Raw genomic sequence first — 144,179 nt, 5'->3', positions numbered from 1 at the left:
CTACAAAGATTGACACAAATTGAGAAAATACTTTTTTTCAAATCCATGTGAGGGAGAGAGCGATACACAGAACATAAGGGCAGAATAATGTCTCTCTCCCTCTCTCTCTCTTTTGTTTTTGTTTTTTTTTTTTTGCTTTTTTAGGGCTGCATCTCTGACATGTAGAAGGTCCCAGGTTAGGGGGCCAGTTGGAGCAGCAGCTTCTGGCCTACACCAAGCCACAGCAAAACCATATCCGAGCCAGGTCTGAGACCTACATCACAACCCATGGCAATGCCGGATCCTTAATCCACTAAGTGAGGTCAGGGATCAAACCTGCATCCTCATGGGTACTAGTCTGGTTTGTTAAACATTGAGCCACAGCAGGAACTCCCAGGATAATGTCTCCTTTCTAACATTTTCTCTCAAAAGGATCAAAGTTCAGGGAATCAGTGATGTAAAATGATATAAGGCCAGAAATCTATCAATAGATAAGATAGTGGTGTTTTATTTTATTTTTATTATAGTCGATTTGCAATGTGCAGTCTATTTCTGCTGTACAGCTAAGTGACCCAGTTATGCATATACATACATTCTTTTTTCACATTATCCTCCATCAGGTTCTGTCACGAGTGATTGGTTATTGCTCCCTGTGCTATACAGCAGGATCTCATCACTTATCCACTCCAAATGCAGCAGTTTGCACCTACTAACCCCAAACTCCCAGTCCATCCCACTCCCTCTCCCTTGGCAACCACAAGTCTGTTCTCCTTGTCCATGAGTTTGTTCTTTTCTGTAGATAGGCACTGGCAACAGCAGGGCTTGTGGGTTCCCAGGGGAGTGAGAGCAACAATGGGTGGCACTCAGTTGCCATGCCCTCCTCTATGCTGACCTCTGAGGTGACTAGGGCTGCAGGTGGTAAGCCATGCCCACCTCTGGAGTCTGAGATGACTGCTGTGGTGGTTTTCCTGCATCACCCATAGCCCATGCAAGGGGAGCCCCGCCACCCTTAACCTGTGCAAGAGTCTCCTGGCAGCCCGCTCAAGAGATGCCCCTGCCACCTGAGAGCCTGCAGGTTTGCAGAGAAAGATAATGCTATGGCAGTCTATCCAAACAATGGTGTCTTGTTTCTCTGCTAGGGTTCCCTTGGCTGTGGTGCTCCATTCTCCAGCCCATGGCACATCACTCCCTAGCCCCTCAGCTGTCTCCACACAGCCAACCCTAGTCCTCTTCCTAGAACTGACCTCTGCAGCCTGTCTCAGTGCCCAGCCCCCACCTGATCGTCTCAGGATGTGGTGTCCAGGAACGGTGGTACTGATGGTTTGTGCGGCGCTCTCTCTCTGCTTTGCCCTTCTCAGTACAGCTGCTGTGCTTTTCTCCGAGGCTTCAAGGTCCCTCTGTCTCCACTGATATCCCCATTAGGTAGTTGGCTTCCCAGAGTTTGGGTTTCTTTCCTCTTTCACCGCTCCCTCTCAGGAGCACTGGTCCCATCCTGATTCCTTTTTTTTTTTTTTTCTCTTCTCTCTGTCTCTTTTTTTCTGCTTTTGTTCTACCCAGTTATGTGGAGAGTTTCTTGCCCTTTTTGGAGGTTTAAGGTCTTCTGCCAGCATTCAGCAGATGTTCTGTGCGAATTGCTCTACATGCAGTTTTTTTTTTTTTTTTTTTATGTATTTGTGGGAGAAGGTGAACACCAGGTCTTACTCCTCTGCCATCTTGATCAGGAAGCCCAAGACAGTGCTATTTTATTTTATTATTTATTTATTTATTTATTACTTTTTAGGGCTACCCCAGAATCATATGGAGGTTCCCAGGCTAGGGCTCCAATTGGAACTATAGCCGCTGGCCTACACCACAGCCACAGCCACGCCAGATCTGAGCTGCATCTGTGACCTACACCACAGCCAGATCCTTAACCCACTGAGTGAGGCCAGGGATCAAACCTGCATCCTCATGGATGCTAGGTCAGAGTCATTTCTTCTGAGCCACGACAGGAACTCCCCAGTGCTATTTTATTTTATTTATTTATTTATTTTTTTGTCTTTTGTTGTTGTTGTTGTTGTTGTTGCTATTTCTTGGGCCGCTCCCGCGGCATGTGGAGGTTCCCAGGCTAGGGGTTGAATTGGAGCTGTAGCCACCGGCCTACGCCAGAGCCATACCAACGCGGGATCCGAGCCGCATCTGCGACCTACACCACAGCTCACGGCAACGCCGGATCGTTAACCCACTGAGCAAGGCCAGGGACCGAACCGGCAACCTCATGGTTCCTAGTCGGATTCGTTAACCACTGCGCCACGACGGGAACTCCCCCAGTGCTATTTTAAATGTTTCTGCAGCTCTACAAAAAAAAATTGGCGTCTGGAGTTCCTGCTCTGGCTAAGTGGTTAAGGACCTGATTGCAGTGGATTGGGTTGCTGTAGAGGCATGGGTTCGATCCCCTGCCTGGTGCGGTGGATTAAAGGGTCCAGCATTGTGGCACCCATGGTAGGTCACAGATGTGCCTCAGATTCAATCCATGTCCTGGGAACTTCCATATGCCTTGGGTTTGGCCATTAAACAAACAAACAAAACCCCTTTGGGTCATATATCTAATTTCCTTCTAAGTTCAAAAGTGTAAAGTACTTTCCCATAGTTGCTACCTATCACATGTAGTTCGTGTTAGACCTACTCAGTGTTATTACAGGGTACTCAACCCATTTATTCATTTGTTACTCATTCAATTAACCACCATTCAGCTCTTCGAAGTACTGATTTAACATCTGTGAGTTTAGAGCAGCCCTTTATTCATTAGGAAAAAAAGATCTGCTTTTATTTTAGGGTTTTATTTATTTATTTATTTATTCATTTATTTATTTATTTTTAGGGCCCCACCCTCAATATATGGAGGTTCCCAGGCTAAGGGTCGAATCAGAGCTACAGCTGCCAGCCTACACTACAGCCACAGCAACACAGGATCTGAGCCGTGTCTGTGACCTACACCACAGCTCATGGCAACGCCAGATCCTTAACCCACTGATTGAGGCCAGGGATCGAATCTGCAACCTCATGGTTCCTAGTCATGGAACGTTTCTGCTGAGCCACGATGGGAACTCCATCTTAGGTTTTACTTTTAAGATATTTCTAACAGCATTTGGAAGCTTGTAAAGAACTGGAGTGAGTTTGGAGAAACTTTCTCCAGCACTTTAAAAGTCTCTGGAGGAGTTCCCGTCGTGGCGCAGTGGTTAACGAATCCGACTAGGAACCATGAGGTTGCCGGTTCGGTCCCTGGCCTTGCTCAGTGGGTTAACGATCCGGCGTTGCCGTGAGCTGTGGTGTGTGGTGTAGGTTGCAGACGCGGCTCGGATCCCGCGTTGCTGTGGCTCTGGCGTAGGCCGGTGGCTACAGCTCTGATTCAACCCCTAGCCTGGGAACCCCTAGCTCCATATGCCGAGGGAGCGGCCCAAGAAATAGCAACAACAACAATAACAACAAAACAAACAAACAAACAAACAAAGTCTCTGGAGTCCCCTTAGCCTTCTGCCACTCTAATAGCAAGATAAGGGAAGAGTTTGCAGGATTTTTCTGGTCCCATTGAGTTCTAGACTCTGGGTGCAAATGAATTATATCCCAGTTCCTGGAACATTTCAGTAGTACTCTTTGAGCCGTTTTAGAGCAATGATAGAAGGCCTGGAAGATGAGAGCTAAATAAAACTTATTTGAAAAAAAAAAAAAAGTCATTTGGATACCCAAGGGAGAGAATTCACTTTGCTCAAATACCACTGGCTGTATTTGACTTCAGTTCTAGGCAAGATTGTAGACTACATTATTTATAATTATAATAATAATAAAGTTTATGAGACTTTTGAGAAAGCAACAATCACTAGTATTCAGCTTGGGATTTTTTAAAAAACAGAATATATCGGAAGTTCCTGTCGTGGCGCAGTGGTTAACAAATCCGACTAGGAACCATGAGGTTGCGGGTTCGATTCCTGGCCTTGCTCAGTGGGTTAAGGATCTGGCGTTGCCGTTAGCTGTGGTGTAGGTCACAGACACGGCTCGGATCTGGTGTTGCTGTGGCTCTGGTGTAGGCTGGCATCTATAGCTCTGATGAGACCCCTAGCCTGGGAACCTCCATGTGCCTCAGGAAGCAGCCCTAGAAAAGACAAAAAAAAAAAACCCAACCAAACAAAAACCCAGAATGTATCAGTCTGATCTTTTTCTTTTTAAAATATAGTTTCCAGGCTCATCTATTATAGGAAATAGACACAAATCCTAGAGCATAATAGAGACCCAATCAGCATTTGTTGACTGAACAAATGGAGGCTTTTGATAAGGTCTTTTATGACCTAGTTGATAAAGTGATAGTGCAATGCAGGCTGGATGCAAGGGCAATTAGCTGGGTTAGAATAGCCCAAGATATGTCATTCCTACCAGTCTGGAGGCAGAGTCTTAATGCTGGGCAACAACTTCTGGGAAGCTCTCCATGAGATGGATGCACCGTAGAGAACAGGCTCTTTGAACCACACAGGGCAGGGCAACCTATGTGCTGAAGGATGGAATCCAGATTGAGACATTTCCTAGAAAGCTTTAAAACCTCCCTGCCCCTTCCCACCCCAGTGTAAGCATTACCTGCCCCTTAGGCAATTTGAGAAACGTAGGAAAGATTAAGGAAGAAGATAAAAAGAATTCATGATCTCCTCTCTTTCAATTATAACTCTAAGCAGATAAAGTAGGGGGTCCCCAGAGAAAGGGATGGTTTGGGATGGTTTTCTTCACATGAGAGAAGCCTTTTTTGGCCTGCCTTGGTCATTTTGTGATCTAAGCCTCGCCCCAGTGCTTACCCTTGAACAGGTCTCAGTAATTACTGATCCTTTTTTTTTTTTTTTTCCTTTGCCTTTTTGCCTTTTTCTAGGGCCACTTCCACAGCATGTGGAGGTTCCCAGGCTAGGGGTCGAATCAGAGCTGCAGCCGCTGGCCTACACCAGAGCCACAGCAATGCAGGATCCGAGCTGCGTCTTCAACCTACACCACAGCTCACGGTAACGCCAGATCCTTAACCTACTGAGCAAGGCCAGGGATCGAACCCACAACCTCATGGTTCCTAGTCAGATTCATTAACCACTGCGCCACGACGGGAACTCCAATAATTAATGGTCTTAAGGGAACAAAAAAATTCGGGAACAAATGATTATTTTCAAGCGAGAGAAGTAACAATAGCAAAGATACTATATCAGTGGTAAAGACTCCTGGTTCTGTTTCAATGGTAAAGGTCAGCCTGAAGCGCCCAACCTCCAGAGCAACTGGAACCTAAGGGATGAGGATATTGACCTTCTCTGACCCTCCTGACGCCCATCCCTTAGCCTCTGTCGGGCTCAAGCCTCTTTATGAATATGCATGGACCCTTTGTTTAAAACTTGCCCCAAAGGATGGGAGTTCCTGCTGTGGCTGAGTGGCTCAATGGGTTACGAACCTGACTAGTATCCCCAAAGATTCGGGTTCGATCCCTGGCCCCCCCTCAGTAGGTTAAGGATCCGGTGTTGTCATGAACTGTGGGTAGGTCACAGACACAGCCCTGATCTGACATTGCTGTGGCAACTGCGGTTCCGATTTGACCCCTAGCCTGGGAACTTCCATTTGCTGCAGATGTAGCCCTAAAAAGCAAACAAACAAACAAACAAACAGACAGACAAAAACTCTTCAACTTCCGGGAGTTCCTGTTGCGGCGTTGCAGAAACAAATCAGACTAGTGTCCATGGGAATGCAGGTTCAATCCCTGGCATCGTTCAGTGCGTTAAGGATCCAGTGTTGCCGTGAGCCTTGGTGTAGGTCGCACAAGGTTTGGATCCCTAGTTGCTGTGGCTGTGGTGTGGGCCGGCAGCTGTAGCTCCTATCCGACCCCTAGCCTGGGAACTTCCATATGCCATGGGTACAGCCCTAAAAAGCAAAAAGCAAAAAAAGCCCAAACAAACATTCCTCGCAGCTTCCCCAAGAAGGAGGGAAGCAACCTCCCTCCCCCCAAATAACCAAATGAAACATAAAAAAAAAAAAAAGAAACCAACAAGCAAACAAAAAACTTCCCCAATATTGCTGTTTGGGGAGATGTTGCTTTAGGAAAGGTCCCCAGTGTTCTCCTTACTTGCTTCAAGTCATAAATCCTTCCTTCTCTCATTCTTTGGCTTGATTGTGTCTTTTGGCTCCAACCCATGAAGAGGCGAGTCCAGTTTTCAGGTAACATAACCACGGCTAATATGCTGGTGTGTTTCTTTGCAGCATTTAATATATATGCATTTTTATCTAGATAATTTTATATCCTCTTTACAGTTAAACTAAACAGTTTAAATATAATTTGTAATGATTATATAACATTACATCATATCTGTGTTTGTGTTGCATGTATTCATATGTTGAACTGAAATAAATAACAGCAATGTTAATAGTACTATAGTAATACGGTATTTTACTAAGGCTCAGATACTGTTCTAAGTGCTTTAAATTTATGAAATCTTTTTTTTTTAATATATTTTTTTTATTTTCCCACTGTACAGCAAGGGGGTCAGGTTATCCTTATATGTATACATTACAATTACATTTTTTCCCCCACCCTTTCTTCTGTTGCAACATGAGTATCTAGACAAAGTTCTCAATGCTATTCAGTAGGACCTCCTTGTAAATCTATTCTAAGTTGTGTCTGATAAGCCCAAGCTCCCGATCCCTCCCACCCCCTCCCCCTCCCATCAGGCAGCCACAAGTCTCTTCTCCAAGTCCATGATTTTCTTTTCTGAGGAGATGTTCATTTGTGCTGGATATTAGATTCCAGTTCTAAGTGATATCATATGGTATTTGTCTTTGTCTTTCTGGCTCATTTCACTCAGTATGAGATTCTCTAGTTCCCTCCATGTTGCTGCAAATGGCATTATGTCATTCTTTTTTATGGCTGAGTAGTATTCCATTGTGTATATATACCACATCTTCTGAATCCAATCATCTGTCGATGGACATTTGGGTTGTTTCCATGTCCTGGCTATTGTGAATAGTGCTGCAATGAACATGCGGGTGCACGTGTCTCTAAATTTATGAAATCTTTTAATCTCTCTCTCTCTCTCTTTTTTTTTTTTTTTGTCTTTCTGTCTTTTTGCCTTTTCCAGGGCCTCTTCCGAAGCATATGGAGGTTCCCAGGCTAGGGGTCGAATCGGAGATGTAGCTGCCGGTCTACGCCAGGGCCATAGCAATGCGGGATCCGAGCTGCATCTGCAACCTACACCACAGCTCACGGCAACACCGGATCCTTAACCCACAAGCAAGGCCAGGGATCGAACCCGCAACCCCATGGTTCCTAGTCGGATTTGTTAACCACTGAGCCTGTAATCTTTTAATCTTTAAAACAACTCTAGGAGTTCCCATCATGGCTCGGTGGTTAACGAATCCGACTAGGAACCATGAGGTTGGGGGTTCGATCCCTGGCCTCGTTCAGTGGGTTAAGGATCCGGCATTGCCATGAGCTGTGGTATAGGTCACAGATGTAGCTTGGATCTGGCATTGCTGTGGCTCTGGCATGGCAGGTGGCCACAGCTCAGATTCAACCCCTAGCCTAGGAACCTCCATATGCCATGGGTGTGGCCTTAAAAAGACAAAATAAATAAATAAATAAATAAAATAAAAATGAAAAGAAAACAATTCTATGAGATATTATTATTTTCCCACTTTACAGATGAAGAAGCTGAGGCATAGAGTTTCACTTGCCCCAAATCACCCAAATTCTAAGTGGTGGGGCAGGAATTTCTCTCTCTTCTGAAGTTGGTTTTGATAGTTCACATTTATTAAATGGTATTGGAATAATTTCACATCTAGGAATTTATTCTATAGAAATAGTCATATACAAAGTGACATAAGTATAAAATTGTGAACTGCAGTATTATTTGAGATAGCAAAAGATAGATCCAAACATTTTCAGTAGAAGACTTGTCGGAGTTCCTGTTGTGGATCAGTGGTAACAAACCCGACTTGTACCCATGAGGACTTGGGTTCGATCCCTGGCCTCACTCAGTGGGTTAAGGGTCTGGTGTTGCCATGAGCTGTGGTGCAGGCTGGTAGCTACAGCTCTGATTTGACCCCTAGCCTGGGAACTTCCACGTGCCACAGGTGCAGCCCTGTTTTTTAGACAGAAACAAACAAACAAACAAACAAAAAGACGATGACTTGTCAAATAAATTTCGATATGTCTATTTTGTGTATTTTGGACTACTCTGGGGGCTGGGGGTGTATGTTGCTCAGTGGCAGAGTGCATGCTTAGCATGCACAAGCAACTCCAACCTGGAGAGCTCTGTGGAATGTTAGAAAAAAATAAGGCAGCTCTACATAGGCTAATATGGGATGACAGTCAAAGTGTGAAAACAGCGAGGAAAAAGGTAAAGATAGACGTAATTCTACATACGTAATAAAATGGTTTTTAAAAAAAAAAAGCGCCTCTGGAAAGAGGACTGGGATACAAAGAAGACATTGTGTGCTTTTAAAAATATTGATTAGAGTTCCCATCGACTAGTATCCATGAGGAAGCAGGTTCGGTCCCTGGCCCCATTCAGTGCCTTAAGGATCCAGCGTTGCCGTGAGCTGTGGTATAGTTTGCAGCTGCTGTGGCTGTGGTGTAGGCTGGCCGCTAGAGCTCCAATTCGACCCCTAGCCTGGGAACTTACATATGCCATGGGTGTGGCCCTAAAAAGACAAATAAATAAATAAATAAATAAATAAATAAAAATATTGATTTAAAAAAAACCCTATGAAATGTTTAACTTTCCCAAAGAATATTTTTTCTTTAAATAAAGCATCATTGGGGAGGGAAAGAGTTATATAAATTAGCACCTGGAAGTGACAGGGTCAAGGTTTGTGGTCGTCAGCCTGGTTGTTTTTAAGCAGCTGGCGGGAAGCCTGGGGTCTGTTCACATGCTGCAGGGATAACATCGGTAGAAGGAAAAGGCCCCTGGAGCCAGTTCTCTGGGGAGTGAATTCCGGATGAGGCCGGAGTCCCTAGCTTTGGCCAGGAGCAGACACACCACCTTCCTGGAGCATGATGAGATAAGGGGAGGAGTGGTCTCTAGAAAGATGCAACTTCGGGCACAGGGAGGGGTTCAGGGAGCTCCCACCTCATCACCTCCATTTTCTCTGGAAAATGTGAAATAAGTTATCTGCGGCTCATGAGGGAGGGGCATGAGGAGAGGGGTTAAAATTTAAAGCAGGTTGTGAAGGAGTTCCTGTCATGGTTAACAAATCCAACTAGGAACCATGAGGTTGCATGTTTGATCCCTGGCCTTGCTCAGTGGGTTAAAGATCTGGAGTTGCCGTGAGCTGTGGTGTAGGTTGGAGACACGGCTCGGATCTGGCGTTGCTGTGGCTGTGGCTTAGGCTGGTGGCTACCCCTCTGATGAGACCCCTAGCCTGGGAACCTCCATATGCCACGGGTGCGGCCCTAGAAAAGACAAAATAAATAAAATAAAATAAAATAAAGCAGCTTGTGAAGGCTCAGAAGGTACCTGTGAGCAGCTCTGTGGGCCTCTCCAACCTTCAGTGAAGGCAAACTGCGTGGCTGAGTTTTCTCTAGCAGTTTTCAGCAACCTGAGACACTGGGCTGAGGGCCAGCAGCAAGAAAAGAGCAAGGGGGCTGGCGGACTGGAGGTATGAGAATGGATGAGGTCTGAGGCCCTGAGGCCACGTGGAGAGTGGGTGAGCAGTTGTCCTGTTTGTCTCCCTGGTGGATTGGGACCCCTTTTCACTCTCAGGGCAGGAAGCCCCATCCCATCCCAGGCCTCCTTATCAGACTCCCCAACAGAGTGACTGATCGCGAGCTACCCCCACAGAATGTTTCCTCAATTATGCACTGACCCTGCAAAAATAAACACAAACAAACAAATCCCAAGACTTTCACTTTATTAAAGCTGTAAGGATTTTTTTTTTTAAATCCCTAATGGCAGTATCCATTATCCAACTTATTTACCTAATTTGTTCATCAGACTTCTTTGCCATTTTCAAACATGAAAACCATACTAACAGATACTGAAGATCTATGTTTTTAAATATTCTCCAGGCTATCATTACAGTGGCAAATAATGTGCAGGACTCCAAGTACCCTTTTGGCTTTCCTAAAAACATTTTCATCACCATGCCTAATATTCCACTCTTTTTTTTTTTTTGCCACATCCACGATGTGTGGAAATTCTGGGGCCAGGGATCCAACCTGCACCGAGGCGGTGACAACACCAGACCCTGAACCAGAGAACTCCCAATACTCCGCTCTTTAATGATTCATTGCTGCCTACCTCTCCCTCAAAGTGTATGTGTGTGTAGTGTGTGTGTGTGTGTGTGTGTATGTTTGTGTGGAGGTGGTATGAGAGGAGGCTTCTGCAGAGGGAGGGGAGGACATGCCCCTGGGGGGCACTTTGGGACTGACTCCTCGGTATTGGTGGTCTGCAGCTTAGAGGTGCCAGCAGGCACTCAGTTTGTGAGGAGCGAAGAGGGAAGGCTCTTCGAGGTGATGGGGACAGCAATGCCGTGTCTTTTGTAATTGAAGAGGGGCTCCCTTCCTCTCCTCCAGCCTCTACTGCACACCCTGCTCTGGTTTTCTCTCACCTCCATGAGTATAAGAGCTTACTGTAGACCCAGAGAAACTCTCATGTGTTCGGCTATTCATCCAACAGTGTTTTAGCAGCTGCTGCAAGCCAGTCCTGGAGTAGGAGGGGGAGGGGAGTGGTGCCCCAGTCCTGGACACTCCCGAGGTGGCCTGCAGACCCATGCCTCCAGCTCCAGATGGTTCATGGTCCCACAAATGCCTTTGGATAGTATTATTTGAATACCAGGATTAGAAACTCACTCCTGAACCATGAGCGAATGAGAGACGGCAGTGCCCTCCAGGGACCTGGCAAAGTGCACGTGCCAGGCAGCACGTAGCTGCTAGGGCAGGATGGAGGCGTTGCTATGGAAACTGCCCAGGCAGCCTTTCCTCTCCCAACCTCTAGGTTCCTTTCTTTGTAGTCATTTACTCCAAGGAAACACAGTGCATAGTTGTCTCTCCTCCTTTTCCTCATCTCTGGGAAGCTACAGAGTTGGGGAGGAGCTGTTGGCAAAAGGGGTGGTGAGAGGTTGAGTGGAGGCTTGGGGTGGGGGTGGGGGGTTGGAAAACAGTTGTGGAGGGGGAGAGAGGTGCTCCCTGCAGATCAGTGGGACAGTGACCTGCGCCAGGCTCACAGCTTTGTGGCTGTGGCTGGAAAAGGCCCCCCCAACAAGCGATCACATTACATCAGGCCCCCTGCGGCCGCCCCTTTCCCTGCCCCCACAGTCTGAGCCGCATTTAGGAACAAGCCAGGCAGAGCAGGATTGCTGTGATTAAGCCTTGCTCAGTTTCCCAGAAGCCAGGCACAAGGGTCCAGGGCCTCTGAGAAAGAGCAGTCATAGTTGAGAGAGCAGTGGGATTGGAGTCATGAGGCCTGCATTCTGGCCCTCATCCTGGTAGAGTGTGACAATGTTAAGTCATTTCCATCCTGCCTGGCGGTTTGCTCATTTGGGAAATGAGAGCACTGGAATAGAGCAATGATTCCAAAGTGTGGTATCAAAACCAGCTGAGAATTGCTACCAAGAAATGCAGATTTCTAGGTGCAACTCCAGGAATGCCTATTAACTATGTCGGGGTTGGGTCCTGGGAACCTGTATTAAGATGAGTGTAAATTCGAATCATGTGGAGAGTCTGTTGATACACCTGAGATTATTTAAGAGTCACCTTGGGAACGGTCACACCAGCACTGTGAATCCCTGAATTAGAGGCTAATGTCAAGGATCCTCGAATAACTGCAGAGAGTCTCTATACTAAGAGCACGTTACCTGCTTAGTCCCAGACCTTTAAGGCCGTGATGCTTCTTACCTCATTACATAGTTTCTTTTTAGTTTTTCTTTCTTCTTCTTCTTTTTTTTTTTTTTTTTTTTGCTTTTTTAGGGTCGCACCTGCTGCATATGGAGGGTCCCGGGCTAGGGGTCCAATAGGAACCACAGCTGCCAGCCTACACCACGGCCACAGCAACACCAGATCCAAGCCGCATCTGTGAACTACATCACAACTCACGGCAACGCTGGATCCTTAACCCACTGAGCAAGGCCAGGGATGGAACCTGCGTCCTCATGGATGCTAGTCAGATTCATTTCCTCTGAGCCGTGATGGGAACTCCCATGGTTTCTTTTAGTGCAAGGAAATATGACCACCACTGAGACCCTCTTAGGCGGGCCTAACTTGAAGGATATTCTTTGGCATCAGGAATGGACAAGCACTCATCCAGTCTCTCCCAGAAGACTATCAGCTGGTACACCCCTGCTGCAAGAGGTGAAGGGCAAAGAATAGAATTCCTAATACTTTCTGGAAATTTTCCTTCCTTCACTTTAGTAAGTCAGTTCCCTCTGGGTCTTTCCTGACTCTTCAATTTTTCTTTTATTTAATCATCAAATATTGATCAGAGGCATATTTGCCCCTAGATTCTGGGCCGGGCACTGGGGACACCATGAAGGACAGGATTACATCAAGTATAATGTGATGCCACGAGAGCAAGGGGCTCAGCCCATGCTGGCCTCCAGTATCTGCTTGCCCTCTTCCTGCCTCTAGGTATGGGCATTGTCCAAAGCCCACTTTTACACAGATATAAAATGGCACTTAGTGGCAGAGGGATGGAGAAGAACAAGGTTGGTGATGACCAGCACGCTAGATAGACAGGAACAGAAGGTGGCCCTGGCAGGAAAAATTGCATAGTTGGGGAGGTCAATCAGCAACAAGAAGATACAAAGAGATTGAAAGAGATGGATACCCTGGTAGGCAGGCAGAAAGTAGACATGAGTGTATTCCACGAACCCAGCAGTGATCATGTGGACTTAGCCTCAGGGTCCTAGGGCATGGCTAGGGTGGTACCATGTCCAGGGAACTTGGGAGACTGAACAGGAGTCAAGTATCAACAAAGATATGGATTGTCACAAAGAGAGTGGCGCACATTTTCCGGGTCTCAAGACCGAAGAGGAATATCTCCTGGGGTCCTCAGGAATAGTTCCTTAATAGTGCCTTGGAACAATTCAATGAAAACCATGTTAGGAGGGGTTAAAACAAAGCAGACCTGCCATGAACTCCAGGCTCTCTTTGTTCCATCCAGACCAGGCGCAGAAGACAATTTCTGAACATCACATCTATTTTTTTTTTTTGTCTTTTTATCTTTTCTATGGCCACTCACACGGCATATGGAGATTCCCAGGCTAGGGGTCTAATCGGAGCTGTAGCCACCGGCCTACGCCAGAGCCACAGCAACATAGGATCCGAGCTGTGTCTGCGACCTACACCACAGCTCACGGCAACCTGGATCCTTAACCCACCGAGCAAGGCCAGGGATCGAACCCGAAACCTCATATTTCCTTGTCGGATTTGTTAACCACTGCGCCAGGATGGGAAGTCCTAAACATCACATCTAAATGAATGGATGATTTGCATACCCTTCAGGCCAGGGACTGACAAACTTTTTTCGTAAAGGGCCAGAGAGTAAATGTTTTAGACTTGAGGGCTGTTGGGTCCCTGTCTCAAGTCCTCGACACCATCATAGGGTAAAAGCAGCTATAGAGAATCTGTGAATAATTGAGTGTGGCTTGGTTCTAACAAAATTTTATTATGGAACACTAAAACGTGCGTTTCTTATGTCACAAAATATTCTTACTAGTTAGATTTAAATGTGTAAAAACCATTCTTAGCTTGTAGACTGTAGCTCTACAAAAGCAGACAGCAGGCTGATCTGGCCTGTGTGCCGTGATTTGCCAACCTCTGCTTAGATATTCCTCCCTAAGGAGTAATTTTTAAAATTTTATTCAAGTATGGCTGATTTATAGTGTTAATTTCTGCTGTACAGTAAAGCGATTCAGTTGTACATATATATATACACTCTTTTTAAAATATGTCCTTTCCACTATGGTTTATCATAGGACATGAATATATTTCTCTGTGCTATACAGTAGAACCTTGTTTATTCATCTTGTACAAAATAGCTTACATCTGCTAACCTCAACCTCCCACTCCATCCCTCTCACGATCCACTCCCTCTTGGCAACTACAAGTCTGTTCTCTGTGTCCAAGAGTGTGTTTCTGTTTTGTAGGTAGGTTCATTTTTATCATATTTTAGATTCCACAGAAAAGTGATATGATATGGTATTTGTCTTTCTCTTTCTGACTGGCTTTGCTTAGTATGATCATCTTTAGTTGCATCCATGTTGCTGCACATGGCATTATTTCATTCTTTTTATAGCTGAGTAGTATTCCATTTTATATATGGGCCACATCCTCTCATAAACAGTACATTTTGATTTATTATTATTATTTTCTGGCCGCACCACAGCCTATGGAAATTACCGGGTCAGGGACTGAATCTGAGCCGCGTCTGCAACTTACACCCCAGTTACAGCAATGCCAGATCCTTAACCCACAGTGCCACAGCGGGACTGCCAGTAATTTTTAAAATTGGTTAAGACAGCATGAGGTCAGAGGTTTGGACAACACTAGCTACAGTTACAGACAAGCTTCAAAATCTCAGTGGCTTACTATGAGTGCATAGAGAGTGTTCTAACAATTGGTGCTAATGGGTGGGTGGCCTTCCTCTGAAGGGTGACTCAGCTCTATGTACCTTGTGGCTCCACTGCTAGTCAGCAGATGGGGGAACATAAGGTGATGGCAAGGCTGCTTCTCAATCATATTAGCCCAGAAGTGGCTCATATACATACCGCCGGACCATGTTTAGATGCAAAGGGGTGTTTGGGGTGCATGGTGAGAAAGACAGTAGCTTCCCATGTTGGGTAGTGATGCTCCCCAGGGGAAGAGTGCAAATCTATCAGGGGCTGCTCACTGCCCTGCCACAATGATGTTCTTGGCCATGAACTCGAGTGTTGAGTGAAGCTGAGGAAGGGTGGTTCTGCGAGCCAAGCTGAGTATAAAGAGGACATTCTTCTATGAAAGTTAAAGATACTGATCAGGCCACATGGCTGATGTGCATGGAAGGCCGAGACTCCTTCTGGGTGTGCTCAGTACAAGCTCTAACATGCAGGTGGTGGAAGTCTCAACATTCTTCTCACAAAAGCATGACTGTAACCTCTTTTGTCTGGAAGAGTTTCAAAGTGTTGTAATCAATTATCCAATATGGCCATAAAAATACCATCGACAAAGAACTCAGGGAACCTACAGTATTAAGCAATATAACCTCCTGTTGAACCTTCTAAAATACCATCATCTTAAAATGTACTTCTGGGCAACTCAAGTATTCCTAGCTTTGGAACAGTATACATTTTGGATCAGATAATTCTTTGTTGTGGGGATTGACTGGTGCATTATATAGAATGTTAGTAGCTTCCTTGGCCTCTATGCACTAGATGCCAGTGTCATCCTCTGCCCCCTCCCCTAGTCGTGACAACCATAAGTGTCCCTGGAATCCCGCATTGCTGTGAGCTGTGGTGTAGGTCGCAGATGAGGCTTGGATCTGGCATTGCTGTGGTGTAGGCCAGCAGCTGTAGCTCCATTTCGACCCCTAGCCTGAGAACTTCCATAAGCCATGGGTTCGGCCATAAAAATCAAAAAAAAAAAAAAAAAAAAGAAGAGTGTCCTTGAACATCGCCAGTGTCCCTGGGGGGCAAAATTGCCTTGGTTTGAGAACCACTAAGTAACTGAGTGATAGAAATTATTGGATAAAACTGTTGAAAACTTTAAATAATTTCATTCAGTAAGTTCTATTAGTAAGTTCAGAATTGGTGGTGGTGTGAATATAAATGACAATGTCGAGTCTAGAGTTGGTCTTGGGTCAGGCTTTTTTTTGGCCACATCTAAGCATGTAGAAGTTCCTGGGCCAAGGACTGAACATGTGCCACAGCTGTAGCCAGAGGTACAGCAGTGACAATGCCAGATCCTTAACCCACTGAGCCACCAGGGAACTCATTGAGTCACACTTTCTGACGACTATTAAGAATTGGGCTATTGGGAGTTCCCATTGTGGTGCAGCAGAAATGAATCTGACTAGTATTCCTGAGGATGGGGGTTTGATCCCTGACCTTTCTTAGTGGGTCGGGGATCCAGCATTGCCTTGACCTGTGGTGTAGGTCACAGATGAGGCTCGGATTCTGTGTTGCTGTAGCTGTGGCGCAGGCCAGCAGCTGTAGCTCTGATTTGACCCCTAGCCTGGGAACCTCCATATGCCCTGGTGCAGCCCTAAAAAGTAAAAAAAAAAAAAAAAAAAAGTGTTAAGACCTCTCTTGGTAAAAGATGACACTGGATCAGCAGCACAGTCAAGAATGGCTGCCTTCAGTACATTCCTTTCATTTCTCAGTAGCAAGAGGTCATTCAGCTAAACATTCCAAAGTGGTTTCATGTCAATACATTTAAAATATGTAAAAGCAAGGGAATGAGGTTGGGGCTAAAATATAGCAGAAGAAATTTTCTTGGAACTATTCTCCCATTTATCAGGTTGTTTCTACCAACCCTGACCCTGGAGGTGGCTCTAGGTCACAGGTTCCAAACATATGAATACCAGTCAGAGTCCCTGACCTTTATGATTTTCTGGCTATAGTCTCAAAGGCCAAGGTACAATAAATAAAGGCTGAAAACTGCATTGGTTTATGAGCATGTGCTCTACAAGGTGATGGAGAATGCGCTTAGCCTTGTGGCTGAAGCAAAACAGCAAATTGTTAGTTAGCTTTGTCATTATTATTGCTATTATTACTATTATAACAATGGGCAATTGCAGAGTGGCTTTGCTGAAAGTTGTGCAGGCTGGTAGTGTAGAATCTCTCCCTAATTTATAGTTCATTAAAGAGCAAATTAGAGCAGAATACAATCCAGACTCCTTAATATGGACTTCAAGACCCCAAGTTCTCCAGCCCTGATTAAATCTAAGCCTATCTTGCCCCGCCCTTCTCCTGGCTCACCAAACTTCTTGTTTTTTTTTTTTTTTTTTTTTTTAAGGCCACATTTGTGGCATATGGAATTTCCCAGGCTAGGGGTTGAATCAGAGCCACAGCTGCCAGCCTATGCCACAGGCATAGCAACACCAGATCCGAGCTGTAACTGCGATCTGTTTCGCAGCTTGCGACAACAGTGGATACTTAACCCACTGAAAAAGGCCAGGGATCAAACCCACATTTTCATGGATACTAGTTGGGATCATTTTCACTGAGCTACAACAGGAACCCCCCAAATCCTTGGATTTTTAAAGTTCCCCCCACCTCTGGTGATTTGGCTTCAATAGGTCCAGGTATGGGTATTTTTAGAGTCCCCCACTGGTTCTGATGGGGCGACAGATTCCCAAGTTGTGGCTACATGTGGTGCCTGGCTCAAACCTCACCCAACTCAAAAGCCAGCTAATTGGAGTTCCCGTTGTGGCTCAGTGGTTAGGGAATTCAACTAGGAACCATGAGGTTGCGAGTTCGATCCCTGGCCTTGTACAGTGGGTTGAGGATCTGGTGTTGCCATGAGCTGTGGTGTAGGTCATAGACACGGCTCGGACCCTGTGTTGCTGTGGCTCTGGAGTAGGCCGGCGGCTACAGCTCCGATTAGACCCCTAGCCTAGGAACCTCCATATGCCGCAGGTGTGGACCTAGAAAAGCCAAAAAAAAAAAAAAAAAAGTCAGCTAATTGCCAAGTGAAGTAAATAGCAGGGGCTCCATGGAGTTCCCTGGTGGAGCAGTGGGATAAGGATCCAGCATTGTCACTGCAGCTGCTCAGATGCCACTGCTGTGGCATGGGTTTGATTCCTGACCTAGAAACTTCCACATGCCTCTGGTGCAGCAAAAAAAAAAAAAAAAAAAAAGGCACAGGGCCTCTATGAAGGGAGGACGTGTGTGTGTGTGTGTGTGTGTGTGTGTGTTTGTTGGGGTGGGGGAGCAGTGAGCTCAAGGCCTCAGCTTAGAGCCAGACACTCTGGAGAAGGAGTGGAGTCTCTTGGCAGGGTTGGTGGGGGAGGCGAGTGATATTGGTGCCTAAATTAAAACTTCCCTATTGTCAAAATTCCCTTCAAAGTCCTGCCTCTGCCCATACAGTACCATATTCAGGATCTGAATAGCCCACTCTGCTTAGGAATTCATTTGCACACTAGCATTTAATACTCAAGAGCCACTAATGAAGGTGGTACCTTCTTGCAAATGTAATGAATACCACAGAACTCTATACTTAAAAGTGATAAATTTTATGTTATATGCATTTTACCACCTTCTGCCCCCCCCACAAAAAAGAATCACTGAGCTGAACTGGAGGACATAATAAAAGGCATATCTATATGTGGATGTGGGACATTTAAATAATTCCCTTTAACCTCCAAAAGGAGGATGGGTGGTGAATTTCAAAAAGAGTTCTTGCTTGTCTGCATGCGTTATTTCTGACCTTTTTATTGTTGAACTTTTTATGATGTAAATTTAAAAACACACTTAAAAAGTGGAGAGAATGGAACAATGGACCCCCTTTGAATCCAGGACCCAGCCTAGACAACCATCGGCTTTTGCTGTTCATGTTTATATAGCGCTCCAGCTGTTCTTTTCTTTCTTCTTCTTTTTTTTTGGGGGGGGAGGGAATATTTTGAAGCACATCATAGGCATCTTCACAGTTCATCCAGAAATACTTCTTCAATTTTCCTATTCTGTTTTAACATTAAATTTTCATAGCTGAAATCTCATTAAGAGATTCATTTGCTGGGATTTCCCTGGTGGTCTGATGGTTAGGACCTGGTGCTTTCATCTTCGTGGCCCAGGCTCAATTCCTGGTCTGGGAACTGAGATTGCACATCGAGCTGCTGCAAGCTGCTGTCAAAATAAAAAAAATTTAATTTGATACTGTAAGGATTAAATAAAATAAGGAGATTAGGTTCAAAAGTCAGCTCAGTTTCTAAACTCGTATTTGATTTCTCACTCCATGTGAAACATGGTCTGACCTTCAAAAACTTTACTCTCTACCTGAAAAACCCATTGATATAATAAAATAAGATTATGCAGAATTAAAGGCTACAATCACCAAACCACAAGTGTCAGAGGGCAGCCCGTGTAAATTCTATCACAAGACCTGGATCAGCAGTTTAGGAGTTCATGAGAAGGGGGCTGGCTCTCTGAGCCAAGCAATTGGAGAGGTCAAGATAAGAAGATACGGGATCGGCGGTGTCTTGGGAGGGCTGGGATGAAGATTCCATCCCCAGCCTGGCAGTGGGTTAAGGATCAGGTGTTGCCACAGCTGTGGCTTAGGGCACAACTGCAGCTCCCATCTGATCCCTGGCTTGGGAGCGCCATATGCCACGGGGCAGCCAAAAAAGAAAAAGAAAAAAAAAAAAGAAGAAGATACCAAGAATGAGTCTGAAATTGATGATCTCTTGTCTTGGCATTGAGTGTTTGATATCCCTCACAAGATCATTTGCAACTGGCCAGATTTAGAGATCTAGGCTGCCAATCTTTTGCTTTCAAATCCTTTGCCCTATATGACCCCTTAATTTCTCCCATAACTTTCCTATACAACTAGTTCCTACCACAAAGTCTCTATTCAATTCTCTCCTTGGGCGTGTGTGTCACATCTACTCTCTGCCTTTCCTACCCCAGCACCTTCAAGACTCTGCTTTCACTGGGCGCAGGGAAAGTATTGTCCCATCAGCCTTTCTCCAGTTTCCTGTGCCATTAGTGGGGCTGTGGTGGAGCCCACCGCTGCTTTCTGTAACTAGCAAACTTGTACTTGCTTTCTGGACTTGAACTAGCCTTGGACCCGGAGAACTTGAGGACCAAATCCATTAGGCGGTGAAGGTAGGACTCTAGTGACTAAAAAGCTGTGGGTAGAGGAAGGAAGGAAAAAAAAAAAGAAGGGAAGAATTAGGAGTGTAGCAGAGGAATTCTCGTTGTGCCATAGCAGAAAGGAATCTGACTAGGAACCATGAGGTTGAAGGTTTGATCCCTGGCCTCGCTCAGTGGGTTAAGGATCTAGCGTTGCCGTGAGCTGTGGTATAGGTTGCAGACAAGGCTCTGATCCTGAGTTGCTGTGGCTGTGGTGTAGGCTGGCAGCTGTAGCTCTGATTCAACCCCTAGCCTGGGAAAACTCCATATGCTGCAAGTGCGCCCCTAAAAAGAAAAAAGAAAAAAGAAAAAAAAAAGGAGTGTAGTCTGGTGACAGTGGCAGAGATGCAGTGCTCAGAGGGTCGGAATACAATCCTAAAGGAAGTGAGGGAGGAAGCCATATATATATATATATGTCTGGGGGAAGATAATTTCTGGGGGAAGATAATATCAGGCAGCAAGGAAACAGCAAGTGCAAAGGTCCTGAGGCAGAGCAGCGAGTTAACGAATCCGACTAGGAACCATGAGGTTGCAGGTTCGATCCCTGCCCTTGCTCAGTGGGTTGACAATCCGGCGTTGCTGTGAGCTGTGGTGTAGGTTGCAGACATGGCTCGGATCCCAAGTTGCTGTGGCTCTGGCATGGGCTGGCAGCTACAGCTCTGATTGGACCCCTAGCCTGGGAACCTCCATATGCCGCAGGAGTGGCCCAAGAAATGGCAAAGGGACAAAAAAAAAAGAAAAGAAAAAGAAAAAAAGTCTGCACTGAGTGGTTTTTTTTTTTTTTAAGTAAATTTTATTGGCATATAGTTGACTTACAAAGGTGTGTTAGTTTTAGGTGTACAACAAAGGAAGTCAGTTGTGCATATGCATATATCCATTTCTTTTCAGATTTTCCCATATAGGTTATTACACAGTATTAAATAATTTACCCTGTGCTATCCAGGAGGTCACTGTTACCTATTTCATAGATACTGTGTGTATATATCAATCCCAAACCCCTAATATAACCTTCTTCCTCCCCGTTTCCCCTAAACTGAGTCTTTTTTTGAAATGGCCACACCTACTTCATTTGGAAGTTCTCTTCCTGGGCCAGGGATCAAATCCTTTGCTCCGCAGTGATATCAGCTGCTGCCGTCTGATTCTTAAACCTCTGTGCCACAGTGGGAACTCCTGAACTGACCTTTTTTTTTTGTCTTTTCTAGGGCCGCTTCCACAGCATATGGAGGTTCCCAGGCTAGGGGTCTAATCGGAGCTGTAGCTGCTGGCCTAGGCCAGGGCCACAGCAACCCCAGATCCAAGCCACATCTGCAACCTACACCACAGCTCACAGCAACGCTGGATCCTTAACCCACTGAGCAAGGGCAGGGATCAAACCTGCAACCTCATGGTTCCTAGTTGGATTTGTTAACCACTGCGCCATGAAAGGAACTCCTGAACTGAGTCTTAAGGGACTGAAATCAAGGTGTTGGCAGGGCTGATTCTTTCTGGACCATCCATTCCTTGCCACTTTCAGCTTCTAGAGGCTGTTGGCATTCCTTGGCTTGTGGCTACATCACTCCAAATGCTGCTTCTATTGTTGTCACATCTTTTTCTGACTCTAGCACTCCTATCTCCCTCTTATAAGATTGCCTGTGAGAGTTCCCATTGTGGCTCAGTGGTAATGAACCTGACTAGGATCCACGAGGATGCATGTTCGATCCCTGACCTTGCTCAATGGGTTAAGGATCCAGTGTAAGCTGTAGCGTAGGTCCCAGGTGTGGCTTGGATCCCACGTTGCTGTGGCTGTGGTGCAGGCTGGCAGTTACAGTTCTGATTTGACCCCTAGCCCAGGAACTTCCATATGCCAAGGGTGTGGTCCTAAAACAGACAAAAAAAAAAAAGTTTCTAAATTTAGGAGTTCCTATTGTGGCTCAGCAGAAGGAAATCTGACCGTATCCATGAGGATGTGGGTTCCCTGACCACGCTCAGAGGGTTAAGGATCTGGCATTGCTGTGAACTGTGGTGTAGGTCGCAGACTCAGTTCAGATCCTGCGTTGCTGTGGCTGTGGTTGGTGGCTACAGCTCTAAATCAACCCCTAGTCTGGGAAACTCCATATGCCATGGGTGCAGCCCTAAGAAGACAAAAAAAAAAAAAAAAGATTCTGAATTTCGGCATATTGGCAACATCCCTTTTACCGCGTAAAGTAATATATTTGTAGGTTCTGGGAAGTAAGATGTGACATCTTTGGGGGGCTCCTACTCAGCCTACTGCATGAAACCATTAGAGCAGTGACACAATTTAACATACACCTTAATTGTAATTATGGCTGTTGTTTTGAAAATAGTTTTGGGGGGGTGAAGAATGGAAACAGGAAAATTAGTCAGTATGCCAAAGGCAATCTATTCTTTTTTTTTTTTTTGCTATTTCTTGGGCCGCTCCCGTGGCATATGGAGGTTCCCAGGCTAGGGGTTGAATCGGAGCTGTAGCTGCCAGCCTACGCCAGAGCCACAGCAACGCGGGATCCGAGCCGCGTCTGCAACCTACACCACAGCTCACGGCAACGCCGGATCGTTAACCCACTGAGCAAGGGCAGGGACCGAACCGGCAACCTCATGGTTCCTAGTCGGATTCGTTAACCACTGCCCCACAACGGGAACTCCGGCAATATATTCTTTAACTTCTAAGCCCTTTGTAGGCTGTTCCCACATAAATGAGCATATAACTCTGTTATGGGCTGAACTTTGACCCCAACCCCTAATATCTAATACCTCAAAATGTGACTGTATTTGATGATGGGGCCTGTTAGGATGGGCCCTAATCCATTCTGACTTGTGTCCCTATAAGAGAGAAAATTGGACAAATGAAGAGACAACAGGGATTTACATGCACAAAGAAAAGACCACATGAGGACACAATGAGAAGGTAGCCACCAGCAATGCAAGGAGGGAGGCGTCAGAAGAAACTTGGACTTCCAGCTTCCAGAACTTTCAGAAATAAATTTCTGTTATGAACGAGTTCCTGCTGTGGCACAGTGGGTTAAGGATCTGGTGTTGCTGAAGCTGTGGCATAGGTTGCAGATGTGGTTTGGATTTGATCCTTAGGCTGGGTGCGGCCAAAAAAAAAAAGAAACAACAAAAAATTTTTTTTTGTTAAGCCAGTCTGTGGTGTTTGTTATGGCAGCCCTTGCAAACTGATATGAATTCTAGATGTCTTCCTGAAACTCACATGCAGACTCTCCTCCTGACCCCTCTTTCAACAATTCCTGTCAGAAAAAGATGTCCTACAGTTGGCAGGATATTTCTGAAGTAACCCCACTTATATCCCAAGGGGGACCTCTTAAAACAACTTTTGACTTTTAAGAGACATTGTTCAAAAAATGAAAAGAAAAGTCACAGACTGGGAGAAACTGTTTGCAAAACACATACCTGATGAAGGCTTGTATCCAGACCACATAAACCACCTTATAAGACATGGGCGAAAGATTTGAACAGATACTTCACATTAGAATAAGGTACAGATGACAAATAAGCACATAAAAAGATTATTATCAACTAAGAATATGCAAATTATTATCAACTAAGAATATGCAAATTAAAGCCATAACGAACTACTATTATACTCCTAACCACTAGAGCAGCTTAAAAAAACCTGACAATACCAAGTGTTAACAGGAATGCAGAGCAATAGAAATCTCATACACTACTGGTGGGAATGCAAAATGATACAGCTGTTTGGTAGATTTTTATAACTTTGTTGTTGTTGTTGTTGTCTTTTTAGGGCTGCACCTGTGGCATATGGAATTTCCCAAGCTAGGGGTTGAATCAGAGCCACAGCTGCCGGTCTACACCACAGCTCAAGGCAACACTGGATGCTGGTCAGACTCGTGACTGCTAAGCCACAATGGAAACTCCTCTTTTAGTTTTAAACATACTCTTACCATATAATCCAGCAATGCCACTCAAATATTAAACCAAGAGAAAGAAAAACATTTTACTGCGTGGGAACGTGGGGTTTTTGTTTGTTTGTTTTGTCTTTTTAGGGCCATACCCAAGGCATATGGAAGCTGAATGGGATTGAATTGGAGCTGAGTGTGCTGGCCTATGTCACAGCCACAGCAAGGAGGGATCTGAGCTCATCTGTGACCTACACCACAGCTCAGAGCAACACCAGACCCTTTAACCCACTGGGCGATCCTGCATCCTTATGGATACAAGTCGGGTTCATATCCCCCTGAGCCACAATGGGAACTCCTAGGGAGTTCTCTTGAGGTGCAGCAGGTTGGACCCCTGGCCCAGGAACTTTGGCATACCATGGGCATAGCCAAAAAACCAAAATATTGGTGTTCCTGTTGTGGTGCAGAAGAAATGAATCCGACTGGTATCCATGAGGATGCAGGTTTGATCCCAGGCCTCGCTCAGTGGGTTGAGGATCTGGCGCTGCCGTGAGCTGTGGTGTAGGTAGCAGACGTGGCTCGGATCTGGCGTTGCTGTGGTTGTGGTGTAGGCTGGTAGCTAGCTGTAGCTCCAATTTGACCCCTAGCCTGGGAACCTCCATATGCTGTGGTTGCAGCCATGAAAAAGCAAAAAATAAAAATAAAAAAAAGTTAAAAGTGTGTGTGCACATAGGAGGCTTTGTGTGTGTGTGTCTGTGTGCTTGTCTGTTTGCTGGAAGGAGGCTGAGGGGGAGGGAGTGGGGGCATCTTATAAATGTAAGTAGAACAGTGAAGACAGCATATGAGGTATTTTATCTAATACGCTTGTATAACCTCGGCCCAAAAAACTTTGGGAGAGCTAAGGGCTTGTTGATAACCATTCTCTTTGGCTCCAACTACCTTCTCTACCATTTTTTTCCCTGTGACCCCAAAGCCTCTCCCCCATCAGAGGCTCATCTCTTCTCCTGGCCTTTAGGGACCTTGCCATCATTGTCATCAGCTGTTAGAATACTAACGAGTTGCTTAAATTAAGCCCTTCTTATTATCCACATATAGCAGGCAAAGGAACCGTTTTCTTGGAGTTCCCATCATGGCACAGTGGTTAACGAACCTGACTAGGAACCATGAGGTTGTGGGTTTGATCCCTGGCCTCCCTCAGTGGGTTAAGGATCCGGCATTGCCATGAGTTATGGTATAGGTCTCAGAAGTGGCTCGGATCCTGCATTGCTGTGACTGTGGTGTAGGCCGGCGACTACAGCTCTGATTCGATCCCCAGCCTGGGAACCTCCATATGCCGCGGATGTGGCCCTAGAAAAGACAAAAAAAAAAAAAAGACCAAAAACAAAAAAAAGAAAAAACCAGTTTTCTTGTCCCAGATCCACCCAGTGACTGAGTGGTCAGGTCTCTAGCTCCAGGGTCTCCTGGGCCAAATGGCTTCCATAATATCCCCCTCTGCATCTCCATCCAAGAGTCTGTCTCTGAATATCCTCTTTGGGACCATCCATCAGAGTGAGGAGGAAAATGGGGCCATGGGGGTGACTTGGCAACTGGGCCCGGAGCTGACCTGGAGAGAGTGACTTGGAGGTGAGTGTTTTGAGCTCCCTGCAGTTTCCGCCCCAAGGTATTTGGCTGGGGACAGGGGGTGACAGAGTTGGGGAAGGTACACCACTATAAGAGAAAAAGCTGCTAGAAGTGGCAGACAGTGTGACTGTAATTGTCAGGAGACAACCCGATGAAGCAGATGGCGTCCTGCGGTCCTGGCTGAGACCTGGGTAGAAGACCTCCCCTTTGGGAAGAGCCTGGGGCCGGGAAACCAGGATTTCTGTCTCAACTTCTGTGTTTTAGCCCTTGAGCAAATCACTCATTTGCAGCAAACAACCCAAATAAGACAATATGGTCCAATGTGTTTTGTAAAATGCTGCACAAGAATAAGATATTATTGCAATAATTGGCAAACCTTCATTAGAAGAGCAATCCTGTGACATGAAAGAATGTCCTGGAGTTCCCGTCGTGGTGCAGTTGTTAACAAATCTGACTAGGAACCATGAGGTTGTGGGTTTGATCCCTGGCCTCGCTCAGTGGGTTAAGGATCTGGCATTGCTGTGAGCTGTGTTGTAGGCCGAAGATGTGGCTTGGATCCTGAGTTTCTGTGGCTCTGGTGTAGGCCAGTGGCTACAGCTCCGATTCGACCCCCAACCTGGGAAACTCCATATGCCTTGGTGCAGCCCTAAAAAGAAAAAAAAAAGAATTTCCCGTACCACCTTCCCTGAGGCCATGGTGCTTCTGCTTTACACTTGAGCATTTGAAACAGGCACTTGAAAGATTGATTTGCAAGCTTTGCTCCAAAGTAAATTGCTGGCAACTCACTCAGTTCTCAGTGTCAGTTATCTCTGGGTAGCAGAATTAGAGTTGATTCTTATTTTATTTTTTATATGGTTCTGCCTTAAGAAAAAACAAAGGCCTGGACATGTGAAATAGTGGGGAGATTTGGGAAAAACACAAGCCATTGAGTGTGTCTAGAAGGTTTATAGAAGGAGATGGGTTGCTGGGAGTTTAATGACAGCTGTGCTTCTGGAACCCTCTTTTCAAGGCCCTTAGCTCTCTCATGGCACAGCAGGTTAAGGATCAGGCACTGTCACTGCATTGGTGCTGGTTCAGTTCTTGACCTGGGAACTTCTACATGCTTCGGGCACAGCCAAAACAAACAAACAAACGAAACCCCAAACCAAACCAAACAAACAACACAACAACAAAAAGGCCCTTAGCCTTCTCTGCTCAGGGTTTAAAATTGTGGCCCTCAAAGTGTGGTCCCCAGGCCAGCAGCACTGGCCTTGCCAGCGAACTTGTTAGAAATGCAAAGGAGTTCCCACTGTGGCGCAAAGGGAGTGGCAGCATCTTGGGAGGGCTGGACGCAGGTTCAATCCCCAGTCTGGCACAGTGGATTAAGGATCCGGCATTACCACATCTGTGGCTTACATCTTGACTGTGGCTTGGATCTGATCCCTGGCCTGGGCACTCTATATGCTACAGGGTGGACAAAAAAGAAATGTAAATTCTTAGGCCCTACCCCAGACATATGGCAGCAGAAACTCAGCAGCGAGAGCCCAGATGTTTTAATAATCCTGCATGTTGGAGTTCCCATTGTGGCTCAGTGGTTAACAAATCCGACTAGGAACCATGAGGTTGCGGGTTCGATCCCTGGCCTTGCTCAGTGGGTTAAGGATCCGGCGTTGCCGTGAGCGGTGGTGTAGGTCGCAGACGTGGCTCGGATGCCACATTACTGTGGCTGTGGGGTAGGCCGGAAGCTGCAGCTCTGATTCGACCCCTAGCCTGGGAACCTCCATATACTACAGGTGTGGCCCTAGAAAAGATTAAAAAAAAAAAAAAAATCCTGCATGTTGAAGTCTGAAAACCACTGGTTTAAAGTGTGCCTGAGCCTGGACAGTACTCCTTGCTCCGAGGAGCTGGCAAAAAGAAGCCAGCTGCCTCAGTCATCTTTTAGCTCATCCTTCTGTGTGGGGTCCCCTGGGTTGGTTCTCCAAGCCCTAGAGAAGTCCTTTTCTCTGACATAGTGGCAGGGAGGTGAGCACTTGCCACTAAATGGTTAGTTGGGATTTTATTTACAGTCAGGGAAGTGTCTCAGGGGACAGACTTCACAGTGCTTGCTCAAACTGAGCTGCTTCTCACTTCGGGTTAAAAAAGCTCTGGACTCAACCCAAAAGAGGTCCTTGGAAGGCACTGGGTCATCAGTTCTAGGGTGTTACAGTGTGTTCCTTGCTCGCCCTACAGACTTGGCAGCTGCTTCCTGCCTGTTCCCATTATCCAAGGACAGAGCCTCCCACCTGAGCCTCCTCCCAGAACAAGGAGGCCCAGGGGCCTTGAATTGCTATAAATTCCTCAGAGCCACCAGCTCCCACACCTCCGGCTCTCAGATCCTTCACCTGGAAACCATCTCTTCTCTCTCTCTTTTTTTTTTTTTTGGCTTTTTGGCTTTTTGCCTTTTCTAGGGCCGCTCCCTCAGCATATGGAGGTTCCCAGGCTAGGGGTCGAATCGGAGCTGTAGCCACCGGCCTACACCAGAGCCACAGCAAAGCAGGATCCGAGCCACGTCTGCAACCTACACCACAGCTCACAGCAACGCTGGATCCTCAACCCATGGAGCAAGGCCAGGGATTGAACCTGCAACCTCATAGTTCCTAGTCAGATTCGTTAACCCCTGAGCCACAACGGGAACTCCTGGAAACCACCTCTTCTTCACCTGCACTTACTTTACTCCTAAACTCTACCGAGAATGTCTCGTCTTCTTTACAGTCTAAGTGCTTACCATACACTAATGGTTCAGTAAATGATTGTTACTGTTATTGTTATTACCATTTTGTGTTAAACGGGGGAGAAGAGGTAGAGGGCATCACAGGTAGAGGGGACAGCAGGGTTGGCTGCAAAATTTGCAGGGCCTGGTGCAAGGTGAGGCTGTGTGACCTGGCAGGGGGCTGAGAAATCACTCTCCGCTTCTGGTGGGCTCACTGTCCCAACTCCTGTCCGATGGGTGCCCCCCCCACCAAGAGATGGCACCTTCTATGCAGGGACATGCTCAGAACCTGGGTCAGGGGTGGGGAAGGGATGCCTGCCAAAAATTATCACCAGGGCACTGCCAGCCCCAGGCAGGGAGGGTTGCCATCACATTCTCCAGGGAGCACACCTCCGCCTGCCCCTGCCCACCATGGTTGGGGCTGGAGGGCAATGGAGGAGTGACCCAGCTGTCACCCAGCTGGAGGGCAGAAGCTGTCATGAAGTGGGAAGGGGGGTACTGGGCTCCAGGGTAAGAAGCAGGTGGCCAAGAGGGCAAGAGAGTGGTGGATGTGGGATCCTTCTTTTCTGCATTTGAAGACATTTCTAGTTGAAATGGAAAATGTGACCTCTAAGGCTACAAAATAAGACTCTGCCTGTGGGGCATTGTGAGTGCCATAGTGGTCTGAACTTGATCCTGTGTGCAATGAGGCTTGATCAAAGCAGCAGTGTGGTAAAAAAAAAAAAAATTGTAGGTGATACGGATGTAGGAACAGTAACTAAAGTGTAGGGTTTCTGGGGATGGAGTGGGGTTAGGCGGCATGGCAATGTCATGAAGGGCTTTGGATGATAAGCTAAGGGTTTGATGTTTATCTTTCAGGCTAGCATTTTTCAAAAAGGTTTAAAGCAGTGGAACTCTTTTTTTTTTTTTTTCAAAATAATCTTAACTAATATTTCAGATACTTGCAGCCATCCTGTTTGCCTAGTTTGAAAACCCCTGATGGGAGTTCCCACTGTGCCACAGTGGGTTAAGAACCCGACATAGTGTCTGTGAGCATGCGAGTTTGATCCCTAGCCTCGCTCAGGGGGTTAAGGATCCCAAGCTGCTGCAAGCTGTGGCGTAGGTCACAGATGCAGCTCAGATCTGGTGTTGGCGTGGCTGTGCTTGTGGTGTAGGCTGGCAGTGGCAGCTCTGATTTGACTCCTAGCCTGGAAACTTCCAAATGCTACAGGTGGGGTCCTACAAAGAAAAGAAAAGAAGACATTAAGGGCAGAAAAAAAAATATATATATATATACATATATGAAGCTGATTAAAGTCTATGTGTTAAAAAAGAAAGAAAAGCAAAGCAAAGCCCTGATGAAGGTGATGAGAATCCAAGGAAGTCGTCAACTCCGATGACCATATAGGATTCGGTGGAGGGGGAGAGGGTGAAAGCTGAGAGGAAGATTAGAAAGAGGTGATGAGGGTGTGGATTATGGAAGAGGCAGCAGAGGTGAAAGGAGCAGGTGGGTTTGAAGGATTTGGGAGGGAGAGGCAATGGAGACGGGGAAGGAAGTGTCCTGCTTCAGTCACTCTTGGTGTGAGGTTCTTGCCTGCCATCAACGGAGAAGAACTTAAAAACATCTGGTCCAGTTGTGTTCCAGATGATCATTACTTCTTGTCCCCAAGAATTGCTGGGACTTTCTGGGAGAATTTTTTTTTTTTGATCTTTTTGTCTTTTTAGGGCCACACCCCACACCCTCAGCATATGGAGGTTCCCAGGCTACGGGTCCAATCGGAGCTGTAGCCGCTGGCCTACACCAGCCACAGCAACACCAGATCCAAGCCACATCTGCGACCTACACCACAGCTCACGGCAACGCCAGATCCTTAACCTACCAAGCGAGGCCAGGGATCAAACCCGAGTTCTCATGGATGGTAGTTGGGGTTCCCTAACTGCAGATCCACGACAGGAACTCCTGGAAGAACTTTTGAAAAAAGCTTTGGGAATTTAGAATCTCATGAAAAGTACAGTACTGTGTATTTATTTGTTCATGCAGTCTGACAATCTGAAGTAAAAGAACTCCTCCATTGGGCTGTCAGGTAAGGTTCATTTGAAGAACTCAGTATGGTTCTTTTTTTAAAATTTTTTTGTCTTTTGTCTTTTTAGGGCTGCACCTGCAGCATATGGAAGTTCCCAGGTTAGGGGCTGAATCGAAGCTGTATCTGCCAGTCTACACCACAGCCACAGCAACGCTGGATCCGAGCCTGATCTGTGACCTATACCACTGATCACAGCAACACCGGATCCTTGACCCACTGAGCGAGGCCGGGGATCAAACCCAAATACTCATGGATACTGGTTGGATTCGTTTCTGCTGAGCCACAACAGGAACTCCCCCCCACTTTTTTTTCCTTTTTTGTCCGCCCTGGGGCATATGGAGTTCCCAGGCCAGGGATCAGATCTGCGCCACAGTCACAACCCTAGCAGAAGCTGTGGCAACGCCGGATCCTTAAACCACTGTGCCAGGGTGGGAATTTAACCTGTGTCCCAGCGATCCCCAAATGCTGCCAGTCCCGTTGCACCACAGCAGGAACTCCACCAACATGATTCTTGATATGGCTAACACTGCTGTTACGTCCTGTAGGACAACTACCTTCGCAGGTGCCCAAAACGCAAGAAATGTGAAGGGCCCAAGATTCCCGGGCTGAGACAAAGAACAATTTACTACTCACAGCAATAGCAGTAGCACCATTTTTGCACTGGTTCATCAAATCCCAATTCCACAGCAGGCATGAAAGAGCCAGGTAATGCCTGCATATGTAGTGGGTTACACTGCAAGAGAGGAATCCCATTTTTTTTTTGTTGTTGTTTTTTGTTTTTTAGGGCTGTACCCGCAGCATATGGAGGTTCCAAGTCTAGCGGTTGAATCGGAGCTACAGCTGCCGGCCTACACCACAGTCACAGCAACGTGGGATCTGTGCCGCGTCTGCGACCTACACCACAGCTCATGGCAATGCCGGATCCTTAACCTACTGATAGAGGCCAGGGGTTGAACCCGCACCTCATGGTTCCTAGTTGGATTCGTTTCCACTGTGCCATGATGGGAACTCCTAGGGAACTTCTTATATAATGGATAGTAAGTCTACCTGAACTTTGCTCCGAAGGAAGACACTAACTTTTAAAATTTTTTAATAATTTGAAGTGTAGCTGATTTACAATATTGTGTTAATTTCAAGTATACAGCAATGTGCAATGATTTTCCCCAGATTATTCCATTATAAGTTATTGCAAGATTAAGTGTAATTTTTTTTTTGCTATACTGTAAGTACTTGTTATCTATTTTAAGCAGAGCAGTTTGTGGCTGTTGATCCCATACCCCTAATTTGTCCCTCTATCCCTCTCCTTTTGGGTAACTACAAGTTTGTTTTCTGTGTTTATGAGTGTATTACTGTTTTGCAAATAGGTTCATTTGTATTATTTTTAGATTCCATACATACATGATAGCATTTGTCTTTCTAAGTCTGGATTACTTCACTAAAAGTATGATATTCTCTAGGTCTGTTCATGTTGTTGCAAATAGCAATATTTCATTCTTTTTTATGGCTGGGTAATATTCCATTCGCCCCCCCACCCACTCCGCCACATCTGAAACCAATCATCTGTTGATGGGCCCTGGGGTTGTTTCCATGTCTTGGCTATTGTAAATAGTGTTGCTATGAACATTGGGGAGCATGTGTCTTTTCAAATTAGAGTTTTCTCTTTTTTTCTGGATATATACCTAGGAGTAGGATTGGTGGGTTATATGGTAACTCTATTTTTAGTTTTTTTCAGGAACTTCCATTCTGTTTTCCACAGGGGCTGCCCAATTTACATTCCCACCAACAGTGTAGGAGGGCTCCTGTTAGGGAGACACTATTTTATCAGACAGTAAACAAATTTGTCCCATGCTCTGGAGGCACACACTATCTCTGTCTTCCAAGGTGTTCGCTATACAAACATTCTGAAAAAATAGTCTGGAATACAGGCGGGTAAATCTCTGATCCTAAGAGATGCAAAAAGGCCAGAGAACGGTGGAGAATTGTCTCCCAGCAGGACAAGGCTGTGATGATGATGAGCTGATGGGGTGATTAATTTCCTTCACTCCCTATCTCTTTCTCACACTGGACCTAGAATACACAGGTGCCTTTTACAGGTGACCTAAACTGTCAAACCTTCTATTACACTGGCATTCTTTAAAACGTCTCAAAGATCTGACCTCTGTATGTCTGAAATTCTTCCCTAAAGGGAAGCTCAACTTGTCTATACATAGTTAGTTTAATGATCCTTCACCAATAGGTCTACAAACTACTTTGATTCTTTTTCCTTCGAAGCTCTTGGAGTTCTCTTGCGGCACAGCAGTTTAAGGATTCAGTGTTGTCACCGCAGTGGCTCAGGTCGCTGCTGTGGTGTGGTTGTTGTTCCCTGGCCTGGGAACAAAAAAGAAAGAGAAAAGAGAAAATTACTCTCAGGTCCCTTGCTAAAAACTGGATCAATTTTAATTACTTGGACCCAACTCCTGAGCTCATAATTAAGATACATGTAAGGGAAACTCTCCTACGTTATTTTCTCAAGTTTGAGAGAAATAAAATGCATATAAAGCTTTGCAGATAAGAGTTGTACAGTAAGGCAGCAGTATATCCTGATGGAATATTTTATGAAGCAGTTGAAGAGAATAAGATTCCATATTTGGTGGGAGGCGGGGTTCTTTTAGGCCACCAGTCTGTTTAGTTCATAATCTCATAAGAAAGGAGATTCGCACTCTGGCAGCCTCAGCCGAGGATGATTTATAGCAACAGCCCTGAGGATGGGACTAGAAATTATAGTTCATTCAAGCCAGTGCTCCGAAGGAGGGTATATCCTTGGCCCCTTCTGAGGCTAGCGGCCGAAGTGGAGGCTGCATCTTGCTGCAGGGGCCCATGCCTGCACATTGAATGAAACTGATCTTGTTTCTAGTACCATGACTGATTGAATCGGGGATTGTTAGCCATACCAAAGACAGCTAGGGACAGACTGAATATCATGGAGCCCGACCCATTGTGAGGTGGATTGAAGAAAAATTTAGCTCAGTAAAAGGGACCTACATTGAATGGGCCAAATAAGCCCAACCAAATCCTCTTTATTGAAGGATATAAATGTCAGATCTACAGAGAGACATTGGCAGCCCCTGGGGAGCAAGGTAGCTGTGCTTGGGTTCTTGAGCCCTGCTGGTCATTCAACTCCAGAATCCATTGGAACCCATACAAACGGAAGAATTAAGAAGAATAAACAGGAATTCCTGTTGTGGCTCAGTGGTTAATGAATCTGACTAGCATCCCTGAGGACATAGGTTCGATCCCTGGCCTTGCTCAGTGGGTTAAGGATCCCGTGTTGCTGTGAGTTATGGTGTAGGTGGCAGACTTGGCTCAGATCCCGTATCACTTGGCTCAGATCCCAATTGGAACCCTAGCCTGGGAACTTCCATATACTGAGAGCGCGGCCCTAAAAAGCAAAAAAGAAAGAAAGAAAGAAAAAAAATAATAAACAGATCCTGCATTTCTTCACATTGTTTTGTATCCTCATCTCTGTTTCTAATCCATCCTTGACACCATATAGAGTAACATTATTATGCCCTAATTGATTAATATATCTCTATTTTTTTCTTTTGTAGGGCCACACCTGCAGCATATGAAAGTTCCCGGGCTCAGGGTCAAATCGGAGCTGTCCAAGCCACTTCTGTAAACTACACCGCAACTTGCCACAATGCTGGATCCTTAACCCACTGAGTGAGGCCAGGTATCAAACCCATATCCTCACGGATACTATGTCAGGTTGTTAATCTACTGAGCCACCACGGAAACTCCAACTAAAAGACCTTTTATTTTTATTATTATTACTATTTTTTTGTCTTTTCTAGGGCCGCTTCCTGTGGCATATGGAGGTTCCCAGGCTAGGGGTCGAATCAGAGCTGTAGCCACCGGTCTACACCAGAGCCACAGCAATACGGGATCCCAGCCGTGCTTGCGACCTATACCACAGCTCATGGCAACGCCGGATCCTTAACCCACTGAGCAAGGCCAGGGATTGAACCCGCAACTTCATGGTTCCTAGTCAGATTCGTTAACCACTGTGCCACAATAGGAACTCCTAAAAGGCCTTTTAATCAAAGCGTGAATAGACCCAGAATCAGAGGTAAAGAAGTAGAGATTAAATCAAAGATTCTCATATGAGAGTAGAGACTCTAGCCCAGGGCATCACAAACACCAAGTTGGTCAAACATTTGCTGCTGAGAAAGGAGGTTTGTTCCACTGTTTGAACAGCCTAATACACATGTGAAGACTTGCTCTCAGGTGCTCCAGAGCAGGTTTATGTAGCATAGTCAACAATGTATCAGAGGCTGAAAAATTTCAAACACCCAGGAAGCTAAAGCTTCTTTGTCCACACTCCCTCACCAGGGGATCTCATCCTTTCTCATGACTTTAAATACAACCAAATGTGGGCAACTCCTATGTTTTATCTCCAGCAGAACCTCTGATATGAAAAAACTCATAGAGGGAGTGCCCTGTGTGGCTCAGTGTGTTACAAACCCAACTAGTATCCCTGGCCTCACTCAGTGGGTTAAGGACCTGGCATTGTCATGAGCTATGCTGTAGGTTGAAGATGCGGCTTGAATCCTGTGTTGCCGTAGTTGTCTGTGGCCTGCATCTGCAGCTTGGATTCAGTCCCTAGCTTGGGAACTTCCATTAGCTGCAGATTTGGCCCTAAAATGCAAAAAACAAACAAACAAAAACCAACCAACCAAACAAACAAAAAAACCCAGAAAACAAAAAACAAAACCCCCACAAAACAAACAAACAAAAAAACCCACCAACCAACCAACCAACTCATAGAACCAGCTATTTGTCATCTCCACTTAGATTATCATTTGTCATTAGCATTTCAACTTAGCAAGTCCAACACGGCACCCTGGGTCCATCTGCTGGATCCATCCTTCCCCATATTCCCCCCAACAAATGATTCATTTGTTTAAGCCAGAAACCTGCTGTCTTTGCTCACCTCTCACATCCAATCTACCAGCAAGTGCTGGCAGTTCTGTCTCCAAATACGTCTTGACTGCACCATTCTTTCCCTCTGCAGCTATCATTCTTTTGTCTGGCTGATTCAGTGGCTTCCTAATTGCCTACCTTCTTCCTCTTCTGTTCTCTTCCAATCCATGCTCCAGACAGTAGCCAGAGTGGCTTTATTATAGATGCTTTTCGTCTTTTTTTACGGCTGAACCAGTGGCATATGGAGGTTCCCAGGCTAGGGGTCCAATTGGAGCTATAGCTGCTGGCCTACACCACAGCCACAGCATCGTGAGATCCGAGCCACGTCTGCAATCTACACCACAGCTCACGACAACGGTGGATCCTTCACCCACTGAGTGAGGCCAGGGATGGAACCAGCCGCCTCATGGATGCTAGTCAGGTTCATTAACCACTGAGCCATGACGGGAATTCCCAGAGTGGCTTTAAATTATTTATACATTGAATCACATCACTTACCTGCTTAGTAACCTTTAGAACGTAGAACAAAAATCCCACCTTCCTTCCATGGTTCTCCAGGTTCTCCATGAATCTGAGCCTCTTCTCACATCCCTTCCTTCTTGCCGCCCCTAGTCTGTACTTCCCACAGTGACTTGTCCTTACTGCACTGTTTCCTATTCTGGTGACTTTGAGCACGCATGCTGTTCTCTTTCCCAGAGGTTTTTGTCTCCACTCTGCCCAGTGGGTGTCTGGGGATGCCATGCATACTGCTCAATGTCCATGGGGGCTGTTATCCAGGCAGCCGTCTCTCCTGACCACACGATCCAAAATCAGCTGCTGGCTTCTCACTCTCAGAGCACATTAATTAACTCATAGCATGTATCATAATCTGAATTACATATTTATTTGGGTTTTACTATTTTTGGCCATGCCTCTAGCTGCGGAAGTTCCCCTGCCAGGGACTGAACTTGCACCACAGCAGTGACCTGAGCCATAAGCTGTGACAAGGCCAGATCCTTAACCCACTAGCCACTAGGGAACTCCTTGGATTTTTACTTTTTAATTGTCTTCCCACTAGACGGTAAGCTCCACAAAGGTAGAAATCACATTTGCCATGTGTTAACCACTGCCCCTCTGGGCTTAGCAGGTACTCAGTAGATTCCTGTTGAATGAGTGGACGGATGAAGGAAAGCCCACAGGGCAATGGGTACAGAGTCTTACAGGCTGGGTGATGATCAATTAAGCAGCAGCACAGAACCAATGCTGAGAGAACGTGAAGCATGAAGGCGTGACGGGCTGGGTGCTTCTCTGAGTCCCACCTGTCAAAGCTCTTAGAACTGTGTGCTGATCATTCTCTAAGTGGGGATAAATATTAACACACCCTCATTACCCTGAATGTGAACTCGAGCTGCACAGTACCAGGCCTTATCTCTTGAGATGATCACCAGACTCAAAATGAAGCGAGATGGGTATTCTCTGCCTTGGGCGTGCTGGACCTCTGCCTATCTCCCTCCCCTTACACCCCATTCCATTCCTGATACTCTTTGCCCCTTCAGGCTGCCGTGATCTGCCTCTGGAACTTATTTATTTGTTTAGGTAATGTCTCTCCATTTTTTGGCCGCCCCGAGGCACATGGGCTTTGTGGGCCAGGCATTAGATCCGAGCCACAGCTGCAGAGACAATGGATCCTTTAGCCAACTGTGCTGAGCCTGGGATTGAACCTGTGTCCTGGTGCTGCAAAGACAACCCCGAGACCATTATGCCACAGCAGGAACACCTTACCTATTTTTTTGATGTTCCCTTCTCCATGCCTGGGAGGCTGCGCTTTTTTTTGTGGTCCCTGCGTGGCCTTCTGGCCCCTGCCTTGGGTGCAACTGCCAAATCTGCAGTCCCCGTGCTCTGGTCTTCCCTTGGGGCTTGCCCACTGTCTTGGCTGGAGAGCCCCCACCTCCTGCCTGCCCCCACTGACCAGCCCTGGCTCTCACCAGCAGGCTGTCATCTCTGTGACCTGACCCCCTTTCTCTGAGGCTACACTGTAGCTATCTCTTAAGAGGGAGGGAGAGCTGTTTCTTATGCTCTCATAGTTTGAGAGAGCAGGAATTACTTCATTACTAAATGCCCAGGGAAACCAAACTGCAGAATAAAAGCCAGACTCTGTCTATAGTCTCCTTCTGCTTCCTTTTTAAACTTCCTTTTTCATTTGTATATAGAGTCAATAGAAATTTGAACCATAACTCATCAGACACTGAAGTTTCTGCTGGAAAAACTGGTAGCATTTGGTATATTTATTTATTATTTAAAACTTAATTATATTTTATAATGATGCACATTCTATAAAATTCAATGGGTATGAAAAGCTAAACACAAAATATTAAGTCTCCCTCTCCTGCCCCCACTTCTCTGTAAGTTTCTTGCATAACCTTCTGGAGATCTGTGTACCTACAAACATGCATGAATTTTCACTCTTCCTCCTCTCCCACCACTCTTACATTGTTCTGCAATTTTCTCTTTCCTCTGAGTGACACGTTCTGCATGAATAACACAAAAGCTTTACAACTTTTTTTTTTACAGCCACACCCACAGTATATGGAAGTTCCTGGGCCAGCGATTGAACCTGAGCCCCAGCCGTGACCTACACAACAACTTCAGCAATGCTAGATCCGTTAACCCATTGCACAGGGCTGGGGATCGAACCTGCACCTCCACAGCGACCTGAGCTGCTGCAGTCGGATTCTTAACCCACTGAGCCACAGAGGGAACACCAACAAATTTTTATAGCTGCATATAGTACTTTTAGACAGATGTGTCTAATGACATGTACTTTTAGACAGATTCAAACATTTTTGTAACTACATTCCTAGAAGTCAAACGCTATGTTTGACTTCTAGGAATGACATGTACTTTTAGACAGATTCAAACATTTTTGTAACTACATTCCTAGAAGTCAAATGCTATGTTCATCTTTAATTATTGCCCTCTGGAGTAATTTATCAGTGTCTGTTTCCATATTTTTTTTCTTCTTTTTTTTTTTTGTCTTTTTGCCTTTTCTAGGGCCGCTTCCTCGGCATGTGGAGTTTCCCAGGCTAGGGGTTGAATTGGAGCTGTATCCATCGTCCTACGCCAGAGCCACAGCAACTCGGGATCCGAGCCACGTCTGTAACCTACACGACAGCTCATGGCAATGCCGGATCCTTAACCCGCTGAGCAAGGCCAGGGATGGAACCCGAAACCTCATGGTTCCTAGTCGGATTCGTTGACCACTGAGCCACGACGGGAACTCCCCATATATTTTTGTTAATATATTTTCTAAAATCTTTCAAAGTTGTCAATCTATGAGCTGAAAAATGCAGTGTCATTGTAAATCTAATTTGCATTTTCTTATTATAAGTGATCTTAAGCATATTTTCATATGTTTAGAGCATTTATATTTTCTTTTCTATGAACTCTTCATGTTCTTGCCCATTTTTTCAGATGGGACAGAGATGTTTTCCTTACAGGCATTTATATTTTAAGGAAGTTTGTTTATGGTAGGTTTGTATCATGGAATTAAACATTTTGAAGTGTAGCTAAATTCATCTTTCTTTTAAGACTTCGAAGTTGTTATGTGATGTTTAGAAAAGCCTTTTTTTTTTTTTGTCTTTTTAGGGCCACACCCATGACATATGGAGGTTCCCAAGCTAGGGGTTGTATTGGAGCTGTAGCTGCTGGCCTATGCCACAGCCACAGAAACTTGGGATCCTAGCCACAGCTCACAGCAACACCGGATCCTTAACCCATTGAGCAAGGACAGGGATCAAAGCTGCGTCCTCATGGATGCTAGTCAGATTCCTTTCCACTGAGCCATGATGGGAATTCCCTAGAAAAGCTTTAATTGGAGGTTATTGCAAAAGTTTTCCCATGATTTTTTCTAATAATTAAATTTTTAACCTATAAATCTTTGTTTCATCTGGAATTTATTTTGTTGTAAGCAGTAAGATAAGGCTCCAAATTAATTTTTCATCAGCAATCATCACCCTGATGTTCCATTTATGAATCAGTCTTTTCCTCACTGACTTGAAAAACTGTCTTTAGCATATACTAAAAATCCTTATATGTTTCTGGGTCAGTACTGGGCTTTTTACTCTGTCTAGTCATGATTTAAACTTTTAACATCTTTGGAGTTCCCATTGTGGACACTAATATGAACCATATTAGTATCCATCAGGACTCAGGCTTGATCCCTGACCTTGCTCAGTGGATTAAGGATCTGGTGTTGCCATGAGCTGCTGTGTAGGCTGCAGATGTGTCTTGGATCTGATGTTGCTGTGGCTGTGACATTGGCCAGCAGCTGCAGCTCCAATTAGACCCCTAGTCAGGGAACTTCCATATGCCGTGGGTGTGGCCCTAAAACAACAAAAAATAAGAACAAAAACAAAACAAAACAAAGCCTCTTTAACTTCAATCATATGTCCCAGGGCCTATGACAGTATTTGAGGCTAGTGTTAGGAGTGCTGTTGATGTCTAGAAAGGGTCACTGGGTCATATGGAGACTGAATTCTTTTTCTTTCTTTCTTTTTTTTTTTGTCTTTTTGCCATTTCTTGGGCTGCTGCCGCGGCATATGGAGGTTCCCAGGCTAGGGGTCCAATCGGAGCTCTAGCTACCGGCCTACACCAGAGCCACAGCAACGCGGGATCCGAGGCACGTCTGCAGCCTACACCACAGCTCATGGCAATGCCGGATCCTTAACCCACTGAGCAAGGCCAGGGATCTAACCCGTAACCTCATGGTTCCTAGTCGGATTCCTTAACCACTGCTCCACGATGGGAACTCTTAATCATCATCCAGCCCTTTGCCAACTACAACAAAAGATGTTCTGACTTCTGGAGCAGTGGGCCAGGGATGTCTAGACACCACATCATGCTCTCAGGTAAGCTCGCAACCACCCAAGGAGGGAGTATGTTCCTTGGGTTATTTTGGTTGCAAGAAATACTCTCTGGAGTTGGTTCAAATAACAAGGGGTGTATTCTTTTTCTGTATAAATAAAGGAGACATGAATCTCAGCTACCTCATCAGGAGAAAGCCACAACAAGACCTCATAGGAAAGTCTCGTGGTTTTTCCTTTGTAAGCAGCATGTTGTTTATATAATTTTAAAATGTAAGCATATACAACTTCTTTTACAAGGTTGAATGCATCCATAGTTAAGGACCCATATCAAACATACTAGAGTGCTGGTCTATGACAAGGGCTAGGGAGGAAAAGGTTGAGCTATCAGGGTTGAAATTTAAAAAAAAATGAAAAGAAAGAAATTACAAGAAGAGGGACTTTTTATGAGCTGATGATAATGCACTGAAGAATAGTGAACCATTTATATCTGAGATTCTCTTTTTTTCCTTTTTCTTTTTGTCTTTTAGGACCTGACCCATGGCATATGGAGGTTCCCAGGCTAAGGGTTGAATCAGAGCTGTAGCCACCAGCCTACACCACAGCTGCAGCAACACCAGATCCAAGCCTTGTCTGCTACTTACACCACAGCTCATGGAAATGCTGGATCCTAAACCCACTAATCGAGGCCAGGGATCAAACCTGTGTCCTCATGGGTACTAGTCAGATTCATTTCCACTGAGCCATGATGGGAACTCCTGAGATTATTTAAGAAGTTTAAAGTCAACTTGTAAATCTCCAGGGAGTTCCCATTGTCGCTCAGTGGGTTAAGTATCCGAGTAATATTTATGAGGTAAGCGTGTTCGATCCCTGGCCTCTCTCAGTGGGTTAAGGATCTGGTGTTGCCATGAGCTGATGCGTAGGTTGAAGACGTGGCTCGGATCTGACATTGCTGTAGCTGTGGTGTAGTCCGGTAGCTCTAATTCGATCCCTAGCCTGAGAACTTCCATATGCAATGGGTGCAGCCCTAAAAAGAAAGAAAAAAAATGTAAAACTCCGGGTAGAACCCACAGGTCACTGGACTCCTTAAGACAGGTCTCCACTTGTTGGGCAGGTTATATAGGGATTGACTAGAACTCAAAGAGGCATAGGTGAGCTTCTCTTGTAGGAAGAATTGAAAGCTCAGGGCAGCCAGGTCTTGTGGTTACAGTTCCTTATAACTCAAAGTAAGGTCCAGAGATGTGGCTGTGGAATCTCAGGTCTCACCCCAGACCTGCTTCATCAGAGTCTGCTTTTTAACAAGATCCCCAGGTGATGAGAAGAAATCATTAAAATTTGAGAGCCTCTGCTTTAGGACATAGTTTGGGAAGAGGAAGTCTGCTCAGGACCCGGTGCAACTCAACCTACTAAGCCATTTCATTATCCCTCTACAGTGGCCACCACAGTTTGACTGCAAAAGGGAAATTTTTTTTTTTTTTTTTGCTTTTTAGGGCCACACCCATGGCATATGGAAGTTCCCAGGCTAGGAGTTGAATATGAGCTGCGACCTACACCACGGCTCATGGCAATGCCAGATCCTTAACCCACTGAGAGAGGCCAGGGATCGAACCCGTATCCTCATGGATACCAGTCAGGTTCGTTTCTGCTGAGCCACACTGGGAACTCCAGGAAACAATTCTGAGTGGTGACAAGGTTTGGGATGCAGCCTCAGAGAGAGTGGCCAGAATACGAAGAGGGTGGAGGTTGCCAGATTTGGAAGGATCTGGAAGCTATGAGGCCAGAGTGTTTGGTAGTTGTCCACAGGGCCACTGAAGTCTCCCAGGATTCTGCAGGATTTGGAAAAGGTGGGAAGACTATAATACCGGTGCCCAGGGGGGTGAGATGTCAGTAAAATAAGGAAAGACCTGGGATGACCCAGCTGGAGGCCATGAGTCTTAAAGGAATGGGACTTTTACTCAAGGACAGGGCCAGCATTGGCACTGGCAATAGCAATCTCACCTCCCAACCCTCAGGTGTGAGGTGTGTGGGGCGAGAGTCCTCTAGAGGAGAGCCAGGATTCAGGTAAGGTCCAGAAGTAAAGGATACATTCTGTGAAGAAGCTAAGGATGTAGGAGAGTCTCTTTGGCCTGAAACTGGGGCTCCAGAAGCCATGCTGTGGCTATTGGGATGTGAAAAGAGAGGTAGGGAATTAGACAGAGGCAAGCAAACTTCGAGCAATAAAGGGAGAAGATGTAGGAGGAAACAAATGACGTTTTGAGACCTCTATTGGTTATATGCCCTAACCCTGACTTTACTGGTTAATGGGAACTCTGTCCCAGATCATCCTAACTTCAGGACCCAGGTTGACAGAGGGGGCCTCTGTGCTTCCATCATACAGCTCAAGCTCAATTTTTTTGTGTGGACTTCCTGAACTTTTCATTGACTGAAACATGTTACATGTTCACATCTAATTTAAAGGGACAAGGTTTTGTAATCCTACCAAGAACTTGGAGGGAGAACTAGAAACATTTGGTGACTAGAACTAATGGTTACCATAGGTAGTGACTATTACTTAATAGGGATGTGAGCCATGGGGTGAATGGAGTGTTAAGTTTAATAAAACAAAGTTATAGAACACAATTCTAGGACAGTCATGTTGGCATGGAAACCAGCTGCCATCACTAGAGTTGGCTGGGTCCTGATGACCCTAGAAGTTTGCGCCTGTTTTTTGTTTTGATTTTGGTTTTTTTTGTTTGTTTGTTTTTGGCTGCACCTGAGGCATGTAGAAGATCCTGGGCCAGGGATTGAGCCTGCACCACAGCAGCAACCAGTGACAACGCCGGATCCTTAACTCCTTAACCCACTGGGCCACAAGAGAACTCCAGTTTGTACCTGTTTCGTAGCCATAAGTTAGTTCTCAAGATATTTCCAGGCTTTGTAATTAGAAATTGACACAAACATAGACATTTCCTGGGATAGCATGTCAACCTTGATCTGTGCCCTAAAAAGTTTGTCTTTGTAATTAATGCTTTTGTTTTCAGGCCAAAGAGATATTGGATAAATAACTGCCTCAGCAAAAAAAACAAAGAAGGTGGGGGGAAGGGTGGGTATAGCTCAGTGGTGGAGCATTTGACTGCCAAGAACAGGGATACTTTGTTCTGGATGCTTTAGCTGATACTTTAATCTTGACTCCCTGAACTCCCACATCTCCTTGAGCCACCTTCCAGTGCTGCAAGTGGGAGTAGCCACCCATGCTTTATCTCTGATGGCTAAAATTCTACCAAGAGTGATGTCACGCAGTCCTCTCTGATAAGATTTAGAGAAGCAACGTTTTAATATTCTGGAATTGACCAAAGAGCAAATGTCCTGTGGCCATTTTGAGTGCAAGCCTTCTAGAGCTGCAGAGACATGAATATTAAATCACAAATGTTAGCCTCGCTGAGCTCTGGGACTATAGATCCAAGCACTATATTGCGATTCTGTCATCGATTCACAAATTCCCTGTCTGGGTTACTCTGCAGGAGGCAGATGCTGGACACTGGGACCTTCGAAGTGGTGATGCAAGGGGCATTACTGGCTGCCTACCACATCCCTTCTTTTCCCTGAAAAAACCTGATATTGTTTGGAATTCACCAAATGACCAGGGTAAGATAATCCTGGCCTCGGTTCTAGGATGGGCCCTGTTTAGTCCAAGCCAGGGTGTGCTCTTGATGTTTGGGACTGGATCATTCTTTGTTGTATGTGGCGGGGGTTGTCTGATTATAGGATGCTGAGTGGCATCTTTGGCAGTAGCACCTCCAGCTCCAGTTGAAACAACCCAAAATGTCTCCAGATATTGTCAAATGTCTCCTGGAGGTAAAATTACCCCCCCAGTAGAGAACCACTGGTGTAAGCCAACCATGGTAATCCTACACCTCTTTCAAGATAACTGGGTTTAGAATAAGTATGTGTTGATTTGACTAATGAGATTAAGTGGAAAGAAGGCTGCTGGGGAGTTTCAGGATATGCTTTTTTTTTTCCTTATAAGAAAGACATCTGAAGTTCCCGTCGTGGCTCAGCGGAAATAAATCCGACTAGGAACCATGAGGTCGTGGGTTCGATCCCTGGCCTTGCTCAGTGGGGGAAGGACTGGCGTTGCCGTGAGCTGTGGTGTAGGTCACAGACTTGGCTCAGATCCTGCATTGCTGTAGCTGTGGCGTAGGCCGGCAGCTGTGGCTCCGATTAGACTCCTAGCCTGGGAACCTCCATACGCTGTGGGTACGGCCCTAAAAAGACAAAAAGACCAAAAAAAAAAAAAAAGAGAGAGAGAGAGATCTATGGAATTCCTGATGTGGCACAACTGGATCAGCAGCATCTCCTAGTACCAAGACATAGGTTTGATCCCTAGTCCAGCACAGTGGGTTAAAGGATCCAGTGTTGCCATAGCTGTGGCTTAGGTCACAACTGAGGCTCGGATCTGACCTCTGGCCTGGGAATTCCATATGTCCCAGGCAGCCAAAAAAGAAAAAAAAAAAAAAGAAAAAGAAAGAAAGAGATCTAGGAGGAGACAGGTCCTTTCTCTTTTTCTGGATCTTGTAGTTCATATATGAAATCTGGACATGGTGCAGCTATCTTGCTACCGGCCAGAAGATGAAGCCAACTCAGGGAATAAGGCAGAGCCAAGAGATTCTCAGAGCAGTGAGGCCCAAGCCCTAATGAGCTCAGCCAGGAGCTCTCTACCAGGCAGCTTTTTACTTGAAACAAGTATCTCTATTGTTGGATCCAGAGTGCTGTGTTCCTGCACCTGAGATCATCTGAACTGAAGTCATCAGGAGGGGGTGGCATAGAGAAAGGGAGGTCCCTCACTCATTCCTGCTGGGACAATTAAGAGTAACACATTCCCCATCACTGAAGTGACAGGACCTTAGGAAGTTTACTTGGGTTTTTGGCAAGTTCATAAGAAAACTGAGCTCCTACTGTCTAGAGGGCAGGGATGGGGCAGCTACAAAGATAAGGACCAGATGCTGCTGGGCCAGGAAGAGATACAAATATCAGAGAAAAGCAAAGGGATCAAGCTGGTGTTTAGGGGATGGCAGAGTCAGATTTTGATGCTAGATTCAGCCGATTCCCTCCAAGTACAGAAGCCAAAACACCCAAAATTGATACCACCATTTTTTTTTCCTTACCATTGGCTGAACAGCGGAATTACCTGGAAAGCTTTAAAATATATTGATGCCTGTGTTCCAAATGTGGCTCAGTCATGGGTTAAGAACATGACTAGTATCCATGAGGATGATTTTGGTTTGATCCCTGGCCTCTCTCAGTGGGTTAAGGATCTAGCATTGCTATGGCTGTGGCATAGGCCGGTGGCTACAGCTCTGATTTGACCCCTAGCCTGGGAACCTCCATAGCCACAGATGCAGCCATTATATATATATAATGCCTGGGTTCTCCCCACTTTCCCCACAAGATACTGATTTAATTGGACGGGCATGTGGCCTGGCATTTTTTTTTTTCGCCCCACCCACAGCATGCAGAAGTTTTTTGGCCAACGCTGGAACCTGTACCACAGCTGCAACCAAAGCCACGTCAGTGACAATGTCGGATCCTTAGCCCACTGCACCAAGAGGAAATTCCTCATTTTTAAAAAACTTAACTGTTCGTGTTTAGTGTTTAACCTCAAGTCCTTTCCACCACAGTGTGGTGCATTTACCCCAGTAGATTCTTAATTTCTTTTCTTTTCTTTTTTTTTTTTTTTGGTAAGTAGATAATGACTCCACAATGGAGTCTCTATTCCATGCCTGTCTCCAGTCACCCAGGCCCTCTACCTAGAAGAAAGTTTATGACTATCCCACACAGGTTTATCTTTATTTTATTTTCAGTTCCTTTGTATACACTAATTATAATTTTGCATGAAAACTGCCTATATCTTGCGTTTTTTACTTAACTCTCTCTTATAGACTATTCTGTATTAATACTTAGCTGCTTTTTTTCCACATTTTAAATTAAAGTATAGTTGATTTACAAAGTTGTGGTAATTTCTGCTGCATAGTAGTGACTTGGGGAGTTCCCGTCTGTGGCTCAGTGGTTAACGAATCCGACTAGGAACGATGAGGTTGCGGGTTCGATCCCTGGCCTTGCTCAGTGGGTTAGGGATCCTGCATCGCCGTGAGCTATGGTGTGGGTTGCAGATGTGGCTCGGATCCTGCGTTGTTGTGGCTCTGGTGCAAGTTGGTGGCTACAGCTCTGACTAGACCCCCAGCCTGGGAACCTCCATATGCTGAGGGAGCGGCCCTAGAAAAGGCAAAAAGACAAAAAACAAAAAACAAAAAACAAAAAAAACCCCCAAAAACCCCAAAACCAAGTGGCTGCACCTGTGGCACATGGAAGTTCCCAGTCCAGGGGTCAAGCAACAGCCACTGTAGAAGCAATGCCTAGTAGTTATGTTGTGAGCCACACAAGAAGTCCTTTGTGGACTTTTTTGATGATGGCCAATCTGACTGGTATGAGGTGATATCTCACTATGTCTTGTATTTCAATTATTTGCATTTCTCTAATAATTAATGATATTGAGCATCTTTTCATGTGTCTACTGGCCATCTGCATGCTTTCTTTGGAGAAATGTCTGTTTTGGTCTTCTGCCCATTTTTCAATTGGGCTGTTTTTGTTGTTTTTCTTGAGTCACATGAGCTGTTTGTATATTTTGGAGACTATAGCTTCTTGGTTTTTTAATATGTGATGACTAAGTGATTCTTTTGTATAGATGTGCTTAATTTGCCTAACCAGTCCACAAATGATAGGATTGAAGTTGGTCTCAGCCTTACTATGACAAATTATGCCCCAGGCAATAAACTTACACAGCATATGTAGGTATACCCTAAGAAAAATGAGATCTTAGGATCAATGGGAAGGTGTACTTGTAATTGATGGAGTGTGTCAAACTGACCTCATGGACGCTGGGTTCTCTTATCAATAAGGTGCTGGAAGAAAAAGTACCTCTTTCTCTATGGCATGGTGTATTATCATTATTTGATTTCTGCCAAGCTGATGGGTGAAAAATGAAGGATCAGTAGATTTTAAATGAGCATTTTCACTACTCTGCCTATATCAGATTTTGTATCCTTTACCAAAGGTTTTTTAAAATTTCTTTTTCTTATTAATTTAAATCTATCTATATCTATCTATCTATCTATCTATCTATCTATCTATCTATCTATCATCTTTCTATCTTTGCAGGGCCACACCTGCAGCATATGGAAGTTCCCAGGCTAGGGGTCTAATCAGAGCTGTAGCTGCCAGCCTACACCACAGCCACAGCAACTCAGGGTTGGAGCTGTGTCTGTGACCTACACCACAGCTCATGGCAATGCCAGATCCTTAACCCACTGAGCGAGACCAGGATTTGAGCTCTCATCTTCATGGATACTAGTTGGGTTCATTACCACTGAGCCACAATGGGAACTCCTTAATTTGGAGATTTTTATATAGTACACCACTCACCACTCTTCCAAAGAATAGCCCTTAGTGAGAACCACGGCCTTGAGGTCTTTACTGTCCCCGCCCTTCCCATTCACTCCTTTGTCATGTCCTGTTTGTGCTGTCTCATACTTTTCTCACTAATTTCACTTCTCTATCCTGCAGTCATAAGCCTAGTAGTGACCTTCAGCATCTTTCCCCTGAACTCTGGTCTCACTCCCACAGATCTGTCCTCCACACTTCTTCCAGCCCAGGCGCTATGCTTTTGAATGCTGATGGATTCTATGACTACCCCCCAACCCCCGATTTTTTTTTTTTTTTCCCTGAGCCTTCCCTGCCCACCTGGCCAGCTTCCCTCTTGCCAGTTCCCACTGAAATCTGTTCTCTAGACCAGAGCACCGTATGCCATTCAGAACAAGCCAGTCTCTCCCAGTCGCCTAAACTCTGCATTGGCTATTTCTTTTTTTTTTTGTCTTTTTTTTGCTATTTCTTTGGGTCGCTCCCGCGGCATATGGAGGTTCCCAGGCTAGGGGTCAAATTGGAGCTGTAGCCACCGGCCTACGCCAGAGCCACAGCAACGCGGGATCCAAGCCGCGTCTGCAACCTACACCGCAGCTCACGGCAACGCCGGATCGTTAACCCACTGAGCAAGGGCAGGGACCGAACCCGCAACCTCATGGTTCTTAGTCGGATTCGTTAACCACTGCGCCACGACGGGAACTCCTGCATTGGCTATTTCTGATAGCTGGAATTTTCTTTAATTACTGCGTTCTTATCACATAGAAAGCTTGATATTGAAATTCCTGTTGTGGCTCACCAGGTTCAGAACCCAACACACTGTCCGTGAGGATGTGGGTTTGATCCCTGGCCTCACTAAGTGGGTTAAAGATCTGGCATTGCTGCAAGGTCTGGTATAGGTCACAGATGTGGCTTGAATCTGGCATTGCTGTGCCTACGGCCTAGGCCAGCCGCTGCAGCTCTGATTAGACCCCCTAGTGTGGAAACATCCATATGCTGAGAATGTGGCATTAAAAAGAAAAAAAACCAACCACTTGACATTAGAGTGATGTATTTAGGAAACTGGTATTCAGGATGTACCGTGTACCAGGCTCTGAATTCAAGTTTTTCCATACTGTTTTTTTTTTTACTTTTTAAATTTTTTTTTTTTTGTCTTTTTAGGGCCACACCCAAGGCATATGGAGGTTCCCAGGCTAGGGGTCTCTAATCGGAGCTGTAGCCACTGGCCTTTGCCAGAGCCACAGCAATATGGGATCAAAGCCGTGTCTGCGACCTACACCACAGCTCAGAGCAACACCGGATCCTTAACTCACTGAGTGAGGCCAGGGATCGAACCTGAAACTTCATGGTTCCTAGTTGGATTCGTTTCTGCTGTGCCACGATGAGAACTCCCAAGTCTTTTCATTTTCTGTCCCATGGTCTCCACTTTGCAGATGAAGAAGCTAGGGCTCAGAAAGGCCCAAGCCCACACAATGTTCCCATGTCAACAGGGGGCCTGTTTCCCCAGCTTCCCTTACAGCGAGGGCACAGGCACACGGCCCCAGCTCTGGCAACAACCAGCTGTAAGATGTCAACCCGGAAACAAACACCACAAAGGAAGGGGTCCCATGTAGAATTCCTGAGAGACAGACGTCTAACCATCATAGGTGGCTGGGGCATATCCTGGCTGTAAAATCCTATGCCCAGCATCAGGAGTTGGGCAGAGAAGCCTGAGCCCAGTGGCCATAGCAATAGCGTTTCCACCAGTGGGGTTTGATGGCATAACTTGCACATCATCCTTGGATTGCTAGACTCTGAGCTTGATTCTCTGGCCCTCCCGATGATCCTGAAAGGGTCTTTATTCTCCAATAAACTCCCTTCTTTTCCTTCCTTCCTCCCTCTCTCCCTCTTTCTTCCTTCCTTCCTTCCTTCCTTCCTTCCTTCCTTCCTTCCTTCCTTCCATCCTTCCTTTCTTTTTGCCACACCCATGGTATGTGGAAGCTCCTGGGCTAGGGATTGAGTCTGTGCCACAGAAACAACCAGGGACAACGCTGGATCTTCCATCCACTGAGCCACAAGAGACCTCCCAATAAACTCCTTTTCTGCTTAAACTAACTTGAATGGGTTCAGTTTGCAACTATGACAGGTAAAATGAAGTTGCTATGTACCCTTTGGTTTCAAATCTTTAAATTTTAACTGCTCTTAAAGGTTCTTTTTTTTTCCCACAGTCCCTCAAATTCATAGATTATAATTAACTATGAAACACAAGAGACTATGCAGATTATTAGGGCTTGGCATTAAAGACAACTCAATGCAGGAATCCGAATATTTATATTTAGGGCAGGCCCACCCTCAGTCTTAAAATTCTCCACATAATCCTATTACTTATAACATGTGGCAAACTTAATAAATCCTAATAAGAAAAAGGAATATTTGGCAAGTAGAGGTCTTTTGGCGAAGTGGCCTCTTTCTGGGGCTGCTCCCTGAAGCCTGATGGTCAGATTCAGGTCAGTCCTACATGAGGCAAGAGCCAGTCTTGTGTAAAAGCTGGTATTGTATCCATCAGACGCGCTTTGACTGACTTTGACCTGTAGCTCTGTCTCTTCCCCTCTTCAAAACCCATCACATACAAAGACACAAGCATGTTTGGCTCTCAGTGATAGACCTTTTCATTCTGTAATAACTCTTTTATATCTCTGATGAAATATTTAATCCCGCAGAGTCAAGAAAGAACCACATCTTGTATTTCTTTTGTATTTCTCTCAGCATGGAACAGACTGTCCTAAAAATAGCAAAGTTTTGTTTAATAAATATTTGCTGGAGCTCCCATTGAGGCTCAGCAGTAATGAATCTGACCAGTATCCATGAGGCCTTGGGTTTGATTTCTGACCTTGCTCGATGGGTTAAGGATCTGGCATTGCCGAAAGCTGTGATGCAGGTCGAAGATGCTGCTTGGATTTGCATTGCTATGGCTGTGGTGTAGGCCGGCAGCTATAGCTCATATTCAACCCCTGGCTTGGGAACTTTCATATGCTGTGGGTGCAGCCCTAAAAAGACCAAAAAAAAAAAAAAATGCTGATTGATTTCTCCCTTGGGATTGTGGAATGCAGATTACATGGGTGTCTCATTACTCTTCAACATTTGTGTGTATGAGGGAGAGAGTGAGAAAGAGAGAGAGAGAACTGAGAATCAATAAATAATAAATTCCAGGCATGGAGTTTGGAGTCAGAAAAGTCTGAGATGCAATTCTCAGCCTTGAGTGAGTAATCCACCTTAGTTAGTCATTTGTAAGTTGGGGGCTTATTTTGGGGGTGGGGTACGTCCATGGCACCTGGAAGTTTTTGGGCCAGGGCCAGGGATTGAATCTGCTCCACAGCAGCGACCTGAGCTGCTGCAGTGACACCAGATCCTTAATCCACTGTGCCACAAGGGAATTCCTAAAGTGGGGCTTAAAACAATACTTAGTCCACCTCCCAGGATTGGGAACTTCCTATGAAGGAATATGCATTTAAAGCACTTTGTGGAGTTCCGGGTCGTGGTAAGGTGGAAACGAATCTGACTAGGAACCATGAGGTTGCGGGTTTGATACCTGGCCTTGCTCAGTGGGTTACTGTGAGCTGTGGTGTAGGTCGCAGACGCGGCTCGGATCTGGTGTTGCTGTGGCTGTGGTGTAGGCCGATGGCTACAGCTCCGATTAGACCCCTAGCCTGGGAACCTCCATATGCCACGGGTGCGGCCCTAAAAAAGGACAAAAGATAAATAAAAAAATAAATAAAGCACTTTGTGATAGCATTCTGGTCCATATGAAATGGGACCAAAGGCGGGAGTGGAGAAGAGGCTCTGAGTTAGTGTATGGACAAGGGATCATGACTGCCATGACCCACTGGCTTTGGTCCCACCTGCTGGGGGTCAACTGGTTTTGCAGCACTGGACTCTAGGGTTTCCAAGAATAGCTAGGCAGCAGCCATTCTCCTCTTCATCCCCCACTCCTAGCCAATGCCATCAATTCCACATCAGACTTTAAAACATCTAAAGTATAGCCTGTCTCTCTGTCTCACCCTCACCTTAGTTCAGGCCCTGATCCTATCTTACAGCTTTAGTCTCTTTCTGCCTCTGGTCTCTGACCTCTTCCCCCTCTATCCACATGGAGGGCAATTATTGCCCTAAAAAAAAGCAAATCAGGTCACACCGCTTCTCTAAGAATCTCTGCTGGATAGCTAACTCTAAAATCTATGATGTTTCTATGTCTAAAGAGGGAAGCCTAATTGTGAGACTGTTGCAATCAGATGAGAGATATTGAGTGAATTTTTCTACACTATATGAACAATGGTTATCTCTAAGATTTTCTATTCATTTATCCAACAAATATTTATTGCACACCTACCATGTAACAGGTACCACTCTAGGCTCCATGGATATAAGGAGACCACATATACATAGATCCTGCCCTTTTGTAGCTCATTGTCTAGTAAGGAGAGAAAGACTGGAGAGAAAATCAATAGGAAATCAATCAGAGTCACGTGATAGTGACTTGGGGAACTACTTGAGACAAACCGGTCAGCAGAAGTTCTTCTGAGGTGATATTTTGGTTGAGTCTTGGTAAGAAGGAAGAGGCAGCTGGACACAGAACTGCAGAAGAACATTTTGGAAAGAAGAAAAAGGAAGAGGAAAGGCCCTTAGGTGGGAAAGAGTATGACTTTTTTGAGGAAAACATACTAGCTTGAGCTCCAAGACGTATATTGGGGGAAGTGTGTGTGGGATGGTGTGAAGAGAGAGGCAGCGGCCGTATTATATACAGACTGAATGGTGATTGTCAGGAGTTTGAATTTTACTCTAAGACAGGAAATGGCTTGGAGCCAGGAAGAGATGAATGGTTTATATTATACTCAGGTCACTTTGGCTCCGTGACTATAAGGGGTCAGGTGGAGGGAGGGGTGAATTGAACAAGGGGCAAAGTAGGACAATGTGACTCTGGCTGAGTTGTTGGTGGCTTGGCCAAGAGGTGTTCAAGGACACAGAGCGAAGAGATCAATTATAGGATCTGCTTTATGGGTCAAATTGACTGATTGCTGATAGACTGATTGGATTAAGGTGAGTGTCAGGAAGGACTCAAAGATGATTCAGGGTGGATGGTGATGTGATTTGCTGAGACAACTGGGAAAGGAATAGATTTGGGAAGAAAAGTTGAGTTCAGCTTTGGGCATCCTGACTGTGAGATGCTTGTCACTTCAGCAGGAGATGACACATGGTAGCTGGAGAGATAAGTCTGGAGCTCCGGAGAGGTCCTCACTGTAGAATTACGTTCGTCAGTCATCAGGGTGTAAATGATATAACAGTCATGGGGCTGGCAGGGAACACTGGGGAGAGAGTGTAACTAGATCAGAGAAGAGGGTGAAGGACAGCCTGGAATACACCCACATTTACCAGCAGGGAAAGCAGGGGCTGAAGAGCCGAGGAAGTGAGGTTAGAGGGAAACTAGGAGGGTAGAGCTTCCATGGCTCAGAAGAGGAAGGTGTGTCTGGATGAGGGATTTGGTCAACTGTGCCCAACGTCCCTGAGAGGGTCAATAAGACAAGGGTATAAAATAGATAGGAACACAGGATTTGGCAATATGAAGGCTTTTTTTTTTTTTTTTTTTTTTACTTTTTAGGACTGCACATGCAGCATATGGAAGTTCCCAGGCAAAGGGTCAAATTGGAGCTATGGCTGGGCTGCCAGCCTACACCACAGCCACAGCCATGTAGGATCAGAGCCCAGTCTGTGACCTATACCACAGCTCATGGCAATACTGGATCCCTGACCCACTGAGCGAGGCCAGGGAATGAACCTGAATCCTCATGGATACTAGTTGGGTTCATAATCTACTGAACCACAAAAACTCCCTGTTTTTGTTTTTTCTGTTTGTATATTATTTTCCAGCAATGAACATTTAATGCTTGTGTGTTATTGTTATTATCATTATTAATATGTTGCTGGTAGCACCCCACTGCTTATGACAGGAGAAACGCCTCAGCAGAACACTGCGAACCCTCATTTTCCTTCCCAGTGACCTTTCCAACTCCAGGCTTGGTATTCTTCACAAGCACCTGTAGGCTGCAGTCACTCTTGCAGCTTCCAACAGATATAAAATCCTGGTGCTAGGTATTAGCTGTGGCTGGGGCTTCTACTCTTCTCAGCATCCCACCTTACACGTGTCCAGGATGTTCAGGTTACACCCTTAATCACCACGCATCAGTCCCACAGCTGCAAAGTTCTTTTCCCGCTTTCTACTTCCCTGGCTCTTAGAGTTGCAGGATAGGATAATAAGGAAAACAATAGGGCCTCAAGGAGGGACATGGGTTCCTTCCCTTATCTGCCACTCATTAACTGTGTGACCTTAGGCAAGTCTCTTAACAGCTCTGTGCCTCAGTTTCCTCATCTGTAAAAGGAGGTTTGTAAAACCCACACCCATTCAGTTTTGTGATGCCTGGCATAAAATAAGCAGTAGCTGTGGCGGCTTATTTTGCATCAGCGTTGAGCCACAGTAGGTGAGAACTAAGACGTTTCAGAAATGTGACCCAGTAGCGGGGAGGCCCCTCACATGACCCTGAGATGCCAGACGGTGTCTCTCTCCCCGCCCAGGGCGTGTCCAAGTCCGGTGACCCGTCTTTCCAGTCTCCACACTCTGGGTCTGTGATCATGCGCCCCCCCACCCAGAGCTGAGCCTGACGCGGCGGTGGCTCAGGCGCCTTTCCGCCCCAGCCTCTTGCCACGGACCACACGTCTCAACCACGCCGCCTGGCCCCGCCCCCAGCCCCGGGCGCGCCCCTCCAGCTTGCCGGCTCGGGTATCGGAGAGGCCGCGCCCGCGGGCCCTGCGCTCTGACTGGCTGTGCCGCCGCGGTGGGCGGCCCGTGGGCGCACACACCCTCCCGGCACAGCCAATGGGCGTGCGCGCGTCACTGACTGGGCGGCCCCAGAGCCGGCAACCCCTCAATAAGCCACATTGTTGCACGAAACTCCAGAGCAAGAGTCCCGGGCCTCAGCTACCACCGCTGTGTCACTAAGCCGTGTACATCAGCGGGCGACAGCAGCGCGCGTGTGAGCCGGAGAAGTACCATCACCCTAGTGGAGCCCCGCTGCGGTCGTTCTCAAGTTGAGCCTTAGTGATCCTGTGGCTGAAGTTAGTACCTTAGCAGTGGGGTATCCCAGCACGTCGCCGGGAGAAATTCTCGGTCTCCTTCCAGCCGTTGTGACTACCAAAACCTGTTTTTAGAGACCTGAAGACCTCCAGCCGGGCGCGCCACCGTGTGCCTTTTTTGTGTGCCTCCCGGACTCACTGCTCCCGGACGCGCCGCCTAGCCCTGGTATAAAGCGGTCAGACCGCGCCGCTCTCATCCTTTACACGCGCACCAGCCTCAATTGCCCAATTCCGCGCCGTCTGGCCACAGCAGGATGATTGCCTCGCATCTGCTCGCCTACTTCTTTACAGAGCTCAACCATGACCAAGTGCAGAAGGTAAGCAAACACGGGCAGGGGCGGCTGGCTCGTCTCCGACCACGTTGCTTTGTCCCCAGGCCTCTTTCCGGGGTCCTGGCCCGCTGGGACTCTCCTAGACCTTGCGGGGACCCGCTTCTTCCCCATTCCGGGCCGCAGACGCGGAAAAAATCAGGGCGGCGGGGAAACTCCTGAGCTGGAGGAGCCACGTCCGCTAGGCACGGGCAGGCGTGTGCCCGCGTGCAAGGCGGCTCTCGCTCTCTGCCACCCAGCGCGCGCTCGAGCTTTTTTTTTTTTTTTTCCTGGAGGGGCGGGCCACCCGGCACGTAGTCCTAGACTGCTGGGCCCACGTGGGAGGAGCCCCTCTTTCGCAGCCTGAGTTCCGGCGAGAGCACGTGGAGAGAATCCTGGAGGGAGGAGGGGAAGGCACGGCTGCGCGGGGCTGTCCCGGTTCCTCCCGCGCAAAAGGACCAGTTTGGGGGACCTACGATTCCTCCAGCGTTCCTCAGGGCCTTGCGGAGGTGGGCTTGGGGAGAAGACGACAGAGGAAAAAGCTGGGAAAGGGGCAGAGCAACTCTGCTCGTCGCTCCCCTTTCCCGGAACTGAGGCGCCCGGAACTGAGGCTCCTCAAGGGGCATCTCTCCCCTTCTACCCCCATTCCCCGCGCCCCGCAGCTCCTCGCCTCTGCTCCACTTCACCTTGAGTCTCCGCCACCTCCCAGGCCCGCTTCCAAATGGGGGGCAGCCTTTGGATGTTACTTCTGCGGTTCCTAAAAGTTTCTCCGAGAGGACCAACCCCCCGAAACTTTGCCGCCTTCTTGGAAATTTTTGTCGTTTTCCCGTCGGAGGCCCGGACCTGTCTGCCTTCTCCCCTCCCAGTAGCCCCCCACGCCCGAGTTCTCGCTCCGGCCAAGTCTTTTATGTAAGACAAAGCCTCTGGCCCTGCCAGAGAGCCTCGCTTTCCGTGCCTCCGGGTATGGAGTGGGGGTGGGGTTAGGCCCGGCCCCAGGCGCTCTCTGGGGAGACTTGAGTTCCTGAAACGCTCGGGATTTCAGGATTGGCCCCTGGCCCTGGCTGGGTCTCTGCTAGGACTTGAGAAGAGGGGATGGGTTTGGACAGGGGCGAACGGTGTCCTGATCTGTGAGTCAATGTCGGAGCGTTGCTCAATTACATACTTGGAATTTCTGTGTCTTCGTAGGAACACATTTTTGGGAAAATGTTTTGACGTTATCTTTCTGTGGGGCGACCTGTTCATACTCCCATTCCGGGGATCCTGAGAGCAAAGAGAGGATGGTGGGTTGCTATCAAGGAATTTTCAGAGCCATGACAGATGAACCCCTCCAAATAAAGCATGACTTTACCTAGTCTCAGACTGGAGCGGAAGGCGGCTGGTTTAGTTGAGTTTTACTCTGTTTATACTTGGCTGTTACTAACTCATTCCTGGGACGCTGCTGTGCGTCAGTTTATTTCAGTTATTTAAGAGCGTGTCTGCGAGCCGGAAGGACCTTGGAAGCTTCTTCAGACTTCTTTGCCCAAGAAGTGACTTAACCCTTGTGGAAGACTCATTTCTTGGCAAATCCTAGAATACAAAGCTAGGGGATTATTAGTCCTGGGGAGGTCTTTTCAGTTGGCTGAATGTTGCCCCAGGACTTTTAAATTTACTCACCATCTCCCCACCCTAATCCAGACAAGGAACCTAGAGCCACAAATTTAACCTCCCTTAAATCAGAGGTTGGAGGCTAGGACCAGAACTGTGCAGTTATACCGCCTGCCTGGCCTGGAATGGGGAGGGGTCATCTCTTTAGCCTCACATTGGGAAGAGAGTTCGCCAGGGTATGCAGAAATGAGTTCTAATGTCTGTTTTGTGGTTTATTAACCACAGGACCCTGAGCAAGTCATTTTGCTTTGGACCGCCAATTTCTTTTTGTGAACAGCGATCTTCTCCATTTTAGGGATTGTGATGATTAAGCTGTGATGATTAAGCACCGTGAAAACGTCTTTTTTATAGGCTTCTCTGTGCAGCTACCTTTCAGCCTGTGAAAATGTCTCGGGACACTTGGGTGTATTTCCCCTAAACTACCAATGGAGGCAGAATTGAGTCAGGCCTTAACTCAGCAGGTGTCAGCACCTAGGACTTAGCCTCTCAGTTTAGGTGAGCAAAGCTGTTGGGTTCCAGCTGCAACTGGGACGTAGGAAGAGAATGAGAGAGACTAGTTGGAAGCATCTTTTAAGGTTGCTGCCCAAAGGAAGAATTAGGAGCGGAAGATGCTTTAGTTTAATTTTAGATCCTTTTGAAAAGGCCTTGATTTGGACTTGTCTGAAATCCCCATCATTTTGTAGTCTGAGGCAAGGAAAGCTTAGGTTCACCTGCCCCAAACTCGAAGAATCACTTGTCTCCTGATAGACAAGCCCAGTGTCTTGTGCCATTAGGAGGAGAGTAAGGTTATTTTCTCACTTTGGCTGATTGGCATTTTGAAACTCAAGAGCAAACACATATAGCATATACTGTGTACTGGTAGTTTTAAGCTCTTTGCACATGTTAGTTCATTAACACTCGCAACAACACCGTGAAGCAGATACTGATAAGGAAGTGACTTCCTTATCGCAGAGTGACTCGTCAAGGTCACTAGCTTTTTCCCTAAGAGCTCGGAAGTGAAGCCATGCAGGTGGGCTCCAGAGGTCCATGCTCTTGGCCATACTCCCTGCCTCTGGGACCTTTACTGGACTACATCTTGGCTGGTGTCTGTGTTAGTTCTTGGATGCTGGCAGCATCCTCACCCAGCATGTCCAGAAATGCAACAGGCTATCGGCTTTTTTTTTTTTTTTGCTTTTGCTTTTTAGTGCCTTACCTGCGGCATATGGAGGTTCCCAGGCGAGGGGTCCAATAGGAGCTACAGCTATGCCACGGCCTATGCCACGGCCACAGCAACGCAGGATCCAAGACGCGTCTGTGACCTACACCACAGCTCACGGCAACGCCCAATCCTTAAACCCACCGAGAGCGAGGCCAGGGATCTAACTGCAACCTCATGGTTCCTGGTCGGATTTGTTTCTCTCGTTTGACGGGAACTCCAGCTGGCTATCCTCTTGGTTATATTAGTAGCACCGGTACCCTCTGAGTGTTCTGGCTGGGAGCCCTGGATCCATTTCACTGACTCTCCAATTGCTCCACCTTTGTCCACTGGTCTCTGGGTTACTTCAGAGGCCTCCTAGCGTTTCTTCCCTGTCTGTTTCTGGAGCCAGACTGGATCATTTCAGAAACCTTTTAAGACTGAGTACTATCTCTTAAAATATGACACAAATGAACTTATTTGCGAAACAGAAACAGACGCAGAAAACAAATTTAGGTTACCAGAGGGGAAAGGGGATGGGGAGGAGTAAATTAGGCGTTTGGGATTAGGAGATGCAAACTACCATATATAAAATTTAGATAAACAACAAGGTCCTACTGTATAGCACAGTGAACTATATTCAGTGTCCAGTAGTAAACCGTAAGGGATAAGGACATGTTCATATATGTATAACTGAGTCACTTTGCTTTACATCGAAACCAACACAACACTGTAAATTAACTGTACTTAAAAAAAAGACTCCATTTTTTTTTTTTTTTTTTTGCCATTTCTTGGGCCGCTCCCGCAGCGTATGGAGGTTCCCAGGCTAGGGGTCTAATTAAGAGCCGCAGCCGCCAGCCTATGCCAGAGCCACAGCAAATCGGGATCCAAGCCTCGTCTGCAACCTATACCACAGCTCACGGCAACGCCAGATTGTTAACCCACTGAGCAAGGGCAGGGATCGAACCCACAACATTATGGTTCCTAGTCGGATTCGTTAACCACTGCTCCACGACAGGAACTCCAAGACTCCATGTTGATTGCCCCCGACCCCCCCCCCCCAACCTCAGCCTCATCTCTATCTTCATTCCCCCAAAGACTTGAATCATCCTTCCTGTGAATGTGACACCTGTTTACACAAGTGCTTTTGCCCCAGTGTATCCTTCCTTCATACACTGGAGCTGGGAGTTTCCGGGCAGGTGGAATCCTAGCTGTTCACTTTTATAGGCAATTCGTGGCCACTGGAGAGGTGCTCCACAAGTGCAAGGATGAAGGAGAAGACCTTCCTGGAAAAAGAAGTTGAGCAAGGGCTGCAGGAAGTGGAGGAGGGTGAGAGGCAGCTGAGGGGAGTGCTGGTACTGGGCTGGAGGATGGGTGGGTGGATGGGTGGACCCTTGGAGGGAAGATAGCTCTTCTTTATCTTGGCCTGAGGCTGATCCTTAGGGGAAAGGGGTGGGGGAGAGAGAAAGGGTATTTCCGGTGCTCCCGCAATCAAGGGTGTTTGGAGAGTTTGAGGATTCTTTTTTCTTTTTTTTGGCCTTGCCTGTGGCATTCGGAAGTTCCCAGGCCAGGGATAGAACCTGTGCCGCAGATCCCTAACCCACTGAGCCACGAGGGAACTCCAAGAGAATTCTTTTTATTAATTGAGGTATAATTAATACACAATGTAGGATTTTTGTCTCTTAGGAATGAGAATCAGGATTAACCTTAGAAGGGAAATGAAAAGTATACACAGCTTCCTTCAGCCATTAACCGGATTGCTTTAACACGCATTGACTGGTGACATACAGTCTTGGAGGACAGGTAGCTCACTTGGGCTCTTTGCTATATGAGTGAGGGGTAGCCCGTGTGTGTGGGGGGGATATCTTGGAAGCAGAAAGATTCAATGGAGCCCCCAGGAGATATGAGTTTAATGCTTTTTGAGAACCTACTGTGGGTACAAGACCCCTCTGGATTCCTAGATACAGATGTGGGAAATTGAAACTGATATCTTTCAGTTGTCTGGTGAGATAAAGCTCCAGGAATAGATACTTTACAACTAGTAAAGGGTGGTGTCTAGTCTGGTTGTGGCAGTCATTCCCATGGCATAGGGAGTTTAGGACCTCAAGGGAATCTTGATTTTTTTTTTTGAGCACCTACTACGTGCCATTAATCTTCAGATAGGGGATGCAAGTATGGGAGTATACTACTGATTAAAACCTTAATGGGAATTCCCATTGTGGCTCAGCGGGTTACAAACCTGACTCGCATCCTTGAGGACGCGGGTTTGATCCCTGGCCTTGCTCAGTGGGTTAAGGATCTGGCATTGTCATGAGCTGTACTGTAGGTCGCAGATGAGGCTAAGATCTGGAATGGCTGTGGCTGTGGCTGTGGCCAGCAGGCAGCTGTAGCTCTGATTTGACCCCTAGCCTGGGAACTTCTATATGCCATGGGTGCGGCCCTAAAAAAAACCAAAAAACCCAAACAGACAAAACCTTAATAACATTATTTTGGGCTAAGTTAACTGACATTGACAGGTACAGGTTGCCTTGTAAACTGTAACCTGATACTGAGTATCCTGATACTAAGTCCCTTTCCTTTTCCAGACAATTGATGCTAGCAGGAGTATTTTGTAGTTTTGTTAGTTGCCCATTTGTTTTGTATTGTTGACCTTCTATTTCAGAGAGCACTGAGAAGCATTTTTTCTTTACCCTTGAATAAATTAAAAGTCTCTCTGAGACTCCTCAGACAAAGCCAACTTTTTTTGTTGTTTGTTTGTTTTGTTAACATCACTAGCACCCTGTGGAGTTTGAGGGCAGCTCAGGGCCCTTTTCCGGGGGGACTCAAAACACAAACCACAATAGTTTTCTCAAAATGTGGCAGCGAGAATAAGGAGATCTGATGTATTGAAAGAACTCAGGAACCCCAGAAAACTGGCTTCCTTTGTTCAGGTACTTCCGGTTTAAAAGATGAATCCTGAGAACCGGTTCCTCATTATCATTGTGGAGTTTTGAAATCAGCAAGTTTGGTTTGTTTTCCAATCCTCTGTGTTGTCTGTTTTTGCCTTTCCAAAGCAGTTGGGGTGGGGGGGGGGCAAATCCAATCAGAGTTCATTGGCCATGGCTTATCATCTCGCCCCATAGATTTCAGGTGGCAGTTTCTGCTTACTTCTAAAGCAGTTCTCTTAACATCAGTGATATTGACATTTGGGTTGCATTTTTTTGTTTTTGTTTTTGTTTGGGGTTTTTGGGGCCGCACCCATGGCCTGTAGAAGTTCCCAGGCCAGGGGTGGAATCAGAGCTGTAGCTGCCAGCCTGCATATGCCGCAGCAACTTGGGGTCGATCCTTAACCCAATGAATGAGGCCAGGGAGTGAACCCACCTCCTCATAGATACTAGTCAGTTTCAGTACCTCTGAGCCATGATGGGCACGTTGACATTTGGGGCTGGATAATTTTTTGTGAGGGACTATCCCAGTCTATCAGAAAGAGTAAGAGTTTTTATCCTACCCCGATTTATAGGGGCAAAGCCTGTGGGGTGTTTGTTTTGTTTTAAACTACTCCTTTAGGGAGTAGTTTTCAACTAGTAGAGATTTTGTCTCCCAGGTGGACTTTGGTGATGTCTGGAGACATTTTTGGTTCTCACAGGCAGGTGGATGAAGATGTGTTTTTACATCTAGTAAGTAGAGGCAAAGGATGATGCTAAACATCCTACAATATCCAGGACGGCCCCCCATCCTCCCCAAAAAGACGTTTCTGACCCCATAAATCTATAGGTTGAGAAAGTGCATCAGAAAAACACCCCCCAGTGTTTCAGGGCATCACTAATGTTCATACAGCTACTTAGCAGTAGCTGCAACTAGGACCACAGTTCTTAGCTCTGTGTGCTATGTCATGGGATAGTCATGGTGGGAAGTAGCCTTTGACGAAAGATGAATTTAAGGTGACATCTGCAGACCACAGTAGTTAGCAGATGTCCATGACCTCTGGCTGAAGTGTGGGTTACCTGAGTTACTGCTTCTCTTTCTTCAATCAGAAAAATGTGGGCAAGCACCCCAGGAAGCCAGGGGTGGGGGGAGAAGTTTGCTCAGCCATCCCCCAGGAGAATCTCAGCCTGGCTGTTGTTTGGCTTCCCCCTGGAGCCCAGGCATCTACCAGGCTTCTGAGCAAGGCAGGTGTGTGAGCTGGTGGAATTACTATTGCTGTTGATACCCACTGTGGGACAGTCCAGCAGTCACTGGGAGAGGCTGTGTGGTGAGATATAGAGCCAGGCTTCCTGGACTTGGATCCTGGCTCATCACAAACCTGTTCCGTGAACACGGTCCAGTTATTTAACCTCGCTAGCCTGTTTCTTCCTCTTATAAAATGAAGAGTAGATAACACTTTGAGAGAGGGTCCTTGTGAGGATTAAGAGGGAGTGAGGAGTTTCTGTTGTGGCTCAGCGGTAACGAACCCGACTAGTTATCCATGAGGATGCTGGTTCATTCCCTGGCCTCACTCAGAGGGTTAAGGATGCGGCGTTGCCATGAATGGTGGTCTAGGTTGCAGACACAGCTCGGATCCCTCGTTGCTGTGGCTGTGGTGGAGGCCGGGAGGCGGCTGTAGCTCTGATTTGACCCCTAGCCTGGGAACTTCCATGTGCCACCGGTGTGGTCTCCAAAGAAAGCAAAATAAAAAAATAAAGAGGGAGTGAATATATGGGAAGCTCTTAGTGCTGTGCCTGACACTTAGTCAACAATTTACGGGTCAAATATTAGTACACAGAGAAAGACGCACTCTCGACTGCACTGCTGTCCCTCTGGATGGGAGCCAAAGAGGTCTTGCTTTTTCTCCCGGAGGGCTTTTAGGGCACATGGTTCTGGTCCATCTATACTCTTTGTCTGCTGTCAGCTTAGAGCAGAGGACAGAGAAGGCGAGAAGGATGGTCAATTCCTAAAGCTGAGACATGAGGCAGTGCCCTCATTTCCCTCTTCACCTCTTCCTGAACAACAGAGACCCAACCTTGAACTTTCCCTCTGACTTGCCTTCCTTCTGGTCCTCTGGAAGGTAGCCTCCTCCCAGGGCTGGGGTGGTGATGGGGTCTCTGGGATGCCTCGGCTATTTTGGTGCCCCTCAGGTTGAGGCATCCTCCGTAGGAAGTCATGAGAGACACTGGGAGAGGGGCTGAACCAATAATCACAGCATTCGTTCAGCCCCTCTCCCTACTGAAGCCTAGCGCCCTCCCCCTCTCTTTGCCTCCCCTGGCGGGCAGGATCGCATTGCTCCAGGGCAGTTGCTAAGGCCACTTGTGCTGCAGTTGGTCAATGAGATGTCAGCTCCCACTTCCTCACATCTGCTTCAAACTCTGGCTTCCCACTGGGGAGACCACTTGAGCTGCCTTGTGCTGCTGAGTCATAGGACTGGGTCATGGGAGGTTTCAGTCCACCTGAACCCCCAGAGTTTCAATGAAGTGGACAATCATTCCCACATTTTTGTTTGGCACATTGGATGGAGAGTCCTTGGCCATTTGGGTCTTAGCAGAACTCTTTGGCCCGAATATACAGACTTTGGACTGGGCAGGGTGGCCCCTTCTGAAACTGGGGTGCCCAGGGTTCTTGACAAAGCCAGAGAGACCCTCTGTGTGGAACCTACACTCAACTCCCCCCATTCCTTGTCCAGCCTTGGGAGTCTTGGCCTTGTTCCCCTGGGAGCAGGAGCTAGGCCATCTTGTTTTCCCTGAAGTGCCATGCTTTTTGCACCTTTGTCCTTAGCATTTCCTTGATGTCCCTTCCTTGGAGGGGCCTTATCTTGGAGTCAACAGAGAGAGTGAGTTAGGCCCGAGAACCTGCTCTGGGAGCCCTCTGCCCCCACCCACCCGCCCCTGCCCTGGAGGTCTAGGTTCTTAGAGGGCCTTATTCCCATGCTCTGCCTTTTGGCATCTCCATTTTGCCTGATAAAGGAATGAAGCCAGCTAGCCACTGGACAGCTCTAACTAAGGGTTAAAGAAGGGAATTTGAAGCTGCCAGTTTTCCTTTTTCTCATTTGAGGGACTTTTTCCTCTTGCTTCCTCCCAAATTTTTCTGTCTCAACTCCTTCCAATGAAGCCTTCCAATCACTTCCCATCAGTTCCCCTTCTCCCTCAATTCCCAAAGGTCTTAAAATAACAAACATGAGCTCCACCTGCTAAGCACCCAGCTCTAGGGATGCTCCTCCTGCACCTCTGGCCATCTTCACACAGCCCTCCAGGCATTACTATTACTAAGGCACAGAAAGGGATAGAAGCTTGCTGAAGGGCAAGCCAGAACTCAAACCCAGGCAGTCTGATTCCAGAGCCCAGGCCCTTGGCTTCATGGGGCTTCCTGGGACAACTGGAGATGGCTTCCTGTCTCTCACCTTCATGGGGTTATAATTTATTTTTTATTTTTTATTTTTTTTTTTGTCTTTTTGCCTTTTCTGGGGCCGCTCCCGTGGCATATGGAGGTTCCCAGGCTAAGGGTCTAATCGGAGCGGTAGCCTCCAGCCTACACCACAGCCACAGCAACTCGGGATCCGAGCCGTGTCTGCGACCTACACCACAGCTCACGGTAACGCCGATCCTCAACCCGCTGAGTGAGGCCAGGGATGGAACCCGCAACCTTATGTTTCCTAGTCGGATTCGTTAACCACTGAGCCACAACGGGAACTCCTCACCTTCATGGGGTTATGTATGAGTCAGGAATCAGTTGGGAAGGGACTTTTGAGATGATTCATTTTACAGTTGAGGAAACCAGGTGCCTTGTACTGAGGGACCAACCAGGAACCCTCTTTCTCAATCCCCATCCTTCCTGTTTCCTTTGGCACCATTAGTACAGCAGGAGCTCTTCTCATCATTCAGAGGTGGGCTCCCCAAGAACCACAAGCGGAGTTTGCTTTGTAGCCTATACCTAAGGTGACCCTATAATTATTGCCTTAACTGGGCCACATTTGTCGTCCCCCCTTTAGCCGCGCCCATGACATGTGGAAGTTCCTGGGCCGGGAATCGATCCTGTGTCACACAGCAACCCAAGCTGTAGCAGTGACAATGCTGGATCCTTAACCTGCTGGGCCACAAGAGAACTCCAAACTGGGGCCACTTTGGGGAATAAAAAGGGGAGCTATTAACAGTTCTGCTGCTACTACACTGTAAACTGAGATTATCCTGTCAAACTGGGATGTATGGTTGTCCTGCTTTTGGTGTGAGTCTGGGGTGAGTGGGGCCGACTGGGAAGCTTTGGGGCTGGATATGGTCCAGAGGGATTTGGGTCAGGTGGGTGGACAGTTGGCAGCAGACAGGAATGGGGAATTTAGATATGTCTGTGGGCTGAGAGGCTCAGGGGCAGAGTCTGTCCAGGGGAGGCAGAGTTTGACCCCTAGGGGACTGGGGCACTGGCCAGGGCAGCCAGGTAGCTGGAGAGGAAACTATGGGGCTGCACGATCAGGCCCAGGCTTGAAGAACGGGGTCAGGCTCTGGGCACCTGCAGTCACCCTAGTTACTCTCCTCCCCCTTTGGTGTCACCATGACACTTATGTCTTGAGCACCTGCTGTATTGCAGTACTGAGATGGCTCTGGCATCACAAATCAACTTGGGAAAAAGGAGTCAGCGCCTTTCATCCTCTGGGACCAGTGAGGGCCAGAGGCACAGGTGTCACAAGAGTGTTGGCATACCTGGCTGAGAATTTGGGGGAAGGTATTTGGGGGAGAGACCACTTGTACTGGGCCCTGAAGGGCAAGTGGGAGTTTGTGAGGTCAGATGAGGAGAACATTCTAGGCATGGGGGTCAACACATACACAGACCTCTAACATTTTCAAGACGGAAACTCCTCAAAAGTGTATTGATATTGGAGTTCCTGGCATGGCGCGGTGGTTAACGAATCCGACTAGGAACCATGAGGTTGCGGGTTCCATCCCTGGCCTTGCTCAGTGGGTTAAGGATCCAGGGTTGCTGTGAGCTGTGATGTAGGTCACAGACTCAGCTCGGATCCTGCGTTGCTGTGGCTGTGGCTATGGTGTAGGCTGGTGGCTACAGCTCTGATTAGACCCTTAGCCTGGGAACCTCCATATGCTACAGGAAGCGGCCCTAGAAAAGGCAAAACAACAACAACAACAAAAAAGTGTATTAATGTATGTGATCTGTGTGAAAGAAATTGCTTACTTTCTGTCCTTACTACCTTCAGTTTGTACTTACTCGTTGGCATCTTTGCCTCCCACCTAGAGACTGAGCACCTTGCAGGTGCGCTGTATCCCCATGTCCTCTGCGCCAGCCCTGGCACACTCCTTGTGATGCTCCATCGACATGTGTGGGTGAATGAACTGTTCTAGAGTCAGGGACCACGGGGACATATTATTCCTTTGCACTGCTGCCCCAGTTTGAGGACAGGAGGGTCTTAGGACAGGCGTCCCACATGCCCATCTCCTGGACCCCTGGCAGGTGCTACTGCCTGAGCGCTGTCTGGCTGTTACTTAATGCAGCTGAGAGCAGGAACTGGAAGAACAGGAAAGCCAGTGACTCAGGATGGTGCAACAGGATCCTGGGGGAGGGGCCTGGGAGCCTCCTGGGTCAGCCCCGCAGTCACCCTGCTGCTCCAGGCAGGTGAGTGCACGATGCTGGGTGCTGCATCAGCCGGGCTCTCCCAGAGGCGGTGTGGCAGCCCCGGTGAAAAAAGTGTTGTGGCAGGTCTGTCACTTTTGGTTGGCTGTGTTTCAGAGGACAGGGGCCTTAAAGAATCTAGGATCTGCTGTGTCTTGTCCTCCCCAGCTCATCCTTTTTGTTTGTTTTAAATCATATCAGAAACATCTGGCCCTGGCTTGGCAACTTTACAGGATAAACTTGCTGCTCTTTGTACAGCCTTGGTCCTCCCAGGAGGAGTCTGTGAAGGCACTATTATTAATGAGGTCACTGACAGCAGCATTTACCTAGCTTTCCCAGGATGGGACACACCTTTGCCTCAGGTGAGGGCACTCAGCTGCCCACTGGATATTATGGGTCCTGTTAGGGACTTGGCCTATGGTTTGGGGATGCTTCTCCAAGCCTTGGTTTCCTTGTCAGAGACTTGTGGTAAAACCCTGGCAAAGGAACAATGCAAAAATATGAAATTCTTTCATAGCTAAGTTGCAGCCATGTGTCAACACATAGTCACCGGTAGGCTGTGTGTGGTTGCTTTTAAGTTATGGCTTTCCCCTCTGGTTTGACCTCTTTGGTCTTCTGACCATGTGCAGTAGATAGATTAGGGCCTAGTCAGTGCCTTGCCCTTTCTTCTTCACATATATATATTTTTTCATTTTTTTATTATAGTTGATTTACAATATTCTGTCCATTCCTGCTGTACAGCAAGGTGACCCAGTGATACATAATATATACATTCCTTTTTTCGTGTTACCCACCATCATGCTCCATCACAAGTGACTAGATATAGTTCCCCAGGCCAAATAGCAGGATCTCATTGCTTATCCACTCCAAATCCAGTAGTTTGCATCTATTAACCCCACACTCCCAGTCTGTCCCACACCTTCCTCCTTGGCAACCACAAGTCTGTTCTCCATGTCCATAAGTTTGTTTCTTTTCTGTAGATAGGTTCATTTGTGCTGTATATTCGATTCCAGATATAAGTGATCATCATATGGTATTTATCTTTCTGATTCACTTCATTTAGTATGAGAATCTCTAGTTTCATCTATCTTCCTATAGTTTTTTTTCATTTATAATGATTTTTATTTTTTTCCATTATAGCTGGTTTACAGTGTTCTATCAATTTTCTACTGTATAGCAAGGTGATCCAGTTGCACATACATGTGTACATTCTTTTTTCTCACATTATCATGCTCCATCATGAGTGACTAGGTATAGTTCCCAGTGCCACACAGCAGAATCTCATTGCTAATCCATTCCAAAGGCAATAGTTTGCATGCATTAACCCCAAGCTCCCAATCCATCCCATGCCCCCTTCCCCCTTGGCAACCACAAGTCTATTCTCCAGGTCCATGATTTTGTCTTTTGGGGAAAGGTTCATTTGTGCCATCTATTAGATTCCAGATATAAGTGATATCATATGGTATTTGTCTTTCTCTTACTGACTTACTTCACTTAATATGAGAGTCTCTAGTTCCATCTATGTTGCTGCAAATCTTCCTATGGTTTTACATTGAAGTGTAACATACATAGGGAATGGAAGGCATCAGGTAACCACTGCACGGTGGATCTGCACGGATCTGGTGACAAATTATTCCCAGCAGCAGTAAGTGTGCCGCCTGCTAATTGTGATCACTATCCTGACGTCTACCAGCAGAGATCTGTTTTAGTACATGCTATAATAAGTGGACTCATAGTTTGTTCCCCTTTGTGTCTGGCTTCTTTTACCTAACTTTATATTGTGAGATTCATCTATACATGTTCTTGGCATGTGATAGTAGGTGATACACTTTTTTTTTTCTTTTTGGCTTTTTTTAGGGCCACACCGGTGGCATATGGAGGTTCCCAGGCTAGGGGTCTAATTGGAGCTGCAGCTACTGGCCTACGCCACAGCCACAGCAACACCGGATCTGAGCCGTGTCTGTGACCTACACCACAGCTCATGGCAATGCCAGATCCTTAACCCACTGAGCAAGGCCAGGAATCGAACCTGCGTCCTCATGGATACCAGCCGGGTTTGTTAACCACTGAGCCACGGTGGGAACTCCTTAGGTGGTGCATTCTTATGGCTGTATAGTACCATGCCCTGCCCCTCCATCTCTGCTTTGACTATAGCTGAATTGAAACAGATGAGACGGATCAAAGCCCTTCACTTCAAGGTATGGTCCTTCCTAAATTTCGTTCTAGGAGGCTAGAATGGAGCTTTGGAATCTTGGGCTGATATGTGTATATATACCTGATTGTATCTTTAGGACAAAAACAAGTGTTAGGAAAGCTGAAATTCAATTAGCTGGTCTACCTGTGTCTAGAAGAAGCTAACCGTTAGGAATTAGCTAGTGTTCGTCCAACATCTTCTAGAGAGAAGGTTCTAGATACTAATCAGTAGTACCCAAAGACGGGAGAAAGAGGTACAGCAGCGCAACAGCGCCTCAGAGTGTCCCTGTGTCCTTGGTCCTGATTGTACTTATGGAGCTGCATAAGTAGAATCCAATTCCATCACTTGGAATTCTTATCCAATTTCCATCACTAGGATTCACCCTTCTATACTGGGAGGTTGTGTCCTATAGGAATGGCCGATTTATTTTCTTCTACCTACTGAAAGAATTAGCTGATATGGTTCAGTTTTCATTGAGAGCATTTCTAAAATAAGAGTCATGGAACTACAAGTAGGGATGATTATCAAAAAAACTTAGTTCATCGAAGTTCAGTACAGAGCCCTGAGCTTCCTAATAGTCAAGGCAAAAAGGACAGCTCTCTTTGAGGCAGTTGTTGTGAATGAAATTGACATGGCCTATAGCAGGAAGTACAGTGACTCTGGGCAGCCAGACTTTCTCCTGACTCTAAACCCAGCAGAGAAATTGACTGGTCAGGGAACAGCACAGCAGCTTTATACAGTGGGGTGAGTGTTATGATTCTTCCTTCTGCATCGATCCCTTGCTTATAGGTGATAGGATTAGATCATACCAATATGAAGGCTTATCAGTAGGGAGCTAATGCAATGTAGTGAGGTGAGTAGCTTTTTTGTCCTAAAGTTCATAACCTCCTTCCAGCATCTTGGGCTTGCCCACACCTTTTCAGCCTTTTCACATGAGCTCCCTCTTGTCTCCAGGTCAACATACACCCACTGACATAAGTATGTGCTTAGGATAATGTGTTGGATAAGTATCCGCTTAGCCTAGAAGCAGTGTCCCCTGAATGCCGGTCTCACAGGCTCCTCATTCATACCTGTGACACAGCTCCCCATGGGCTCTTGTTGCATGGTACATGCCTATCTTATTTTACTAAGACCCATCCCTCCATTCATTTCAGAGACATTGACTGAGTCTATAATGAGCTGAGTTCTGTGCTATCCTGCAAGCTTCCAGAGAACAGGAATCTTGATTTCTTTTTTTGTTTGTTTTTTTTGATTTCTTAAAAAATATATATTAAAAAAAATCATGCGTGTATATACGTATGTATGTATGGATATATAATACATACATATATACACATAGTTGACCTTTGAACAATATGGATTTGAACTGTACAAGTCCACTTATGTGCAGATTTTTTCGGTAAATATGTGCTATAGTACCACATTCCTGCATGATCCATGGTTGGTTGAATCTGTAGATGTGGAACTGTGTATAAGGAGTGCCAACTGTGCAGATTTTCCATGGCTTGGGGGTGGGTGCCCCACCCCCCCATTGTTCGAGGGTCAATTGTATATATATTTAAAGTATACAATTTGATGGCGTTAAGTACATTCACGTTGTTGTACCATTATCACCACTCTGCATCTCCACAGTTGATTGCTTTTAAATTATGTTCCTGTGCACTGGAGTGCTTTGCATGTAACTGGTTTTCCACAGAGGCTGAGAGAAGCTGGGGGTCACAGCAGTGGTCAGGGATTCGGGGTTTGAATGATAAGAATTGTACAGATTCATGTTGAAATGTAAGGTGTCTTCTCCACTTTCTTTTGAGACTCCTTAAGGTTTAGGATTTGTAGCACTTTAGATAAGAAATGGTCAAAGTTGGCATGCTGCTCTTTTTTGGATAGAAATAGTTTGATTAGGACCATTTTCCCACTGCAACCAGATAGGGTCCAATTTAATTGAAACTGGCCTGCAAGATGATGTAGGCCCTTGGGGACCCTTAGAGGTAGGGTTGTCATTTATTGTTTCCGGACAGTAGAGTAAGGGACCTGGGTGATCCAGAGTCTAGTTTCAACCATGTGACCTTGGTCAAGGCTGTGGATTTGACCTCAGTTTCTCTGAGGTCCCTTTCCAGCTTTCACCTCCAAACCTTTCCTTTCTGTGCTTCCTCATACCTGATCGGGGCTGTGTCTGCCACACCCGAGCCACTCACTGTAAACTCTGAAGTGGAGCCTCTATGAGGCTGCTCTCTTTCCTCTTCCATTCCTTGCATCATTGCTGTGACATAATTTCCCTTCCTTGGGCACTTCAGGAGATGAGCTTTCCATTTGGAGTGTTCCCTTATTTCAGAAAGAGTATGGGGTTGGGAGTTCCCTGGTGGCCTAGGGGTTAAGAATCTGATGCTGTCACTGCTGTGGACTGGGTTTGATTCCTGGCCCAGAAACCTCCACATGCCATGGGCACAGCCAAAAAAAAAAAAAAAAAGAGTGGATTTTCCATTGTGGACCAGCAGGTTAAGAACCCAACTAGTATCCTTGAGGATGTGGGTTCGATCTCTGGCCTTGAGCAATGGGTTAAGGATCTAGTGTTGGCACAAGCTGCATTCTAGGTCACAGATGGGCTTGGATCTGGTGTTGCTGTGGCTATGGTGCAGGGCAGCAGCTGAAGCTCCGATTCAATCCCTGGCCTGGAAACTTCCACATGGCACATGTGTGGCCCTAAAAAGAAAAAAGAAAAGATCATGGAGTTAATTTTGTCAAAACAACAGTTGGTGTACCTGACACACAGAGTGAGGCTGAAGCTTTGGACTTTGGAGCCGAGAAACATTTTTGCAAGGGCCATGCAAGGAGAGTGGGTAGCTTGAGCTCAAAAGACCCAGTGGTTTGGGAAGAGTTTTTAGAGGCAACATTTGGGGTGAGGGCTGCAGGGTATGACTTCTGATTGGTTGGTGATGAGGTCACAGGGCGGTGCTCCAGGAATCTTGTGCTCAGCCTCCTGAAGTCACCATTCTCCCCCTGGGTGGGGCCTGAGTTCTTGCAGAAGAACTCAAAGATATTGTTACATACATTCCTTGAGAGGAAGCCAGGACCCTACTTTATCGCTGCACTATTGTTTGTTTGTTTTTTTTGTCTTTTTGCCATTTCTAGGGCCGTACTCGCGGCACATGGAGGTACCCAGGCTAGGGGTCTAATCGGAGCTGTAGCAGCTGGCCTACACCAGAGCCACAGCAACGTGGGATCCGAGCCACGTCTGCGACCTACACCACAGCTCACGGCAACGCCGGATCCCTAACCCACTGAGCAAGGGCAGGGATCGAACCCACAACCTCATGGTTCCTAGTCGGATTCGTTAACCACTGGGCCACCGGGAACTCCACTGCACTCTTGTTTCTTGACTGCCTTCCCTTTGTTTCTTCATCCCCTCCCTTCCCTAAGTAGTACCTGCTCTGCTCGAATCAGCTCTTTAGAACTCTGGAAGGTCTAAGGGGCTGAAGCCTTTTTTTCTTGCAAACATGGACGGGGGAAACAGAAAGGCTTTTGTACCTGGGAAGGCCCCCCGGGGTCCTGCCTGTTTTCGATTTCTCTGTAGAACTTCTCCTACCTCTGCCACGATTCTGTAGACGAGGGAAGCGAGGACTGGCGTGCCAGGGGAAGGAAGACATTGACCAAAATGGCCCAATGAGGAATTCTAGTCCTTGCAAGATGGCTAAATAGATGTGTCTAAAAACCACTGTCCTTCTCTCTTTCCTGCACACCCTGGCCTCTGGGTACGCAGGTGGACTTCTCTCACCTGAGCCAGGCTCTGCTTCTGACCTACCTCTGTGTCCCCAGCCTGGAATGTGCCCTCCTTTCCTTCTTTATTTCGGATAGAGATTTAAGAGAAAATAGTCCAGCATACTGGGACACAGCCCACCACAGGAAGAAAAGGCACGTTGGGGGGACACGGTCCTGGTTTTGTGAACCCTGAACGTGACTATGTAGGGTTGAGAAGGGTCCTTGATCCCCTGAGGGTGCCACTTGGCAGAGAGGAATCTGTGAGAAAAAACAGGAAAAGGGGTAGAAAGAGACAGACAGACAGCTTTACATTCATTGCCTCATTTATGCTGATGACTCTGTTGTAAGTCCTGCCCTCCCATTTTATAGGGAGGAAGCTGGGCTTCAGACAGGAGTGACTCATCCAGTGTTACAGACCTGTCAAGGTGCTAGAGCCAGGATCTGTTTTTTCTTTTTTCTTTTTTTGTCTTTTTTCTTAGCCGCACCCGTGGCGTATGGAGGTTCCCAGGCTAGGGGTCTAATCTGAGCTACAGCTGCTGGCCTACACCACAGCCACAGCAACGCAGGATCCACGCCCTGCCTGCAACCTACACCACAGCTCACGGCAATGCCAGATCCTTAACCCACTGATCGAGGCCAGGGATCGAACCCGCAACCGCATGGTTCCTAGTTGGATGCTTTTCCACTGCTCCATGACGGGAACTCCTGAGCACTGGTTTTTCTGATGTCACAGCACACACTTTACCACCACCAGCTAGGAAAGAAGGCTTAGCCTGAATGATTCTGCTTTGATAATCCAACCACTGAAATCTGTTTCCAACAAGCCCAGGGTTTGGCTTCCCAACTCCCAGCATCCAGGATCCACACAGGATTATTTCACACTTAGACTAATGTCTTAAGTCATGGCTTGCAAAGACTCCAGGGAGAAAGTGGTAAAAATGACCTTAAATAGTTGCCCAGAGCACAGCCCATCGTTATCACATTATTGGATGCCAGAGACCAGCCCAAGGAGTGAGGAAGATGCTGGAGCACCCAGACAGACTCCAAGGTTTCAGGAATTCTCCATGTGTCATTCTAATGTGCAGCCAAGTTCGAGAACTCTTATTCCAAGTGGCAGAACAGAGGCTAGACAGAAGTGATCAGAAAGCAGATTTATCTGAAACTGAGGAAGAGCTTTCTAACAACCAGAGCTGACCAACAGTAGAAGCTAACCAACTTAGAGAAGTAAGGAACCTATCATGCTTGGAAGCATTCAAAAACCTACGCCTGGCGTTCCTGTCATGGTACTGTGGTTAATGAATCTGACTAGCATCCATGAGGATGCAGGTTCGATCCCTGGCCTCGCTACGTGGGTTAAGGATCTGGCGTTACCGTGAGCTGTGGTGTAGGTCGCAGATGTGGCTTGGATCTGGCGTTGCTGTGGCTCTGGTGTAGGCCAGCGGCTACAGCTCCGATTAGACTCCTAGCCTTGGAACCTCCATGTGCCATGAGTGTGGCCCTAGAAAAGATGAAGAAGACCAAAAAACAAACAAACAAACAAAACCCCAACAAAACAAAAACCTAGGCCCTATGGCCATTGGAGTGAGAAGGCCAAACTAGACAAACTCAGATGCTGCCTGTGTTCAATGGGATTTCGAACTCTCATTATGCCAAAGGCCTGTGTACATTTGGTATCTCCTAAATGATGTTCTCCCAAGACTTTGGGCCTTGTGCTCCTTCCTCTCTCTGGCTGCACTGTGGCAGGATTCTGCCAAGTCCCTTTGCTCCCTTCCCAGTGCAGGGAAAAGGTCTTTGTACAGAGGCTGCTTCCTATTTCTGACTTCTGCTTCCCTTGGCTACCCTTCAGCTAACACAGCAGTGCTGGCCAAGGTGGGGTGGGCCTCAGTGGTGTGTTTAGGAAGCTATAACATTAGGTGATTAATCATCTCTTCCTGAGTGGCCCTAATAAACTCAGGGTGGGTCCGTCACCAAGCTCCAAAGAGAGGACGTTTGGGCCAAGGTGCTCTAGTTGCATTTTGCAGAGCTGTCCCATATCCTTTCTCTTAGTCTCATCTGATGGAGGAGAAATCAGAGCCCTCAGGTCATTGGAGAAATTTCAGGGCAGAAAGTACCCCCCACACTAAGAGGGTCCAAGGGACAGGTGAGGGTGGTGATCCTAAGGGCTTGGCTTGAGAGCCAGACACCCCTCAGTTTGAATCCTAGCTCTGCCCCTCACCACCCAGGGACCTGTAAAACTGGGGTAGTGAAGTTTTACAAAAGGACAATGGAAATCAAGTCAGGAAACTCATAGGATGGTGTCCAGCAGGTAAGAAATGCTTGGTAAATATTTAGCTGCCATAACTCACCATCATCATCATTTCCTCTACCACTGAACACTGAAAGATGGTTATAATCTCTTGGGTACAGGGCAACGAGGCTTGAGTAAAGGCTGGCTGTTCAACTTGGTAGGTTCTTTGAGAGTGAAGGATGAGGAGCATTGACTGGATCTCCAACAGGCATTATAGCAGCTTCAGCATCAGAGTTAAATTAATGGCCACTGCATCACTGTGGCCACCCTACCTTTGCTCTTTTGTGCCCATGACCTCGCACTCCAGGACGTGACAGTGCGGCTTCTTCGCAAGGCAGTGCAGGCTCTCCATTCCCATGAGGAAACTCTCTGGCTTCCTTTGCAACACCTGGAACCATCTACGGAGGCGGGGCTGGGTGGCAGCATAGCTTCTGGCTCTTTCCTCTCTTTGGGAAAGCAGTAATGTGGGCGCTCCAATTTTATCATGTGTCAAACTCATGATAAGGTCCAGAGATATATCTGCTGCTCTCTGACATGCTAGGGTAGCCCTGTGGGCCATGATCTCTGCTGTCTGCCCTTCATGTCTGTATGCTGGGGTGATGGGAAGAGAAGATGGTCATTTCGGGGACATGGCTAGCCTGATGCACTGTAGTGCCATTTGTCCTATCTAGACCCTGCTGTTCGCCAGAGAGGGGCCTCTATCAAGCAGAGTGGACAGGTGGGCAAGGCTCACCTTGCACAGGTGATTGAGGCTGCCCCGTTCATTCCTGGCTTAGCCTTTTGCATCTGTGTGACTTCGAGCCTGTGGCCTTCCCCTCTCGCTAGGATGGAAGAAATCACACTTCCTACCTCTCATGGGCATAAAACCATGAGAATAGGTTGCTGAAGGGTTTGTTGTTATTACTGTTGCCTTTCAGGGCACCTCACTTAGATGTGGCTTAGCTTTGGCCTCTGGTCTGGTGGCTGAGACTTTGTGCTTTAGCACTGGGATGTGTAAGCTATAATGTAGTGCTCCTGGGCCAGGTGTCATTGGATCTGGAGCAGGAGGCCTCTGGGGGTGATTCAAATGGTCCTAGGCCCTGAGTCTCCAGATACTTGTCTGCTACCCACTGCACCAATAAGGAGAGATCTTGTCTGAGGCTGTATGGTTTTCCCTCCTGGGAAACCTCAAATGTCTTCGTGGTGGAGGCCAGGCCTCCTCAGGAGCACCCTAGCTCCCCAGTATTGCAGGGAGCCCAGATCAGTGACCCCGCTCAGGGTGGGGGCTGGGAGGCCGAGGCAGACAGTGCTCTCAAGGCAGTTGGGGTGCCAGGAGCCTGAAATAAGAAAGCAGAGTGGATGGTTGGAGCCTTCCTGACTTAGACCAGTGGAGTTCACTGTCTTTCATAAATGCTGGCAGCAAAGGGAAATTGAGGAAGTCCTCATTTCTGCAAATTGAAAATCCTGTGGGACAAGCCTGGTTCCTCTGCTGCCCAAGGAGGGTTGGACAAGTGGCCCAGGGCCTTTACACGTCTCCACGCCTGCTCTGTCCTTTCTCATCCCAGGGGAGGATGCCGTCTGTCCATTTTGTTGTACTTTAACCACATGGTGATTATGGAGAGGGGTGGGCTGCGTTGCCACAGGCTCTCCTTTGCCTTTGCTTACAGCTGCTTTCAGCACTATCTCCAGCCCCTGATCTTTCAACTTTTGAGGTCTCAGAAGGATTAGCTGTGGTCTGGATATTTGAAATGATCTGTGAAGGGCCAATCTCATCATTCCTTGGAGGCAGAAATAAGCCCGAAGAGAGGGGTGGGTCCCAACCCGACAGGGAATTAGTAATTTTTTTTTGTCTTTTTTGTCTTTTTAGGGTCGCACCTGCAGCATACGGAGGTTCCCAGGCTAGGGATCGAAATGGAGCTGCAGCTGAGGATCTGAGCTGAGGCTGTGACCTCCACCACAGCTCACAGCAACGCCAGATCCTTCACCCACTGAGTGAGGCCAGGGATCGAACCCACCACCTCATGGTTCCTAGTTGGATTCGGTAACACTGAGCCATGATGGGAACTCCATAGTTTATTCTTTTTTAAGACCAAGTTTTGTCATAGATCCTGGTTAAATGGTCTTTAATAATAACCTTCTGAACATAAAAGGTTGTATCCTTTTGAAGAGCTGAGTGATGTTTGATGACATAGCTGCAGGACATAATGCATTTAACGTCCAGGTCACTCCTTCTCATTTTCTCCTCTTTCAGGTTGACCAGTATCTCTACCACATGCGCCTCTCCGATGAGACCCTTCTGGAGATAGCTAAGCGGTTCCGCAAGGAGATGGAGAAAGGGCTTGGTGCTACCACCCACCCCACTGCTTCAGTAAAAATGCTGCCCACCTTTGTGAGGTCTACTCCGGATGGGACAGGTGATGCCCCAGGGGGTGGCTCTGGGTGCTTCACGGCGGGTGGGAGACGTGGGTGACTTCAGGGGAAGTTCTTTGCTTTCAAGCCTCCGAAGCGACTCCTGGCTAATTGGAGCGTGCGGGGCTTGGAAGGAAAGTCTGTGGGGCGGAATACCGGGAAAACAGGCAATCCTGGCAGTCAGGGGAGAAGCAGATCTGGGCCAGCCCTGCCGGGTACCGCCATCGGCCATTTGTGTCCCATCCATGCGCCGAGAAAGGCTGCTTGGCTCCCTTGGGGATTTTACAGCACTGCCCAGCAAGGGATTGACTCAAGCTGGAGAAGAGGGTCATGGTGGAGACACAAGTTGGAAGCGGGTTGGGGCTAAGTCCAGGAGGCCTTGTGTGCATGCCTGAAGTGTTGAGTCTTTCTTTATTAGCAAGCACTGGGGAGTAGCTGAAGGTTTTTGAGGGGTGTGAACAGGAGTGTCTGGGTAACCACATCCTCAGCCTCATCGGTTTATGTAGAATGGAGGGGGGGTGGTGATTGATTGGCTGGTAGAGCCCAGGGGACGGCCCTGGTGGAATGTAGTGGGCAGAACGGATTCCAAGGTGGTGCCAGGGCCTTGAGCCCAGTTGCTGTCTGGGGGTGGCAGCATCCTCAGAGAGGGGAATGGAACTTTTCTTTCATTTAATCCTTTTCACAGTTTCTTTCATTTAATCCTCATAATAACCTTCCATTTTATTTCATTATTATTATTATTTGCTTTTTAGGGCCACACTCATGGCATATGGAGGTTCCCAGACTAGGGGTCAAATCTGAGCTATTATGCCAGAGCCACAGCAACATGGGATCCGAACCACGTCTGAAACCTACACCACAGCTCACGGCAATGCCGGATCCTTAACCCACTGAGTGAGGCCAGGGATCAAACCCGCATCCTCATGGATCCTAGTCGGGCTCGTTAACCGTTGAGCCACAAAGGGAACTCCTTATTTTATTATTTTTAATTTTAATTTTCTTGGCCCCAGTATGCTGGATATAGGGTCTCAGCTCGCAGGACAGAGATTGAACCTGGGCTGCAGTGGCAAACGTGCAGAGTCCTAACCACTAGACCATCAGGGAACTCCTGATAACCCTCTGATTTAGAGATACCGTGGCTCTGGGGCTATGAGGGGTGAGGGGTGTGGGGCATGTGGAAGATGTGAGAAAGAGCCCAAGGGGCAGCTGCCAGGGCTTTGGAGGAGCCAGGAGGCCTGGAGTCTGAGAACTGGAATGAGGCGAGAAGGCCAGGGGACTGTGGAAGCTTCTGCAGAGAAGCCCTGGGGCTGGGGTGGGGGAGGCAAAGGATGGGGCTTGTTTGGCACCACAAGCCTTCAGTGTCTCCATCCCCTCTGTGTCCCTGAGGCTTACTTGCCGACAGCCTCTGGGGACCTGGCTTGTCTAACAAGACTCTGTACCTAAAAGTAGTAGGTGTTTGCTGAAGCCTTGGGATCCAGCCTGGGCCCAGCGCTGCGGGTGTGCCCTTGTTCGGGATTGTTCCTGAGTGTGTGTGTGTCTCAGCCCTTCAAAGAGCTGCTTGAGGTGAGGGCCTCCTCCCGGGTACCCCTTGATGCCCTCTAGAAGGGCACCTTTACTGTCCTGCCACTCCCTCCAACTGGCAGCCACACCCGCTTTCATTGTTTTTATTTGACATTCTGATATATTTATTAGCTCCTTGAGGCTGGGGACCTTGTCTTTATTTCAGGCAATATTTTCTAAATATATATTATGGGCTTTTCTGAGTACTTACTTGTAGGGAACTCATTTCCTTTTCATAAAACCCTAAAAGGTAGGTACAAATTTTACCTACTTTTTTTTTTTTTAAAGATGAGGAGCTGGGGAGTTCCCATCATGGTGCAGTGGAAATGAATCCGACTAGGAACCATTAGGTTGTGGGTTCGATCCCTGGCTTTGTTCAGTGGGTTAAGGATCCGGCGTTGCCATGAGCTGTGGTGTATGTTGAAGACATGGCTCGGATCTGGCATTGCTGTGGCTGTGGTGTAGGCTGGCAGCTGGAGCTCTGATTCGACCCCTAGCCTGGGAACCTCCATATGCTGCAGATGTGGCCCTAAAAAGCAAAAAAAAAAAAAAAGAAAGAAAGATGAGGGGTTGCGAGCTTGGATGGTCAGATAACTTGCCTCAGGTTGCCCAGCTAATGAGAAGCTGAGTCAGGATTCAAACTCATATACCAAAGGTCAGGCATCAAGACAGCACCTGATACATCATGTCTGTATGTGTGCATGCGTGTGGAAGCTCAGCACCAGTGCACACAGCGTGTATTCAGTTGAAATATTTTGAGATGGGGCTGGACTTGGCTCTCTGGCCTGTATTTTAGGCAGGTGAGTAAGTTTGCTAGGGAAAACTAGGTATGGCACTAACTTTATCTCTTCTCACTGCTTTCCTGAGATTGAAGCACAGAGATCTCCCTCTGCCTCTTAGTTTGCACCGGGGGCTGTACTTTGCTAAACTACTTGGTCATGGAGTCTCTTGCCCTGACCTCTGGCCGGAGTCCTGGGAGCCCATTTTAGGCCTGCCTCTCTGTCCACAGTGATTCTAGCCTCTATGAATTGAGTTGCGTGAACTGAGGATAGGAGCCAGCGGCTGAAGCCTGCAGCCCTCTTGGGAGTGGAGTTCTGGTGTAAGACTTGGGGGCCGGGCCTCCTTTACACGCAGACATGGGGAGATTTGGAGTTCCTGTTGTGGCTCAGCAGGTTAAGAACCTGACTAGAGTCCATGAAGATGCGAGTTTGATCCCTGGCTTTGCTTAGCAGTGCTGCAAGCTGTGGTGTAGGTCACAGATGCTGCTCGGATCTGGTGTTGCCATGGCTGTGGCGTAGGCCTCAGCTGCAGCTCCAATTTAATTTCTAGCCTGGGAATTTCCATATGCTGCAGGTGTGGCCGGAAAAAAAAGAGAGAGAGAAAGAAAGAAAGGGGGAGATTTTAAGTGATTTTTGTGATACCCAGAGTGCCTCTGTATAATCTCGGATTCTACAGTGTAAATGGAGATGGTGTGTAAAAGAAATGCTGTGTATTGGAATGTTTGATTCCCTTAATCAGACCTGGTGCCTCCTGAAGTACCAGAGACCAGAGAACTCTTTCATTCCTCCCTTGCCGGGGGATTCATGGGCCAGGTCCTCACCCCAGCTCCCTGGGAATCAGCCTTTTCTCCTTTGTAAAAATAAAGAGGTGGATCCAGCAGTCCTGGTCTGTTCTACACATGTCCTAGAATTAGCGTGTCAGCGTACTTAGGCACAACATTCCTGGAATTGCTATTGAGGGAAAAACTCTTAATGTCCACCAGTTAGGCACTGGTCAATTAATGCAGAAAACCGTCCTTTGTAAGCCATCGTAAAGCCTCATGTTCTGTAAAATCATGTATGTATGCGTATGTGCAGGTGTGTAAAGTCTGAAGGATATATATTGAGCTAGTGGTTTGCCAGGGATGTGAGGTTGGCAGCAACCAGTTCAGTTGAAAATATGTGTATATGACAACTCAGCAGTTCTACTTCTGACTATACCTTGAACCGATTCCCATGTGAATTTGAGGAGACATGTCCAAGAATGCGCATAGCTGAGATGCTTATAATGACAGCATGTTGGGAACAGTTGATTGTCCATGGGATGGGATACTAGCATATATAGCATGTAACAGAAGTGTCCGTCTGTAAATAGGGATATACCTAAAGAACAATGAGTGAAAAACTGCAAAAGGGCATATACCTCATAGCAGTTGGATGTAATTTTATTATTATTATTATTTTTTCTTTTTTTATTACTCAATGAGTTTATTACATTAGTAGTTGTACAATGATCATCATAATCCAATTTGGTTGGATGTATTTTTTTTTTTTTGTCTTTTTGCCATTTCTAGGGCCGCTTCCCGTGGCATATGGAGGTTCCCAAGCTAGGGGTCCAATCGGAGCTGTAGCCACCGGCCTACACCAGAGCCACAGCAACGCGGGATCCAAGCCACGTCTGCGACCCAAACTACAGCTCATAGTAACGGCGGATCCCTAACCCACTGAGCAAGGCCAGGGATCGAACCCGCAACCTCATGGTTCCTAGTCAGATTCGTTAACCACTGAGCCACGACGGGAATTCCGGTTGGATGTAATTTTAAAAAACCCCTCAAAGCTATGCTATACATTGCTCATGGACAGGTACACATCCTAAAATTATTAGAATATGCACCAGAAAGTGTGTACTGGATAAATGATAGGGGTTGCTTCTGGAGAGAGAGCAGGAAAATGGAATGGGGAGGAGAAGACTGGGAATGTCGTTGAAAGTGGTCCCCATCAAGGCTTTGAGTTTGTTTTGTTAGTCAGCTCTGTGAGTCATGGAATGTGGCAGTGAGAACCAGTGACTCTTCAGTATGAAATTCTCCTTTGGCATTCCCATTGTGGTTCAAAGGGTTAAGAACCCGGCATAATGCCTGTGAAGATGCAGATTCGATCCCTGGCCTTGCTCAGTGGGCTAAGGATCCAGTGTTGCCACAAGCTGCAATGTAAGTTTCAGGTGCAGCTTGAATCTGTGTTGCTGTGGCTGTGGTGTAGGCCTGCAGATCTGAGTTAACCCCTAGCCCGAGAACGTCCATATGTTGCAAGTGTGGCCATAAAAAGAAAAAAAAATGAAGAAAAATGAAAATTCTTCTTTGTTATTTATTGGCACCTCAGTAAGTTACTGAGAGGAGAGACCAAGGGAGCAGTTGCATGGCATGGAGGGATCCGCTGCCTTTCCCCTGGATGTGGTCACACAGCCCATGAGGCTCGGCTGTGTCCTGCTTGCTGGCGGAGGCTGCAGTCTGGGCACTGTTGCTGCTACTGGCGATCACGCTTCTTTCCCATGGAAGGCTAGAGGCCTTTGCTCAGGAGGGGTCTGCTCGATGCGAGCCTGCCTCAGAACCTTACCCAGCTCATTTCTTTCCAGCGTTACTTTTCTTTCATACCTGGGAAATTAAGCCTCAGCTCTAAACCTCTGATCTAGAGGCCTTAATCTTAGTGGCTCTCTAACTTTTGGACTACAGACATACTCACAGCAAGAAGCACACACATATGAATACTGAGAGACAACTGAAACAAATTTTAGAAACCAATGTTTATTCTTCAACGTGTCACAGTTACATCTATTATCTTCTATTTTTTAAAAAAATGTTTCTAGGAGTTCCCGTCGTTGCTCAGTGGTTAACGAATCTGACTAGGAACCATGAAGTTGCGGGTTCAATCCCTGGCCTTGCTCAGTGGGTTAAGGATCCGGTGTTGCCGTGAGCTGTGGTGTAGGTTGCAGACACGGCTTGGATTTGGTGTTGCTGTGGCTCTGGTGTAGGCCGGTGGCTACAGCTCCGATTCGACCCCTAGCCTGGGAACTTCCATATGCCATGGGAGTGGCCCTAGAAAAGGCAGACCAAAAAAAAAAAAAAAAAAAAGTTTCTAGTCAGGAAGCACTAATTTTTCTTTTTCCGTTTGCTGTGTGAAAGCCACTGTCTTAAATGCTTCTCACCCAGTTGTGTCGTAGTCAGGCATTTGTAAAATTGACTACTTGTTGCCAGAGGTGATTTCAGGGCCATAAGTGGTGAGGGGTGAAGATCAGAATTCTAGGCTTAAAAGGCTTTGAATTCAAGCTGTGTGCCTTAGAGCTGCTCATTTGTGCCCCGATCCTCCGTTTTTCTCATTTGTAAAAAGGGGAAACATCAGAGTGTTGGCTGTCTGAGAATTAAAGGAGAATCAGTTTGATAATTCTCTCATGTGTATTATAAACCCAGTCCTATGAAGTCCCACAGCAAGCAAGATGCTTGCCCAGAACCGATGTTACTCCCAGCTCCTTTCTTTTGGAGGGAGCAGGTGTGAGGGTTTGTCCTTCTCACCGGAGGACCTGCGTCTGGAGCAAGAACCAGGTCCCACCATTCACTTATACAGGTCCCACCATGCCCCCCCCCCTTTTTTTTTTTTTTGTCTTTTTTCCATTTCTAGAGCCACTTCTGTGGCACATGGGGGTTCCCAGGCTAGGAGTCTAATTGGAGCTATAGCTGCTGGCCTACACCACAGCCACAGCAACTCCGGGATCTGAGCTACATCTGCAACCTATGCCACAGCTCACGGCAACGCTGGATCCTTAATCCACTGAGCGAGGCCAGGGATCAAACCCGCAACCTCATGGTTCCTAGTCAGATTCGTTAACCATTGAGCCATGACAGGAACCGTTCCCACCATGCATTTACACAGGTCCCAGCTCTCCAGTGGTAGTCAAAGACCTGGTAGAGATTGTGGGAGAGACTGGAAAGGTTCAGGCCATTTGCTTATGGTGGAAACCTAAAGATAAACGAATCTCCAAATTATGGTTTGAGTTCTCTGTGAGAAGGAAGAGAATGCTAGCAGCCAGAACCCCACGGGGGCTGATTCTAAAATACCTGTGCTTCATGGATTGTGTGGAGCCTGCAGTACAAAGAAACATCGTTGGCACAGATAAAAATGAAATGTTTATAAATGGTCCAAGAATACTTACTTAGATGACTGAATGTGGTATCAGCTGGGGTAGGTATGCATGTAAAACACGCTCCCATTTGTTTTTTTCTCTGGAACAGTTTTCAAACAGTGAGAATTATGTAACGAACATCCCTGTACAGCCTACCTAGAGTCTACATTGATATCTTACTAGACGTGTTTTAAAATGCTCCCGTCCTTCCATCCATCCGTCTGTCTTGTTTTATTTGAGGCATTGCAAAGTAAATTTCGAAAATCAGTTCATTTCAACCCTAAAACTGCAGCATGCATGTTATCAATGAGAGTTCAAGCTTTGCTCTGTTTTCTTTTGATGTAAAATTTTGTATGAGAAGCCCAAGTATCCTCTGAACTGAAATAACACACACCTGTTTAACAACCCCTACCAAGAGAGAGAACATTACCGTCAGCCCAGAAGTCCTTCTGTGCACATACCTTCCCAGGCAATCACTGTCCCCGAGCCCCAGAGGCAATCATTGGATTAAGTTTTCCACATGTATTAGTTTGGCGTGTTCCAGAACTTCCTATACCTACAACCATACGTATTTACTCTTTAAAAAATTTTTGTTTATTAAAGTATAGTTGTTCTACAATATTGTGCCAATTTCTGCTATACAGCAAAGTGACTCAGGCATATCTATGTGTGTATGTGTGTATACATACACATTCTTTTTAAAAAAATCTTCTTTTCCATCGATGTCTATCCCAGGAGACTAGATATAGTTCCCTGTGCTCTGTAGCAGGACCTTGTGTTTATCCATTCTAAATGGAATAGTTTGCACCTATTAACTTCAGACTCCCAGTCCACCCTCCCCCCCCCCCCCCATATAGTATTGATTCTTTGTGCAAGGGCTTCATGTGCCCCTCATAATGTGCCCTTCACCCGTGTTGTGTAGATCAGTAGTTTGTTCCTTTTCGGTTTTTGATTCCATGGTATGATTGGAATCCTATGTGACATGAATGCTATGGACACCTGAGCTATTTATAATTTTTGCTTATCATGATGAAAGCTGCTATAAGCATTCTTGCACAAGTCTTTTTTTTGGACATGTGTTTTCATTTTCTTGAGTAAACAAGTAGGAGTGGAATTTCTGGGTCATAGTTTGGGATGTGTTTAATTTATAGGCAACTCCCGGACCTTCTCCCAAAAGTGTTTAAAACTTTACACTCCCACTGATGACGTATAAGAGGTCCACTTGCCCAAGTCACCAGTATTTATTGTCGGTAACTGCCCCCCACCTTTGGTTTTGGGCACTGCAGAGTTGCATAAAGAAAGCGTTCATTTGGAGTTCCCTGGTGGCTCAGCAGGCTAAGGAGCTGGCATTGTCACTGCTGTGGCTTGGGTTCAATCCCTGGCCAGGGAACTTAAGCATTTTATTTTTTTTTGGCACAGCCAAAAAATAAAAGAAAGAAAAAAAAGTATTCATTTGTATCTGCCAGGAGTCATCTCACCATCTCGGCCTCTCTGTAGGCAGCCCTAACCTAAGCACTGGCCATACATGTGACTAAAGTATCAGCCCCAACCACAGTCCAGTGGGGGCCTGGGATCCCCTACATATATTACAGGGATATGACTTTCAGAGGACAATTCCCTCAAGAGGAAATGCAGGAATAACACACCAGTTAATGAGCACTCACAACGTCTGTGTACATAAATAATCTATTTTACTCTTCACACAAACTCTACAAGAGAGACATTCCCAATTTTTTTTTTTTTTTTTTTTTAAAGGGCTGCACCCATGGCATATGGAGGTTCCCAGGCTAGGGGTTGAATCAAAGCTACAGCTGCCAGCTTACATCACAGTCACAGCAACGGGGTGGGGGTGGGGAGATCTGAGCCACGTCTGTGACCTACACCATAGCTCATGACAACGCCAGATCCTTAACCCACTGATCGAGGCCAGGGATCAAACCTGTATCCTGATGGATACTAGTTGGGTTTGTTAACCCCTGAGCCACAACGGGAACTCTGGATTCCCAATTTAAAAATAAGGCAGGTGAGGCCAAAAGAGATTGCCAAGGTCACCTGTGGCCAGTTAATGGAGAGTTGGGATTGAAGCATAGGTAGCTTTGACTCCATGACCATAAGATTCATGCTTTACTTTGGCTCATGTTGCTGAACAAAAGTTTCTAAAGCAAATAAGGTTATTATCTTTTTAAATAGACCATAAATATGGATTGATTTTGAAGCACTATAATAAGAAACTCAAGTACAACCCAATTGAAAATCAACATATTCCAGCTGTAGGTTCCAATTTAGAAAAAAACTGTCTTTGTAGTGTCTTCATTGCCCTCATTGTCTTGGCAGGATTATTTAGATATAAGTGTGTCTTAAAGACAGAGTGAGGTGAAGGCTTTACTGTATTGATCTTTTGATACTTCCCCACCTCCCTGAATTGTGAATTATTTTTTACAGCTGAGTGAGTATATCTTCATCCTCGAGTTGGACTTAACTCCCTCGAGAGCAGGGAATGGGGATAATGATGATAAATTTAAAATGTAGGCTTATTAAATGCCAGGAACTATGGTAAGAACTGAATTTGAGCTATCTCATTACTTTTCACAGGGATCCAATGGTAGACACCTTAAACCCTGTGTTAGAGAAAAGTTAAGTAGATTTAGGGAGATTAGGCAACTTGCCCAAAGTCACGTACTGAGCAAGTGGAAGCATTGGGATTTGAACCCAGCCAGCAGCGTTCCAATGCCTGGGCCCTTAGGCTTATCACTAGTGGTGCATTTTATGCTTATCTACCTCTAGCACTGCTAGCACAGTACGTTCATTCTTCCATTGGTAACTCTGGCCTAGCTGTTCAGTTCATTCAATAGAGTCCTCGCAGAGGCTGGTCCTCTGTAGGCTGGTCCTCTGTGGGGCAGCAGGGTGCCCAGCTGCCTTGTGCCCCACCTTTGAAGAATGAAGATTATCTTGGGGTCATATGGCTTGCATAGATGAAATGATTATTCAATGATACTGGGTCATATCCTGCAACAAGCTCTGATAAAGAGAGACGAGGCTGGTGATAAGTTGCAAGGAGGTTGGTAAAACCCTGAAAGGATCCCTTATCTTGTTTTCTCAGCATTGCATCATCAGCTGTGCAGTGGAGACACAGATCAATAGCTGGCATTCATGCAGCTTATTAAGTGGATTTATTTACTTTTATTTTAAGGGCCACACTCATGGCATATGGAAGTTCCCAGGCTAGGGGTCGAATTGGAGCTGTAGCTGCTGGCCTACACCACAGCTATAGCAATGCCAGATCCTAGCTGAATCTTCAACCTACATCACAGCTCACGGCAATGACAGATCCTCAACCCACTGAGCAACCGAGTGAGGCTAGGGATCGAACCCACATCCTCATGGATATTAGTTGGGTTTGTTACTGCTGAGCCACAATGGGAACTCCTAATAAGTGGATTTATGTGGTGTCTACAATTTAAGATGAAGATTGTATTGATAAGTAGCCTCCATATAGCGGTAGCTGGAGTTTATTAAACATTTATACTCACCAGGCCTTGTGCTAAACATCTTAGGCATTCATCGCATTGAACCTTAACCCCAAATTGTGTATGTATGTGTGTCTGTGTCCCTGTGTCCTGGGGAGTGAAACAGATAATGAAATCTAATTATTAAATTTCTTATAATTTACCCAAAAGTATAGGGCTAACAACAAAACAGGATTTGAACCAAGGTCAGCTTGCCTGAAAACACACCCATCGCCTACACTGTATTGAAACATAATCATGTTTTAATCCTTTACAGGATTGTTTGACATCTGGGGAGCTAGTATAACATCTCTCTGTGAGTGCCACATATTTTGGGCTTAAGAAACATTACCTAAGTATAAAAGCACCAGCATGGTGCTTTCTGATGGTGTTTTGGGAGCTTTGGGGGGCACTTACTTCCAAAGGGTTCTGTGTTCCAGGCCCATCCCTTCATTTGGAGCAACATAATTTCTCCACATCTACATTTGGACATTCGGTATCCTGTTGCTTGGAATGGTTTGAAAAGCAACAACACAGAATATCACGTTACCCCCTTCCTTGACTCTACCAGACACCATCCTTCACCGACTGTGATTTGATCCTTTTAATATACCGTGTTATTTTATTTTACTTTATTTCCAGGCTTTGGGGTGGAGACTGGCCATTGTATTATATTGGGGTATATGGAATTTTGGAGCTTACAAAGAGGCAGCCAGGTGTGGTAGTGACTGATGTTGCCAGGTACTTGGGAAATATGTGCCTTGAAACCTGTGTCCAGCAAAGTTTGTTTTGCTGGATTGCCTCTCCAAGACCTGAAGATTTTTAGTTGGCCTCTCAAGTGGAGTCCATACCATACATTCTTAGAGCAGTCTGTAGTGGTGTGCTGGAAGGCACTTGATCATAAAGGTTAAGCAAGGTCCCCCTCAACCCAGAACTCCTCCGTGGAAGAACATCAAAATGTTCAGTGCAGTCACTTGGGGGCCCTGAAAATGTTCTTGCTATGGCAGGGCAGGTAGGAGCAGGTCCCTTTGAGGCCACTGAGTTATTACAGGAACTGTATCTGAAAGTATGTATGTATGTGTCTTCAACCTATCTCAGAGTTCAAGGCTGCATGCCTTTGGCATTGGGTGACAAGGAAGGGCTGATGGCGCTATGGTTGGATCTAACATGGCTCCGGGGTGACCAGCCATCCTGCTCTGCCTGGGAATCTCCAAGTTTTAGGACTGAAAGCCCCATGTCAATCCTGAACAAACCAAGGTGTCTCTGCATGGCCCTGAAAACGAAGCTGTCATCCCTGCTCAGCTGGACTGTATTACAGAGACCCCTCACCAGCCTTCCAGCTCTAGACCCGTATCCTCAATGCCACTGGAGTCTGTTTGAAAATCTGACCTTCTGCTTAAAAACCAAAGTCCTTGGCATGGGCATTGGCTGTGTGCTTGTAGCCGTGCCATGAGAGCCCTGTGTTGTAGACCCTGTTGACATGCTGTTCCCTGAGCATGCCATGAACTGCCACACCTCTATATGTGTCCCCTTTTCTCTGTTTGGCAACTCCAGCCACTAAGCCCCGCTTGCCCTGTGTTGCATCTCAAGAAGCCTCTTTTTTCAGAGCAGAAATAATGACTCCTTCTGTAACACTCTGGTCATGGTACCTGCTACAGTGTACCTACCTCTCCCATCCCCTGTCCATGCAGGGACGAGGTTGCAAACCACACTGGGTGGCTAAGTGGATTTTAGTGACTGTGTTCAAAGCTTAGTGTTGGAATAACTAATTGCAAGTGTATCATTGGTAGGTCCTAGAATAGATTTAGCATTTGACACTAGACATAGTGATTTAAAAAAAATTTTTTTTTTTTTTTTTTTTTTTTTGCTTGTTAGGGCTGCACCTGCAGCATGTGGAAGTTCCCAGGCTAGGGGTTGAATCGGAGCTGTAGCTGCGGGCCTATACCACAGCCATGGCGACAGCAACACAGGATCTGAGCTGCGTCTGTGACCTGCGTCACAGCTCACGGCAATGCCAGATCTTTAACCCACTGAGCGAGGCCAGGGATCAAACTTGCATCCTCATGGATACTAGTTGGGTTCTTAACCTGCTGAGCCACCACTGGAACTCCTAAAAAACATTTTTAAAGTGGTGGGCCCCACTCCCAACTTTAAACAGATTGGAATCTTTTATGCTGAATGCCATATACAAGACAATTAAGAGTAGGGAAAAGAAATAAAATTAGAAGTGAGGATGTGGGCAGTGAGGCTAAGCCTAGGGTAAGGGCAGACTTTGCCACTTTCAAGGATCCCGAGAACACTAGGAATGCTGCATCAAATCTACTCAATTAGGAGTTCCTGTTGTGGCTCCGTGGTTAACGAATCTGACTAGGAACCATGAGGTTGCAGGTTTGATCCCTGGCCTTGCTTAGTGGGTTAAGGATCCAGTGTTGTCATGAGCTGTGGTGTAGGTCACAGACGCGGCTTGGATCCCGCTTTGCTGTAGCTCTGGCATAGGCTGGCAGCTACAGTTCTGATTCGACCCCTAGCCTGGGAACCTCCATATGCTGTGGGAGCGGCCTTCGAAATGGCAAAAAAGACCTAAAAAAAAAAAAATCTACTCAATTAAAGGGAATCTTCTGGAGGTCCTTCTGAAGAAGTCCATTTAATCACCTGAAGAAGCCCTGGGGTGAGACCATGCAGGACACTGCCACTTCTGAACACAGCTGCCTTTGACAAAAGGGCACCTCTGCTTAAAAATCCAGAACAAACCCAGACCTGCTCTGTTCGCAGGTCACTCAATGCAGTAGTTGGCATACGGCTCCGAGCTCCTGATGGGAGGAACAGGTGGCGGGCTATTTTAATTAGTGACAAGGACCTAGTGATCGAAAATAGACTGTTGGAAAATTCAGCTGGCCCTTGCCCCTCACCCCTCACCAAATGCGTGGACATTGTGAACGTGTGATTTGAACAACGCTAGGGATGTGGCCTGCTCACATACATTACTAGTTTCCCCTCAACTGAGATGACAGTGACTATCACATTCAGATGGTTACTTAGAGGCCATTTTATTTAATTAATTTATTTATTTTGTCTTTTTGTCCTTTGAGGGCCGTACAGCGGCATATGGAGGTTCCCAGGCTAGGGATCCAATTGGAGCTGTAGCTGCCGGCCTACACCACAGCCACAGCAACGTCAGATCAGAGCCACGTCTGCGACCTACACCACAGAGCACGGCAATGCCAGATCCTTAACCCACGGAGCGAGGCCAGGGATCGAACCCGCAACCTTAGGGTTCCTAGTCAGATTCGTTTCTACTGTGCCACGACGGGAACTCTTAGAGGGCATTTTAGTCTCTTCAGCCTTTTCCCTGGGACAGGTGAGTTCCCAGGAGAAATTGAAACTCCTTTATCTTGCTGACCTTATGTATTTGATAAGAGCCTCACTGAAAGTGGGCAGAAGTGTGGTCCAGGATGCAAAATGAGTCAGCAAACAACAGCTCCAGTCTTAACTGTTGGGCAATTTGGTGGAGGGTGGCGAGACCTAATGTTCCTATTCCCAGTTCCTCTCGGACTGTAAGTATTTTCTTTTCCTTTTTGTTTCTTAGGGCTCACCCTTGGCATAAGGAGGTTCCCAGGCTAGGGATTGAATCGGAGCTACAGCTGCCAGCCTATGCCACACAGGATTGGAGCCTCACCTGTCACCTACACCACAGCTCACAGCAATGCCAAATCCTTAACCCACTAAGCAAGGCCAGGGATCGAAACTCATGGTTCCTAGTTGGATTCGTTTTCACTGCGCCATGACCGGAACACCCTTGTTTTCTTTTAGTGGAAGCTTGTTACCTCTTCTTTTGTCAGTTTTTGGAGGGGGTTGTTCTTTTTTTTTCAAATTGTTATTTTTTTTATTTTTATTTTTATTTTTATTTTTTTTGTCTTTTTGCTATTTCTTGGGCCACTCCTGCGTCATATGAAGGTTCCCAGGCTAGGGGTCTAATCGGAGCTGTAGCCACCGGCCTATGCCACAGCCACAGCAACATGGGATCTGAGCCGCGTCTGCAACCTACACCACAGCTCACAGCAACGCTGGATCCTTAACTCCCTGAGCAAGGCCAGGGATCGAACCTGCATCCTCATGGTTCCTAGTCGGATTCACTTTTGTTGCACCATGACGGAAACACCTCTTTTTTTAATTAAAAATTTTTTTTTTCTTTTTTGTCTTTTCAGGGCCCCATCTGAGGCATGTGGAGGTTCCTAGGCTAGGGGTCGAATCAGAGCTGTGGCCACTGGTCTACACCACAGCCACAGCAATGCCAGGTCCTGGCCGCATCTGCGACCTACACCATACATAGCTCACAGGAATGCTGGATCCTCAACCCACTGAGGGAGGCCAGGCCAGGGATTGAACCTGGGTCCTCATGAATGCTTGTCAGATGCGTTTCCGCTGAGCCACAATGGGAACTCCATCCAAAGTCATTTGGAGGGGGATGATCTTAATTAGGAGGATCTTCATCGGAGAGGGCTTGGAGAGTGTCCAGTAAGTTGGGAACAGAGGTTTGGTATAACTGGGTGAGATGGCGCCAATTTGTGCCTACCAAAAAGCCTGCATCAAAAAACTTTTAGTAAGCCCCAGGGTCCTTTGGGGAGAAGGCCGCGTCACCCCTCGCCAGTGGATGTAAGTCTGCTATCTCCCGTTCAAGTTTGAGAGCATTTGGCCCAGAGGGATGGGCTGAAGTTACTGATAAAGATTAGGGCATTATTGCTTTCTTTTTTTTTTTTTTCTTTTAACCACTTTATGGCTTCTTTACTTCCTTCCTGGATTCTGAGCTTCTAGGAACCAGCATCACAAGAGATATGGGAGGTGCGTAGGGACAGGCCTGGGCTTTGGGGGTCAGTTGGAGTCGAATCCAGCAATCATTTATGATGATCTTAACCAAGTGACTCAGCTTCTGAACCACAGTGTCACTTCCTTTGCCACCCAGGCCCACTTAGGGCCTGGGATAACCTCTGAGTTTTATGCTCTTAGCATTTGTTAGTGAAGAATTCCTCTTTTGAGGGTTTACAGCTTTCTTATGAGTCGCCTTCTTGCTCATTACAGTACAGAACGTTGCTAGAGAGCTGGACATGGATTTAAATATTGGTTTCAATTACTTGACCCGAACCTTGGTTTTCTTATCTGGAAATTGAGATCATAATGTCCAACAGGGGTTGTTGAGGAATATGGAGATAATGCTTATAAACATCACTTAAATATTTCTCGTCTGTTAAAAATATCAACATTGGGCCTTAAATTAACTAAACTAAGTATTTTGACCACATAAAAATTAGATCCTTCCTCATGGCAAAAAATACCATGAGCAAAATTAAAAGATAAACATCCAACTGGAGAAAAAAGTAATTGCAAATATACAACCAACAAAACTATTTTCATTAATATACAAAGAGCTTTCTTAGGTTATTAAGAAAATAATGAGTATTTTAAAAGATCTGAGTAGAACACTCATAGAAAAGGGAATTTACCAAGCTGATAACAATTCAAAGTGTCTTAAGCTACACAAAGAAAAGAAACCAAGTTTAAAAATGAGATACCACTTGGACCTATGAGGTTGGCAAAGATTAATTGCACAAAACATAGGATGAGAGTAAAACCCACCTTTTGGTTTATGTGGAAATTGGAGAGAATTTTTAGGAAGATAATTAGGTTATATCTTTCAAAATAAAAGCAGAAATCCTTAGACCGAGAAATTCACATCCTTTTCTTAGAATGTGTCAGTTAACAGCCTTCCCTGTGTTTTTGTTTTGTTTCATTTTTTGTTTTTGCCATTTCTAGGGCTGCTCCCTTAGCATACGGAGGTTCCCAGGCTAGGGGTCTAATTGGAACTGCAGCCACTGGCCTGTGCCAGAGCCACAGCGACGAGGGATCCGAGCCTCGTCTGCAACCTACATCACAGCTCACGGCAATGCCAGATCCTTAATCCTTTGAGCAAGGCTAGGGATCGAACCCGAAACCTCATGGTTCCTAGTTGGATTTGTTAACCACTCAGCCTCGAGGAGAACTCCTCCCCCTTTTTTAATACAAATGTATCTAAAGACACTCAAGAAACATTATAGTGGTTACTTTTAGGGTGTGGAGAAGAAAAGAGATGTTTGCTTTTCATTTTTTCTGCTTTCATACTATTTATACTTTTAAAAATCAGATGTTTTATTTTATTATTTTTAAAAACTTTAAACTTTTTTCAAGTCATACAGCATGCTTAACAATAAAAGCAATCTGACCTCTGGCCTTATGGTCTCATATATAAATCCCACAGCTGGCACTCAGATATTTTGTTTAACAAATGAACCATCAATGAGCAAATGCAATATGAGATGTTTTCTTAATACGTTGCCTCCAATATCAACTAGAGTCACTCAGCAGAATGATCCCTTTGGAGCCTATTGGGTCGTCTGCCTTGTGGCTGTGTACTTAAGAAACCTGCCGTAGGCATGTTTTCCTGCCCATCCATTCTGAATGTCCCAGGCACATAGATGCCAGCTGCCTTCACGCCACATACTTAACAAATATTCCTCAGCTCTGGGCTTCTGGGATGTCCCGGAGGTTTCACAGTCCAGGTAGGGTTCGGGCCAGGAGTAGGACAGAAGTGAGCAGGGAGTGGAAGAGCTGGGGAGAACTAGGAGAGAAGCCACCCCTTATCAAAGGGAAATAACCGTGAGGGCAGCAGCTGTTTCGTGATGGTTTACTCTGTACTTATTCACACATAATATGTTTTATATTTGATGTTGAGCTCATGAGCTCCCTTGCCACCCCCCGCCCCGCCACCGCCACCGCCCTGCCCCGGAACGTCAGCATCAGAGCCCCGTTCTTCAGGTGAGGTGACAGGCTCAGAGGAGCCATACAGGTAGTCACACAACCGAGCTGGAATTGAGAACACAGCCCGCCCACCCGTCTCTGAGGTCCAGCTCTTAACTCCTGTGCTGTGTGACGGCCCCTCCTGCAGTGTGGAGATGGGCTCTAGGCAGAAGGATACATCCACTGTCCCAAGAGGTCGCCTTCGGATGTAGCTCCCGCAGTAACCGTGCTAAGCCTGCCTGAGAAATATTGAGCCCTGGAAGGCATAACGTCCTTGGCGCAGGTGGTTCATGTGTATTTGTGGGGGTCGGGGCTCCAGGGAGGAGGGACGCGGAGGAATGTCTGTCCTTGTGGCATCTGAAGAGCAATCGAGGAGTGACGTTCCTTTCCCCAGGACGGAATTGTCAGCAGTACTTGCCTATTTGTGGTTTCCCGTCAGTCTATCAGGAAAGACTGCAAAACCACCACCTTTTAAAAAACATTTTTATTTTTAGTAAATTTTATTGGGAGTATAGTTGACTTAACAAAGTGTGTTAGTTTCAGGTGTACAATGAAGTAAACCAGTAATAATACACAGATATCCTTTCCTTTTCAGATTATTTTCCCACTAGATTATTACACAGTATTCAGCGGTACCCTGGGCAGTAGGTTCTTGTTACCCATCTATTTTATATTTGTTTTATATAGAGTAGCATGCATGTGTCAATCCCTAGCCCCTCTTCTCCCACCCACATTACCCCTCTGGTAACCATAAATTTGGTGCAATGCCACCATCCTTTTTTTAAAAATGTATTTTAATTTTATTATTTTTTAATAATGATATTTATTTTTTCCGTTATAGCTGGTTTACAGTGTTCTGTCAATTTTCTACTGTACAGCAAGGTGACTCAGTCACACATACATGTACACATTCCATTTTCACACATTATCATGCTCCATCATAAGTGACTAAGTATAGTTCCCAGTGCTACACAGCAGGATCTCATTGCTTATCCATTCCAAAGACGATAGTTTGCATCTATTAACCCCAGATTCCCAGTCCATCCCACACCTTCCCCCTCCCCCTTGGCAACCACAAGTCTGTTCTCCAGGTCCATGATTTTCTTTTCTGAAAACCACCATTCTTGATGGAGGTGTCTCCAGTGAATCCATCGGAGCTGGCCTTGAATCATGCCCAGCCAGGGGCAGCCTCACCGCCTCAATCCCCCACGGTCGCCGATTCAGCAGATTGCACGTGTCCTGGGCTGCAGAATGCTGATGCAGACAGTTCATCTTTGATTTTCCTTTTCATCCCCCATGACAACCACTGCATAGTTTTCCCTACAAACTGGCTGATGTCCCACTACCAGGGGAGGGTCAGAACTGGAGGGCTTGGAAAAGTCACCCATGGCCACAGGAGATGGGGCTGAGGCTGCCTCAGCCATCTAATGACAGCAGCCAGAGGGCTGGGGGGGGACCAAACCTCCAAATGCCAGAGAGGGGACTGGAAATTCACACCCCCGAGGAGGAAGGCTGAAGTCAGTGGAGAAGATAGCCAGTGGCTGTTCTTGGGCAGGTTTCTTCAGCCTCTTCTCTGAATGGTGCTTTTACTTTTTTCAGTCCTGAGAGGCAGCCCTGACACCGAGACTGAGAGACTCAAGTGTGGGTATCAGGCAGTGTTTGCTGAGAGCCTGGATGCTAAGTTTCTAGTACTTACTGTGTTCTAAGGTCCTGGCATTGTGCTGGGTGCTTGGGGCCCATTATCTGGTTTTCCCCTCACATCGACCACATGGGGTATGGTGTTCCCATTTTAATTAATTAAATCTCTTTTTTTTGCCGCCTCATGGCATATGGAGTTCCTGAGCCAGGGGTCAGATCCAAGCTGTAGCTGCTACATTGGCTGCAGCTATGACAATGCCAGATCCCCAACCCACTGTGCCAGGCCAGGGATCAAACTTGTGTCCCAGCACTCCCAAGATGCCATGGATCCCTTCATACCACAGTGGGAACTCCATGATATTCCCATTTTAGAGATAAGGCAGTGGGGGCTCAGGGGCTCAGGAATTTGCCATGTCCAAGAAGTGGCTGGAGTTTTTGTTTTTTTTAATACTTAAAAAAAAAATTAGGGAGTTCCCATCGTGGCGCAGTGATTAACGAATCCAACTAGGAACCATGAAGTTGCGGGTTTGGTCCTTGCCCTTGCTCAGTGGGTTAACGATCCGGCGTTGCCGTGAGCTGTGGTGTAGGTTGCAGAGGCTTGGATCCCGCGTTGCTGTGGCTCTGGCGTAGGCTAGTGGCTACAGCTCTGATTCGACCCCTAACCTGGGAACCTCCATATGCCATGGGAGGGGCCCAAGAAAAGGCAAAAAGACAAAATAAATAAATAAGTTAATTAATTAAAATATAGGAGTTCCCATTGTGGAGCAGCGGAAACGAATCCAACTAGGAAGCATGAGGTTTCGGGTTCAATCCCTGGCTTCGCTCAGTGGGTTAAGGATCTGGTGTTGCCATGAGCTGTGGTGTAGGTTGTAAATGCGGCCCGGATCCTGCGTTTCTGTGGCTGTGGTGTAGGCCGGCAGCTGTGGCTCCAATTAGACCCCTCGCCTGGGAACCTCCATATGTGTGTGGGTGCAGCCCTAAAAAAGTCAAAAAAATAAAAGTGTAGCTGATTTACAATGTTGTGCCAATTTCTGAATTTCTGCTGTACAATAAAGTGACCCAGTCATACATACATAGGTATGTCCGTGTGTGTGTGTGTGTGTGTGTGTGTGTGTGTGTGTGTGTGTGTGTATACACACACATTCTTTTTCTCATGCTATCATGTATATATATACACATGTGTATATACATACATATTCTTTTTCTAATACTGTCATATATATACATACACACACATATATACATTCTTTTTCTCATGCTGTCATATACATATATACGTGTGTATATATATATATATATATGCACACACATTCTTTTTCTAATACTATCATAAACATACACACATTCTTATGCTGTCTTCCATCATCTCCTATCCTAAGAGACTGGATAGCATTCCTGTGCTGTATAGTAGGACCTCATTGCTTATCCATTCTACATGGAATAGTGGCTGGAGTTGTGCTGTGGGAAATGTGGGCTCTGGGGCCAGTCTCCATATATCATTCCTAGCAGACCATGGCTGTGTGGAAGGCAAGATAATGTCCATTCCACGTTGCCCCTCTGGACTCTAGGGGATGTGGACCGTGCCCTCAAGGGAGCTGCTCAGGGCCAAGCCGTTACTGCTGCTGAGAGGGTGTGGGCCAGACAGACCCTCATTTCACTTAGTCAGAGCCCTTTCCTGACCCGCCATCCAGTGTCCCTGACTTCAGGGCAGTCTCCCATGAGGACAGGGGCTGAGTGCTGTCAAGCCACCCAGTGAGGGAACCTCCAGGAAATAACTGATATCCTTCAAGAAGGGCTGTGGCAGGGCCTTGGGAGATGGGTTGAAGGGGCTGCTGCGGGGACAAGCCGCCTTGTTCCCTGGTCCTTGCCTGCCCTGCCGGCCCCGGCCCCAGGCTCCATGCCTCTTCAGCACTTCCATTCTGTGCCAGACAATGGCACGTGTCCCTGTGGCCGGTGTTATTGTCTAGAATCTGGATGTTTCCTGTTCTGCACTGCTTACTTCCTGGAGGGACTGGGCTGTGCCTTCCTGCTGATCCGCTTGGGTCTGTGGAGTCTCCCTCTCTCCACCCCGCCCCAGGCCTGAGGCTTGTTTAAGGACAGCCGAGTGGGCTGCCTCTTGTCTTACATACTTGCAGGTCAGGACCCCCTCACACGGCAGTCAGCCTAGGATTTTTGGTGGGGGCACCTGCTTGACTCTAGGCATCTTAGTTTATAACCAGCTGGATCCCATTCCAGTCTAGCATGTGACCCTGGCGTCCTGCTGAGGGACGTTGCCCTCAGGGTCTACAAACATAAAATTCAGGGATGACGAGCTGGCAGAAGGCCAAGGGGCCCGCAAACTTGTAGGAGTATGCTGGGTGTCCTGGGGGTGTAAAGGACAAAACTGAGTTAGGGTCTCCTTGCTGCTGTGCTTGGAAGGCCTTGTGAGCTCCCTGGGGACTTGGCTGAAAGCCCTTGGGAAGCAGTCAGCTCTTGTGAGGGGGTGGGCCCCCTATCATTGGATGTGAAACTGTCTCACTGTTGATGTGAATTCTGCAAGTAATAGAAAAGGGCTTAGCATTAAGGAAAAGAATGCGACAAGACAAAACATGAAAGTGTGTAGAGGAGTTCCCATTGTGGCTCAGTGGTAATGAGCCCGACTAGTATCCATGAGGATGCAGGTTTGATCCCTGACCTTGCTCAGTGGGTTAACGATCTGGTGTTGCTGTGAGCTGTGGTGTAGGTCACAGATGTGGCTCAGATCCTGCGTTCCTGTGGCTGTGGTGTAGGCCGGCGGCTGTAGCTCTGATTTGACCCCTGGCCTGGGAGCGTCCATATGCTGCAGGTGTGGCCCTAAAAAGCAAAAAAAAAAAAAAGTGTGTAGAAAAAATGTAAGGCCCACTGGCAACCTCATTCTGCAGAGATGGGCTGCGTTTATGGCAGGATTCTTGGGTTTTAGGTTTTGGTCTCTGTGAAACAGCTTCACCTTGTCTTTCCCCAACTAACAGTGGCCCTTCTCTCTGCAGAACACGGAGAGTTCCTGGCTCTGGATCTTGGGGGGACCAACTTCCGGGTGCTTTGGGTGAGAGTAACAGACAATGGACTCCAGAAGGTTGAGATGGAGAACCAGATCTATGCCATCCCCGAGGACATCATGCGAGGCAGTGGCACCCAGGTATGCCCCTGCTCTCAGGGTGGCCATGGCGGGTGGGCGGCTCTGAGCCCGGCAGGAGCAGATGCTGCTCCCTCCCTGCGGTCTGGAGGGAAGAGACCCTGACTAAGGCTTGGATTTCCTGTCCTCTCTTTTGCCTGGTGATTAGTTTGGGGGTCCTCATCCAGAGCGGTGCACAAGGCCAGAGAGCAGGGAACATGTGCATGAGGCCCCCGGGTCTGGGTGTGCTGTAGTGGCAGGGATTTTGATTTTCCATCTCATCTGAGGTCTGCTTGTATATGCTGGACGCCTGTAGTTAGTGGTGTCATTGAATCGCAAGTCAGTAGAATACACAATAGTGGTGTGATACTGCCACCTGGTATGGTGGTCATTCTGCAGCCTCTTCTACTCACAGTTGTTAGCATAGCATTGCATGAAAATACAAACCCACCCCCCCCCCTTTGCCTTTTTGGTTATTTGCATGCTCTCTCTCTGTCTCTCTTTCTCTCTCTCTCTTTTTTTTTTTTTTGTCTTTTTGCCTTTCTAGGGCTGCTCCCCGGCATATGGAGGTTCCCAGGCCAGGGGTCTAATTGGAGCTGTAGCTACAGCAATGCAGGATCCGAGCCGTGTCTGCAACCTACACCACAGCTCACGGCAACACCGGATCTTTAACCCACTGAGCAAGGCCGGGGATTGAACCTGCAACCTCATGGTTCCTAGTCAGATTCGTTAACCACTGCGCCAGGATGGGAAGTGCGCTCTCTCTTTTTGACCTTCTAAAACAAGACATTTTGCACACAAGGATGGGAGCCAATTGAAGAAACACAAATCCAGATTCTGAGTGTCTGTCCCCACTGCAGTGGCTTTCATGTGCTTACATACTGGCCCCAACTCAAGTTTAGTCATCTCCATATCTCTGTGGGCTCTATTTTATACTCAGCACCCAACAATAAAAAGAGTGGCTGGAGAAAAAATGTAAAATCCAACTACGAACCCTCTCGGTAACAGCTGGAAGATAACAAGAAAGGATGGAATTGCCATCATGATAGTGTCCAAAGATGTATCGAGCATCTGCTGTGCATTGGGCCACCGATCCTTGCTGGGAGTCAAAGTCCTGGTCCTCTCTGTCCAGGGCTTCAAGTCCAACTGGACCACTAAGACCATCTACCCTCCCACCCACAGGAAGTAAAAATGTTGTGTTGAAGTGTGAGCAGAAGTCCTTTGTATGGATTTCCCATCTTATCCTCAGTTTTAAGGCTGGGTGCTCCTTTTATCTCCACTGTATAGATGTGGAATTGGGCTTTGAAAGATTGAGTGACTTTGCTTCACCTTAAAGGGGTGGGAGGGGCCAGACAGAGCAAGACACAAAGCCAGATCCATGTGACCAGAGCCTGTGTTTGTCCAGTTCTAGGAGGCTCTGTGCCTTGATGTGGTCCATGGGAATGGCGCCTCCTAGAATTAGGCAACATGGTGGTCCTGGGGCTTCCACAGTGGGAAGCACAGGGGCTGGGGCTCCTGAAAAAGTGAGATCCCATCGGGCAGGCCCTTTCTGGCTCTCCCTCTCAAGTTTCCCCAAGGAGCGCCCTCCCACGGAAGGCCACTCGTTGGCCATCACACCACAAATACCTGGCTGGTTGGTGGGTGATGGTCACAGGTCCAGCCACTGTCTACTCTGTTCTTGGGTGTCCAGAGACACTGGTATCCCTTTCACCTGCTCTGCCAAATCTTCCTTGGGATGTTCAGCTGCTCTCAGTCCATGGGGAGGAATCACCAGAGACATTCCTGGATGCTAGCACAGCTACAGGGATCACTCTTGAGCACTGGCTATTGCTGCTGTATTTATGATTCCTAATGGATACTCAAAAAAAGAGTGATTGGCTGAAGAGGAGTCTAAGGAAGATGCTCTTCCTGCATGGTCATCTCTTGAGCCTTAGCACTTGGAAGAGGTGGAACCTTCTTATTCCTAGTGTACTGTCCTTCCCACCACAGCAGGCTACCTCCTGGGAAAAGCATTTCAGACCATGAATAGAACATGTGGGGGAGATATTTTTAGACCCTTTATATGCCTTTGGGGGTTAGCCTGAGTGTAAGCCTACTTTCCTTATTTTAATGCTGGTGTTGGACAAGGGAGTTTCTGGGACTGTGGGATCTGAGCTCTACTCAGGTTGTCCCTAGCTCTGGCGTACATAAAGAAAATATTTCAGGCCAAAAAAATCTATGAGACCCATCTGGAAGAAACTATGAAACTACTGGGACATTGAAAAGGCTCCAAATACACAAAAAAGCCATATATAAAAATGAAACAAAGAAAACCAGAAAATATAGGTGCTTATTCCATCCTAAGGAAGGGAAAGAATGCTATGGACCTAAAAGCAGAAAACACTTGATAAAAAGATTGGAAGGAAGTTCATAATGGCTATTTCAGAGATGGGATTATAGGTGATTTTTTCTCCCTGTCTTTTTTGTTTGCTTTTTAGGGCGTACCTGTGGCATATGGAATTTCCCAGGCTAGGGGTTGAATCAGAGCTGCAGCCACAGGCCTTCACCACAGCCACAGCAACGCCAGATCTTTGCCCCACATCAGGGATCGAACCCGCATCCTCATGGATACTAGTTGGGTTTGTTACCGCTGAGCCACGACAGGAACTCCTTTTTCCCCCCTGTCTTTTTCTTTTCTTTTCTTTTGAATTTTAGGTCTCAATCTTTTAATTAGAGGAAAACAAATGGATTTAAAAAATTAAATTTAGTTAAAACCAAGACCACATCACCAAACTTAAAATTTGCAAAGTTTTTGGAAGATCCATGAGCCTGGGCAGGGTGGGTCCCTGGATAAAAATCTATTTTCTGGTGCAGGAAGTTCCACTTGAGAGCAGTGCATTACAAATTGCAATAGCAGCCACTTTAGATTTTTCAGTGTATCCTGTGGAAAAGGGAGTTAACAAATTCTCAGACCAATAAGGAAAAGGAAGCCTTTTGTACCTTCATAAAGGGACACCCTTTGCACCTTTTTTATGGCAGGAAGGTGTTAACTCTTTCTCCCAGCATCTTATCCTACACAATCAGCTAACAGAAAAGAAGATAGTCTTTCATTAAAGGAAGCAGATGGTCTCCTCTTTCCCACTTTTAAAGAGGTGCAGTTTCGAGTATCCTTATAGGGATACTCTCTGGCTCGCTCGCTTCCCCCCCTCCCCCGCCCCCCCCACCATGTGATAAGACAAAAGAAGGCAGCCATCTGCAAGCCAGGAAAAGGACCCCTCACTAGACACTGAATCTTAAGTCAGTCTTGGACTTCCAGCCTCTGGAGCTGTGTTGGTATTTTCCCAGAGCACATCTATCCAACATATGGAAGATTCAAGCCAGGCTGGTGGTCTAACAGAAGCCAATAGTGAGGAGTACTTACTTTGAGAAGGATCTGTACCTTCACCTGATGGGAAGTTGCCTTGGAACCTGACATTCAAAGAGAAGGATCCTAGAATATTACCCTGACCCCTGCCTCCTCTGTAGCTCAGCACAACAGCATCTGCCGTGGCATGAGGCCTGGCTTCTGTCATGCCATTAACCAATACAACAATGGAAATGCAAGCCCCCTGTTAGACCCGCCCTCAAGGAGGGATGGGCAAGCATGAGGGAACAAACGCCCTTCTTGCTTGTAGAGATTGCTCACCTCCAGGACATCCCAGTCGTGTGTACAAGCAGGACAGCCATCCTCTTTCTGGATCAAGTGGGTCACATATGCCTCAGTGCAAGGCCTGTCGCAAGTGCTCCATATGAATGAATGTTAGCAGGACTCATACCCAGAGAGACCCAAGGAAATCAGGGACGCTGATGGAGCTTAGTCTTCTGCCAGAAGATAAGTACAGCATAGGGAAGGGACAGTGACACGTACTTCAAGGTTCAAAGGCAGAGTACTCTCTCTTGTTAGGAGAGGAAATGTAGAATTCTAGTGATATCTCCCTTCATGCAACACTTAATGGTATGTAAAAAAAAAAAAAAAAAAGGTAAAGGATGCAGAAAAAATAAAAAGAACTTTTGGTGGAAAAAAAGAGAGAGAGAGAGAGAGGTAGGTTCTTCTAACCCAGCACTGCCTAATAGAACTTTTCACAGTGGTGGAACTATTCAGTACCTACCCTGGGCAACGAGGCAGCCACTAGCTACCTGCAGCACTGAGCACTTGAAATATGCCTAGTATGATGAAGGAAGTGACTTTTTAATTTTTAAAGATTTAAATTAACTGAAATAGCCACAGATGTTTAGTGGCTATTTTATTGGGCAACATATTATTTAATGCCTCTCTCCTTTTTTTTCCCCACCAGCCTCCTCTTTTTTTTTTTTTTTTTTTTGGCTGCACCTGCAGTGTGTGGAAGTTCCTAGACCAGGAACTTGCACCACAATTGCAGCAATCCCGAATCCTTAACCTGCTGCACCACAAGGGAACTTCCAGCCTCTTGTTGGCAGTGCAGTTGGAAAGAGAGAAGTGGGAGTTCCCGTCATGGTACAGTGGTTGACGAATCCGACTTGGAACCAGGAGGTTGTGGGTTTGATATCTAGCCTTGCACAGAGGGTTGAGGATCCAGCGTTGCTGTGAGCTGTGGTGTAGGTTGCAGATGTGGCTTGGATCACCTGTTGCTGTGGCTCTGGTGTAGGCTGGTGGTGGCTGTAGCTCTGATTAGAGCCCTAGCCTGGGAGCCTGCATATGCTGTGGGAGCCGCCCTAGAAAAGGCAAACAAACAAACAAAAACAAAAGGAAAAGAAAGAAAGAGAGAAGTGATCAGGGCTGGTGAGGGAAACTATTTTGCTTCCCCTCCCCTGTCCCATCCCCATCTCTGATGATTGGCCTTATCTCTTGGCAAGATTCTGCAACTTCCCTTTTTCAGATAAAGATATTGTATTAAAGATCATTTTGACTAGAGTACCAGGAAGGAGGTGCTGCAAACTTGTTTAACCCTACTGTAAATTTTGTGTCTGATCAACTTCCCCACAGAAGAATAGAATTTGCTGAATATCTGTCTAGAAACCCTATTTACCTATGAAAAGACTTGACCTCTGCTCCGGGAGTTGGCACTTGTGCATTAGTTGGGTATCCCCTTAGGCCGAGAGCCCTCTCATTGGCCAGCCCTTGAGAATGTTTTGATGTGGGGATGGGAGTTTCAGCATCATCCCAGGTTAACTTTGCCTGTGATTGGACAGAGGGACAGGATCAATGCTGGAAGTTTAATTAGGAAGTTTAATCTTATAGATGGCCTTCTGGTCTTCTTGGATCCCTCTCTCTGAGCGTACCCCAGACATCTGGGGGGCCAGTGCTCCTCTCAGCCTACCCTGCCACCCCCAATCTCTCACTTCCTGTGTAAATGCAAATACTAATTGTGGTTGAGTGTAGTGGTTCTCAAACTTCAGGATCACCTGGAGGGCTCTACCCCCACCATTTCTGATTCAGCAGGTTTGGGTTTGGGCCCTAGAATTTGCATCTATAACATGATTGTGGTGCTGCTGTGGACCTCACCCTGGGGAACCCCTTTTTTAGTGGAATCTCCCTTGCTTCTGCCTGGAAGGGAAAAGGAATGTTGTCCTCTTGTAACTTCCTTGGCTTTTTGATTTTGCCATCTGGTCAACCTGGCCCTTCGAATTTGTTCAGTCTCTTTGACTTTTGCTTACTTTTTGCATCAGACTGCTCCTGGCCTCAGCCTCTGAGCGTTTGGGTGGTCACCAACTTTCTCTTTGGGAATGCTGAGGGGCAAAAAATGTCATCGGGACTGTAGGCTCTGGGGCAGATTGAAAGCCTAGGCGATGGTGAAGAGAGCTTTTTCTTAGTCTTAGGATTCTTCTTAGAAGCTTCAGGTCCTGTTTAGTCATGATCGTGAAGCTGCCCATCCACAAAACCCTGTTTATTCTTGGTGCTCCTCATGGACTCACTGGGTGTTCCATGCTGAAGTTAGAGAACAAAGATACCTTGTTTTGCCCTGAAGAGATTAGTTTTCCAGAATGGAGGAAAAACAGAAAAGTTAATTATTTTTGTTAGTTTGTTTACAGAATGCCAACAGAGCATTCTAATGATGAGAGACAGGGAGGCTAAAATACTTGGCAGTGAGATGGCTGCCCTTTCTTGTAAGACAATCAGCTGTGCATCCGTGTCCAGGGAGGTTCTGGCAGAGCCACCAAAGGATCTTCTGTTCCCAGGGCTTGTGATGACTTACGGATTAACTTGGGCCATGATTTTCCCCCTGCCTTATGGGATTATTTTGAGAGTGATTTAGATAAATGGCTTAAGTGGAAGACAGTATTTAATAATCACTCTTACATGCTATTGACTCATTTAATCGTTTTGGTAACTCAAGTGGGTTGGTACAGTCATTCCCCCCTGCCCCCCATTGTAGAGATGGTTGCATTAAACCTTCATACATTAAACCTTGCGTGCACACAACAAGTTCCCTTCTGAGCCCAAAGTCCGTGCCCTTAACCTCAATGCTCTTTGGCCTTTCTGCTCATCTTCCTGTGCTGTGTGCCCTTAGCTGTTCGACCACATTGCCGAGTGCCTGGCTAACTTCATGGATAAGCTACAAATCAAAGACAAGAAGCTCCCTTTGGGTTTCACCTTCTCATTCCCTTGCATCCAAACCAAACTAGATGAGGTAAGATGAGTTCTTTGGACACCTTTGTTGCTTTATTCTTTGGGCTGGGAGGACTGGGATGAACTCTGAGCCACCTGCTACCATGGTGTTGGTTCTGATACTTGAGTGTTGGGAGTTTGGTTCTGGGTGAGTGTGGAGGGGGGTGGTAAAGAGGTATAAGGGTGTGGGGGGCTCTGTATCACTCTCCCCTCAAATGACAGTGTGTAGCCTCACCAACACTGCACAGTGTCTTGATCCCCCTTAGGGAAACAGGAGCGAGAAACCAGGGACTCTGTTCTAAAGTGTTATGATAAAAATCTTTGAAAGTTAATGATGTTGACATACAAGTATCTTACTCTGGCAGTTCTAGAGCCTGCTCTTTCCACTTCTTGGGCAGTAAAGCATTCATTTAACCTCCTTTCTTGGTCTTTGACAGAGTGTCTAGGCTAGTCCGGCAGCAATATACAAATTCAATCCTGACTTTAATTTAGCCCCTTGGCTCCATTAGGTCTCCTCCTGATGGCTGTGTGCACAGTGTGGTCTGAATATTGTGGGGAATCAATATCCTTTGGCCCTTTTCCAGAGTTTCCTGGTTTCATGGACCAAGGGTTTCAAGTCCAGTGGTGTGGAAGGGAAAGATGTGGTTACTCTAATCCGGAAGGCCATCCAGAGGAGAGGGGTGAGTATGGGCAGCAGAGGTGGGGGTGGGCAGGAGCTTGGGGTCTGGAGGCTCTTTACATCCTTTGGGGTCTTCAGACGATTGTTCCCTGTCTGTTCTCAAATCAGCATGAGAATCATTTGTTCTTTTTTTTTTTTTTTTGGCTGTGCCTGAGGCATGTGGAAGTTCCTGGGCCAGGGATCGAACCCGAGCCACAGCAGTGACCACAATGAATTCCTAACTGCTGGACCACCAGGGGACTCCTCATTTGTTCTTAAGGAGAGGTCTTTGTTTCTTCTTCTCTGCTATATTTACCCAATAATCTTTCTTTTCCCAGTTTCATTGAGATAGAGCTCTGTATAAGTTTAAGGCATGCTGTATAATGACATACCTATATTAAGAGATAATTAGCACACTAGTGATGAGATGCCTTTGGGGTCTTCAGATTGCCGTGATGGATAAAAAATCTTTGCCTTGGTATAGGATCCATGAGAATGCGGGTTTGATCCCTGCCCCCCTCCCCCCCCCCCCCCCCCCCCGTTCAGTGGGTTAAGGATCCGGCATGGCTGCGATCTGTGGTGTAGGTCAAAGACTTAACTCAGATCTGGCATTGCTCTTGCTGTGGCTGTGGCTGTGATGTAGGCCGGCAGCTGTAGCTCTGATTCGATCCCTAACCTGGGGACGTCCGTATGCCGCAGGTGTGGCCCTAAAAAAACAAAGGAAAAAACCCCTTAGATTTTAACGTGAAGAAGACTTGAATATCCTTTTCAAATAAGAAAAATTGGGATGATGTTTGTATTAGGGTGGAATGGGGCCAAGAAAGGACAAGACCTGGGAGGGAGGGAGCGGGGGATAGAGAAAGAGAAGAAAGAAGAAGACAGTGATGACAAGACAGGCTCTCCTTAGTGCAGCCATGGCTGTGAACTAGACTGCAGGGCTGCTGTCGGTAAGGTCCTCCGTGTGAGGACAAGCAGGGTCGGAAGTGGGATATTGCTGTCAGGCTGAGTCCGGACTCCATTTCCAGCTCTAGCCATCTTTGGCTTTGAGTAGCATTGGTAAGAGGGCAGCTTTGTTGCGCTTGAGCTGTGTGTCGTATTGCTCTTTCTCTTCATCGTCACATCTGTGATCTTTCTGTGACTGAATGTCAGAGCCCCCCTTTTATCCCTGCAGGACTTTGATATTGATATTGTGGCCGTGGTGAATGACACAGTTGGGACCATGATGACCTGTGGTTATGATGACCAGAACTGCGAGATTGGTCTCATTGTGGGTGCGTAAGCTCTAGGTGTGAGGGCCAGTGCTGGCCAGTGGATTGGGAAGGGAGAGGGGTCCAGGGCCTGGATGTTCCTTTGTACTTCATATGGGGAGGTAATGGTGTGGTCACCTTGGAAAGCTGAGCCTTGGCTTGTGCCATTGGGGGTGGTAGTGGATTGGACCGTGCTGTGGGGTGCTCTATGTGGGGGTGCCCCATGAATCTGTGCTGAGGAATCCTAGCCACCCTAGGAAGTCTCAGGAGAGGGTTTAAGAAGGAGATGGAAAAAATAAGTAAATTAAAAAAAAAAGAGAGAGAATTCCCGTCGTGGCTCAGGAGAAACGAATCTGACTAGCATCCTTGAGGATGCAGGTTCGATCCCTGGCCTTGCTCAGGCGGTCAGGGATTCAGTGTTGCCGTGAGCTGTGGTGTAGGTCGCAGATGAGGCTGGGATCTGGTGTTGCTGTGGCTGTGGTGTATGTAGGCTGGCAGCTGTAGCTCCAATTCGACCCCCAGCCTGGGAACCTCCATATGCCTTGGGTGCAGCCCTAAAAAGACAAATAAATAAATAAGGAGGTGGGGGGCTGGGGGGGAGTGCAGTACAGGTGGGTGCTGAGCAGTCCCCTGTTTTGTCCAGGCACGGGCAGCAACGCCTGCTACATGGAGGAGATGCGTCACATCGACATGGTAGAAGGTGACGAGGGGCGTATGTGTATCAACATGGAGTGGGGGGCCTTTGGGGATGACGGCGCCCTTGACGACATCCGCACCGAGTTTGACCAGGAGATCGACATGGGCTCTCTGAACCCCGGGAAGCAACTGTGAGCAACCTCCCCTGTGTGCGGTGGGCTTGGGATGGGGGGCGGTGGGGGGCGGCCAAGGCCCGTGGATGGTCCTCATTTTCACTTTGCAGTCTTATTAGCCCCTCAACATTGCCAAGGCACACGCTGGTTACGGGAATGTTGTGCTTATGACATACACTGTGTCTCTAAGATGCTGAGAGGGATCTGAGACAGACAGAGCAAGCGGACAAGCCAGATCATACATAGGTCACAATTTGGCTGTGTCTCTGAGAGCCATCCTGTTCGAAGGCCCTGTGGCCCTGCTCTTGCTTTCCACCTTCAGTTTGTAAGCTGCCCATAGAAACAATTTGTGCATCACATAAGAAAATTCATTTTGAGATGGGGACGATTAGGGATCTTTCGTAGCTCCCACCTTGAGACTGCCCAGATGATGAGGCTGAGACCACTGGCTTCTAATTCCTGGCCAAGGTTCTGACCCAGATCTCAGGCAGTGTTGGCCGGTGAGCTCGGCTGGGCCCTGCCTCCCACCCCAGCTGTAGGCAGACCCCAGGCCTGTGGAAAAGTTGGTTAAGAAAGCCACCTTCCCAGAGTTCCCATCGTGGAACGAATCTGACTAGGAACCATGAGGTTGTGGGTTCGATCCCTGGCCTTGCCTAGAGGGTTAAGGATCCAGCGTTGCCATGAGCTGTGGTGTAGGTCGCAGATGCGGCTCTGATCTGGCATTGCTGTGGCTCTGGTGTAGGCTGGTGACTACAGCTCCCATTCGACCCCTAGCCTGGGAACCTCCATATGTCGAGGGTGTGGCCCTAGAAAATACAAAAGAAAAAAAAACAAAAAAACAAAAAAAGAAAGCCACTTTCCCTGGACCTGTGCTCCAGCCAGGGCCCTGGAGTGAACAGAGAGAGAAGGGGCTCTAGCATTCGGCATCTTGAATGTTACACTCTCCAGCTTGGTCAGACTTGGTTTTTGGTTACTTTGGACTCTTACAAAACATTATTTCACTTGCAAACGTTTGCCCAATGTCCTCATTCAAGATCTTGAGACAGAGATTGCTGCAAGCTCTGAAGGCAGTTACAAAACATTTTGAGCAATCAGGCTCTCTCTGGCCTCGCTGGTGCTGTGACCATTATAGGAAGTCTTCTGGTGCTGATCCTCGCTTGGAGAGGAAAATCCAGCCTATAAACCAGCTCCATAAAAAGAGCCTTTTTCTTTACAGGGGAAGTCCTCACTTCCTCAAAGCATAGTTAAAGTCACAAGCTTCTCTCACACATTGAAATGTGAGTCCTTTAATTGTCACGTTCATAGAATACGTGCTGTGTCTGCCATGGCTGGTGAGAAATTTATAGACCCCAAAACTACTTAAAAAAAAAAAATTTGTTGGAAGGACATATATCCCGATGTGTCCGCTCTCCCTGCAGTTATTATTGGGCTTGAGTGGGAACCTTTTTTCACTCTTTATGTGTTTCTACATAAATATTTCTGAACAGTGAAACAAAGTGTATTGAAAAATTGAAATAAAAACTTTTACCAGAGTTCCCGTCATGGCGCCGTGGTTAACAAATCCGACTAGGAACCATGAGGTTGCAGGTTCGATCCCTGCCCTTGCTCAGTGAATTAAGGATCCGGTGTTGCCCTGAGCTGTGGTGTAGGTCACAGACGCAGCTTGGATCCCGCATTGCTGTGGCTGTGGCGTAGGCCAGCGGCTGTAGCTCCGATTGGACCCCTAGCCTGGGAACCTCCATATGCCACAGGAGTGGCCCAAGAAATGGCAAAAAGACCAAAAAAACAAAAAAACAACTTTTATCACCTACACTCCAGAGCCCTGCTGGCCCCTTCCCCTTTCTCACACAGAACCAGCTATTTTGGAGAAGGTACAGAAGCCAGCAGACACGGGAATTCCTTGCTGTTGGAGCTGGGCTGCCTCTTAGGCCGTGGGCCTGTGATGGTGCTTAAACATTTTAAACATACCTCTGCTCAAGCAGTTTTGCCAGCTCTCCACTGAGCTCCAGTTCCACCATACCTCTTATTAGCTCCAGTTCAGCCGTACCTGGCCTTGCGTCTTGAGCAGGTCACTTCCAGCTTCCTCTCTTATAGTTTGCACTGAGTGGCATTGGAATCCCTTCCACACCCCTGCTCCCCTCTCTAGGACCCAGATCTTTTCCCAGACAAGGGCCTTTTCGGCTGGAAGGAATTGTAAGGGCTTGGTTTCTCCCATCACATAGTCTGAGGGAGAAAGACTGTCTTCTAAAGAAAACAGTGTCACCTAGTGTTGAAAAAATAAATTACCTGACTGCCCTCAGCGATGTAGTCTCCTGCCTGCTCAGAAGCTTCTGACTTCTCCCTCCCAGATTCCCAAGACCACCTGATGCCTAGAGCTGCTTCTTATTGGTCTCAGCCTGCCCTTCAATTCTCCTCCCGCCCCCATCTTCCTGCCCAGGGTCGTTTTTACAGTTTTCTCAAGAATCCACAAACGGGAGTTCCCGTCGTGTCACAGTGGTTAACGAATCCAACTAGGAACTGTGAGGTTGCAGGTTCAATCCCTGGCCTTGCTCTGTGGGTTAGGCATCCGGCGTTGCCATGAGCTGTGATGTGGGTTGCAGACGCAGCTAGGATCCCAAGTTGCTGTGGCTCTGGCTCAGGCTGGTGGCTACAGCTCCGATTCGACCCCTTGCCTGGGAACCTCCATATGCCGCAGGAGCAGCCCAAAAAATGGCAAAAAGACAAAAAAAAAAATCCACAAATGGCCCACGAGGGGTCTGAGGTGATGAGTTGCTGGGCCTATGCCTCAAATTTAATCAGACTGATTACCTGTATGCACCCCCCCACCCAATATTTAGTACATAAATATTGATGTTCTGTGTAAGATTTTACTTTAAAGGAGCATTTTCTTGCTAGAGAAAAAAAAATTCATTAAAAATTTATTAAAAATTACTACCTTATACATTACTCAGTTTACCTCAAATTTAGGCTGTTCCAGGATGCCCCACACTCCCTGGATATTTGGTTTGGCTGCTAAAAATCCATCCTTCTTGGAGTTCCCGCTCTGGCTCAGCAGGTTAAGAACATGACCAGTTCCCATGAGGATATGGATTTGACCCCTGTCCTTTATCAGTGGGTGAAGGATCTGGCATTGCCATGAGCTCTGGTGTAGGTCACAGATGTGGCTGGGATCTGGTGTTGCTGTGACATAGGCCAGCAGCTGCAGCTCTAATTTGACCCCCAGCCTGGGAACTTCCATGTGCCGCAAGTGCGGCCCTAAAAAATTAAAAAAAAAAAAAAATCCAAAAAACCCATCCTTCTCCATGTTCACCCACCTACAGAGCCAGCCTGGGCTCCTGGCTCCTCCAGCCCCACCCCTGCCCAGCTCTCACTTCTATAGGCATCTCGCTCCTAGGTGGCACCATGCAAGTTAGTGCTTTGTCCTGCATCAGCCTCACGTGTATGCGTGTTGCTCCCACAAGGAATGTGTGAGGTCAGTGGCAGCAGGGACTTTATTTTGTTGGTGTGTCTCTCCCTCCAGATTTGAGAAGATGATCAGTGGATTGTACATGGGGGAGCTGGTGAGGTTGATCCTGGTGAAGATGGCCAAGGAGGAGCTGCTTTTCGGGGGGAAGCTCAGTCCTGAACTCCTTGCCACGGGCCACTTTGAGACCAAAGATGTTTCGGATATTGAAGGGTAAGCTTCGGGTCTCTCTCTGTTCCCTGGATCCCCGGAAGGGTGGTCAGGCAGCTGGGGAGTGAAGACGAGGCACAGGCCCTTGACCCTTCAAATGTGGACGGCAAAAGGATCTCACCCAGCATGGCCATGGCAGCCTGTGGCTGGACTTCACTTGCCAGGGAGTCTCCACTCTTGGCTGCTGGGAACGTGCTGCCTACCCAAGTGGCCTGCCATGCTAGGGACCACTGGCCCCCATGCAGGGATTTGCGCTTTTGCACTTGCATTCCTGCCGGGCACACGGGCCTCAGCTTATTGCTGGAGGCTCCCCGTGGGCTCCTTAATGACGTGTTTGCATCGACTCCCTCTCTCTTCTCCTGAAGCTCTAATGTTTGATTCTCTTTTGGCAGTTTTCAAAAAGGGCTCTGTCCTGACCCCTGCCTCATAACAGAAAAATAGGTCCTTGGATGGCTCTGAGACTGACCCATTTAAGTTCTGAAAGTTAGGAGCTGAGGCCTGAATTTTCACAGAGCAGCAGGGGTGGGAGTGAGGATGGCCTGATTTTTCTTTTTCAGTTAACAATATCCAAAGAGTTGGGCCTGGTTACCTGTTTTTGGATTTTTTTGTTTGTTTTTTTTGTTTGTTTGTTTGTTTGTTTTAACTTTTTAGGGCTGCACCTGTGGCATATGGAGGTTCCCAAGCTAGGGGTCAAATCAGAGCTACAGCTGTCAGCCTACACCATAGCCACAGCAATGCAAGATCTGAGCCGTGTCTGTGACCTACACCACAGTTCACGGCAACATCAGATCCTTAACCCACTGAACGAGGCCAGGGATCGAACCTGAGACCTCATGGTTCCTAGTTGGGTTCGTTTCTGCTGCACCACAACAGGAACTCTCTGGTTACCTGTTCTTGAGGTTTCCACTTGTTACTTGAGGAGGCCTTATTGTTTTAGGGGCCAGTGGTGGAGAGGAGGTGATTTTGGTTCTAAAGAGAGGAGTAAGCCAGTTCAAATAACTTGATATGGAATTCTTGAAGGAACTACACCTGCTTGTTAAACTCAGAGGGGATGAAAATACTCATATTTCCGTGGTACTTAGATCCCCTAAGAGGACTAATCTCAAAGCACCGACCCTTTATCACTATTTTTAGATGCCAGTTAAAGCAGTGTCTGCCTGTATTGAGACACGGCAGGAAAGCCAAGGGCTTTCCTTGTCAGCCCACATACTGGCCACACTGAGTGGACACCTGCCCACACGCTGTTTCTGTTTCTGTTTTCCAGGGAGAAGGATGGCATCCGGAAGGCCCGGGAGGTCCTGGTGCGGCTGGGCCTGGACCCGACGCAGGAGGACTGTGTGGCCACTCACCGGGTCTGCCAGATCGTGTCCACACGCTCAGCCAGCCTGTGTGCGGCCACACTGGCGGCTGTGCTGCGGCGCATCAAGGAGAACAAGGGCGAGGAGCGGCTGCGCTCCACCATTGGGGTGGACGGCTCTGTCTACAAGAAACACCCCCAGTGAGCCAGCACGCAGAGCGCTTGGGGACCTCGGAGGGCTTGACTTCCTGGGAACTCTGTTTTGTGATGTGGGGTGGTGGAGATGGGCCATGGAGTTGAGGCTCTTTGTAGAATACAGGTTCTCATCTGGGCAGGTGGGAGCTGGGGGTGTGTCCCATGGGTAGAGGCCGTAGTCAGACGCTCCTGGCTGCTGGGGGCTCCTTGTCTGCACGCTTATTTGCAGCTTCTCTGGCTCTGCTGGCTTTTGCATGGATCCCATCTTGCCCTCCATGTTTTGACCCCTTGGTCATATGTGCTGAAATACTCAGATTTCAGTTGGGATCTAAATGGTAGCTCTCTATTATTGCATCTGCTTACTCTCCCATCGTTTTCACCTAATCTGAGTACCAGCTCAGTGGGCCTTCATTAAATGAAGGTCTCAGCCCTTCCATTGCCTAGGCTCCTGGTCTAGTGCTTCAAAAATTCTAAAGTGTGCATGCATTACTCAGGATCTTGTTAAGAGACAGATTCTGATTCAGAAGATCTGGATTTAGCCTGAGATTTATCTCTAACAGCCCCCAGCAAAGCTGCTGGCCCACAGACCACACTTGGAGTAACGAGGCCTTGGAGACTGTGGCTTCTTGGAGGCACCACACAAGAATTTCTTGCTGAAGACATCCATTGCCTTTAGCTGTTCAGATCCCTTGGGATCGTTGGCAGAGACTGGCCAAAGAGAGGCCAAAGTCCAAAAGAGCCTCTTGATGTTTTCCTTTGGGGTCTTTCCCAGGCAGCAGCTAATGAAATGAGTGGTGACAGTTGAATAGTGTTGTTTTTTTTTTTTCTGGTCTTTTTGCCATTTTTGGGGCGCTTCCACAACATATGGAGGTTCCCAGGCAAGGGGTCCAATCAGAGCTGTAGTCACTGGCCTGCGACACAGCCATAGCAACACCAGATCTGAGCCACATCTGTGACCTACACCACAGCTCATGGCAACACAGGATCCTTAACCCGCTGAGCGAGGCCAGGGACCGAACCCGCAACCTCATGGTTCCTAGTCAGATTCGTTAACCACTGAGCCACGACGGGAACTCCGATGAATAGTGTTGATGTCAGAGTCTCTGGCTTCCAATGGGCTCCTCCAACAATGAGGCTGATGAGTTGGGCAGAGGGGCTGTGCCCTGTGGGAAGGGGAGGCCTTCTGTGACTGCATGCAAGAGACAGTGGCTTCCCAGAGGGGGTCTTTCCTTTTAGTGGGGTGGTGGCCATTGAATATCTGAGCTTTTATGCAGTGTTCCCTAATTTGGGAACGAGTAGGGAGAGGGTGTTTAGGGTGCCCTTTGGGCTGAGGTGGTGAGCTACTGCCCCAACCATTTGGATGACTGACCCTAACAGGGGACACCCACCTCTTGTCCCCTCTCTGATTGCAGTTTCGCCAAGCGTCTTCACAAGACCTTGCGGCGCCTGGTGCCTGACTGCGACATCCGCTTCCTCCGCTCTGAGGACGGCAGTGGCAAGGGGGCTGCCATGGTGACAGCAGTGGCCTACCGGCTGGCCGATCAACACCGAGCCCGCCAGAAGACTCTGGAGCCTCTAAAGCTGAGCCGTGAGCAGCTGCTGGAGGTCAAGAGGAGGATGAAGGTGGAAATGGAGCGAGGTCTGAGCAAGGAGACTCACGCCATTGCCCCAGTCAAGATGCTGCCCACCTATGTGTGTGCCACCCCGGATGGCACAGGTATGCGGTGGGGCTGCCCCCCAGCTGACCACGGTGTGCCTTTGTCCCTGGCCCGTGTTCGATTGCTCCAGGACGGCTCCCTTTGCCTTAGTGTTGGGTATTCAGACCAGATAGTTGAATGTATTTTTTTCAGCTATCCTCCTGGAAAATTCTAGTGTTCAATGAGCTCAACCAACACACTTCTCTGCTAAAAGTGAATCATAATAACTGTAAATACTTAATGAATGCTTGCTATGTATTAAACACTAAGCTTTTTACACATCTTAATTCATTTCATCTTTAACTGTCAACAGGGATCAGTAGTTTTGTTTGTTAACTTAGGCACAGAGAAATTAAGATACCTGCCCAACTTCACACAGCTAGAAATAGGCAGAGCTGAATTCAAACCCAGAAATTTTGGTTCCAGGGCTAGCTCTTATAAGGTCAGGGGTTGGCAAACTAAGGGTCATGGCTAAATCTGGCCCGGTGACTCGTTTTGTAAATAAAGTGTTACTGGTACACAGTCACGCCCATTTGCTTACATGTTATGGCTGCTTTGTACTATCATAGCAAAGTTGTGTGGTTATAGCAGGGGCTATGGCTCACAGGCCTAAAATGTTTATTGCCCAGCCCTTTACTGAACAAGATTGCTGACCCTTGCTGCAGGTCTTGCAATATAAGAAATAGAGGTCTGCTCCCAATTCAGAAAATTATCATTGACTAGGCCAGCACAGCTGATACAGGATCATTGACCAGGCCAGCACAGCTGGTACAAGATCCAGCGTGGTCCTAGAGACTGAGAGAGTGGTCCTGGCTCCCTCCATCTTGGGGGTGCCTGAGGGTTGCACGGAGACTGTGTGTGAGGCATGTAGTGCATTGTGACTGTCCTAAAAAGAAGGGGTGTGTGTGTGTGTGTTTGTTTTTATTTTTTAAAGTTTCATTGGAGTTTGATTTACAATGTTGTATTAGTTTCAGGTGTATAGCAAAATGATTCAATTATACATATACAAATAAATATCCATCCTTTTTTCTGGATCTTTCCTCATACAGGTTATTAGAGAATATTGGGTAGAGTTCCCTGTGCTATTCAGTTGGTCCTTGTTAGTTATCTATTTTATATTTAGTAGTGCGTATATGTTAATCTTCAACTCAATTTATCCCTCCCCCCTCCTTTCCCCTTTGTTAACCTGTTTACTTTTGAAATCTGTGAGTCTGTTTCTGTTTTGTAAATAAGTTCATCTGTATCATTTTAAAAAATTAGATTCAACATATAAATGCTATCATATTTGTCTTTGACTTACTTCACTTAGTATGATAATCTCTAGGTCCATCTATGTTGCTGCAAATGGCATTATTTCATTCTTTTTAATGGCTGAGTAATATTCCCATGTATATATGTACTGCATCTTCTTTATCCATTTCTCTGTCAATGGATGGAGGCTTTTCTCATTTAGAAATACTTTCCTTCAGTTTCCTTTAAAGAGTTGGACTCTGCTATTTCTTCTCTATTCTGGAACCTAACGTAAGGTGGCCTTTGATTTAGGATGAGTGATGATTTGTTTGGATATTTTGAGTGTCCTGTATCATTGTGTCTTTCCTGTGTTCTGGAGCTCATTATGACTCCTGGGATCCTGCCACTTGAATTCATGTGAGAACCACTAAAGAGCCAGCAGGTCTCTGGTCCAGGGATCTCATGTTCTTTACCGTTAGGTGGAGCTCATGGTCCATCTCCCCGAGGTTGTCCAGAGCCTCCTGGGAGAACTCCCCATAGGGAGCTTTGGGGAAGGTGTTTTAGACCATCACTCTCTCCAGCCCCACTGGATCATCTTCCTGGGCTTATTTTCCAGAGAAAGGCGACTTCCTGGCCTTGGACCTCGGGGGTACCAATTTCCGGGTCCTGCTGGTGCGCGTGCGGAACGGGAAGCGACGCGGAGTGGAGATGCACAACAAGATCTACTCGATCCCGCAGGAGGTCATGCACGGCACAGGGGATGAGGTGAGGCAGGGGTTTGGATCTATGACCTCCCAAATCCCAGCATTCCCACACCCTCCCCCTCCCATTTGGCACCCACCATCTGTATGGCAGTCCAAGGGTTTCTTTCCTGTAGGAAGGTGCCTGGGTGTCATTGGTAAGATTCGAGAGGGGCAGGGTTCCCCATGGTATGTGTGTTTCTCTCACAGACCTATTTCGTTTCGTGTGAGCGTTTCTCTGTCCAACAGTGTGGTTGCCAATGGCACCTTTTTCTGCGCCATGTTATTGCTGAGTCCTCTTCTGTTGTGTATACGGACATCTGCTTCCTAGTCCGATCATCTGTCCGCTTTTCGCTTCTCACCTGGAGCACAGGGCTTTCTCTGCTCACCCTTGGTCCCTGGGCGTGGGGGCGGGTGGCTAGGAGGGTCAGGGCCATGGGGTGGCCTTTATAGGTGTGTGCCTGAGCTGGCATTTCTCTGGGTGGAGGCCCCGCTGGGGGCAGCCCGTCCTGGCCAGGCCCCCCCATCAGAGCCTAACTTCTTCTCCTTGCAGCTCTTTGACCACATTGTCCAGTGCATTGCTGACTTCCTCGAGTACATGGGCATGAAGGGCGTGTCCCTGCCTCTGGGTTTCACCTTCTCCTTCCCCTGCCAGCAGAACAGCCTGGATGAGGTAACAGGGCCTGCCTGGAGGGCTCTCCTGTGGGCTGTACTGATTCTGAACCACTCCTCATTTGGAGCAGAGGAGAAAGCTGAGCCGAGGGACAGAAAAGAAGGGCACTAGTGACCAGTCATGGGGAAGGACTTGTTGATGGGAATGAGGAAGTCAGAGCTAGTGGAGGTCAAGTAGGTAACAATCTTTGGGCTGATGAAGATGCTAATCAGTATTAACAACTGGCATTTTTTAAGCATTTTACCTGAGGGACTCTGCTAGGCCTCCCACATGTGTTATCTCTTTTAACCCTCACGGCAATCGTATAAGGCAGGTGTTTGTATAACCGCTTTGCAGAAAGGAAAACCAGGTCTACAGAGATGCCACGTACCTTGCCCCAGGTTGTGTGGCTTAGGAGCAGCTAAGCCATGATTTCATTCTGGTTTCCTGACCCCTGAGCCCATCCTCCGTTATGCTCAGCTGCTCCTGAGGGCTCCTGTTTGGGGCTCAGTTCATTTCACTCCACCTTCTGTTGTTTTGGATGCCCTGGAGTTTCTCCCCTTTGCTTTTCATTCCCTGTCCAACTTGCCTTGGATGAATGGAGCAGGTGGCAAAGGCGCTCCAACCTATTCTGGACGTGGGTGTGTTAAAGTGTAGGATTTCTGAGTAGGCAAGGCTTAGTCTTGCTCAGGATGGATGCCTGGTATGTTAGAGATCAGAACACTATTACTTAAGCAGTTGTTCCTCTATGTCTTTTTTTTTTTTTTTGGTCTTTTTGCCTTTACTAGGGCTACTGCAATGGCATATGGAGGTTACCAGGCTAGGGGTCCAATCAGAGCTGCAGCTGCCGGCCTACACCAGAGCCACAGAAACGCAGGATCCGAGTTGTGTCTACGACCCACACCACAGCTCATGGCAATGCCGGATCCTTAACCCACTGAGCAAGGCCAGGGATGGAACCTGCAACCTCATGGTTGCCAGTCGGATTCGTTAACCACTGAGCCACTTCGGGAACTCCTTTTCCTCTATGTCTTAATCAATGTTCTAGAAGCTTGCTTCCTTGCCATATAAGTGGACATATGAGATGGACGGAGTTGCCAGGGTATAAAAGGCACGATTCCTGTGTTAGGTGCTTACAGACTAGACAGATGAAGCAAGCTCAGAAAATCAGGAGCTGCTCTTTGGAAAATGGCACCAGTGGGAAGATAACATTGCTGATAATCTGAGCACATACCTGGAGGGCATGAGGAATATTCGCTCCGCAGTATGGAGAAGGGCGCATAGGTGGGGACAGTCACAGGTGCAGTGGGCTTGCCCAGCATCCCTGGAGCAGCAGGCCTTACAGTTGAGTTGAGTTTTCAGTTAAGTTTTATAAATGCCTCCTCCTCTTCCCCTCTGAGAGTTAGATTCTGCTTATAACAGAGTCATTAGAAAGAAACCTAATTGTTCAACAGTTGGGAAATAGCCAATTCATCAGTCATTCACTGCCTCGCATTGTTTTTTTGGAGGAAATTTCAATGAATTGGGAAAACCTGGTGGTAAGACTGAAATATTTTTAAGAAAAGTGTAATGTCTATAATATAGAAACATACAAAACATGTGATTCCTAGGAAGATAAAAACATAACATTCCAGTATATATGCTTCCAGACATTTCCTGCTGAAATATTTTTCTCGTATAGCAACATGTATAGATATTTCTTTATCTGGTGGTCTCCAAGACATGTGAACTGTTTCAGTTTGTGCCTGAATTATAAAATTCCAGGTCATTCTATTGGATTTTATTCTGTAGGTTCTAAGTTTCTGTAAGGAGCATGAAGTCAGTCTAGAATTGAGAAAATTGAGAGCAAAGGAAGCAGAAGCTGCATTCTGTCTGTAAGCTGGGTTCTGCTCTGGGGAGTTCATCCTGTGGTTGGGAAAACCAGCGGGTGCTGAGGCCCAGAGGCTTCCAGCTGCCTGGACTAGCTGGTGGCCCCAGGCCATTCTCCCCAGCTGTCAGGGCCTCTGTGTGTGTCTTATGATCAAGGGCCACCTGCAATAATGTTATTTGAACTTTCTGTAAGCCTGAAAGTGCCAAGTACAAAATTTCATCAGCGATGTCAAGCTAATTTGCAGACAAGAAAATTAGGTGGAGATAAGCACATCATTGTTTGGATATAGGTGTGTACACTGGATCACTGCTGAGATTTCGCTTTGTTTTTCCGAATCTCCTGGGATTTGAACACAGCAAACTCCTGGGCCATGAAATGCCAACCAAGCGAGTGGGTGGAGAAACCCTACAAGTAGGTAGATAGTGAGCACACAGTCCATGTGTGAATTCTGACCTCTCAGGAAGGGGGTCTGGGGGTCCTTGATGCTTGCTCCCTGGTGGGCTACAGCAGAAAGGAGGAACCAGGGCATGGTACATGAGACAGTTGCCCCATGTTCAAAGCCATGTATCTGCTCCCAGAGGGTTCAGTGACACAGTTCAGGGTACTTGTTCACTTCATACTGGAGTCTGAAAATTAAGAGACTGCAAGGAGTTCTCTTGTGGCACAGCGGGTTAAGGATCTGGTGTTTTATTGCAGCTGCTTGGGTTGCTGTTTGGTTGGCTTGGTTGGATCCTTGCCCCTGGGAACTTCTGCAAGCCATGAGCATGGCCAAAAAAAAAAAAATTTAAGAGACAGGAGTTCCCGTCGTGGCGCAGTGGTTAATGAATCCAACTAGGAACCATGAGGTTGCAGGTTCGGTCCCTGGCCTTGCTCAGTGGATTAAGGATCTGGTGTTGCTGTGAGCTGTGGTATAGGTCGCAGATGCAGCTTAGATCCCGAGTTGCCATGGCTCTGGCATAGGCCAGCGGCTACAGCTCTGATTCGACCCCTGGCCTGGGAACCTCCATATGCCGTGGAAGTGGCCCTAGAAAAGGCAAAAAGACAAAACAAAACAAAAAATTTAAGAGACAAACTGACTGCTCTGTATTGATGTATAGGGCAAACTGCTTTGCCCAGTGAAGGAAACCAGAGTATAGAACTTTGTCCCCTGGGGGGCACTGTGTGGTGCTTACAGGCCCATCCATTGGACTTGGTGGACCTAGTGGTGCGCCATCCTCTCCTCCAAGCTGCGGACCTTGAGCAAGTTACTCCAGAGCCGCAATGACCTGCAAAAAGGGCACAAGAATGATATACATTTCACAAAGTTGCCGTGAGGATTAAGTGATGGAGACCATGGGATGTGCTTGGCCGAGTACCTGGTGCATAGTCATTGCTCAGGAAATCCTAGTTGGCGAAACAGGTGTAGAATCATTTATGGGTGAGGTGATTGGTTATTAAAGGGCACCTGGATAGCCTGTGAGGTTGAGAACTAGAGCATGACTCAGCAGCCTTTGTCCGTTCTCCTCATCCCTGCCCACGTGTGATTTTTAGAGCATCCTTCTCAAGTGGACTAAAGGCTTCAAGGCCTCTGGCTGTGAGGGCGAGGACGTGGTCACACTGCTGAAGGAAGCCATCCACCGGCGAGAGGTGGGTGAAGAGCACTTTATGGCATGGGCCTCAAGTGTGATGTGTGTGTTCAGAAGCCGGGGGGAGGTATTGAGTGCAGTTGCATTGGTCAGAGGGAGAATTAACTTAGCAGTTGGTGAGCACCCACTGTGTGTCAAGCTCTGCTCTTGGTAACCGGGGATTCAGGAATGCCCGCAGCAAGCTCTTGTTCTGTAAACAAACCCATGGGCTGATGTCGCAGGTGCTGTGAGCTATGACGGAAAATGCAGTTGGGTGAGGCCAGAGTGAGCTGGGCTAGAGAAGGACACTCTTTTAGACAGCCTAACCAGGAGTTCCTATTGTGACCCAGTGGGTTAAGAACCTGACATGGTGAAGATGAGGATTTGATCCCTGACTCATTCAGGGTTGAGGATCCCAAGTTGCTGCAAGCTGCAGTATAGGTCATTGGTTCGGCTCAGATCTGGGGTTGCTGTGGCTATGGCGTACGTATGGCTCCCATTTGACCGCTAGCCTGGGAACTTCCATAAGCCACAGGCGTGGCCATAAAAAGACAAAATAATAATGATAGTAAATAAATAAATAGCCTCACCAGGGAAGGCGTCTGAGGAAATGACATTTGAGCAGAAACGTGACTGAAGAAAGTGAGCCCTGCCGTATAAGTTGTATATGCATGCACCCTTGCGAGTTTCTGAAGGGCGACTCTTTGGTTGCTGTGTGAACTGGAGATCTGTGGTTGCTCTCAGGAGTTTGACCTGGACGTGGTCGCTGTGGTGAATGACACGGTTGGGACTATGATGACCTGTGGCTATGAAGACCCTCACTGCGAAGTCGGCCTCATCGTTGGTAAGGATTCGGGCTGTCCCTCCCATGAAGGGGCACACAGCCTAGCGTGGGAGGTGGGGGGGGATGGGTGGGAGAAACAGAGCTGGGTGAGGCCCTGACTGACATCTCTGGGCTTGGCAGGCACGGGCAGCAATGCCTGCTACATGGAGGAGATGCGGAATGTCGAGCTGGTGGAAGGGGAAGAGGGGCGGATGTGCGTCAACATGGAGTGGGGGGCCTTCGGGGACAATGGATGCCTGGATGACTTGCGCACAGAATTTGATGCGGCCGTGGATGAACTTTCCCTCAATGCTGGCAAACAGAGGTAGGCACCCAGCTGATGTGGGCCCTGGTCTGTTTGTCCCCTGAACTAGGCGGAGATGAAAGATCGCGTCCTCCACGACAGCAAATCCCAGCACACCCATTCTCTTGACATGTTTTTTGTTTGTTTGTTTGTTTTTTGTTTGTCTTTTTTGCCATTTCTTGGGCCGCTCCCACGGCATATGGAGGTTCCCCAGGCTAGGGGTCCAATGGGAGCTGTAGTGGCTGGCCTACGCCAGAGCCACAGCAACGCTGAATCTGAGCTGCATCTGCAACCCACACCACAGCTCATGGCAATGCCAGATCCTTAACCCACTGAGCAAGGCCAGGGATCGAACCCTCAACCTCATGGTTCCTAGTCGGATTCGTTAACCACTGAGCCACGATGGGAACTCCTTCTCTTGATATGTTAATAGAAGAGAGTTCTTTGGAAAGGGCTTCTTGTCAAATACCTCTGGAAAGCTCTGGGTTAAGTCCTTGCCCCCTGCTGGACAGTGATGCTTTTGAAGTCCAGTTGGGAGACCAGATCACAACAGTTATGCTGCAAGGAGAATTTCAGAGAGGAACTTGTCACATGGGTTGTAGAGCATGAAAAGACAAAAAGGGGGTTCTGGAGAGCACAGACATTAGTATGTGTGAGAAGCAACTCTGCCCTGAGGACTGTGAGAACAGGCCCGGGAGAGCGTTAAAACCTAGGTTTGGGACTTGAGGAAAAACAGACAGCTGAGCCACCTGCTGCTGTCAGGGCGAAGAAGCATTGCTGGGGCAAGGCAGACAGGAACAGGAAACGAAGAGCAGCAGGGCTGTTTCTCCTCCTCTGTCCATCCAGTATGTAGCACCCTCTACTGTCAAACTGGACAAGGATCCAGCCCCAGCATCAAAAGCCCCTAGTAGTCAGGGAGGCATCCGTATAAGATCCAGCACACATGCATCAGGAAGAGGTTGCATATAAGGTTTCCAAGGTGGATTAATCCAGGACCACCATTCTGTAGAAGATACCTCACAAATTATTTGTCTATAGTAGAGATCACAGACTAAAATGCCTCCAGGGGCCAGGCAGGCAATATTAATGAAAGAAACAGGCTGGAGTGAGACAAAAGTGAATGGTGGTGGACCTTGGTTGAAACTGGGAACCTCAACTTTGATTTTTTTAAAGTTTTATTGAAGTATGTTGCCTTACGAAGTTGTGATAACTTCTACTGTACAACAGAGTAATTCAGTTATACACACATCCATTCTTTTCCCACGTAGATTATCACAGAATACTGGGTGGCAAAATATTGGGTAGCAGTTCCCCCTTGGCCAATCATTCCATACACCACAGTGTGCATGAACCTTGATTTTTTTTAATGGCCCTATGCAGGGCCAGAAGAACCTCAAGCCATTGAGCAGTCATGCTCTGACCAGGACAGCGGCCTCCAGCTGTCATTAGTTACTGAGAGTAACGGATGAGGTGGTAAAGAAAGCATGTTAAATTCTCAGCAACATGCTCAGAATTGACTCAGGATGTTCATGCTAAGGACTGACTCAGCATCCTACCCTTCTGGAAGTGTGGTGGGGTTTGGGCGTGCATTCATTCTGGAGGTGTTGGAAATAAGCCTTGGAAGGGAAATGGACCCATAAGGTGGGGTCAATCTCAAGGAGCCCTGTGGGCCTCTGGCCGCATTTTTCTAGAAACTGTGAGTCAGTATGTGTGGATGCTAGGAGTCCTGCCCAAGCGAGTCAAATAGCATCTCTTTTCCCACCAAGGAGAATGTGTTTGCCCTCTGCCTTCTGCTGCAGGAGGGGTGACTAAGCTGGTCTGTCTCACCGCATCCCACCACCTTCCTTCTTTTGCCGTTTTTTTTTTTTTTTTTGTCTTTTCTAGGGCTGCACACGTGGCATATGGAGGTTCCCAGGCTAGGGGTCTAATCGGAGCTGTAGCCACCAGCCTACACCAGAGCCAGAGCAACGCGGGATCCTTAACCCACTGAGCAAGGCCAGGGATCGAACCTGCAACCTCATGGTTCCTAGTCGGATTCATTAACCACTGAGCCACGACAGGAACTCCCACCTTCCTTCTTAACCCCTGTGAGCATCCCCCTCTTGCAGGTTCGAGAAAATGATCAGCGGCATGTACCTGGGTGAGATTGTTCGTAACATCCTCATCGATTTCACCAAACGCGGGCTGCTCTTTCGTGGCCGCATCTCGGAGCGGCTCAAGACGAGGGGCATCTTTGAAACCAAGTTCCTGTCTCAGATTGAGAGGTGAGAATTTAGTGCCTGGAATAGGATGTGACTGTATATCCTCTCTTTCGTGGTCAGACAAGCTGAAGGGTTTCCACAGTCAAGTAAGATCAGGGTGTGGCTTATGCAGAGGTCAGTTGGTACCTATAGTGTTGTTTTAAAGTGCTTTATGGACAGTTGGCATTTTAAGGGAAAATAAATGGGATGGAAATGCTGAAAAATCAGGATGTGATGATCATTGTACAACTAGAAATGTAATAAAATTCATTGAGTAATTAAAAAAATAAAAAATAAATTAAAAAAAAATACGGTAAGGAAAATAAAAACCATCTAGAATCACACCACCCACTATTAACGCATGGCATATTTCCTTCCAGTCTTTTCCCTATCAATATTTGTAGGTGAGTGAATAAAATATAATATGTTCTAGAAATACAGTTGGGGTCATGCCATATATTGTTTTATATCATGACTTTTGCACTTAACATAATGTTATGTTTCCCATGTCATCGACTTCATTAAAAATGTTATATTTTGGGGGGAAAATCTTTTATGGACAGTTGGCATTTTAAGGGAAAATACATAATATTCTCATGAAAAATCATGCTAAGCTGTCGTGAGCCTGTGCAAAGCAGTACTATTGGGTTTTAGATCAATTTCAAAGGTAGAGAAAAAGATAGCTGCTCATAGAATGTAAATTATAATGCACAGAGGGGAGTTCCTGCTGTGGCGCAACAGGATCAGTGGTATCTCTGCAGTGCTAGGATGCAGGTTCCATCACCAGCTCAGCAGAGTGGGTTACAGGATCTGGCATTACTGCAGCTGTGGCGTACGTTGCAACTGCAGCTCAGATCTGACCCCTGGCCTGGGATCTTCATGTCTCTGGGAGACCAAAAAAACGGAAAAGATAGGAGTTCCCTTTGTGGTGCGGTGGAAACGAATCTGACTGGGAACCATGAGGTTGCGGGTTCGATCCCTGGCCTCGCTCAGTGGGTTAAGGATCCGGCGTTGCCATGAGCTGTAGTGTAGGTCATACATGCGGCTCAGATCTAGTGTTGCTGTGGCTCTGGTGTAGGCTCTAGCTCCCATTCGACCCCTGGCCTGGGAAACTCCATATGCTGCAGGTGCGCCCCCCAAAAAAAAGACAAAAAGGAAAAGATTTTAAAAATTAATAAAAAAAGAATGCATGGAGGGAGGTAACCCACTGAGGTACTTATGCTTGGCAGGAGAGTTCTTCTTAACCACTGACTGAGGTGCTAAAGCAGCCAGGATTGAGCGAAGGTTGGCATGTCAGACAAGGCAGAAATATGCCTCCTCCAGTCCAATGGTGGAAAAGTCTGCTCCAAATTAAAACACTGAATTTCAGAGCCTTTTAAAAATTAATGCTGTTGTCATTACTCTCAGGCATATAGAAAACCAGGAATTGGACAACCCACCTGTGTATCTGTACCAGTGAATAGACAGAGTATGTTCTAGTTTGCACTTCTGTTTACTTTCTTCAGATAGTTTTATTTCCATTAGTTTCATAAATAGTGCATAATAGGTTTCAGATATATAAGGGTAGGGAGTAGAAATAGAACAAGCATCTCATCTGGATGGTGATGCTTGTCTGGCTGACCTGTGAACAATGAGAGTTTGGGCAGGAAAGGGCTTCGTGGCTGAAAACTGTTACATGCACACATGATCACCATCTTTACTATTTCCAAACAAGTCGAAACCAAGGGCAGTAAGTTTCCTTTGGGGTTTTGTGGGGTTTTTTTTTTAGGGCCTCACCCGCAGCATATGGAGGTTCCCAGGCTAGGAGGCCAATCGGAGCTATAGCCGCCGGCCTGCACCACAGCCACAGCAACGACAGATCTGAGCTGTGTCTGCATCCTACACTACAGCTCGTGGCAATGCCAGATCCTTAACCCACTAAGCAAGGTCAGAGATCAAACCTGTGTCCTCATGGATCCTAGTCAGATTCGTTTCCGCTGTGCCACAATGGGAACTCCTTTACTTTTGTTTTGAGTATCAGTTTTGTGGCATAGAGCCCTCCCTTGCCTGGGCAGAGCGGCGTAGGGAACGGTTTTTTCACATTCTTGTCCATATGAGACAAGAGTGAGATGAGAGCTGAACTGAGTTTGAGAATAGAAGGCACATCTCTGGGGTAGGCCAGGTCCCCTGGAACCGCTCCTGATGAAGGAGCCAGGGCCCCCAGAGTGGCGGGCCACCAGGCCCTGTCAGTACGTGACTGACCTCTTGCTGTGTCTCTCCTGCCCAGTGACTGCCTGGCCCTGCTGCAGGTTCGCGCCATCCTGCACCACTTGGGGCTTGAGAGCACTTGCGACGACAGCATCATTGTCAAGGAGGTGTGCACGGTGGTGGCGCGGCGGGCAGCCCAGCTCTGCGGTGCAGGCATGGCCGCCGTGGTGGACAAAATACGAGAAAACCGTGGGCTGGACACCCTCAAAGTGACGGTGGGCGTGGACGGGACCCTCTACAAGCTACATCCTCAGTGAGTGTCTGGTCTCCATCTTCCTGTCCATCCTCTCTCTCTGTCTTTCCTTACTTTCCTCTCTCTCTTTATTTTATGGCAAATTATCAGGTATTCCAAAGTATGTAATGTTTATGTTATAGTTTAAAGATTAATAAACTAATCTATGTTTCACCACCCAGCTTGGAGGCCCCCCATGAGCCCTTCCCAACTGCACCTTCACTCTCCCCTACCAGGAATAAGTGCTGCGGTGGTGAAATCGCTTGCTTTCTTTTTTTCCCCCATATGTCTCCATATGCATCTATGTTGCTTAGTCTTACTTAATTTTGTCTTTTTTGTCTTTTTGCCATTTCTTGGGCTGCTCCCGCAGCATATGGAGGTTCCCAGGCTAGGGGTCCAATTGGAGCTATAGCCACTGGCCTACACCAGAGCCACAGCAATGCGGGATCCGAGCTGCGCCTGCAACCTACACCACAGCTCAGGGCAACGCCGGATCTTTAACCTACTGAGCAAGGCCAGGGATCGAACCCACAACCTCATGGTTCCTAGTCGGATTTGTTAACCACTGCGCCACGATGGGAACTCTAGTTTTACTTAATTTTGAACTTAGCATAAGGGAAATCATCTGGCCTCTTTTCTTTTGGGACTGGCTTTTCTCATACTGCATTCATGGTTTTGAGATGCATCCACATGCAAGTACGCAATCATAGTTCATTAATTTTCAGGGGTGCATAGCATACTTTTGAATGACTATACTATAGTTTTATTCTACTGATGAATATTTGAGTTATTTCTAGATTTTTTACCATTCCAAACAGTGCTCTTGCCACAGTATTCTAGTAAATATACGCTGGAACTCTGAGCAAGATTTTTTTTTCCTACAGTCTAGGGTAGGGGTTGGCAGATTATAGCTGTGACTGTTTTTGTAAATAAAGTTTTATTGAAACACAACCTTTGTGCTCATTGGTGTGTTGTCTGTGGCTACTTTCAGCTATAACCACAGAGTAGCTGCCACAGACCATAGGACCCACAAAACTCAAAGTATCTGTTGTCTGGCCCTTTCTAGAACGTTTCCCACTGTTGCTCCCAGTATGGAAGTACTGAATTCTCTTTCTTTTTATTCTTTTTCCTGTCTTTATCTCTTCCGCCTTTTTCTCCTCTCATCATTATTTCTCTCCTCTTTTCTTCCCTGACTTGCATACCGTCCCTCTCTTCTGGAAGCTTTTCAGCTAAAAGTTAAAAGACTAGGGCTGTGCCCCTTCCCCGGACAGTGGGTAGGGTGGAGAGGGACCATCAATTAAATTGTTACCTGCTCTCATTATGATCGTTTCAAGGAGTTGAGAGACTTACCCAGAGTCTACACAATTAGTGAAAAGAGTGAACCTTGGGAGGTTCCAAGTTTATCTAGTTGAGGATCAGTATCATTGTGAAAATAGGAACCTTAGTCCCCAGCGAGGTCGGGAGGGGACAGAGGTCGAGCTACCAGCCCTGGGGCTTGGTGCTCTCAGCTCTGCAGATGGGGACGAGCAACTGGAGCCTGCTCAGCTGGGACACATGGTGACCAATGATCCCTTTCTGTAGTCCCATATCAGGGAGAATCTAGGATCCCCATAATCTCCCCACCACCCTAAGTCTGCTCCTTTTGCCTGTAATGACATTTGGGGGTAGGTATGGGTCTGATGTGAGTCAACAACTCTGGAAAATGGCATCTCCCATGTGGGGGGCTTGGTCCTCCCCTCCAGAGCTGATGAACAGGTTAATGCACTTCGACAAGGCCCACTTGTGGGGTCCACCACTGTTGAACTTCTCTCTCACTGCTAAGGTTTTAAGAACACAGCTTGCCAGAATCTCAGACTTCTGTCCTAGCATTGAATCTTAGCGTTCCCCTCGCCCTCTGTGATATGGAGTTTGGGAATGTTGCTGGTCTCTCCAAGCCTCCGTTTTCTGAAACACAATACATACTATTTAACACATGGTAGTTCTCACTCTCTTCCTAGGTTTCCAGCATTATTTCTTAGGGTTCCATCTCTGAGGACACAATTCAATCACAACTAATGTATTTTTCCCTGTCTTCTTCCTGTCTTTTCCAGCTTTGCCAAAATCATGCATGAGACAGTGAAGGACCTGGCTCCAAAATGTGACGTGTCCTTCCTGGAGTCAGAGGACGGCAGCGGGAAGGGGGCAGCCCTCATCACTGCTGTGGCCTGCCGCATCCGAGAGGCTGGACAGCGGTAGACCCCCAGAAGCTGGAAGAACTTCCTCTGATTTCCCCTCTTTTCTGCTTTAAATTATAAGACGCTATCCCTTTGTGTCAGAGACAGACCCTCTTGGCTTTTCCTTGGCAAAGAGGACCTGATCGAACTGGGTTTTGCCTCTGTCTACTCACTGTAGAGTTTGGTACCCAAGCCTTGGCCCGCTGAGATAAACCGAGTTTGAAGTAAGGATTTGTTCACACTCATCACAACCGTTACAATTGGTTCTCTTAAAACTCGGGAAAAAATGAACCTTTGCTAATCCCCGTGGCCAGAATCCATGTCCAAGTATAATCCTACAGGATGAGGACACTAATGACAAGATACGGTTGCTTCACTTTGGAGCCTGAACCTGAACTTTCTTGGTGGAGAGCATCCCCCGGCAAGGAGGTGGATTGCTCTTTCTCCTCTCAGAGCTCTGGGAGGTCTCCACTGACTTGAGCCTGATTCTCCCACAGACAGACAGACCTCCTCCTTGCAAGGAGGCGGGGGTGATAACGGAGGGGGAAAGCCACATGGCCAGCCCCTCTTCAATCACATCTACAAGCATTTGCCCAGTGGGTTCCAGTGGATGCTTTTCCTGGAATCGCAGCATCCTGTGTCTGAGGAAGCGAAACCAAAGCCAAGGGTCAACATGGCCTGGGAGTGGGCTTGTTGTCCCATCTCCTTGTGGGTTCACGAGTCATCTGTAGGCAGTGGACCTTTAGGGGAGGGGAGAATTTTTGGTATGTTTTAAAATGTTTTTTTTTTTTTTTCTTGCAGAAGTAGAAACACTGTATTTTCATTTTAATTTATATTTGAAATTTCTTTAGTTCATGAAGTACACCTGCTCTCCTTCCTTTTGACACTGTACGTTACAATTGGTTGTACGTGATGTATTTATATGTTAATTTGTTATGTATATAGATGCACAGGGTCTCCTCAGCCTCAGCCTCATGAGTAGGTCAGTGTGGTTGAAGGAGGGAAGCGGAAGATATGGATTGGTTACTGGAAATACCTCATTCACCTGCAGGAAGAGAAGGAAAGCCTCTTTAGGGTGAGTGAATGGTCAAGCAGCTCCTTCCCAGCTCCTCCTTTCCTGCAGACTCAGAAATCTGGAAGGTGGCTGGGGGCAGAGTGAAGGAGGCTGGGGCTATGGACCGAAGAAGGCACACCAACGTGGCTGCTCTGCCTAGAGACTTGTAACAAAGGAAGCGGGACTCATTTCCATAGACCCTGCTTAGAAATCATCATTCTTAGGGTAGTTAGTTGGTAGTATTTTAAACCCCTCTAACAAGGTAAAGGAAGCCACCAAAACCTTAAAGAAAAAAAAAAAAAAAAAAGGTCTCATTGTTGATAGCAAACCAAAACTAAACAATTAAACAATCAAACAAACAAATAAAACCTCAGGGACAACACTTTGGGTGGATTTGTGCCCTCCTAGCTAATTTCGCCTTGGGTTTGGTTTGTGACGGTTCTACCAGAAGTGTTGTTCACGGACTTGCCTAGGCTGAGCTGTTTTTATAAGAAGTATTTATTTGAAATTGCCTTCGGGGGGCAGGGTGGACGGGTGGGACATAAAACCTTCCGTACCCTGCTTTTCGAGGGCAGTTAATTCTGCATCTGAAAGAAAATATGCACATCCACACATACTCCACTTGAATATTTCATAGTAAGGAGAGGATAGCCTTGTAACACTGTTGAGTAGGATGCAAGGTTCAAAATAGAACGATGGAATGACATGACTCAACAGCACTCAACTTTTGCATGTTTATCCAACTTGTACTGAGAACAGTGTCTAGATTTGTGTGTCACTAAGGGATGCCCAAGAAACAGAGATGGATTTTTAACTTTTGAACTTGAACAGCAGACACCGTCTATGAAATTGCACATTTTTAAAAGGTAGAGCTGTGTGTGTGGCTATTTAAGATGTATTGTTGGTTTTCAGGAAAGAACGCTGGAGAATGCCTTTTGAACGTTTTTGTTGCCACAATTAGGTGATAGTTCCTTATGGATGCTGCCCTGCCCATGTAAATACACTGACTCTCAGCCTTTGACTGTGCTGTGCTCAATAGCAGATCATCTCACATCCTTGAGCGCTCAGTCTAGTGGAGATATTGTCGTGTATGATAAAAGAGCTAGTTGAATTAACTGTGTGATGTTAACTATTATTAATAAATTTTAACATTTTTCGAAAGAGTCAATGTGTGGTTCATGAGCCTTTTCAAGAGCGCTGTCATCTTTTGAGCATATTAATACTTCCTGGCCCATCTGAGTAGCTGATGAATGCCTTGATTTTGACTGTACGTGCTTGACAGGCATGTGACCAAGCCCCAAGCTCCCTGCCTCCAGATATTTCTCACTCCAGAAACTTGGTCCCTGTGGAACTGAAGGACAGATGAGTTTTCCATCTTTGAGCCCCTCAATTTCAAGCACCACTGAAGCACCAGGGCTGGCCCAGCCGTCCCAGTAGTTTGGCTGAGATGTAACAGAACCCTCTGGGACCCCGGCTAGTCTCCGTAGGCATTCGTGATTCATATTCAGGATATAATGCCCTTACTTATACATGAGCATCTAAAAAACCATTTGCCTCTGTCCTCTCCCTGCTGATCTTTCAAACTTTCTCCCTAATAAGCAAAACACAAACCTGGGAAATAAACTCCTCCCAAGTCCCTAGTGATACCCACTGACATTGACATGGCCCTGCTTGACAATTACTGCGGCAGGAAGTTAACAGGATCCTAGAGATAGCCAGATACAAAATTCAGCCTCACTAGTGGTGAAGGAAAAGTTATTTATCTTTCTTTTACCCTCACCCACCTCATGTAGAAGTTCCCGGGGCCAGGGATCAAACCTGAGCCACTGCAGTGACCTCCGGGGTATAGAGAGGCAACCCAGAGATTAGCAACATTAAAAGAAAAAGCCACTTCTCTCCCATTGGTTGGCCCAGAATCTTTGGACTTGGAGCTTCTCAGCTGGGGAGGAGGTGGAGAAGCTGGAACCTCAGAGCTGGGGTGGGAGGTGGTTAGAAATGCCCTAGCCTCTCCCTCCCACCCTCTAGTTTTCTGCAGTGTCTCCCATTGGCTGACCCGGCGGGAAGTTGGCTGACAAAGGGCGCCTGGAAAACCAGTATCTGTGAGGCAGAGCCCGCCGGGGATGGCAGGGCCTGGAGCTGGACATCAAGTGCGTGGCATGTACCCTATAAAACTCTTCTGGAGTTCCCGTCGTGGCACAGTGGTTAACGAATCTGACTAGGAACCATGAGGTTGCGGGTTTGATCCCTGCCCTTGCTCAGTGGGTTAACGATCCGGCGTTGCCATGAGCTGTGGTGTAGGTCGCTGTGGTGTATCCTGCGTTGCTGTGGCTCTGGCATAGGCCAGCGGCTACAGCTCCGATTCGACCCCTAGCCTGGGAACCTCCATATGCCGCGGGAGCAGCCCAACAAATGGCAAAAAGACAAAAAAAAATAAAAAATAAAAAAATTCTTCTGGTGTTACAGCAGGATATTTACCATCCTGTACCTGTTGACAGTATACAGATAGCCTGTTACAGGACCATGTGGGGTTTCAGCCCCATTCCTCAGCAGCTCCTCCTCGGATTTCCCACCTCTGGGATTTGGGCACCCCAAAGGTGCTCTGGAGTGGCAGCTCTGCAGGGCCTGCCAGCTTCAGCGGCCACTCAGGGCAATTGTGGTAGAATCACAATCCCTAGGTGGCTGCTGCCCCATCACCGGGCCTCAGAGAAGAGCTGCTCTCCCTTTTCCCACTAGGGCTCATCGGTGGATGGAACCCTAATTCCCCGTAGATTATAAGACTGAACAAGATGCTTGGGAGGGAGATTTCTCCGTGTAGAATTTAAAACAGGTTCCTCTGGAGGCACTAAAAGCCTCTGGGCCATTCACAGGTTTCCCTAGGGCTGTCCCCTCCCCAACTCCCACCTCTTCTGGGGGTTCCTCACCCCTGGGGAAATCCATTTCCTTCAAACAAATGGACAGTCTGTGGGTTAAGGATCCGGCATTGCCATGAGCTGTGGTGTAGGTTGCAGATGCGGCTCGGATCCCGTGTTGCTGTGTCTCTGGCATAGGCTGGCGGCTACAGCTCCGATTCGACTCCTAGCCTGGGAACCTCCGTATGCCGCGGGAGCAGCCCAAGAAATGGCAGAAAGACAAAAAACAAATGGACAGTCTGCATGCAGGTTGCTTCCAGCTGGGAAATCCTGGGGCCAGGGATCAAAACTGAGCCACTGCAGTGACTTCCAGGGTATAGGGAAGCAACCCAGAGATTAGCAACATTAAAGAAAAAGCCAGCCTTCTCCAGCCTCTGCCAGCCTGTCTCACCTTTCACTTCCTTCTTTGTTGTTCAGTGTTCTTTTGTTCGGGCCCCAGGACCAGTAGTCTAGGTTACCCACACTCCTCAGGGCATTTTCTAGTCTTTACAAGGATTTTCTGGCTCTTTTCTTTTGTTTTCTTTTTCTTTACAGGGTTGCACCCGTGGCATATAGATGTTCCCTTGCCAGTGGTTGAATCAGAGCCATATCAGTGACCTATGTCACAGCTTATGGCAGCGCCAGATCCCCAACCCACTGAGCGAGGCCAGGGATCAAACCAGTATCCTTACAGAGACAGACAACAAGTCCTTAATCTATTGAGCCACAATAGGAGCTCTGCTTTTTTCTTTTCTTCTTCTTCTTCTGTGTGTGTGTGTGTGTGTGTGTGTGTGTGTGTGTGTGTCTTTTCAGGGCTGCACCTGAGGCATATGGAAGTTCCCAGGAGAGGGGTTGAATCAGAGCTGTAGCTGCTGGCCTACACCACAGCTGCAGCAACACCAGATCCTTAACCCACTGAACGAGGCCAAGGATCGAACCTGTATCTTCATAGATACTAGTCAGATTCATTTCTGCTGAACCACAATGGGAACTCCCCTCTTTGCTGATTTTTCACCAAGGGTTCTTTCTTTTCCCCTGTTGATTTGCTGGAGTCCCTTGTTTAATCAGTCTCTTGTTGGCTTTAGATACCGTGTGCATCTTCTTCCAATCTGTTAATTTTGTCCACAATACCCTTGGTTGACTAGGAATCTTTTTTTTGGTATAACCAAATTCACTGATTCTTTTTGCTGGTTGGGTCTATTAGCAATGCTGTAACCTTTCTAGATATGTCTAAAAACTCTCTATTCTCTGGTGGAGGACATGGAATTAGATAAAGAGAGAGGGAAAGACAAGCATCGAGGCAGAGCGACTGTGGCTATAGTCTAGGTAGATAACATAAGTTATTTCTGAGTCTCTTTGTGGAGTTATAGATGGCCTTTGTTTTCGTCTTGGACAGCAGTTGTTCTTCTTTGTCTGTGTTTACTAATGATGTTCTTGAAATTGATATCAAAGGTTTCACACGGCACCCACCGTCTCAGGTTGGGAAAAGCCTGACACGTGTGTCTGTAGATCATGTGGATGCCTCAATCATTCTCCCTGGGCTGCCATCCTGCTCTGTAAAATGAGGGGATTTAAGCTCCTTACCCAGCGTGAACATTTTTGTTCTGTTATTTGTAAGCTTCGTCTGCTGCTGGTGTGGTTCCTTGATATCAGCTCAGATATCAGCATCACAGGAAACCTTAAGAACCTGGCCCTTCAGGTAGTACCTGATCTCACCCCAGGGTGGTGGGGAGCGGGGAGGGGGCCTTTCTCTCTGTATTATCAGGAGATGTTGTGGCCTTTGGCCTTCTGTCATTTAGTGATAAACACATTTCTTTCTCTCTTCGTGGCCTCTGTTCTCCAGCCTGCAAGCCCATTTCCAGGGAAAGCAGACATGAAAGGCGCCAATTGGAATGTGGAAACGTAGGAATCTCTTGGCAGGAAACCACCCTCTGCAGGAAGCCCCCTTTTTTTTTGTCACTTTAGCAAAGCTGTGGCATTTCTGTCCCAGCTCGGTGTCACTAACCTGACTAGTATCCATAAGGATGCTGGTTCCATCCCTGGCCTCATTCAGTGGGTCAGGGATCTGGCATTGCTGTGAGCTTTGGTTTAGTTCACAGACTCCCCTCAGATCCTGCATTGTTATGGCTGTGGTGTGGGCCGGCAGCTGTAGCTCCCTTAGCCTGGAAACCTCCATATGCTGCAAGTGCGGCCCTAAAGAGCAAAAACAAAAACAACAACAACCCCCCCCCCCAAAAAAAAAAAACCAGCTGTATTGACTGACTTTTTTTTTTTTTTTTTGGCTTTTTAGGGCTGCACTAGCAGCACATGGAGGTTCCCAGGCTTGAGGTCCAATCGGAGCTATAGCCGCCGGCCTTGGACACAGACATAGCAACATGGGATCCCAGCCGCTTCTGTGACCTACACCACAGCTCACGTCAATGCCAGATCCTTAGCCCACTGAGCAAGGCCAAGGATCGAACCCACCTCCTCATGGGTACTGGTCAGTTCGTTAACCACTGAGCCATGACGGGAACTCTAGCACTGAATCCTTTAATCCACCGTGCCAAATGGGGGGATTGAACCTGTGTCCTGGCATTGCAGAGATGCTGCTGATCCCGTTGCGTTAAGCAGGAACTGCAGGATGATTCTTTTTTCATTTATGGCCGCACCTGTAGCATGTGGATGTTCCCAGGCTAAGGGTCGAATGGGAGCTGCAGCTGCTGGCCTACACCACAGCCACAGCAACACAGAATCCGAGCCGTGTCTGAGACCAACACCACAGCTCATGGCAATGGCAGATCCTTAACCTACTGAGCGAGGCCAGAGATCGAACCCTCATCCTCACAGACACTATGTCAGGTTGAGCCACAACGGGAACTCCCAGGACCATTGTTTTTGATGGTGGGGCTACAGTAGTGAACAGAAAAGAGAAACATTATATCCTTGTAGTGAGAGAGTGAACACCTAACATATATTATGTCGCATGTGGTTGGTGCTATAGAGGAAAATACAGCAGGGGAGGAGGATAGAGAATGATGGAGTTGGGGGCAGTGTGGCTGTTTTATATGGAGGAGAGAAGGAAGGCCTTTTAGGGAAGGGGCGAGCCAGGTGTGTACGTGGGAGAAGGACTTTCCAAGCACACGAATAGCAAGACCTCTTGAGGAGCAAGGAGGCCAGTGTGGCTGGGCAGAGGGCCTGAAGGGGAGAGGGACAGAGATGAGGTAAGAAGGTAGTTGAGAGCCAGATCAGGCTTCGAAAGGGGTCACAGATAAAAAGAAAAAAATGCAATTGATGTAAAACCGACAAAAAAAATTTTTTTTTGGTTGCATCTGAGGCATGCAGAAAATTTCAGGCCAGGGATTGAACCCGTGCCATAGCTGTAACCAAACCAGATAAAATTTTTGAAAAAAAAAAAAAAAAAAGATTTACTTGTGCTTATGCTATCTTCTTCCATACAGGTTAGAGAGTCTTCAGGGTTTGGCTATGCAATGCCTACATATGATTACTACATATGATTTAGCAACTCATAATATCATATCTTGAAATAATTGGCTTTGTGGTAGTTGTAATAATATTTCGGGGGGCCACTCAGCTTCCTTTTCTTTTTTTTGGGGGGGCGGCACCCCCGGCACATGGCGGTTCCCAGGCTAGGGGTCCAACCAGAGCTACAGTTGCCAGCCTACCCCACAGCCACAGCAACACACGATCCAAGCTGCATCTGTGACCTACACCACAGCTCACAGCAATGCCAGATCCTTAACCCACTGAGTGATGCCAGGGCTCGAACCTGCCTCCTCATGGATACTAGTTGGATTCATTTCCACTGAGCCACAACAGGAACATCAGTTTTCTTTATTCATTTTAATTTTAATTTTTATTGAGGTAGAATCACTCTAATACAGTGTTAGTTACACGTGTACAGCAGAGAGACTCAGTTATATATATACACACATCCATTCTTTTTCAGATTCTTTACCCATATAGGTCATTATAGAATATCGAGAGGAGTTTTCTGTGCTATACAGTAGGTCTTTGTTGATTATCTATTTTATATATAGCAGTGTGTTTATGTTAATCTCAACTTCCTAATTCAGAGGCATGAAGGACATGTTAAACTATACCATAGGGTGCATTGAGCAAAATCCAAAATGTGGAACAAAAAGGCCTCGTTTCAACAAATTGAAAAGAAAAAAGAGGGGGAAGAACCTATAGGTTAAAAGAGACTTAAAAGATATATCGGGATTTCCCTTGTATGGAATTCCTGTCGTGGCGCAGTGGAACCGAATCCGACTAGGAACCATGAGGTTGCAGGTTCGATCCCTGGCCTCGCTCAGTGGGTTAAGGATCTGATGTTGCCGTGAGCTGTGGTGTAGTTTGCAAATGTGGCTTGGATCCAGCCTTGCTATGGCTATGGTGTAGGCAGAAAGCTGCAGCTTGGATTTGACCCCTAGCTGGGGAATTCCATGCCATGGGTAGTCCTAAAAAGCAAAAATAAATAAATAAATAAATAAATAAATAAATAAATAAAGGCTTTATCTTCTAGAAATAACCACTGAAATATGCACAGATGAAATGATACAATGTTTATGCCATGGATTTGCTTCAAAGTAATTAATACAAGGTGGGGGTGGGGTGGGGGGAGAAAAACAAAATTGGCCATGAGTTAGTAATTTCTGAACCTCTGTGATGGTTACATGGGGATTCATTACACCAGTCCGTCTAGCTAGTTTGGTGGGTGCTTGAAATTCCCCATTATCATGAGCGAAAAAAGATAAAAAATAGATACTGACAGAGAGGAAGGTAGAGAAGAAGGGAAGGGGAGAGAGAGAAAGGAAAGAAAGGAGATAAGATTTGTCTGAAGTATGTGGAATTTGAGCAGCTAATTTGATATCTAGGCAGAGAGTAAGTCCAGGAGCCTGCTAAGGCTGAGACAACAATTAAGATGTCCTAAATTTATAACAATGTTAGGGAGTTCCCGTCATGGCGCAGTGGTTAACGAATCCAACTAGGAACCATGAGGTTGCGGGTTCGGTCCCTGCGCTTGCTCAGTGGGTTAATGATCTGGCATTGCCGTGAGCTGTGGTGTAGGTTGCAGACGCGGCTCGGATCCTGCATTGCTGTGGCTCTGGTGTAGGCTGGTGGCTACAGCTCTGATTAGACCCCTAGGCTGGGAACCTCCATATGCCGAGGAAGCGGGCCAAAGAAATAGCAAAAAGACAAAAAAAAAAAAAAGAAATATGACAATGTTAAAATGGAATTGGATGAGATCACCTTAAAAAAAAAATACGAGTTCCCGCTGTGGCACAGTGGGTTAAGAAGCTGACTGCAGTGGCTTAGGTTGCTACAGAGGCACGGGTTCCATCCCTGGCCTGGCACAGTGGGTTAAAGGATCTGGTGTTGCTATGGCTGTGGCCCAGATTCAATCTCTGGCTTCCATATGCTGTAAGTGCGGCCATCAAAATTTTTTTTTATTTAAAAAGAAAGGAGTAAAATATGAGAAAAAAAAAAGATGTACCCATCATGGCACAGTGGTTAACGAATCCGACTAGGAACCATGAGGTTGCGGGTTTGATCTCTGGCCTCGCTCAGTGGGTTAAAGATCCGGCGTTGCCATGAGCTGTGGTGTAGGTCGCAGATGCAGCTTGGATCCCGCATTGCTGTGGCTCTGGTGTAGGCCGGCGGCTACAGCTCTGATTCAACCCCTAGCCTGGGAATCTCCATAAGCCGAGGGTGCGGCCCTAAAAAGATTATAAAAAAAAAAAAAAATTCCGACGTTAAGAGGTCTGGAAGATGAGGCAGGAAAGGTGCTGCACTGCTGACCACGGCTTTTGTCTGGAGGTCCTTGCTGACCTGGATGGACCACAGCAGTTTGGGGGAGGGTTTTTCTAGAAGACAGAGGTGGAGACTGGAGGCAGTGAGCATGGTGAATCTTTAGAAGAGTTCTGCAAGAAAGCAGCAGAGAAATGAGATGGAGTATGAGGGGGTAGAGACCGACAGGTTATTTTTCAAGATGGGAAGAATTGCAGCATGCTTTTAATTTGATGAGGATGATCCAGGAGACAGAGAGAGAGATGGGGAACAGTGATGGGGAAGCGAGGGGAAAATTGCTACATGGATCACCATGTGGGCCCCAAACAGGTCCATGATCAAGTTAACTATGCTGAGTTTGGTGTTATTGCGCTTACGTTTCATTGTCAGAGGTCTGAAGATCATCCCTCTGGCCTCAGGAACTCCGTAAAAGTGCTGAGGTAACACTGATACCCAGGTAGCCATGCTGTAACTTTGTCCATAGTGAGGGCATGAGGTTGGGGTACCCCAAGGGTGAGACTCGTGGATCGGCACAGGGTACTTGGGAGGTCCCATATCAGCAGGGTGAGCTCATTTGAAAGTGTGTTGAAGGCTGCTGACAGGTCACCTAAGATGAAATCTCTCAATTGACTTGAGATTGCAATGTGGAGTGATTGTGGGCACAAGAAGAGTAATTTTTTTTTTTGTCTTTTCTAGGGCCACTTTCCGCGGCATATGGAGGTTCCCAGGCTAGGGGTTTAATTGGAGCTGTAGCCACCGGCCTACACCACAGCTCACAGCAATGCCAGATCCTTAACCCACTGAGCAAGGTCAGGGATTGAACCCACAACCTCATGGTTCCTAGTCAGATGCATTTCCGCTGCGCCAAGATGGGAACTCCAAGAAGAGCAATTTTGGTGGAGTTGTGGGAGTAGAATTATTGAAGTGGCTTCAAGAAAGAATAAGGGGAGAGAAAGTGGAGTCTAATGAAGTTTTCTGAGGAGGGTTGACATAACAGAATGGTGATGGTGGGGAAAGATTTGGGGCCAAAAGAGGGTTTGTTTTTTAAGATGGGAGAAATTACAGTGAACATATGTTTTGGGATATGATTCAGTAGAAAGAAGGATAAAAAAATTACCCAGGTGGCCATGAGCAGACACAAGGATGGGACCCCATCCTTCCCAGCAGAGGAAAGCATGGATACAGATGCATGTGTGTTGACTTTACCTGTCTAGGAGCATGACTAGAGCTAAGGGTTGTTCTGGATGATCAATAAGTTTTTTTTCAGGTCTAAACTTTATCTCAAAAATGATACTTTTGGGAGTTCCTGTCCTTCCTCAGCAGTAATGAACTCAACTAGTATGCAAGAAGGACTCAGGTTTGATCTCTGGCCTTGCTCAGTGGGTCAGGGATCTGGCACGGCCATGAGCTGGGATGTAGATCACAGATGTGGCTTGGATCTGGTGTTTTTGTGGCTATGGTATAGGCTGGCTGCTGCAGCTCCAATTCAACCCCTAGCCTGGGAACCTCCATATACTCTAAGTGAGGCCCTAAAAACCCCAAAAAAAAAAAAAGAACTTTTAATAATAATCTCTTCATTAGCTCTTTCCTAATCTTCATCTAGCAGCTCTAACAGTCATTAAGTACTGCTTTTTTCTTACTCAATGAATTTTATTACATTTATATGTATACAATGATCATCACAACCAAATTATAGCATTTCCATCGCAAACCCTAAGCATATCCTACCAACCCCCAAACTGTCTCCTTTGGAAACCATAAGTTTTTCAAAGTCTGTGAGTTAGTATCTGTTCTGCAAAGAAGTTCAGTCTGTCCTTTTTTCAGATTTCACATGTCAGTGAAAGCATTTGACGTTGGTGTCTCATTGTATGGCTGACTTCACTTAGCATGATAGTTTCTAGGTCCATCCATGTTGCTAAAAATGCCGAATTTCGTTTTTTTTAATGGCTAAGTAATATTCCATTGTGTATATGTACCACTTCTTCTTGATCCACTCCTCTGTTGATGGACATTTAGGTTGTTTCCATGTCTTGGCTATTGAAAATAGGGCTGCAGTGAGCATCAGAGTACATGTGTCTTTTCGAGTCATGGTTTTCTCTGGATAGATGCCCAGGAGTGGGATTGCTGGATCAAATGGTAGTTCTATTTTTATTTTTCTGAGGAATCTCCATACTGTTTTCCACAGTGGTTGCACCAATTTACATTCCCACCAACAGTGTAATAGGGTTCCCTTTTCTCCACACACTCTCTAGCATTTATTGTTTGTAGACTTTTTGTTGATGGCCATTCTGGCTGGTGTAAGGTAGTACCTCATCATGGTTTTGATTTGCATTCTCTAATAATGAGTGATGTTGAACATCTTTTCATGTGTTTTTTGGCCATGTGCATGTCTTTGGAGAACTGTCTGTTTAGATCTTCTGCCCATTTTTGGATGGGGTTTTTTGTTTTTTTGGTATTGAGCTGCAGAAGGTGTTTATAAATTCATTAAGTACTGTTGATGCCACCCACCAATCGGATCTTGAGTCTAGCGCCAGTCCACGCCCATTGGCCCCACAGCCTTGTGATCCCCTCACCAGCACCTTTGGCTTTGCTCACCCTGCAGAAGAGCTCCGGCTCTGCAGCTGGCCAACTGTGAATTTCGCTTGCATCTAGTGGATGTGAACTTGGCTTGAATCTTGTGGGCATTTGATGGCCACCTGTTTTTCCATTGGTAAAATCAAAACAATAATAATTCTTATCCCATAGAGCCATTTAGAGGACTTAAAAAAGTGAATGACAAATACTCAGCACATTTGAGTTTGAGCTGTTAGTATTCTCTCCAGTCTTCACTTCTGCCTTTGGCAGTGAGGTTTCTATAGCTCAGGTCTCTGCTTTAGACCCCTGAGGCTCGTTGCTGCTCTGGATCAGGTTGGAACTTCTTCACCTGTCCAACCAAGCCCTTCCCGATCTGACCACACCTCCTTTTCCAGTCCCACGTCCCCCTCCATCGTTTTACAGAAGATTCTCATCTGTCACCTTTCAACCTGGCAAAATCCTGCTCGCTCGTTCGTTCTTTCTTTCTTTCTTTCTTTCTTTCTTTCTTTCTTTCTTTCTTTCTTTCTTTCTTTCTTTCTTTCTTTCTTTCTTTCTTTCTTTCTCTCTCTCTCTCTCTCTCTCTCTTCCTTCCTTCCTTCCTTCCTTCCTTCCTTCCTTCCTTCCTTCCTTCCTTCCTTCCTTCCTTCCTTCCTTTCTTTCCTTCCTTCTTTCTTTCCTTCTTTCTTTCTTTCTTGGGTCACTCCTGAGGCATATGGAGGTTCCCAGGCTAGGGGTCGAATTGGAGTGGCAGCTGCTGGTCTACGCCACAGCCACAGCAACACTGGATCTGAGCCATGTCTGCCACCTACGCCATAGCTCACAGCAACCCCAGATCCTTAACCCACTGAGTGAGGTCAGGGATGGAACCCGAGTCCTCATGGATATTAGTTGGGTTTGTTACTGCTGATCCACGACGGGAACTCCAGGAATCCTGCCCATTCTTTCTTTTCTTTTTTTTGGGGGGGGGGTGTCTTTTTGCCTTTTCTAGGGCTGCTCCCATGGCATGAGGATATTCCCAGGCTAAAGGTCTAATAGGAAATGTAGCCACCGGCCTATGCCAGAGACACAGCAACGCGGGATCCGAGCCGTGTCTGTGACCTACACCACAGCTCACACTGCAATGCCGGATCCTTAACCCACTGAGCAAGGCCAGGGATTGAACCCTCAACCTCATGGTTCCTAGTCGGATTCGTTAACCACTGAGCCACAACAGGAACTCCTCCTACCCATTCTTTAAGAGTCGATTTAAGTAACAAGCTTTCCTGGAAATTTTCCCTGACCTCCCTCCAGACACCCCTGATCCCAGTCTGAGTCCTTAGTTCTGTCCCTTCCCTCTAAGTTTGTGTCTGTCCTCTGCACTATGAGCTCCCTGGAGGCAGGAGGGCTGTTTTGTTCTTTTATTTTCATTGCCTAAGACTGTGCTTGGCACCAATAAACTTCTTCTCTATTAGTTATTCCCGCCTTTGTATGCATTTCTTTTCCAATCCTTGGTATTGCACATTGAATCATTTATTGATGGTCGGTCTTCTCCATCATGCCTTGAATGCCATGGGAGAAAAGACGGTACCTTTATTTCTACCCATATCCCTAGAGCCTAACACAGCAGTGGCTTAATAAATGTTTAAAGGATGAAATAGAATGAAAGGATGCCACCACCATCCCAGGTGCTCATGGCATCTCCGCAGATCCCAAGGTGGCCTTTGGGTACTCCCACTGCTTGCAGGTGCAGGACAGTGGTGGTGCTGGATGCACAGCCTGCATCAGGCAGGTCCCTGGCAAGGGAATGGCTGTGCTGCCTTCTCTGGGCCAAAGCACAGCTATCTCAAGGGTGCTTTGCCTCCCAGAGCTCTTGGGCTTCCTTGCAGATCTCTTTGTAATGTTAACTGGGGCGGGGAGGGGGGAGGCTGCCACTTTCCAGTGCCTCTTGGGAAGTGATATCTAAGCCACTTAAAGCCAGCAGGGGAAGGAGTCACACCTCTGCTGATGGCTGACAGCTGCGGGCACCTGAACACAAAAAGTTATTTATCTGTGTGGACTAAGAATGCCACTTGCCATATCCGTAAACAAAGGATGTTACCTTCAGCCAACTAAGCCACTCCTCACCCCCTATGGTGAGCCCTGAGGGAACTCAGATGGAGATAAACAGGCTGAAAGCCATCAAGCCACTGCAGCCACCCCCAACAGTGCATCCTGAGGGGAATTAAGGCTGGAACAAGATACTGGCTCCAGATAGCTATGGTGTATATCCAAAGTATGATTTCAATAAGCCCAGACTCTTGGAACTTCTTACACTAAAAAAAGCACTAAATTCATTAATTTGTAATGTCGATTTTCTATAATTAACAGTAATCTTTTGATGTTCTAACTTCCTGGTCTTTGTTGCAAAAACTTGTTTGTTTGCTTTGGTTTTTTTGTTTTTTGTTTTTTGGGGTTTTTTTTTTTGCTTTTTAGGGCCATACTTGCGGCATAGGACGTTTCCAGGCTAGAGGTTAGGTCAGAGGTTAGGTGCCGGCCTACACCACAGCCACAGCAACACGGGATCCGAGCCTCATCTGTTACCTATACCACAGCTCATGGCAACACTGGATCCTTAACCCACTGAGTGAGACCGGGGATCAAACCCACAACCTCATGGTTACTAGCTGGGTTTGTTAACCACTGAGCCACGAAGGAAACTCCTGCAAAAACTTCTATACGTCCTGGCTCCTCCCTTACCTCTTCAGAGCAGTCCCTCAGAGAGGCTGCCTCCTGGGCTTGAGTCCTCAGAAATAAAATACAATTCTCAACTGAATAAAAGATAATTCTCAACTTTTAGATTGTGCATTATTTTCAGTCAAAATATGTCATCATAATAATAACAGCAGGTACATGGCTTGCCAGCGTTAGGTTCGTCCAGGGAAAAACAAGACTTAGCTCTAGGCTCTCGCCTAGCTCCTGGAGAGACATGACTGAGACATGACTAAGTCTTCCCTGAAATCATGTGACCCAGTCTTCAAGACTCCCACTACCCAGAAGAATGTCTATACTTCTGTTCATATCCTACTAACAATTCCCCCAAACTGATTGGTCTGTTCCTTTTCACCCTATTTGCATAAGAAATGGCCAATCAGCTTCTGCACAGAAATCCCCTTTCTTGGCACCCACATATAACCTCCC

At 46.9% G+C, this 144,179-nt stretch overlaps 1 protein-coding gene across 1 annotated transcript; it reads left to right on the top strand.

Annotated features, from left to right (window-relative positions):
- The first annotated feature begins 54,280 nt into the window (after window positions 1-54,280).
- Window positions 54,281-130,927, top strand: HK2 (hexokinase 2). The gene is made up of 18 exons (XM_047781672.1): window positions 54,281-54,798; window positions 76,634-76,796; window positions 98,258-98,406; window positions 104,889-105,008; window positions 105,571-105,666; window positions 106,816-106,915; window positions 107,535-107,718; window positions 111,221-111,376; window positions 112,638-112,871; window positions 114,278-114,582; window positions 116,409-116,557; window positions 117,086-117,205; window positions 120,585-120,680; window positions 121,403-121,502; window positions 121,623-121,806; window positions 123,894-124,049; window positions 126,292-126,525; window positions 128,595-130,927. The coding sequence occupies exons 1-18, from the start codon at window positions 54,736-54,738 to the stop codon at window positions 128,737-128,739; spliced, it is 2,754 nt and encodes a 917-aa protein (XP_047637628.1). The 5' UTR covers window positions 54,281-54,735; the 3' UTR covers window positions 128,740-130,927.
- The last annotated feature ends 13,252 nt before the right edge of the window (window positions 130,928-144,179 follow it).

This window comes from Phacochoerus africanus, chromosome 5 (assembly GCF_016906955.1).
Source record: "Phacochoerus africanus isolate WHEZ1 chromosome 5, ROS_Pafr_v1, whole genome shotgun sequence".
NCBI classification, from domain to species: domain Eukaryota; kingdom Metazoa; phylum Chordata; class Mammalia; order Artiodactyla; family Suidae; genus Phacochoerus; species Phacochoerus africanus.
Note: the sequence above shows the minus strand (reverse complement) of the source record. Positions and strands in the feature narration are given on the sequence as shown.

Excerpts from the sequence above, each read along its gene's own strand:
- HK2 (XM_047781672.1), top strand. The coding sequence starts at position 54,736 with ATGATTGCCTCGCATCTGCTCGCCTACTTCTTTACAGAGCTCAACCAT. Across the intron at positions 105,009-105,570 it reads TCCAAACCAAACTAGATGAG|AGTTTCCTGGTTTCATGGAC; the intron begins GTAAGATGAGTT and ends GCCCTTTTCCAG. Across the intron at positions 111,377-112,637 it reads GATGTTTCGGATATTGAAGG|GGAGAAGGATGGCATCCGGA; the intron begins GTAAGCTTCGGG and ends TCTGTTTTCCAG.